Source organism: Mixophyes fleayi, chromosome 1, assembly GCF_038048845.1.
Source record: "Mixophyes fleayi isolate aMixFle1 chromosome 1, aMixFle1.hap1, whole genome shotgun sequence".
Classification (NCBI taxonomy): Eukaryota; Metazoa; Chordata; class Amphibia; order Anura; family Limnodynastidae; genus Mixophyes; species Mixophyes fleayi.
In genome coordinates, this window is record NC_134402.1 from 305,799,355 (window position 1) to 305,921,250 (window position 121,896).

The 121,896-nt window shown below is 39.4% G+C and overlaps 1 protein-coding gene across 2 annotated transcripts; it reads right to left on the reverse strand.

Moving 5' to 3' along the window:
• Positions 1-48,426: 48,426 nt before the first annotated feature.
• On the reverse strand, positions 48,427-119,889 carry CDC42SE2 (CDC42 small effector 2). Of its 2 annotated transcripts, none has more exons than XM_075211148.1 (5): positions 119,562-119,889; positions 66,340-66,589; positions 58,653-58,754; positions 53,572-53,685; positions 48,427-51,103 (listed from the first exon to the last, which is right to left on the reverse strand). In XM_075211148.1, exons 2-4 carry the CDS (start codon positions 66,391-66,393, stop codon positions 53,587-53,589), a joined length of 255 nt encoding a protein of 84 aa, XP_075067249.1. In that variant the 5' UTR covers positions 66,394-66,589; positions 119,562-119,889; the 3' UTR covers positions 48,427-51,103; positions 53,572-53,586. The 2 variants fall into 2 exon arrangements, with proteins under 2 accessions (XP_075067249.1, XP_075067248.1); XM_075211147.1 differs by having other exon boundaries at positions 119,558-119,889.
• Positions 119,890-121,896: the final 2,007 nt, after the last annotated feature.

Below are 121,896 nucleotides of genomic sequence, written 5' to 3' on the forward strand. Positions count from 1 at the left end.
TTCAAGTCATATGCTCTCTTGTTATCCATTGTATATTTGGTGCTAAGAAAGAGGACTGGACTTGCTATCCTTCCACTCTTATCTGAGAATTATAATTGAGCATATTATAATATAATAAATTATTACATTCTTAATAGCAATATATTATTTTTCTTTTCTTTATTTACATTACTTATTAAGTCTTCACCATGAAAATATGTTCTCTTTTAGGGATATGTGTTGCATAAGTTAGCATGTAGGTAGTGTATAAATCTTCATGCCTTGTTTAGAGTATATGCCATGCAGGTCAGCTCATAACCCTGAGCCTCTTTGATCTAGGACCTTTGAGAGTGGAGGATTGGTGAGAACGCCTATGTGTAATGGCAGAATTATAATCATTTTCCAGAATCATTTTTTCAAAAGTAAGTTACCCCCTTTTTGTTTCCAATTCTGCATCAGCCCCATAGCTTGTCCATGTGAACATTTGCACCCTTTGATTGGATTTGTTCCCAATTTTAAATGGGTTCCACTAAATTTAAGGTCATTATCTGAAAACATTGTACTAGATATTACCGAAAAAATCATGGAATGGACAGGTCTAGTTTACCATTCTAAAAATTGGCAGTTATTAAAAGCAGTGGTTCTTAAAATTGAGAAAATTAAGCACACTGCACGTGGTAGTAACATCCAGGTATTTATATCCATGGACAAAAAGTGCAGTGACAAAACACACACAATAAAATGTGCATTAACTAAAGGCTGGGTCATAGGACACTGTCACTAGGTACCTGCTGAGAGTCACACCTTGTGAAACATTTTGGGGGAAGGAGAAGAGAAATGTATACATAGTACTGTAGACGTTCCCATAGGAGTTAGAAATTACAGACGGAAAAGGCTAGTAGCTAGCAACATCGCAAGCGAGCATGTGCTGGACACTGCTGGACACTGTAGTCACACCCCACTAAATACAAAGAGTATATTTTTTTTAGATAAATGGCTTGAACCCTTTGCTAAATAAGGCTATAAATTAAATTGTATATTACAATGTTTGCAATATAGAACCTATCTTAAATATACTAGCTTTTTTTTAAAAGCATACATAGATCTCAATGATATGATGGAACAAATGAAAATGCCCTGTGTTGCCAAGTGTTTGTATAATTGTATGACAAGCATTGAATTGGTGTGGCTTTGACAAAGAGGAACAATATAATAAAACAGCAGAAAAGATTGCAGAAAGTAATAAATCATTTTAAATATGTATATACTTTTTAAGATTTTGTTTTTTGTTGTATTAAACAATAATAAGCAGAAGGATGGGATATGGGGTACAGAAGATAAAATGGGGTGGGGAGGAGGGGGACAAGGGCACAATATTTAATAAGTTTTAACAGAATTTATTTTTCTTCTTCATTCAGGAACTTCTTCATTAATCAACTTCATTCATTAATCATATTTTGCCTGAAAGAATAAAAGAACAAAGAGTGAAAAATAGAATAGATCTGATTATGTAGTATTATATTAACTATGTAGTAATAAATAATTATTTGTTTTTGGAATATTTGTGGATTGGAGTTCCTTTCGGTTTGAAAATTCTAATCTAATAAGCTCGGCATATTATTGTTGGCACCAGCTATGGCTCACATATTATTGTTGTCACAAGCTATTGCTCAGCATATTGTTGTTGGTACCAGCTATGGTTTGGCATATTGTTGTTGGTACCAGCTGTGGTTTGGCATATTGTTGTTGGTACCAGCTATGGCTTAGCATATTGTTTTTGGCACCAGCTATGACTCTGCATATTATTGTTCACAAAAAAGCTATGGTTGGGGATATATTTGTTGGCACCAGTTATGACTGGGCATATTATTGATGACACAAACTATGTCTTGGCATATTATTGTTGGCACCAGCTGTGGCTGGGCATATTCATGATGACACAAACTATGTCTTGGCATATTATTGTTGGCACCAGCAGCTACAAAGAATCGTTTAATTATGGATGAGATGTAGAGGATATTATTTATGAACATTTAATATATATATATATATATATATATATATATATGTACATATATATATATATATATATATATATATATAGCACCATCATACTCCCTAGCATAACACAGACAAAGCGGTAAGAGCACCCAACTTGCCAGTTTGCAATCTATAGAAGGTCTTTCCTGCATCTCCATGTGTTTTCCTTTAAGCCCCAACAATCCCTGATTCTGCGTCAATGCTGTATGTGATGAATAGTTGGCCAAGAAGAAAACAAAACAGTGGACCAGCTGGGACCAGTGATGACAGTAAACAGGAGAATGTAGAGCTGACACATTTATATGACATTTATAAAGATAATGTTGTGTTGGGATATCAGGAAACATGATGTTTATATAAGTGTTTCCAGTGTGTGAAGGGGTTACATTGCATGGAGTCTGTTAATTGGAAAATAAAGTGAGATTTGTATCAGGGCCGTTTGAGTGATATAGGTTTAGCATGCTTTACATGCATAGCTCCAGCATCAGGTAAAGATTATTACAATATATTATTTTGTATTACAAGGATAAGGCACATCTTAGAGGTTACAGTAAAACAGTGATACAGGCATCACAAACACAGAATTATGCCACAAGATACCCTGGTTCAAATCCCAGTGTCATTTGCTAGTGACTTACACAAGTAACGTTTTTTCTCTGTGGCCCAGGTCGACTGGAAATTTATAGTATTACCATGTTTATGCCAATACATTAAATTGTCTCATGTGTGAGCTTCTCACCTGTTCCATTCTTCTCAATCTTTTGATTTATTATTTTTTTTCTTCGGCCTCTTTGATGTAACTTTCTGCCTCTTAGCTGGTGTTGGAAGCTTATGGTCTAATATGGAATAAAGCATAGAAATTTACATTTGAAATTAAATGCTACCCCCAGTTAAGAGCAATTAAGAGATAAACTGTAGAAGCAATTTTGGACAACTGCTGCTACTAACACCCCTGATGTCTGCACTGATTAGAGAGCAGTAAGAGAAAATTTTGTGATATAGAAAAAAAATAACTAACCGACAATAAAAATGACTTGTGTGTAAATGCAATACAAATTTGTAACACTTAAAAGGAGGTAAAAAATCATAAAATGATACTCACCTTCTTGTCCCTTCCTTTTCATTTGTGTCCTCCTCCGGTTGATTGCGGCCACTTCAGATTTTAAATCGTGGTATCGCTTCCAAATCGCCTTTAGTTTTTCTTGGAGGAAACTAATTTTTTCTGTGCTTGACATATTATCCAATTCCTCTATGAATTAAAATAAAAATATGAATTGCATCACTATGAAACCAGTTGCCCTCCACAGCATAAAACATTATTATGTGCCAGATAAAGTTGATAGATGTACAATAGATAATGATTGTGGTTATTTTTAGTTGTATAACCGTCTGAGGGGTAGGCAGTAATGCTACAACAATGATATAGCCTGCTGCTGTTGAAATTATGTCTTAATAAGAGTTGACATCTGGTGCCTCTGTCCCTCTAAGGGAGCCATTGAGGTAGAGTAAAACAACTCAACTTCAAGAGCTTAGAATAACTGGGTTTACTTACATCCTATATGCTGTCTGATTTCAGGGGATAGTTGCCCTTTTTGATGTCATTTGTATTTAAAGTTGACAATGTTCTTGATATCATAATCTCAGTTGTTTTAACTTACCATTAGAGCATCCACCAGAATCACATGTTCCTGACATCCTTCTTGTTGGCTGTCAACCTGCTCCTAATGTTTACAAAGTAAGTATTAGTGTAAAATTCCAAAACATTTTATAGAAATCTATAACAAATACACGTTACAATGGGCATACATTCATATAAATATTCTCTATAAAAAGTGTGAGTTTTGATACCATTGTTTATAATTGGCGAGTTCTGATCTAATCACTGCAGTGCATTTATTATAAGGGATAACACCTCCCTGTACTGTAAATTCTGTTTATTCGAAGTGGCCTCAGATTCCTGTGATCTGTAAAAAATCAGTCTGCCTTCAGCCCTTATGCTTTGATATGGCCACAGAACTGTTAATATCATTACTATAAGTTATATAAGAAAGTACATAATTCCATATATAAAATAAAGGGAGAGGAGGAGGTAACCACCAAAAATTGCAAACAATATTTTAAACCTGCTCCAAAACACCAAAAATGTGTTTGTGCAAATGAATATAATATAGGGTAATACATAGTCCAAACATATACATCTCTCTATACAGACAGTGAAGAAACTTTAAGGGCTGTTTGTATCTTCCCTTTACTCTCTATTATTTTTAAGCTATGCTGATAGAGGATATTTACAACTGATTAAGACTCACAGGAGGGCTGTTGGTGGAAACAAAGTAGCGGAGCACAACATACAGCCCACGGGCCAATTTTGACACCCTATAACAGGAATGCTGGCCTATCGGCTCAAAACAATGGTAATTATGATTTAGCCCATTGGAAACACTCCACCACCTGACACCAGCAGCCACCAGTGGGAGCTTAAAAGAGAGAGAAGAGTATAAAAAAGATACTATGAAAATTACTTAAAAAGAATTAAGATTTCAAATTTTTACCAATACAATTTAAAATAGCTAAACCAGAGCTGTATGTAAAGTACCATTCAATATGTTGCACCTTTTAATAACATTTCAGTTCATGTTATTTTTTAAAACCAATCCAATAAACTTTAATTATTATTAATAATTTTAGAATCTCTATAAGACCAAGTAGTTTCACCCCACAAAGCTTAAAATGCCTACTAGGACTTACCTGTATTTATTCTGAAAATGTGTACTTTTAGTTACGGATTGGTTTCCAAATCGCTATTATCTAGCCTCTGTGTACTCTTAGGTAAATTAAGCTGTGGACCAGACTATATGAATGTCTGTAGACAAGGAGGTTGTGTCCGTACGTCTGATCACTGCATGAAGCTCAACAGTTATGAAGCAGTTTGAGTGTGGCCAGTGGGATGATGCGTTATGATCTAGAACACAATCAAAAGTAAACAGCCTCAGCTACTGGCATGTGCAGAAACCAGTACATCATTGACTGTTTTATTTCCATGCGGCGTTACCTCACCTACACTAATGAATAAATCAAGATTTGGTTAATTGAAGTATAGATTATAGCCTTTTCCACACCAGTAGTAGACCTTTTTCACTAATATTAAGATATTCTTGTGGTCTCAATTCTTTAGATTTGGTATCTCTCACAAACAATGCTCTCTTTTCTTGTGTCCTCCTCCTTTTAATATCCATGCCACCAGCACACCTGTGTCCTGAACCTCCTCACTGGACTCATAGCCGATGGTCCCCAAATCTCCATCAGTGGCTCTGGTCCTGTTTGTTGGGACAATTCTCTGGAAATAGGTTCAACTCGCATTAATTTGCACCTTGTTCTGTCCCCTCACTTCTTAGCACTCAATCTCTGTTCTACACAACTCATTTCTATTTGACCTATTCATAATTAGTGTGATACTGTGCCCTCCCCTGTACCACACCGCAATGTCTGTTGTGCAATTCTTAGCTGTCTGTTATTGTATAACACTTTATGATATAATTTAATATAATGCTGTACCGTTTTATATGGTGCTGTTTAACCCTTTTGGAAGCCTTTTAAAAATATATATATATATATATATATTAGTGTGTATATATATATATATAGCAATATTGTATATAAAATGCACATTCCTCTGTATAAATAACACTTAAACAAAGAAGAACAAAAACATTCAGGGTTACAAATCCTTTTTGCAGTTACACTAGACAATTACACATGGGAAATTAAAATTATTTAGCCATAGTGCTATTAAATAACATCCACCAAACATTGCTGCATTTATTTCTTTATTTGCAAATGACCATTACAATACCTTCTGATCCATTTGATAAGGAGGTGTTGCCTTGCTCTCACTATTTGAGGTCTTACAACACAAGCCATGTTAGACTGTTAGACTGATTTTTGTTTCTCTTCCACACGCTTTTCTTCCTTTTCATTTTCATCTTTGTTCTTAAAGACAAGAGTAGAAGAGCTTACTTATCACTACTGAAAGACTGCAATGTTTTTTAAAAAAAAAAAAAAAAATTCCAACAATAATCATGTTATCTGCCCTACTTCTTACTATATAGAAATACATAATGTAAAATACAATTTATAATTACTTTTGGTCTTTTGTTTTGTTTTCTTTTTGATCCATCTTTCTGTACATGCCAGATGACTTTATCACCCATTCATCTGACAGAAAATAATAGTGTAGACTGACCAAACTTACAGAAGGAGTCAGTGCCTTTGGGAGGCGAGCACCCCTGCAGCATGGGGCCTTGGTCGGGTCAGTGGGCCAATCTTAAGCCTACAATGAAGCCTCTGCAAAAGTAGGAAATACACAGCAGATTGATTAAATCCTGCTACTATTATTGTATTGCCTATCAAGAAGACCTTTTGTGTTAGCAGTGTAGAGAAGCATATATTGCAATCTTAAAATACTAATATATATATATATATATATATATATATATATATATATATATAGAGAGAGAGAGAGAGAGAGAGAGAGAGAGAGAGAGAGATTTATATATGTATACACACACATACAAGTATGTAATATATACACTTATGCATTACACAAACACTAACAAAGTCAAACAGAGAATAATAGATTGACTGCTGCTTTCAACAAACTAAGCATCCTACTTACTTATCTGTATTAAGAACATAATGCTACAGCATTGTCTCCAAAAGTTTTTAATGATTTGGGCTATATGCAAAGCTGCCATTGTGACCCTTGCTGGAAATGTATTCCAGACATTCACTACCTTGTTAGTAATATAGTGTAGTATGACTGATCTCCCACTTTAAGATTAAAGGTAAGTCCCTGGTTCATGTTTGCTTCGGTTTTTTTCCCACTGTCTGGTGCCTTAGAAATCAGTGAAAATCATATTATTAATAAATAAGGAATCCCCATTAACATCCAATATTAAACACTATAATCAGGAGAAAAACTATGATTTTTAATAAGAGCAATTATTCACTTACTAAGGATGAAATATCTGTATTACAGAAGGGTCTGAAATGTGCCCCCAGTATAAAAATGAACACCTTACAAGTATTTGTGGATGTGTAAGTTCGATAGAAAATCAAATATTAAAAGTACTTCATCTCTAGAAATAAGAATGAGCGTGAACAGGAACAAAATTAAATAATTAATGAAACAAATAATTTGTTTAGTTGTAAATCTCACACATGGGGAAGTCTTGTGGACAGTTTTAGTAAGCTGTAGTTGAATTCTTGCCTGTCCTTAAGCCCTCAGTAGCTGTCCGACATACTCTTTTCAATGTGTATTAAAGGGTGAAAGAACTGCCTGGCACACCTATAATAGCTGGCACAAATTTCTTGACCACAAATTTATCAGCTTTTATTGACCAACATCTACAATCAATAATAATAGGTACTATATCGTATATTAAAGACACAAAAGAAGGGGTTTTAAAAAAGAGATTTGAGAAGATGACTATATACTAGGAATAGTTAATATTACATCTTCATCATCACCATTTAGAGAGAACTCACTCACATCAGTCCCTGCCCCATTGGGGCTTACAGTCTAAATTCCCTAACATACATACACACAGACTATGGTCAATTTGTGAGCAGCCAATTAACCTACCAGTATGTTTTTAGAGTGTGGGAGGAAACCAGAGCACCTGGAGGAAACCCACGCAAACACAGGGAGAACATACAAACTCCACACAGATAAGGCCATGGTTGGGAATTGAACTCATGACCCCAGTGCTGAGAGGCAGAAGTGCTAACCACTTAGCCACCGTACTGCCCCTCTTTATACTTGAATATACAGGTGTGATAAATTCAGTTAAAAAATTTTTGGATAAAGAATCCTATGAGGAATGGTTTAAAAGTTTTATTATTGAAGGAATATAGTTAATTTTAAAGAATAATTATTTTAATTTTAGTGGTGAGTTTTATATTCAGAAATTGGGAACCGCTATGGGCCCTGCATTCGTTCTGAGTTATATGAATTTATTTATGATATTGTGTTTTTGTGGAAAAAAATGAGGATGATTTTAAACACTTTTGTACTATTTGAATAAACATCATTTTAACACTAAGTTGACCTGTTTTAAATGTTTGGGATCGTACAACATCTATCAATATATCTATATCTGTACCTATCTATATCTATCTATGTACAGATCAGCAACAACAATAAAATCACATGCCTAATATTGTGTAAATCCCCCTCATGCCGGCAAAACAGCTCTGATCCATCGATGCATGGACTCCACTAGACCCTTGCATGTGTCCTGTGATATCTGGCACCAAGACTTAGCAGCAGATCCTTTAAATTCTGTAAGTTGAGAGGTGGGGCCTCCATGTCTTGGACTTGTTTTTCCAGTAGCTTCCACAGATGCTTGATCGGATCCAGATCTGGGGAATTTGGAGGACAAATCAACACCTTCAGTTCTTTGTCATGTTCCGCAAACCATTCCCGAACAATTTTTGCAGTGTGGCACTGTGCATTATCCTGCTGAAAGAGGCAACTGCCATGAGGGAATACCATTCCTATGAAGGGGTGTACATGTTCTGCAACAAAGTTTAGGTAGGTGGTACATGTTAAAGTAATATCCAGATGAATGCCAGGACCTAAGGTTTTCCAGCAAAACATTGTCCAGAGCATCACACTGCCTTTGCTGGCTTGCCTTCATCCCACAATGCATCCTGGTGCCATCTCTTCATCAGGTAAATGGCACACACGACCATCCACATGATGTAAAAAAAAATGTAATTTATAAGAGCAGGCCACCTTCTTCCATTGCTCCTTTTGTCCAGCTCTGGTGCTGACATGCCCATTGTAGGCCATGTTGGAAACGGACTAGGATCAGCATGGGTAGTCTGACTGGTCTGTGACTACGCAGCCTCATACGCAGCAAGCTGCGATGCACTGTGTGTTCTGACACCTCTCTATCATAGCCACAATAACTTTTTCAGAAACTCGTTCTACATTAGCTCTTCTGTAGGATTGAAATAGATAGACTAGCCTTCGCTCCCCATGCACATCATAGGCGCCCATGTCCCTGTCATCAGTTCACCTTGCTTGAACCACTTTTGATAGATATAAACCACTGGCTACCAGGAACACCCCACAAGACCTGTCATTTTGGAGATGCTGTGACCCAGTCATATAGCCATCACAATTTGGTCAAAGTCGCTCAGATCCTTTACGCTTGCTCATTTTTCCTGCTTCTAACACATCAACTTCAAGAACTGACTGTTCATTTGCTCCCTAATAGATTCAACCCATGCCATTGTAACAATATAATTATTGTTATTCACTTCACTTTTCAATGGTTTTAATGTTGTAGCTAATTGGTGTATATGTTAAGATCAGCAGCATATGCCGCTGTCTGCCAAGTTGGTTACTAACGGCAACCAGCTTATCATTCGCCGCCTCGTTCTAGCTGGTTGTCAAGTAACCGCAACCAGCGTCTCTTTCTCTTCCTCTGCTGACGTCTAGCCTCTTTACTAAACAGCAGCAGTTGCCTAGCTGATCTCCTTAATTTAAAGCCGCTCCACTTGTAAACTTCTCTCATTTGTCCATCTCACTATTTAAGCCCCTTCCTGTTGATCATATGCTGATGTTCGTTTCTGCTAGAGCTAGTATGCTTTAGTAATTCTATATCGATTTGATGTCTTTTTGTTTCGCCGTTTTCTCCTGCCCCTGACCATTGCCTGTTTCTGAATTTGCATGAACCTCTTCTTGTCCTGTCCTTGACCTGCTAACCAGATTTATGCATTAAACTCTGCCAGTCCTGACCTCACTCTGTACTATGGATTTATTCTACTTAAACACAGCCAGACTGTCTTCAGCCTGTCTTTTGATTACGCCTTAGTACTCCGCCTGCCCTGACCTTTGGCTTGTATTTTTTAATTTCTGCTACCCCTTGCAGTAATCTGCTATGCCTTCCATGCTCTGTCCAAACCCCTGGCAATATTGTGTTTTAGAAACGAATACTATTTCAAGCCAGGGTAACTGAGTAGTGTTGTACGTACCACGTTCCTTGGTGTTCTAGTTGTTTATGATCCTTTCCAATATTGCATATATATATATATATATATATATATATATATATATATATATATATATTAGCAGTATTATTGTTGCACACCCAACAGACATTTACAATTATCTTGGGGTGGGTTAGAGGCAATGGGTAGGCAGATGCACTAGTCTTGGGTCCCTGGGGAGCATAGGGACAGCTGGACAGTATATCTCACCACCCCTTATATTGCCTAGTATGAGGATGTATGATCAGCTGATCCATGCATTGCTAATCACCTGGTCACTCAGGAGGGGATGAGTCATATGACCCTCCAGCATACAATCTTTTCCATGCAGATCTAGGAGAGAGAGAGAGAGAGAAGACAATGTAATGTGTGAGGGTTAGTGGGAGCAGTAAGTGTTTAATTGAGACTGCAACAGATTGTGTAGAAATATGTTGGGTTTGATGATGTGTGTATGGGTGATACTTTACAATCATGGATCAAATTTCAATCCATAAACTTAGTTACCCACATTAAATGTGTCACATTTAAAAACCTGCTGTACACATGGCCCATTATTAAAACGGCTATATCATAAACGTGCAGAACTAGAAGTAGAGGTCTTCACCTATAACAGCCGCCTTTCCCGTAGAGCTAGTTGCGCTCACAGGTACACAGATGCCCCCAGGTCTTAAACTTTATCGCAGCATAAGTTTAAGAATTACACTGGAGCACGGAGCATACAATCAAAGTCCAATAAACAAGCCAAAGGTCATGCACAATAATTCAATCCAAAATTTCAGCAGAATGGGCAGGAGTAGGCAGGGGCGGATCCAGACTATTGATATACCCCGGGCGATTTTAGGGGGGGGGGGGGGGCGATTTAGACCCGGCCCCCTTTCTGATTTCTAAGGCTGCCGGTGGCTGCACAGTATGTTCAGGTCCGCTCGGCAGTGGCAGTGTGCTGTCCCGCTGCTCTGATTGAGTTTAAAACACAATCAGAGCAGCCGGGCAGTACACTGTCACTGCCGAGCGGACCTGCACAGTGTGCAGCTGTCGGCAGCAAGCCCTGCCCTGGATCTGCCACTGGGAGTAGGGGTGTATATGGAATGTGCACCTGGTTAGGCTACTCTTGTCCTAATAGGCAGCACGTTCAGTACTCACCTTCTGTCTTATGATGATGTTTGCATTTTGTACCCAGTCTCTAGTATAGAAAGGATTCTGATTCTCCTTTTGTGCTGAGTGACAGCAGTTATTTGTGTTATCTCCACACATGTGCTATACTGGGCGAATCACTAATAAATGGGGCTGTTTTCCAATGTTTACACCCAATTTATTTGGATCAAAGAATATTGCTAAATGTGTAACATAAGGAGGAAGGTCCCTGAGGTTAGATCCAATGGACAAGTGTGAGGGGGAGTGATTTGTGTAATCATGCAGCAGGGGCCACTTCTGATTCAGAGGACACAAAATATACACCAAAGTAGACAGGTCCTTTAATGCATTCACAATCCCATGTAAATATTGAATTTTCTTTGTTACTTTAAAAATTATAATCCCAATTGTTTATTTTCCTTTAAATGAAAACAAATCAATACAGTGTCACCAGCCAGCTATCAGGAAGGTGCCCGGAGGGGTGAGTAGCACCGTCCATTATTGTACAATGGTTATACTCTCCACACACAATGCGTAGCAGGACTCATGCACAGTGACTAATTATATACTTGATATCCTTGTATAGCAGAAAAAGACATAATTATTGTAGTGATACATAGAAAGAAATAATTAGAATATGTGGTAAATGATATGATTCTTCTGGAGTCCTGGTGACAGTTCATTGATGATATTATGTTTTTATTGGAAAGAAATGAGGATGATTTTATTAAAAGCAGTGGTTCTTAAAATTGAGAAAATTAAGCACACTGCACGTGGTAGTAACATCCAGGTATTTATATCCATGGACAAAAAGTGCAGTGACAAAACACACACAATAAAATGTGCATTAACTAAAGGCTGGAGTATAGGACACTGTCACTAGGTAGCTGCTGGGAGTCACACCTTGTCAAACATTTTGGGGGGAAGGAGAAGAGAAATGTATACATAGTACTGTAGCCGTTCCCATAGGGGTTAGAAATTGCAGACGGAAAAGGCTAGTAGCTAGTAACATCACAAGCGAGCGTGTGCTGGACACTGCTGGACACTGTAGTCCAACCCCACTAAATACAAAGCTTATTTCATGATACATTTCCCTTATGTAAATATGGTGCAAAACTACAACAGAAGATTTACTATTTAAAACAGAGTATTTTTTTTTTAGATAAATGGCTTGAACCCTTTGCTAAATAAGGCTATAAATTAAATTGTATATTACAATGTTTGCAAAAACCTATCTTAAATATACTACTTTTTTTTTTAAATCATAAATAGATCTCAATGATATGATGGAACAAATGAAAATGCCCTGTGTTGCCAAGTGTTTGTATAATTGTATGGCAAGCCATGAATCGGTGTGGCTTTGACAAAGAGGAACAATATAATAAAACAGCAGAAAAGATTGCAGAAAGTAATAAATCATTTTATATATGCATATATTTTTTAAGATTTTGTTTTTCATTGTATTAAACAATAATAAGCAGAAGGATGGGATATGGCATACAGAAGATAAAATAGGGTGGGGAGGAGGGGGACAAGGGCACAATATTTAATAAGTTTTAACACAATTTCTTTTTCTTCTTCATTAGGGAACTTCTTGATCAATCAACTTCATTCATTAATCATATTTTGCCTGAAAGAATAAAAGAACAAAGAGTGAAAAATAGAATAGGTCTGATTATGTAGTATTATATTACCTAAGTAGTAATAAATAATGATTTGTTTTTAGAATATTTGTGGATTGGAGTACCTTTCAGTTTGAAAATTCTAATCTAATAAACTCGGCATATTATTGTTGGCACCAGCTATGGCTGGGCATATTGTTGTTGGTACCAGCTATGGCTTGGCATATTGTTGTTGGTACCAGCTATGGCTTGGCATATTGTTGTTGGTACCAGCTATGGTTTGGCATATTATTGTTGGTACCAGCTATGGTTTGGCATATTGTTGTTGGTACCAACTATTGTTTGGCATATTGTTGTTGGTACCAGCTATGGCTTGGCATATTATTGTTGGCACAGCTATGACTGGGCATGTTATTGACGATACAAATTATGTCTTGGTATATTATTGTTGGCACCAGCTGTGGCTGGGCATATTCAGGATGACACAAACTATGTCTTGGCATATTATTGTTGGACCCAGCAGTTACAAAGAATTGGTTTATTATGGATGAGATGTAGAGGAGATTATTTATGAACATTTATATATATATATATATATATATATATATATATGGCACCAGCATACTCCCCAGCATAACACAGACTAAGCGGTAAGAGCACCCAACTCGCCAGTTTGCAATCTATAGAAGGTCTTCCCTGCATCTCCATGTGTTTTCCTTTAAGCCCGAACAATCCCTGATTCTGCGTGAATGCTGTATGTGATGAATAGTTGGCCAAGAAGAAAACAAAACAGTGGACCAGCTGGGACCAGTGATGACAGTAAACAGGAGAATGTAGAGCTGACACATTTATATGATATTTATGAAGATAATGTTGTGTTGGGATATCAGAATACATGATGTTTATATAAGTTTTTCAGGTGTGTGAAGGGGTTACATTGCATGGAGTTGGTTAATTGGAAAATAAAGTGGGATTTGTATCAGGGCCGTTTGAGTGATACAGGTTTAGCATGCTTTACATGCATAGCTCCAGCAGCAGGTAAAGATTATTGTAATATATTATTTTGTATTACAATGATAAGGTACATCTTAGAGGTTACAGTACATCAGTGATACAGGCATCACAAACATAGAATTATGCCACAGGATACTCTGGTACAAATCCTAGGGCTAGATTTACTAAGCTGCGGGTTTGAAAAAGTGGGGATGTTGCCAGGGCCGTAACTAGGGCTGCGCACAGACAGGGGCGACCGCCCAGGGCGCAACGCTTAGGGGGGGCGCAATTTGGGAATACTTTAGGCTAATTTGGTTAAAATTGAGGGCTAGGGGGGCGGCATTTGTCTTTCTCGCCCCAAGCACTAGCATTCTATGTTACGGCTCTGGATGTTGCCTATAGCAACCAATCAGATTCTAGCTTTCATTTATTTAGTACTTTCTACAATAAGACAGCTATAGACAACATCCCCACTTTTTCAAACCCACAGCTTAGTAAATCTAGCCCTAGGATTTGTACCAGAGTAAATCTAGCCTCTAGTGTCATTTGCTAGTGACTTAGACAAGTAACGTTTTTTCTCTGTGGCCCAGGTCAACTGGAAATTTATAGTATTAACATGTTTATGCCAATACATTAAATTGACTCATGTGTGAGCTTCTCACCTGTTCCATTCTTCTCAATCTTTTGATTTATTATTCTTTTTCTTTGGCCTCTTTGTTGTAACTTTCTGCCTCTTAGATGGTGTTGGAAGCTTATGGTCTAATATGGAATAAAGCATAGAAATTTACATTTGAAATTAAATGCTACCCCCAGTTAAGAGCAATTAAGAGATAAACTGTAGAAGCAATTTTGGACAACTGCTGCTACTAACACCCCTGATGTCTGCACTGATTGGAGAGCAGTAAGAGAAAATTGTGTGATATAGAAAAAAATAACTAATCGACAATAAAAATGACTTGTGCGTAAATGCAATACATATTTGTAACACTTAAAAGGAGGAAAAAAATCATAAAATGATACTCACCTTCTTGTCCTTTCCTTTTCATTTGTGTCCTCCTCCGGTTGATTGCGGCCACTTCAGATTTTAAATCGTGGTATCGCTTCCAAATCGCCTTTAGTTTTTCTTGGAGGAAACAAATTTTTTCTGTGCTTGACATATTATCCAATTCCTCTATGAATTAAAATAAAAATATGAATTGCATCACTATGAAACCAGTTGCCCTCCACAGCATAAAACATCATTATGTGCCAGATAAAGTTGATAGATGTACAATAGATAATGATTGTGGTTATTTTTAGTTGTATAACCGTCTGAGGGGTAGGCAGCAATGCTACAACAATGATATAGTCTGCTGCTGTTGAAATGATGTCTTAATAAGAGTTGACATCTGGTGTCTCAGTCCCTCTAAGGGAGCCATTGAGGTAGAGTAAAACACCTCAACTTCAAGAGCTTAGATTAGAATAACTGGATTTACTTAAATCCTATGTGTTGTCTGATTTAAGGGGATAGTTGCCCTTTTTAATGTCATTTGTATTTAAAGTTGACAATGTTCTTGATATCATAATCTCAGTTGTTTTAACTTACCATTAGAGCATCCAGCGGAATCAAATGCTCCTGACATCCTTCTTGTTGGTTGTCAACCTGCTCCTAATGTTTACAAAGTAAGTATTAGTGTAAAATTCCAAAACATTTTAAAGCTATAACAATCAAACATTACTATAGGCATACATTCATATAAATATCCTCTATAAATCTGTGAGTTTTGATACCATTGTTTGAGTGGTGAGTTCTGATCTAATCACTGTAGTGCATTTATTATAAGGGATAACACCTCCATGTACTGTAAATTTTGTTTATTAGAAGTGGCCTCAGATTCCTGTGATCTGTATAAAAGCAGTCTGCCTTCAGCCTTTATGCTGTGATATGGTCACAGAACTGTTAATATCATTATATAAGGTATTTTAGAAAGTACATAATCCCATATATACAATAAAGGGAGAGGAGGCGGTAACCACCAAAAATTGCAAACAATATTTTAAACCTGCTTCAAAACACCAAAAATGTGTTTGTGCAAATGTATATAGTATACGGTAATACATAGTCCAAACATAGTTGTATTTTATCTCTCTGTACAGACAGTGAACAAACTTTAAGGGTTGTTTGTATCTTCCCTTTACTCTCTATTATTTTTCAGCTATGCTGATAGAGGATATTTACAACTGATTAAGATTCACAGGAGGGCTGTTGGTGTAAACAAAGTAGCGGTGCACAACATACAGCCCACGGGCCAATTTTGACACCCTATAACAGGAATGCTGGCCCATCGGCTCAAAACAATAGTAATTATGGTTTGGCCCATTGGAAACACTCCGCTACCTGACACCAGCAGCCACCAGTGGGAGCTTAAAAGAGAGAGAAGAGTATAAAGAAGATACTATGAAAATTACTTAGAAAGAATTAAGAGTTCACATTTTTACCAATACAATTTATAATGTAGCTAAACCAGAGCTGTATGTAAAGTAGCAATAAAATATGTTGCAACTTTTAATAACATTTCAGTTCATGTTATTTTTTTAAACCAATCCAATAAACTTTAATTATTATTAATAATTTTACAATCTCTATAAGACCAAGTAGTTTCACCCCACAAAGCTTAAAATGCCTACTAGGACTTACCTGTATTTATTCTGAAAATGTGTACTTTTAGTTATGGATTGGTTTTGCGAATGGGTATTATCTAGGCTCTGTGTACTCTTAGGTAAATTAAGCTGTGGACCAGACTATACGTATGTCTGTAGACAAGGAGGTTGTGTCCATACGTCTGATCACTGCATGAAGCTCAACAGTTATGAAGCAGTTTGAGTGTGGCCAGTGGGATGATGCGTTATGATCTAGAACACAATCAAAAGTAAACAGCCTCAGCTACTGGCATGTGCAGAAACCAGTACATCATTGACTGTTTTATTTCCATGCGGCGTTACCTCACCTACACTAGTGAATAAATCAAGATTTGGTTAATTAAAGTATAGATTATAGCATTTTCCACACCAGTAGTAGACCTTTTGGTAACAGAACTGTTAATATCATTATACAAGTTATATCAGAAAGTACATTATCCCATATATAAAATAAAGGGAGAGGAGGAGGTAACCACCAAAAATTGCAAACATTATTTTAAACCAGCTTCAAAACACCAAAAATGTGTTTGTGCAAATGTATATTGTGTAGGGTAATACATAGTCCAAACATATACATCTCTCTATACAGACACTGAACAAATTTTAAGGGTTGTTTGTATCTTCCCTTTACTCTCTATTATTTTTAAGCTATGCTGATAGAGGATATTTACAACTGATTAAGACTCACAGGAGGGCTGTTGGTGGAAAGAAAGTAGCGGTGCACAACATACAGCCCACGGGCCAATTTTGACAGCCTATAACAGGAATGCTGGCCCATCGGCTCAAAACAATGGTAATTATGGTTTGGCCCATTGGAAACACTCCACCACCTGACACCAGCAGCCACCAGTGGGAGCTTAAAAGAGAGAGAAGAGTATAAAGAAGATACTATGAAAATTACTGAGAAAGAATTAAGATTTTACATTTATACCAATACAATTTATAATGTAGCTAAACCAGAGCTGTATGTAAACTACCAATAAAATATGTTGCCCCTTTCAATAACATTTCAGTTCATGTTATTTTTTTAAACCAATCTAATAAAACTTAATTATAATTAATAATTTTAGAATCTCTATAAGACCAAGTAGTTTCACGCCACAAAGCTTAAAATGCCTACTAGGACTTACCTGTAATTACTCTGAAAATGTGTATTTTTAGATACGTATTGATTTGCGAATGGGTATTATCTAGCCTCTGTGTACTCTTAGGTAAATTTAGCTGAGGACCAGACTATACGTATGTCTGTAGACAAGGAGGTTGTGTCCATACGTCTGATCACTGCATGAAGCTTAGCAGTTATGAAGCAGTTTGATTGTGACCAGTGGGATGATGCGTTATGTTCTACAACACAATCAAAAGTAAACAGCCTCAGCTACTGGCATGCGCTACGACCAGTACATCATTGACTGTTTTATTTTCATGCGGCGTTACCTCACCTACACTAGTGAATAAATCAAATTTGGTTATTTGAAGTATAGATTATAGCCTTTTCCACACCAGTAGTAGACCTTTTTCACTAATATTAAGATATTCTTGTGGTCTCATTTCTTTAGATTTGGCATCTCTCACAAACAATGCTCTCTTTTCTTGTGTCCTCCTCCTTTTAATATCCATGCCACCAGCACACCTGTGTCCTAAATCTCCCCCCTGAACTCATAGCCCATGGTCCCCAAATCTCCATTAGTGGCTCTGGTCCTGTTTGCTGAGACAATTCTCTGGAAACAGGTTCAATCTGCTCCCTGTTCTGTCCCCTCACTTTTTAGTACTCAATATCTGTTCTACACAACTCATTTCTTTTTTTTTTTTTTTTAAATACGTTTCATTAATAACATCTGATCTTGAACAGCATTACAAAATATAAAACTCTTGAAAGGTACATTAGTGAGATGATAAATGCAGATACAAATTTAACAATGTGTATGACACTCTCTCACAGTGCTTTTACAAAACAAATTCAGCTTCATATGAGCATGATAACATGACGATGTTATTTTGTTTTAAATTATACAAATAAAAGGAAAAAGATGAAAGGGGAGGGTATAGGGCAAAATGGGGGAGGAGAAAGAACAAATTGGGAAGGTTAGGGTAAGGGGGAAGGAATTCACGCTTTTATGTTTTTTGCAGAGGGTAATCTGGGATTTCAAGCAGCAAATCGGATATGACTAGAATTGAAGCAGGGGATGGTTATAGTATGAGGTCCATGGAGACCAAACTTTGTTGAAGGACACGGAGGAGCCCCTAAGCATGCTGGTGATGTATTCCATCTGATAGGTGTGCCAGACTCGACCACAGACCATTTGGAGAGTTGGAGGCGTGGGGTTCTTCCAGTGAGCAGCTATTTGGCAGGTAGCTGCACTGATTATATGCCGAAGAAGCTTATGGGTGTGTGTTGGAATGTCTGGGAGAGGTAGAGGCAGTAATACATGCTTAGGGTCGGAGGGTACGGGAGTATCGAGAATAGCTGTTGCTAGTGCAAGAACTTCCGTCCAGAATGGGCGCAGTTTGGGACAGTCCCACCAAGTGTGCATAAAGGTGCCAGTGTGGCCACAATCTCTCCAGCACGCTGGGCTTGCTTGAGGGTATATAATATGGAGCCTAGAGGGGACGTAATATCATCTATGCAGCAACTTATTAGCGTTTTCTTTGATACGGACATTTATGGAACAACGTGCTGTCCACTTATAGATGTCCGACCATTTTTCTGGTTCTATTGATGTTCCCAAATCTGCCTCCTACTGTGTCTGAAAACGGTCCTTGGCCTCCGTGGAGGTAGGAAGTAGGGCATTGTATAGCGTTGAGATCAGGCCTTTTGAGGATGGTCCCGATAGGCATAAGTTCTCAAACACAGTGAGGGGTCTAGCAGATAACTGAGCCTTGACCTGCTGGTAATAGTGTCTGATTTGTAAGTATTGGTGGAACTGTCCCATCGTGAACCCGCACCGTTCAGTCAATTCCGAGAACTGGGGGAACGTTAGGGTCCTTGTTATGTGGTTTAGCAGTAGCAATTTACCTTCCCCTGCCCATTTTGTGTACATAGGACGTGCTAGGACTGGTGTGAAAGCTGGATTCAACCAAAGAGGTATAAGTACCTGGGGTGCGGGGGATAGAGATGCCATTCTACTACACCGAGACCAGAGTGAGAGGGAGAGAGCTATTACTGGATGGGTTTGAGAGGGGGCTGGACGCTGTGCAGCTGAGAGCCAGAGGATAGAACAAATCGGTGAGCCTCCTAATAGATCTGATTCTATATCAACCCAGACCCTGGTCCCAGGCGGGGAGTGCCATTGGACACACTGAGCTAGACGTGCCGCATAGTAATAATTGCGAAGATTAGGGATACCGAGGCCACCTGCCATGGGAGAGCGCTGTAGGATATGTGCAGAGATCCTGGGTCTCTTATTTGAACAAATGAAGCGCATGATAGAAGTTTGTAGCATTTTAAAAGTAGAGGGAGGAACTTTGATGGGGAGGGTATGGAAAAGGTAAAGCAGCCTGGGGAGCAAATTCATCTTCACTGATGTAATCTGGCCCACCCAAGAGATTATCAATTTGTCCCAAGAAATCAAATCTTTTTTAAGGCATGCTATCAATGGGGGGTAGTTTGCTTGGTAGAGGTCTTCTACCTTTCTAGTAATTGCTATAATCAGATATTTGATACTATCAGAATTACAGTGAAATGGAAAATTTAGCTCCAGAAGCTGCATCAACTTCAATGGGATATTAAGATCCAGAATATCCGTCTTGGCCGTGTTGACCTTGAAGTTAGAGATTATTGAAAAGTTAACTCATTTCTTTTTGACCCATTCATAATTAGTGTGATACTGTGCCCTCCCCTGTACCACACTGCAATGTCTGTTGTGCAATTCATAGCTGTCTTTTATTGTATAACACTTTATAATATAATTTAATGTAATGCTGTACAGTTTTATATGGTGCCGTTTGACCCTTTGTGGAGCCTTTTAAAAATATATATATATATATATATATATATATATATATTAGTGTATATATATATATATATATATATATATATATATATATATAGCAATATTGTATATAAAATGTACATTCTTCTGTATAAATAACACTTAAACAAAGCAGAACAAAAACATTCAGGGTTACAAATCCTTTTTGCAGTTACACTAGACAATTACACATGGGAAATCAAAATTATTTCGCTATAGTGCTATTAAATAACATCCACCAAAGATTGCTGCATTTATTTCTTTATTTGCAAATGACCATTACAATACCTTCTGATCCATTTGATAAGGAGGTGTTGCCTTGCTGTCACTATTTGAGGTCTTAGAACACAAGCCATGTTAGACTGAAGAGTGGACTGTGAAGAAGGACTTCTCCAATTTGATTTTTGTTTCTCTTCCACACGCTTTTTTTCCTTTTCATTTTCATCTTTGTTCTTAAAGACAAGAGTAGAAGAGCTTACTTATCACTACTGAAAGACTGCAATGTTTTTTTTTAAAAAAAATAATTCCAACAATAATCCTTTTATCTGCCCTCCTTCTTACTATATAGAAATACATAATGTAAAATACAATTTATAATTACTTTTGGTCTTTTGTTTTCTTTTTGTCACCTTTTTGTAGATGCCAGATGACTTTATCACCCATTCATCTGACAGAAAATAATAGTGTAGACTGACCAAACTTACAGAAGGAGTCGGTGCCTTGGGGAGACGAGCACCCCTGCAGCATGGGGCCTTGGTCGGGTCAGTGGGCCAATCTTAAGCCTACAATGAAGCCTCTGCAAAAGTAGAAAATACACAGCAGATTGATTAAATCCTGCTACTATTATCCTATTGCCTATCAAGAAGACCTTTTTCTGTTAGCAGTGTAGAGAAGTATATATTGCACTCTTAAAATACTAATATATATATATATATATATATATATATATGTATACACACACATACACAGATTAAAGTATGTAATATATACACTTATGCATTACACAAACGCTAACACAAGTCAAACAGAGAATAATAGGTTGACTGGGAATTTAAACAAACTAAGCATCCTAATTATTTATCTGTATTAAGAACAAAATGCCACAGCATTGTCTTCAACAGTTTTTAATAAATTGGGCTATATGCAAAGCTGCCATTGTGACCCTTGCTGGAAATGTATTCCAGACATTCACTTCCTTGTTAGTAATATAGTGTAGTATGACTGATCTCCCACTTTAAGATTAAAGGTAAGTCCCTGGTTCATGTATGCTTCGTTTTCTATCCCACTGTCTGGTGCCTTAGAAATCATCAAAAATCGCATTATTAATAAATAAAGAATCCCCATTAACATCCAATATTAAAGATTATAATCAGGAAAAAAGTTTTTAATAAGAGTAATTATTCACTTACTAAGGATGAAATATCTGTATTACAGAAGGGTCTGAAATTTGTCTCCAGTATAAAAATGAACACCTTACACGTATTTGTGGAAGTTCAATAGAAAATCAACTATTAAAATTACTTCATTACTTCATCTCTAGAAATAAGAATGAACGTGAACAGGAACAAAATGAAATAAGTAATGAAACAAGTAATATGTTTTGGTGTAAAAAGAGGTCTACCTTTTATAAATCTCATACATGGTGAAGTCTTGTGGACAGTTTTAGTAAACTGTATTTGAATTCTTGACTGTCCTTAAGCCCTCAGTAGTTGTCCTACATACTCTTTCCAAAGTGCATAAAAGGGTGAAAAAACTACCTGGCACACCTATAGTGACTGGCACAAAGTCCTTGACCACGAATTTATCGACTTTCATTGACCAACATCTATAATTAATAATAATAGGTACTATATCATATATTAAAGACATAAAAAAGAGATTTGAGAAGATGACTATATACTAGGAATAGTTAATATTACATATCTTTATACTTGAATATACAGGTGTGATAAATTCAGTTAAACATTTTTTGGATAAAGAATTCTATGAGGATGGGTTTTAAAGTTTTATTATTGATGGAATAGAGTTAATTTTAAAGAATAATTATTTTAATTTTAGTGGTTGATTTTATATACAGAAATTTGGAATAGCTATGGGCACTGCATTTGTACTGAGTTATATGAATTTATTTATGATTTTTTGGGAGGATACTTCTGATTGGAAGGCCCATTCTTCTGGAGAGAACTTGATGTCCTGGTGACAGTTCATTGATGATATATTTTTGTGGAAAAATAATTTTAACACAAAGTTGACCTGTTTTAAAAGTTTGGGATATTATAACATCTATCTATATATCTATATCTGTAGCTATCTATATCTATCTATATACCGATCAGCTACAACATTAAAAGCACCTGTCTTATATTGTGTAAATCCCCCTCATGCAGCTCTGACCCTTCGAGACATGGACTCCACAAGACCCTTGCATGTGTCCTGTGATTTCTGGCTCCAAGACTTAGCAGAAGATCCTTTAAATTCTGTAAGTTGAGAGGTGGGGCCTCCATGACTTGGACTTGTTTTTCCAGCACCTTCCACAGATGCTCGATCGGATCCAGATCTGGGGAATTTGGAGGACAAATCAACACCTTCAGTCTTTGTTATGTTCCTCAAACCATTCCTGAACAATTTTTGCAGTTTGGCAATGTGCATTATCCTGCTGAAAAAGGCAACTGCCATGAGAGAATACCATTGCATGAAGGGGTGTACATGTTCTGCAACAATGTTTAGGTAGGTGGTACACGTTAAAGTAATATCCACATGAATGCCAGGACCCAAGGTTTCCCAGCAGAACATTGTCCAGAGCATCACACTGCCTTTGCTGGCTTGCTTTCATCCCACAATGCATCCTGGTGCCATCTCTTCATCAGGTAAATGGCACACATGCACCCGGCCATCCACATGATGTAAAAGAAAACATAATTTATTAGACCAAGCCACCTTCTTAGATTGCTCCTTTGTCCAGTTCTGGCACTGAAATGCCCATTGTAGGCCATGTTGGCAGCGGACTAGGATCAGCATGGGTAGTCTGACTGCTCTGTGGCTACGCAGCCTCATACGCAGTAAGCTGCGATGCCCTGTGTGTTCTGACACCTCTCTATCATAGCCAGCTTTAACTTTTTCAGAAACTTGTGCTACATTAGCTCTTCTGTAGGATTGAAATGGATGGACTAGCCTTCGCTCCCCATACACATCAATGAGCCTTGGGCGCCCATGACCCTGTCACCAGTTCACCTTCCTTGAACCACTTTTGATAGATATAAACCACTGGCTACCAGGAACACCCCACAAGACCTGTCATTTTGGAGATGCTGTGACCCAGTCATATACCCATCACAATTTGGTCAAAATCGCTCAGATCCTTTACGCTTGCTCATTTTTCCTGCTTCTAACACATCAACTTCAAGAACTGACTGTTCATTTGCTCCCTAATATATTCAACCCATGCCATTGTAACAGTATAATTTTTGTTATTTACTTCACTTTTCAATGGTTTTAATGTTGTGGCTAATTGGTACATATGTTAAGATTAGCGGCATATGCCGCTGTCTGCCAAGTTGGTTACCTACTAACGGCAACCAGCTTATCATTCACCGCCTCGTTCTGAGCTGATTGTCAAGTAACCGCAACCAGTGTCTCTTTCTCTTCCTCTGCCAGCATTTATTCTCTTTACTAAACAGCAGCAGTTGCCTAGCTGATCTCCTTAATTTAAAGCCGCTCCACGTGTAAACTTCTCTCATTTGTCCATCTCACTATTTAAGCCCCTTCCTGTTGATCATATGCTGATGTTCGTTTCTGCTAGAGCTAGTATGCTTTAGTAATTCTATATCGATTTGATGTCTTTTTGTTTCGCCATTTTCTCCTGCCCCTGACCATTGCCTGTTTCTGAATTTGCATGAACCTTTTCTTGTCCTTTTCTTGTCCTGTCCTTGACCTGCTAACCGGATTTATGCATTAAACTCTGCCAATCCTGGCCTCACTCTGTACTGTGGATTTATTCTACTTAAACACAGCCAAACTGTCTTCAGCCTGTCTTTTGATTATGCCTTAGTACTCCACCTGCCCTGACATTTGGCTTGTATTTTTTAATTTCTGCTACCCCTTGCAGTACCGCTGGCAATATTGTGTTTTAGAAACTAATACTATTTCAAGCCGGGGTAACTGAGTAGTGTAGTACGTACCACGTTCCTTGGTGTTCTAGTGGTTTATGATCCCTTCCAATATTGCCTGTATGTATGTTTGTATATATATATATATACATTATATATATATTTATATACATTTTTTTTTCAATGTATACATACACACACACTACTGTAATCAAGCAGTATTATTGTTGCCACTAACCCACACCCAACAGATATTTACAATTATCCTGGGGTGTGTTAGAGGCAATAGGTAGGCAGATGGACTAGACTTAAGTTCCTGGGGGCCATAAGGAACAGTTGCACAGTATATCTCACCACCCGTGATATTGCCTAGTATGAGGATGTATGAGCAGCTGATTCATCCATTGCTAATCACCTGGTCACTCAGGAGGGGATGAGTCATATGACCCTCCAGCATACAATCTTTTCCATGCAGATCTAGGAGAGAGAGAGAGAGAGAGAAGACAATGTAATGTGTGAGGATTAGTGGGGGCAGCAAGTGTTTAATTTAGACTGCAACAGCTTGTGTAGAAATATGTTGAGTTTGACAATGTGTGTATGGGTGATACTTTACAATCATGGATCAAATTTCAATCCATAAACTTGGTTACCCACAATAAATGTGTCACAATCAAAAATCTGCTGTATCCATGGCTTATAAAAACGATGTTAAGACTAACAGCTATATCATAAACTTGCAGAACTAGAAGTAGTGGTCTTCACCTATAGCAGATGCCTTTCCCGTAGAGCTAGTTGCGCTCACAGGTACACAGATGCCCCCAGGTCTTAAACTCTAGTGTAGCGTAAATTTATGAATTACACTGGAGCACGGAGTAGGAGGTGGAAACAGAAGATAGCGATGGTCAGAAACAGGCTGACAGTCTAAGGTTTGAAGCAATTAGTGTGGTCAGGTACAAGTGTCGAAGTCAGCAAATTGGATAAAGTCATTTCAATTAAAGTCTAGCGAACTTGGTTGTCTTTGTCTGAATAGATGCGTACGGTACGCTACGACGTACAAGGGCTACAAGGGCACGCTGCGGCGTGAAAGGGCGTACGCATCCACTACACGTGGCAGCAATAGTAATTGGTCTTTTACCATACATTCGCACAAACACAAACATACTTATAAAATAGTACACACTTATGGTAGTTGCAACACATAGTCAGTTATGTCGAAATATAGTAGTATTTATATGTTATATCAGAGTTACATGCATATTAGTGAAATACACGGAACAGGTTGAAGGAATTACATCATGAGTGGTATCATAATGAACCTCGCTACATATCCTACTGTTTGGTTCACTCTGCGAGGGAATCGCAGAGTGCATACACAAGTTATGAATGATAGGGAATTATGAACTACTTAAGACTAAGGAATCTTGGCGGGAAGAGCAGAGCATACCCCCTGCAGAGATGACCCCCTCCTTTGGATTCTTTAGGATGAACTAGCCAATGATGACGACTACTGAGACCTTCCTGAAACCTGGACCAATAGATGCAAGCTATACCACCTTCATTGTATTACTGTATTTCTGTGTGTATATAAGCAGCAGCTTGTCATCCAGTGTTCAGACATCTTGTCCCCAGACTTCAGGATTGAATGACTGCACTGGATCCAGAGCGCCTGCGATAAGTAACGGCTGTATTTATTATTACTTCGCTTGAGCATATTTATTCTACTATTTGCGAATAAATCTTTGTGCTTTGGAAACATAACTCGAGGTTCGACAATCGTTATTGGTTAGCGACAATAAGCACATAACAATTTGGGGGCTCGTGAGCTTTGGAGGTTTCGTTGCCGACGATACGCAAGACCAACGGATTTCGGTTCCTCAACAAAGGGTGGAGACGCGTCATAAACGGGTAAGAACGCATTGTGTTCAAAACCTGAATTTTACTCTGTGTTGTGAAACCGAATGTCCGTTTTGCATTATCTAGGGCACGCTAACTAGAACCTAGGGACAAAAGAGAAAACTGTTTCTTTTTTCTGTCATTGTGCGTTTTAACTAGGGATGTGCACCGGCGACTTTTGAGGTCTCGTGTTTTGTGTTTTGGATCCGGATTTTCGTTATTTTTGGGGTTCGGATTTGTCTCGCAAAACACTTGACGAAAGGTCTCGGTTCGGATTTAAGGTTTTGGATTCGGATTTTTTTGGAAAAAAACATAAAAAGTTTAAAAATCAAGTTTTTGGGCTTATTTTCACTCCTAGGCTATTATTAACCTCAATAACATTCAATAACAAGCATTTCCACTAATTTACAGTGTATTCTGAACACCTCACAATATAGTTATTAGTCCAAAATGTTGCAACAAGGTATCTTTCTGGACTGCGTAGAGGAGTGGGTCACCACAATATATATTAAAAACCCTGAACTTTTATGAATCGCACCAATAAATGTACCTGGACTGCGTAGAGGAGTGGGTCACCACAAGATATATTAAAAACCCTGAACTTTTATGATTCGCACCAATAAATGTACCTGGACTGCGTAGAGGAGTGGGTCACCACAATATCTTAAAAACCCTGAACTTTTATGAATCGCACCAATAAATGTACCTGGACTGCGTAGAGGAGTGGGTCACCACAATATATATTAAAAACCCTGAACTTTTATGATTCGCACCAATAAATGTACCTGGACTGCGTAGAGGAGTGGGTCACCACAAGATATATTAAAAACCCTGAACTTTTATGATTCGCACCAATAAATGTACCTGGACTGCGTAGAGGAGTGGGTCACCACAATATCTTAAAAACCCTGAACTTTTATGAATCGCACCAATAAATGTACCTGGACTGCGTAGAGGAGTGGGTCACCACAATATATATTAAAAACCCTGAACTTTTATGATTCGCACCAATAAATGTACCTGGACTGCGTAGAGGAGTGGGTCACCACAAGATATATTAAAAACCCTGAACTTTTATGATTCGCACCAATAAATGTACCTGGACTGCGTAGAGGAGTGGGTCACCACAATATCTATTAAAAACCCTGAACTTTTATGAATCGCACCAATAAATGTACCTGGACTGCGTATAGGAGTGGGTCACCACAAGATATATTAAAAACCCTGAACTTTTATGATTCGCACCAATAAATGTACCTGGACTGCGTAGAGGAGTGGGTCACCACAATATATATTAAAAACCCTGAACTTTTATGATTCGCACCAATAAATGTACCTGGACTGCGTAGAGGAGTGGGTCACCACAAGATATATTAAAAACCCTGAACTTTTATGATTCGCACCAATAAATGTACCTGGACTGCGTAGAGGAGTGGGTCACCACAATATCTATTAAAAACCCTGAACTTTTATGAATCGCACCAATAAATGTACCTGGACTGCGTAGAGGAGTGGGTCACCACAATATATATTAAAAACCCTGAACTTTTATGATTCGCACCAATAAATGTACCTGGACTGCGTAGAGGAGTGGGTCACCACAAGATATATTAAAAACCCTGAACTTTTATGATTCGCACCAATAAATGTACCTGGACTGCGTAGAGGAGTGGGTCACCACAATATCTATTAAAAACCCTGAACTTTTATGAATCGCACCAATAAATGTACCTGGACTGCGTATAGGAGTGGGTCACCACAAGATATATTAAAAACCCTGAACTTTTATGATTCGCACCAATAAATGCACCTGGACTGCGTAGAGGAGTGGGTCACCACAATATCTTAAAAACCCTGAACTTTTATGAATCGCACCAATAAATGTACCTGGACTGCGTAGAGGAGTGGGTCACCACAATATATATTAAAAACCCTGAACTTTTATGATTCGCACCAATAAATGTACCTGGACTGCGTAGAGGAGTGGGTCACCACAAGATATATTAAAAACCCTGAACTTTTATGATTCGCACCAATAAATGTACCTGGACTGCGTAGAGGAGTGGGTCACCACAATATCTATTAAAAACCCTGAACTTTTATGAATCGCACCAATAAATGTACCTGGACTGCGTATAGGAGTGGGTCACCACAAGATATATTAAAAACCCTGAACTTTTATGATTCGCACCAATAAATGTACCTGGACTGCGTAGAGGAGTGGGTCACCACAAGATATATTAAAAACCCTGAACTTTTATGATTCGCACCAATAAATGTACCTGGACTGCGTAGAGGAGTGGGTCACCACAATATCTATTAAAAACCCTGAACTTTTATGAATCGCACCAATAAATGTACCTGGACTGCGTATAGGAGTGGGTCACCACAAGATATATTAAAAACCCTGAACTTTTATGATTCGCACCAATAAATGTACCTGGACTGCGTAGAGGAGTGGGTCACCACAATATATCTTAAAAACCCTGAACTTTTATGATTCGCACCAATAAATGTACCTGGACTGCGTATAGGAGTGGGTCACCACAAGATATATTAAAAACCCTGAACTTTTATGATTCGCACCAATAAATGTACCTGGACTGCGTAGAGGAGTGGGTCACCACAATATCTTAAAAACCCTGAACTTTTATGAATCGCACCAATAAATGTACCTGGACTGCGTAGAGGAGTGGGTCACCACAATATATCTTAAAAACCCTGAACTTTTATGAATCGCACCAATAAATGTACCTGGACTGCGTAGAGGAGTGGGTCACCACAATATATCTTAAAAACCCTGAACTTTTATGAATCGCACCAATAAATGTACCTGGACTGCGTAGAGGAGTGGGTCACCACAATATATTAAAAACCCTGAACTTTTATGAATCGCACCAATAAATGTACCTGGACTGCGTAGAGGAGTGGGTCACCACAATATATATTAAAAACCCTGAACTTTTATGATTCGCACCAATAAATGTACCTGGACTGCCTAGAGGAGTGGGCACTGGGCACCACAATAAAATATATAAAAAACCTTCAACAGGTCTGCATTACACTACACATACGGCTGCTCCTCCATCCTCTCCATCATATACATGTTGGAGTTTTAGCGTGTGACAACCTCTTGTTTTTGATAATGTCAGTGCATTTTGAATATTTTTCAATTTGCCCCACACCACTGAATGAACTTTATCTATGATACGCATCTATCTATCTTGACTGCGTAGTGTGGTGGCCCCGGTACACAATTTGGTACCGAGGCCACAATATAATTAAAAAACCCTCCACGTGTCAGAATTCCACCAAAAAAGGGTATGGACTGCGTAGTGTGGTGGCCCCGGTACACAATTTGGTACCGAGGCCACAATATAATTAAAAAATTGGGCATCAACTGTCACCGTTGTTTAATATCTGATACACCTAAATATGGACTGCACAGTGGAGTGGCCCCGGTAGTAAATTTGGTGCCGGGGCCACAATACCTCCTCCAACTTCCAAGTGTAGTGTTTATAAAGACAGACAGCGTCGAAGTGTTATTAGTTGACTTTCTTAACCCTAAAATTGTCCCTGTTGCAAATATTCGTGCAATGGACAGTTACTTTTTTATTGAAAGACTCAAGCTTTCAAGTGTAGTGTTTATAAAATATAAACAACAATACAGTAGTTTTAGAGCACGTCAATACCTCTTGTTTTAAATTATGACACGGCATTTTACTTTTGGTTTAATTTCTTGTATTTTTTTAAATTTGGTTTTACTTTTTGAACATGGCAAACGACTGTTGATTGGTCATATAATGCAAAAAAAAAAGGTCCAAGATGGAATTGTCCTTGGGCCCTCACACCCACCCTTATGTTGTTGAAATAGGACATGCACACTTTAACAAACCAATCATTTCAGCGACAGGGCCTACCAAACAACTTTGGCTGAAATGATTGGTTTGTTTGGGCCCCCACACCAAAAAAGCTATTCATCTCTCCCTGTACAGACTAAACAGGCTCTACTGAGGCAAGATGTCGTCCTCATCCTCAACCTCTGATTCCTCTCCCCCTACAGTGTGTACTTCCTCCTCATCACACATTATCAATTCGTCCCCGCTGGACTCCACAACCACAGGTCCCTCTGTACTGTCTGGAGGGCAGTGCTGTACTTCATTGAGGAATTGATTATTCATTTTTATAAACATCATTTTTTCAACGTTCTGAGGAAGCAACCTCCTTCGCCGCTCACTGACCAGGTTCCCCGCTGCACTAAAAACTCTTTCCGAGTACACACTGGAGGGGGGACAACTCAGGTAAAATAGAGCCAGTTTGTACAGGGGCTTCCAAACTGCCTTTTTTTCCTGCCAGTAACAATATGGACTGTCTGACATGTCTACTTGGATGGTGTCAGCAAAGTAATCATCCACAATTTTTTCTATTGTGACAGCATCCAATGCAGCGACAGTAGACATGTCTGCAATGGTTGGCAGGTCCTTCAGTCCGGACCAGATGTTATCAGCATCCCCGCCAGCGCCTCTTTTGGGAAAACTGAGCTTTTTCCTCGCAGCCATAGATGTGGAAGAAAATGAGGGTGGAGCTGTTGGCATGTCACGGTCCTCTTCAGAGGACAATCTCCTGACCAGCAGGTCTTTGCACCGCTGTAGACTTGTGTCCGCCGGAAACAGAGACACAACATACGCTTTAAACCGAGGATCGAGCACGGTGGCCAGAATGTATTCCTCTGACTTTAAAAGAGTGACCACCCTCGGATCCTGGCAAAGCGTACGAAGGGCTACATCCACAAGAGCTACATGCTTGGTGTAATCGCAATGGCTTACCAGCTCCTCCCTCACTTTCTCCAGCTGCTTCTGCAACAGCCTGATCAGGGGAATGACCTGACTCAAGCTGGCAGTGTCGGAACTGACTTCTCGTGTGGCAAGTTCAAATGGCTGCAGAACCTTGCACAACACGGAAATCAGTCTCCACTGCGCTTGACTGAGGCGCATCCCCACTCCTTTGCCTATGTCGTAGGTGGCTGTGTAGGCCTGAATGGCCTTTTGCTGCTCCTCCATCCTCTGCAGCATATAGAGGGTGGAGTTCCAGCGCGTCACAACCTCTTGTTTGAGGTGATGGCAGGGCAGGTTCATGCTTTTTTGATGTGCCTCTAGTCTGTGGTAGGCACTGGCTGAATGCCGAAAGTGTCCAGCAATTTTGCGCGCCACCGCAAGCATCTCCTGCACACCCCTGTCACTCTTGAGGTAATGCTGCACCACCAAATTAATGGTGTGGGCAAAACATGGGACGTGCTGGAAATTGCCCATAATTTAATGCCCGCACAATGTTACTGGCATTGTCTGACACCACAAATCCCCATGAGAGTCTAAGTGGGGTAAGCCACTGGGAGATAATTTCCCTCATTTTCTCTAATATGTTGTCAGCATTGTGCCTCTTATTAAAGCCTGTAATGCACAATGTTGCCTGCCTTTGCACGAGCCGCCATTTTGTAGTTGCTGCTACTGATGCAGCTGTTGCTGTTGCTGCGGAAGGGGATGCATCTACCCAGTGGGCTGTCACAGTCATATAGTCCTTCGTTTGCCCAGAACCACTTGTCCACATGTCCGTGGTTAAGTGGACAGTGGGTACAACCGCATTTTTTAGAGCACTGAGGACACTTGATCGTACTTCTCTGTACATTTTTGGTATCGCCTGCCTAGTGAAGTGGAATCTCGACGGGATTTGGTACCGGGGACACAATACCTCCATCAACCCTCTAAATCCCACTCCACTGATGGCGGACACCGGGCGCACGTCTAACACCAACATTGCAGTTACAGCCGCAGTTATACGCTTTGCAATAGGGTGACTACTATCGTATTTTGTGGTCATGGCAAACGACTGTTGGACGGTCAATTGTTTTGTGAAAGACTTAGCGGTCTTACGACTTCCCCTCTGGGAAGATGACCGACTAACAGCAGCAACAGCAGCAGTGGCAGTAGTAGGCGTACCGCTGCAGGATTCCTCGGATGAATCCCGTATTGAGGAGGACTCAGTCTGGCTGCTGACTTGGGCTGCAGGACTGAATCTGATGGAGATTGTGGAGGAAGTTGACGAGGAGGGTGTTGCTGGTGTGTATCCAACTGGACCACGGGATTTAGGTGTCCCTGAGGGTCCTAGCCCCAGTTCCTGAACTAACCACTGAACTATGAAGGTTATTCAGGTGACGTATAAGGGAGGATGTTCCTAGGTGGGCAAGATCCTTACCCCTGCTTATTTGAGCTTTACATAAGCTACATATGGCCATACATTGGTTGTCTGGATTTGGATAAAAATAACTCCAGACCGAAGAGGTGCATTTTTTGGTCTTCTGACCAGGCATGACGATGGGCTTTTTCATCCCATCGACATCAGCTGTTTCCCCCCCTGGTGCCTCATTTACAATAACCACATCACCATCCTCATCATCAAGTTCCTCCACAGCGCCAGCTACATCATCAATAGCCTCCTCCCGAGCCACCTCTTCCCGTACAGTGATGGGAAGGTCAGGCTTGACAACCACCAACATCCTTGGACTCGCCTTGTGGATTTGTGATAATTTCTCTTTAGAAGGCAGAGTTGTTTGCTGTTTTGTTGCTGACAGCATAACTCTCTTCAATTTTTTGTAGGGGGGGGAGGAGGAGGAGGGCTAAGATCCGTGGGTGAAGCTGAACCACTAGTCATGAACACGGGCCAGGGCCTAAGCCGTTCCTTGCCACTCCGTGTCGTAAATGGCATATTGGCAACTTTACGTTTCTCCTCAGATGATTTTAAGTTTCTCTTTTTGCTACTTTTTCTTAACTTGGGCTTTTTGGATTTTACATGCCCGGTACTACGAGATTGGGCATCGGGCTTGGAAGACGACGTTGATGGCATTTCATCGTCTATGTCATGACTAGTGGCAGCAGCTTCAGCATTAGGAGGAAGTGGGTCTTGATCTTTCCCTACTTTATCCTCCAAATTTTTGGTCTCCATTATATGTAGCACAAGATACTGCAGAATGTGTGAACTTGGTAATATTGCAGTACCAATGGACTTATACTGCTGGATTGGTTTTGCAAATTTGGTTATAATTATTATATTTTATTTTTTTTTTAAAATTTTTATTTTTTTTTACTTTTTTTTTATTTTTTAAAAACTTGGGAATAATGGGGAAATAACTATGCCCTTAGAAGCACAGAGCACAGGACACAGCACCACTGGACTGAACAGGACACGGCACAGGACCCAGCAGCACTACGGAACTCAGCAGGACAGAGCACAGGACACAGCACCACTGGACTGATACTGCAGAATGTGTGAACTTTGTAATATTGCAGTACCAATGGACTTATACTGCTGGATTGGTTTTGCAAATTTGGTTATAATTATTATATATTTTTTTTTTTTTTTAATTTTTTATTTTTTTTTACTTTTTTTTTATTTTTTAAAAACTTGGGAATAATGGGGAAATAACTATGCCCTTAGAAGCACAGAGCACAGGACACAGCACCACTGGACTGAACAGGACACGGCACAGGACCCAGCAGCACTACGGAACTCAGCAGGACAGAGCACAGGACACAGCACCACTGGACTGATACTGCAGAATGTGTGAACTTTGTAATATTGCAGTACCAATGGACTTATACTGCTGGATTGGTTTTGCAAATTTGGTTATAATTATATATTTTTTTTTTTTAATTTTTAATTGTAATTTTTTTTTTTTTTTTTTTTTTTTAAAAACTTGGGAATAATGGGGAAATAACTATGCCCTTAGAAGCACAGAGCACAGGACACAGCATCACTGGACTGAACAGGACACGGCACAGGACCCAGCAGCACTACGGAACTCAGCAGGACAGAGCACAGGACACAGCACCACTGGACTGATACTGCAGAATGTGTAAACTTTGTAATATTGCAGTACCACTGGACTTTTACTGCTGAATGTGTGAACTTGGTAATATTGCAGGTCCAATGGGCTTATACTGCAGGATTGGTTGTGCAAATTTTGTGGTAATTAAAAAAAATTAAATTAGTTTTTGGTATTTTTTTAAATAACTTTTTTTTATTTTTTTAAACACAGGGGAATATTGGGGAAATAACTATGCCCTTAGAAGCACAGAGCACAGGACACAGCACCACTGGACTGAACAGGACACAGCACTGGACCCAGCAGCACCACTGACCTCAGAAGGACAGAGCACAGCACACAGCACCACTGGACTGATACTGCAGAACACAGCACAGCACAGCACAGCACAGCACAGCACAGCACAGAACTAAACAGCACAGCACAGAACTAAACAGCACAGCACGAGATCTACCAGGACAGAGGACCACCTAACACACCCTCCCTCTACCCTGATCAATGCCCGAGTGAAGATGGCGGCGACTAGCGGGGAATTTATAGGATCCGAGTATCGCGAGATCCGACAACGGGATTATGAGTCAGAGCCTCAGTTTCAGATTTGAATTTGGCGCCAATACCCGGATCTGTCTCCGATCCGACTCGGATCGGCAATGTTCGGGTGGGCTCGGATTTCAGATATCCGAGCCCGCTCATCTCTAGTTTTAACTGTATTGCATTGCTTAGCGTATGTGTATTTCCTGCAGTGCGTACGCGAACTTCCGGTAGATTTGCCACGTGGTTAAACAATCGTCTTGATAGTTATTATATGTGCATAATATAATTACTTGTGAAAGCCTCTGAGATATTATTACTGTTGTTGGGAACTTTTGATTTTCTGCGCAGAAAAGATGTATAGTATGTGAATTTGTAACGTAGATACACTGTTATTATTCATTGTACTCAGTTGCTGTCTGACGAGGCGGATTGCCCAACTGAAGGACGGTATACAGGGCAGGTATACCGAATGCGAAAACCGGGTTTTCGCAAAGCGCTACCAATAGATCGCAAAGTTTGCTAATAATTAGTATTGGTAGGCAGTGCGATCTAACCGCATCTTTAGTGCGAATTGGTGAAGCAGCTAGGAGGAATTATATTGGAAAAGCTGGTTGATTGTATCGACTTTGTTCTCCCAGTTATAATAAACTCAACAGATTTTTGTGGTTGAGCCAGGGTATCGAGGAGCTGATAGCCCTTGGGGCCCACAGTGATATTTCTGTATTAGGGATCCTCGCCTGGTGCGAGAAAAGTGAGTGAACGCGGCTAAATGAAATACGTTCACCGAGCATTAGAGATCTCTAGCTGTGATTGTAGCAACAGAGTTGGAATTGTTAGCCGGAAGGAACAGAGCATTGCGGTGTGTCTGTGTTCCGGGTAGAAGGTATATTGTTCAACATGGGTGCTAAGCATACGCTAGAGATGGTCAGTGTACTGCCTAAGGAAGGCCCTTTTGGTTCAGCGAGGTTTCTCATGTGTAAGAAATATGGTGCATACGCAACTGTGTATTGTGACACGTGGGTTAAGATGACCAAAGATTGTGATAGGCCTTTCCCAACAATAGGGAGTTTTAATGCAGAGGTACTAAATACTGTAAAAGATAAAGTATGGTTGATTACCTCAACGAAAGTGAGGAATAAACATAATGATTGTTTAAAATTGTGGCAAATGGAAGGTAACACGTGGCAGAGCAGCGAATGCAAAGCGGAAGTAGGCGTGGCAAAAAGCGCACGCAAGGCGGATGTAACCGTTGAGAAGCGTGGCGAACTCAGTGCAAACGCGCCCCCGCCACCTTATGTGGCGGGAGGGGTAAGTACAGCCGTTGTTAAAACTGAAAATAGAAAAAATTGCTAAGTTGTATACTGTTTTAAGCCAGTTTAAATCAAGTGTATCTGAAAATGAAGATGAACCCACAGTGATTTCGGCCATTGCCCATGCTGTTAGTGTACTAGAGGCTCAGCGCAAGTATGAGAAAATGGCTGAGATAGGTGAGAGTAGCGTGATCACTAGGAGTGAAAGCGTTCTAAATCTAGAACCAGCAAATCCTGTAGTGTCCCCTGAAGTCAGTGTACCAGAGGGTGCGTACCCAGTTTGCACAATATCAGTTCCCAACGGGAAACCGGATAAGGATGGTGTAGTTCCTTTAAGAAATGTTACAATGCATTGTCCCTGGACTAGATCAGAATTACGTTCCATTATGACTGAATTCCCAGATCCTAGAAAAGAGTTGGCTAAGTGTCAGAAATTTGTTAAAGACTTAGGAAATGCCCACGAACCAACCAATAAGGATTGGCGTGTAGTGTTGAGGGCGTGTCTTCCTCCCAATACTAACATACAAAAATTCATTGAAGATTGTTTGTTGGAGGAAGATGACACCTTGACTGATGAGATTAACCAAAAGAATATAGAACAAATTGTCAAACACTTAGCCATCTATTTTCCAGTAGTAGTAAATTGGAATAAGATTTTCACCATTAAACAAAAGGATAGTGAAACAGCAGCAGATTACTTCACTAGAGCTATAGCAGCGATAACACGGTTTACTGGGATATCCAACATAAGTGAGGACCCACATCACAGAGAGGTAGCTGTAGGAGTACTGATGGATGGCCTTAGAGAAAATTTAAAGACGAGAGTACAAACCACATTACCCAATTGGAGAGGCGTCACGGTAGATTCTCTTAGGGAGTCTGCTGTGGAGCATGACAAAAACCTTTTTAGAAAAAGGGAAGAGAAAAGTGATAGGTTAATGACGGTAAGTATACAGGCTCTAGAAGGGGTGCATACACGACCACCAGCATACAACCCATATAACAAGAAACCTAAAGTGATCAGGTGTTTCAACTGTAAAGAGGAAGGACATTACATGAGAGATTGTAAAAAGGAAAGACTCAATACACAAAGGGGAGGGTCACATAGATATCCTCCAAGGAGGGATTCACATAGACTAGAAGACTCGCATCTACCCGCGCATATTACAGCAGCAAATGCTGCGCGGGAAATCAATAGTCAGCGCTAGGGGTCAGGTCATACCTGTAGTCTACAGCCAGTGAGGTTAACTGAGAGTCAGAGTGAAGAACCAACAATGATAGTTGACATAGCTGGTAGGAAACAAACTTTTCTTGTAGATACAGGGGCGGCCCGATCTGTGATAACCTCTCCTTTCAATCTACAGGTGACCAGTAAAACTATTCCAGCTATGGGGGTAACGGGAAAAGTGTTACATTATCCTCTAGCTGAAGTTACTATCGGGCCTCTGCATACTAAGCATTCGTTTCTCTTAGCTGCAGCGGCTCCTACTAACTTGCTAGGGAGAGACTTGTTATGTAAAATGGGATGTGTCATATACTGTACTTCTGATGGTGTGTTCTTAGATATACCGGAGAAGGTCGCACATGAGGTACAGGATATATTGGACACCCCTCAAAGGTTAATGTTACACTCTACTGTTATAGAACACAGTCCATCTCATGTAAAGGGGATGTTGCTGGAAATACCAGGTTCCCTATGGACCAGAGATGGACAGGACACTGGACTGATGGCAAACGTAGCCCCTGTCATGGTCAATCTAAAAAGTGGTAGGATAGCTCCAAAAATCCCACAGTATCCATTAAAATCGGAGGTGGAACTAGGGGTATATCCTGTTATTGAGAGGCTGTTACAACAAGGGATTTTAATTCATACAGCCAGTACAGCAAATAGTCCCATTTTCCCTGTGAAGAAGAATGGGGGGAGGGGCTATAGATTAGTCCAGGACTTAAGGGGAATTAATAAAGTTGTTGAGAGCCAATTTCCCGTAGTGCCGAATCCAGCTGTCATCCTCATGCAGATTCCACCGTCTGCCAGTCATTTTACTGTCATTGATCTATGTTCTGCTTTCTTCTCAGTCCCTCTTCACCCTGACTGCCAATACCTTTTTGCATTCTCCTACAGGGGAGTGCAATACAAATGGACCAGACTACCCCAGGGGTTCATTGACAGACCCAGTATTTTCTCCCAAGCCTTACATGACTGTTTGCAATCCTTTCAACCCCACAATGGGTCTGTTCTAATTCAATATGTGGACGATTTGTTGTTGTGCTCTGATTCTTTTATGTCATGTTTACATGATACTAAATTATTTTCACAAACAGGGCACAAGGTGGCAAAGGATAAATTACAGCCATGTCAGACTAAGGTCAAATACTTAGGACACTGCCTCACTAAGGGGCTAAGACACCTGACAACCGACAGAATTGAGGCCATACAACACATGACTCTGCCGCAGAGCCAGAAGCAGATTCGTACTTTCTTGGGGATGTGTGGATACTGTAGATCCTGGATCCCAGGTTTTTCTATTCTGGCATTACCATTGCAGGAGCTAGTCTCTTTCGCAAAACCAGAACGTGCATGATTTTGGGGCCCTTTGGCGTCTTAGAAACTTTACGACAGCAGCAGGTACACCAGTGGCACACTCACAACACATAAAAGGACTTCTGACAGCGATACAGTTACCCAGAACAGTAGCCGTCATAAAGTGCAAAGCCCATACCTTTGAAGAAGACCCAGTGTCATTGGGCAACAACAGGGCAGACGAAGCTGCTAAATGGGCAGCAGGGCAACCTATGACTGTATCAACCGAGACTATGATGGTTTTTCAGACATTAGACATGCAGAAATTAATTGAAATGCAAGATTTGTGTTCCCTGCAGGAAAAGGCGGTCTGGAAGGCGAAGGGATGTGGTCAAGAGTCCTCAGGACTCTGGAGGGATGGACAAGGTAAGCCTGTAGCTCCCCGAACATACTATCCAAGCCTGGCTGAAGCAGCACACGGTCTGACTCACCTGGGTAAAGAAGGTATGTGCAAACTGGTGAGAGCATACAGGTGTGCTCCCGGATTTTCCTCTCAGGCTGGTAAGAAAGCAATGTCATGTCTTACTTGTTTGAGGAAAAATATTGGGAAAACTATTCCAACTGAGCCATCCCACATCCCTCCTACAGACGGACCTTTTCAGGTAATACAAATTGACTATATCCAATTACCACCGTGCAGGAATTTAAAGTATGTGTTAGTGTGTATTGATGTGTTTTCCGGTTGGGTAGAAGCATATCCGGCAGCCACTAATACTGCTGTGTTCACTGCAAAGAAAATTGTACAAGACTTTGTGTGTAGGTTCGGTATCCCTAGAATCATTGAAAGTGATAGGGGTACCCACTTTACTGGTGATATCTTCCAAAATATGTGTAAACTCATGGGAATCGGTAGCAGACTTCACACCCCTTACCGACCACAAGCCAGTGGTAAGGTGGAGAGAGTAAACGGTACTATAAAGAACAAGCTTGGTAAGATAATGGCTGAAACTGGGTTGGCATGGCCTGAGGCTTTGCCATTGGTCCTCCATAGCATTCGAACCACTCATAGACCTCCTCTTAATCTGTCCCCCTTTGAGATACTGTTCGGACGACAACCTCATTTGATCGTGAGTTCACAAGACGACTTGAAGTGTAATAATGAAGTGACTGTACAATATCTTATAAAAATGAGTAGACAGCTAAAACAACAACAACAAAAACTAAAAATGCTGTCACCTGGTATGCCAGAAACGAACTGTCATGATGTTGAACCTGGAGACTATGTTATGATCCGCAATTTCTTACGTTCAGGTTGTTTAACAGACCATTGGGAAGGCCCGTACCAAGTGCTGCTGACCATTACTACATCACTGAAGGTTGCAGAGAGAGACACTTGGGTCCATTCCACCCACTGCAGGAGAGTCCATAATCCGGAGAAAGTGCTAGATAAAATTAAGACCGACGACACAGAGCTGTCACTTGTGAGCCTGTTCCGGGAGACCTAAAGCCTGCAGTCGAGACCCCTGAACCAGAGACGTTCCTCAGAACTATCTTTCCAGCGATGGAGTGGCGGTTTTTGTTTTTCTTTTGTTCCAGGATTTTCCTTGTTTTTACTCTTTCTAGGACATTCTATTTTTGTGAAGGAGGATGGAGGACGGAGGAGAGTTCTGGAAGTGATACGGATGAAATGGAGGCAGAAGAAAAGTTAATAGGATACTCAGAGCAGCCCATTATCAAACTTGGTCCAGGGGTTATGAAAAGGTCTGCTAGCTCAGGAACTCGGAGGGGCTATTGTCTGATGAGTATTGTATCTGCAAGTTCTGCGACTCCCTAGTTGAAGAGAGATGCATCCAACGATGCCAGTCCCCCAGTACTCTAAATATAGGCGGGCATCCTTTGGAGGATTATCACTCCCTGGTGGGTAAGGTGCTAAACCAAACCGAGTGTTGGGTGTGCTCTCACGTGCCGCAAGGGCAGCATAATATAGGACTAGTGCCATTCCCTCTAAACATATCTGAAGTACTCGAATTGAGGGGTGGGAGGCCCATAGACGGGAAGTACAATAACACTAGGTCCCCTAGTCTGACGCTTCGACAATACTCCATAGGCAGATCTTTGCTGTGCCTAATCATATCTCATGCAAAGCGCCTGGAGAATTGGGAGGCTGACCTATCAGATCAGACAATGGCTCGCCACACTCATTTTAGAGGGAGACTCACAAGGTCACTACTAGGCAGGAATGTTGATGGAAGTCACAGATTAGGGCGTATAACCAAACATAAGAAGGTATCCATTGGAAAAGTCTCTACAGATAAATGTAAAAATGTCATTAATGCCGACACGTGTCTAGAACAAATGGAGACACTGGGCATGGGTAGTTTTATCAAAACTCTGTGTGATATAATTCATGGGCATACTGCTCCCTATGTTCTCCCTGATGATGTGTATTTTGTTTGTGGGAGGAAAGCTTATTCCTGGGTGACTCCGAGTTCCAAGGGCTTGTGTTTCTTAGCTAAACTGGTTCCTGAAATCATGACTATTACTCATGAAGAAATGGTTGGTATTCACAAGACTACATCACCACCATACATACACACACAGTATGAACACCGTGGCAAGAGAAATATGATTCCTGGTGAGGAACCCATAGCTACAAAATTGATTAGTGAAACTGCTGGTTTCCAAGTTATGGTTGCTCTAGAACTCACCAGGACCGCTCGGGGAACATTAAACTTTAAATATATCCAAGACCTAGCTAAATTAATAGATAATATCACCGAGATGTATGATGACACTTTCAGGTATACTGGAAGGGAGCTACAAGCGTACAAGAAGGAGTTGGTGCAACATAGACTGGTACTAAATTATCTCACCTCTATTACTGGTGGGTACTGTGTGACACTGGCCACCCAGTTCGGTGTCAAATGTTGCACGTACATTACTAATAATACGGATGACCCTAAAGAGGTTATAGACCGGAAGATGGATGAAATTTTGCAGCTGAAATGGGAATTCCGAAAGAGCCATAATTCTTCGTTATATGAGGTCGGGGAAAAGGTGGCGGGTTGGTTCTCGTGGTTGAACCCTGTGAAATGGTTCTCCGGTCTGGGGGAGTGGGTACAGGAAATGGTTGCTAGTGTAGGTAAGCTCCTTCTCCTTATACTGGGTGTCATCTTAGCAATTGGTTTAGTTGTCAAATGTGTTCCTACTGTGTTGAAGTGTGGAAAACGGTCTCATAGGAGTAACACTGAGAAAGAGTCTGAAAGGGTGGTACCAGATACCGAGATCATGGTCTGTGGAGAAGTATTGTATAATCCTGAACTTGAAACGGTGATTGGGTGATAGTTTAGTACACTATCAAAGGGTGGAGCAGTCGAAGTCAGCAAATTGGATAAAGTCATTTCAATTAAAGTCTAGCGAACTTGGTTGTCTTTGTCTGAATAGATGCGTACGGTACGCTACGACGTACAAGGGCTACAAGAGCACGCTGCGGCGTAAAAGGGCGTACGCATCCACTACACGTGGCAGCAACAGTAATTGGTCTTTTACCATACATTCGCATAAACACGCATACTTATAAAATAGTACACACTAATGGTAGTTATGTCGAAATATAGTAGTATTTATATGTTATATCAGAGTTACATGCATATTAGTGAAATACACGGAACAGGTTGAAGGAATTACATCATGAGTGGTATCATAATGAACCTCGCTACATATCCTACTGTTTGGTTCACTCTGCGAGGGAATCGCAGAGTGCATACACAAGTTATGAATGATAGGGAATTATGAACTACTTAAGACTAAGGAATCTTGGCGGGAAGAGCAGAGCATACCCCCTGCAGAGATGACCCCCTACTTTGGATTCTTTTGTATGAACTAGCCAATGATGACGACTCCTGAGACTTTCCTGAAACCTGGACCAATAGATGCAAGCTATACCACCTTCATTGTATTACTGTATTTCTGTGTGTATATAAGCAGCAGCTTGTGATCCAGTGTTCAGACATCTTGTCCCCAGACTTCAGGATTGAATGACTGCACTGGATCCAGAGCGCCTGCGATAAGTAACGGCTGTATTTATTATTACTTCGCTTGAGCATATTTATTCTACTATTTGCGAATAAATCTTTGTGCTTTGGAAACACAACTCGAGGTTCGACAATCGTTATTGGTTAGCGACAATACGCACATAACACAAGCAAGAGGTCAAGCTGGCGGCAAGTAGCGTATCCGAGTAACAAAGCAGAGGTCAGGGCAATCGCATACAAACAAAGTCCAATAAACAAGCCAAAGATCATGTACGATAATTCAATCAAAAATTTCAGCAGAATGGGCAGGAGCAGGTCAGCTATCCAAAACTGAACGCTATAAACGGCAGGGAGGCTAAGCCCTCCCTGCCTTATATACAGGGGTTGACCAATGGCAGCCTAGGGGCGGGCCCTGATATCCACCACCAGCAGCAAACTAATTAATGAGCTCCTAAGGGCTAATTAAATAGCACCGGGATGTGGTGCTACAACTAACCTGGTGTTCTGACAGTTGCCCAGGAGTTGGTCAAGTGTACGTCACTGGAAGTAACATCCTGGTTGTCATGATGATGGCTAGGACGCAGCTGCGGCGGGTTGGCATCGCCGCGGTTCTTAACAAACAATAGATTAGATTAAAGTGTAGCTTTTTTCCAGGCAAGGTGCAAATCGAATAGGATGTCATATAATAAAAATCCAAGTGGGTCTTGTCCACCCTAAAGACAAGCATTTTCTGGTGTCAAGAGTCAAGAGTCAGGGCTGCAGGTAATAAGCAATGGAACAACATTCTGCTGTTTTCCAGCACAAATTAAGTCTTGCTTTTCTTCATTGCATTTTGTGAAACGCAGTCTAAATGCTTCAGATCGACCTGCTTTAATATAGAGGTGGCAACACTTGATGATTAAATAATAAGGTGTACTTGATGAGCAGCACCTGACGCAAATTACCATCTTTATTGATATGGAAGCAATACAGAGAAAATCCCCAATAACACTGCTGTGAGCCAGTGAAAGAGCAAATGTGTGTAACTGAGATTCTGCATGTTATGTACAAAACCCTTTTCCCCTTATCCATGCAGTAGTTTTAATCACAGACCACGAATCCAGATTAAAAAGGCACATATGTCACGAAATAGTGACGTCTAGATCCCTTTCCTTCTCAGTAGTTTCTATTATAATGCTGTTAATAATGTATTTAGTCTTTGGGTTTTTGAGACCCAGGTGCATGATTTTACATTTTTTGACATTAAACTGCAGTTGCCACACTCTTGACCATTCCTCTAATCTACCTATATCATGAATCATTTGTTTTAACTCTCCTGGTGTGTCTACCCTGTTGCATATCTTTAGGTCACTGGATTTCTAAGTCGAGATGCATGCACATTTTGTAGTTATCAGTGATGCAGAGACTGGAGGGATTGGCCCGATCCATGGGGAGTGAGCAGTCATTGCAGCTGTGTACAATATTTGCCTTTATAAAAGCAAAATTGGGATAAAATAAGCACTGTACCTGATCTCCCAAAACATCCCCACTTTTCAAACAAACACACCCACTTTTAATAAAGCTCCGCCCACTGAGACACTCCATTTGCGGAGCTTGAAAGGGAACTCCGCAAATCAGGACTGTCCCACCAAAATGGAAACACTTGAGGCGTAAGCCACTGTAGATAAATGGGCATCCGTCAACAAATATGTCAGGGAATGTATATGCAAATATGTGTGAAATGTATGGAAAACAAAATTATATTATGTAACACCCTCCCTGAACATATTGTTGATGCCTCCCAGAGGCTGAGTGTGTGGCTCGGCACTGGAACCCAGAGGAAACACAGCAGGAGGGTTGCTTAGCAACAAGGCTGGTTTAGGAGGATCAGAACCTGTGTGACAGTAGGGATTTAGTGGGGGGCCTCTTGTAAGCCAGAAGCCAGGGGGTAGGAGGGTGGTCCCAGGTCCTTTACTAGTGAAGGGGCTGTGCAGCTCTTGCCTCAAGGTCACCATTATTTCAGCCCTTAGGGACATGTCCTTAGAAGGATACCCACCACAAGAGAACACCATATTGAAACTAACAGAGGGGAAGTGTGACAGCTACCATGAAGCAAAGCATGTTGGAAGAGTGGTAGGACCCCCATGCTGGAGAGAGAAGTGACAGGATCAGAGTGAGAGGCTGGTTAGATATGGGGAAGTAAGATCAACGAGACAGAGAGACATGAAACTGGAGACAAAGAGAGTGACTAGGTTATAATAAGAAAATAGGAGCCTGGGAGTGAGGGAAGTGACAGTCGGTTGGAAGCTGTGCGGAGAGTAATGGTGGTCAGAGGCAGTTGAGAAGATCCAGACAGGAGATGTATATAGGAACAGTATATATTTAATTTGCTATTGCAACAGTTGAAGAAGGTGCTGGAGTGAAGAGGAATGTAAATAAAGATATTATATGTTATATTTTGCAATATAGAGATGGTCTGGCACCCAAATTATTGAACATTTGATTACACTGCACCACAAAAGGTACATGACCTGTGTCCCAACATCTTCACAGAGACTTTGTAACAAAATAACCTGCATGGGCAGGAACCCCCTAGTAATTTACACACTACTTAACCTGTGCACCTCACACTACACACCAGAACAGGGGTTTACATACATATATACACATACATATATTGTGGCAAATGGGATACTTTGCCACTTTCTAGTGGAGGAAGGAGTGATGGTTTCCCTTAAACTATAGGGTCGGCCCATTGGGTAGAGGAACAGATTTACCATGTCAATTTACTAAAACCTTGGCATGAGGATAATCCTGGACCTTCGTTGCTAGCTGTTAAAACACAGGGCTGTGAGGTACCCATTGAGACCTCCCTGATGCCACCTCAGAAGCAACAGGTGGTAAAAATGATGGCTTGAAACAGGGATAGAGAAAAAATTTGTATACCTTTCAGCGCTAAGTGTATATGCGTACCATGGAGCAATAAATATGAAACACAAACAATGATACGCGTATAGGAGGACAACAGTTCCTGCCTTTTACAGTTTTATTTATTAAGTTATTTATTTACTTATTATTAAATGGAATTATGCTATGAATACTCGGTTTCCGGTATTATATGTTTTTTGCTGGAGCGTTTCTAGAGGATAAGGATCATCTCCGCCATCAGATGTTAATAGATGGCTTGATTTCAAGAGTCCATTCTGTAAGCAGATCCCCTATGGGGACCCCTTCACGTGGTTCATATTCACATCTGGTTATATGTATTAAAATACACCTGGAGAAGGGCACATCCCTATGGGACATCATATAATATATATTCAATACTGTTAGGACAATACTACTTTATGTGTGTTTTTTATTGTTTGTTACAGTATTCCATATGACTGTGGTACTGATGAACTTTTGTCTATGTTGATCCACTTAGTGTTGGAAGGTATAGAATTTTTTTCTCTATTTGCATGTCAATATTTAAAAGTTGGTGGCCTTTCTTGTATATTTTAGGCGGCTTTGGGGAATACATCAGCGCCCATTCTTGTTATATTTCTCACTTGACATTGAAACAGGGATGTCTTTTCTCCTGTCCCTGGGCGTACCGTTCTGATAGAGATGATATAGTCACACCCTCAGGGGTGGTAGTTAAACAATGAACATACCGTATACCCGAGGCCAGATGAGCTGCATTAAAGAAGGAAGTGAAAAACATGCTTCAATTGGGTGTTGTGGAAGAATCCACTAGTGAGTGGAATTGTCCGACACTGTTAGTACCGAAGCCCAATGGGATGATATGTTTTTGCAACGACTTTAGACAGTTAAATAAGGTCTCCCAATTTGACACGTATCCCATGCCATGAACAGATGAATTGGTAGAGAATTTAGCCAGGAGTATGTATTTGTCCACATTAGACTTCAATAAGGGTTATTGGCAAGTATCCCTAACACCCTCTACCAAGCCCAAAAACTATATTTTCTAAGCTTGAAGGCTTATTTCAGTACAAAGTGTTGCCTTTTGGGCTGCATGGGCCACCTGCCACATTCCAGAGGGCTATGGATAAACTCATGTAACCACATAGAGCATATGCCACTGCGTATTTGGATGATATCTATACTCATGAATGGGAGGTCACATCTTCCCAAACTGGAAGCGGTGTTGGAGTTTTTGAAGGCACATGGCCTTATGGTCAATCCGGAAAAATGTGCATTACCCATGCCAGAGGCTAAATACCTGGAATATATAGTTGGACGTGGGAAGTTAAAAGCCCAGATCGACGAGGTAGAGTCCGTAAAAAATTGGCCCAAGCCAGAGAGGAAAACTAAGATGAGGACATTTCTGGGATTGGTAGGATAATACCGTCGATTTATAGAGAGCTTTGCTATTTGGGCTGCAACACTGACAGAGCTTCTCAAGAAAGCCTGTCCCGACAGACTAAGCTAGTCTGAGGCTGCAGAAGCTGCTTGGGAAAACCTAATGATGGCTTTGTGTACTGCACCAGTGTTACAAGCACCCGATTTCACAAAGATTTTATCTGCAGACCGATGCCTCAGGAGTAGGTCTGGGTGCGGTGTTGTCACAAAAAGTAGGAGAGGAAAAACCCATCCTGTATCTAAGTTGTAAATTCTTACCAAGAGAAAAGAAATATGCGACTGTTAAACAGGATTGCCTCGGCGCTGTGGAAAACCTCCGATATTACCTTTTGGGTTGGGAGTTAAGGTTAATAACGGACCATGCTCCATTAAAATGGATGCAGGTAAATAAGGAGGTCAATGCCATAGTAACCAGCTGGTTCTTGACATTGCAGCCCTTTCATTTCAGTATAGAGCATAGGCCAGGAGTTATACATGAAAATGCGGATGCTCTCTCCTGTAAACATGCGCTCCCTACAGTATCTGCTTCACTGGGGTTGATAAAGACAAAGAGACAGGTGTGTGACACAAAGAGGGCAGTTTTGCGCTTCCCGCGGAGTCCGCTTTGTGTAGCTGGACGAAGCTAAGGGTAGGGGTATGTGGCAATTGGGATACTTTGCCACTTTCTAGTGGAGGGTTAAATCTGCACAAATACATACACACACACACAGCACACACACGCGCACGCGCACACACACACAGCACACCAGACCAGGGGGAGCACCTGGGTCTAAGCAATCGAGGAATCAGTTAGAGCAGCACTGGGAATGAGGTATAAATAGCTATCTTGTGTTGTGGGTGGGAGACTGAAGCCAACAAGTGGCCAGTGACCAGTTAGGGACCAAACTATGATAGTCCCATAGCCCTAAACACTGGCTATGTTTATTTCTATGAATGCTTCATTTGATTGCTGAAGACACTGTCAAGACTGTTTATCCATCCTAACACGTAAGTAAACGTCAACGTGGTTCAGCAGAAACCTGTGTGAGGAGCCATCTGTTTGCATGCTTTTCACAATAAATATATCTATATCTATATCTATATCTATATCTATATCTATATATATATATATATACACACACACACACACACATATATATAGTATACATACACACACGCACATACATATACACACACATATATAGTATACATACACACAAACATAATTATACTATCATACTGCTGGTGGTGTCCACAATTGGATGAAAGAACTTTGTTAACCCAGAAATCTACTGTGTGAAGTAAACAATATAGGACAGGCATTTCTCACAACAAATACACTCCTTATTTCAGGACTCTTTTCAGTTGCCAACTTTATTTGATGTTCAGAAAAATCAAATAAAACATCAACGCAGAGATGAAAGAAAACATTTATTGAATCAATGTCAATACTTCTCTGTAATATCTACAAGCCAACACTGAACTGACTTTATTCAAGAATGAACACAATGTACAAAAAGTATGCTTTGTTATAAAAATATGTTGATTATTTATTTTTTTATTCTCGATCAAAGAATGTGAAAATATTTTTTGATAAACCTGCTCTTCAGACAGATTGGTAGTAGGATGATAAAAAGCATGGCAACTAATCCTGGCACAGTCTGATGATTTGTTTTTAACCTTTCAAAGAACAGTAACATCACACTGAATGTATTGCAACAGGTTGACCATTACCGCTGGCTGAGGACTGCTTCTTCAAGTTGTAGACCCCAGGCAACAGTTATTTTAATTTTTTTTCCCACCAATGCATACTCATAAGGAACTTTGATCTAGTGGGTGTCAGTTGGTTTAGTATTGCAATAAATGTGTGTACTTTTGCCCCCACTCTGATCGGCTATCTGTTTGACATGTTATGGATAGGGTATGGTTGTTACAAGGTAGAGTCATTGTTATACAGTACATTTTGGCTTAACGGTTCTTGACATTGACAAAGGCATTCAGTAAGACTAACATTTACATCCCATTTGTTCAATACTGTGTTTGACATGGAACTGAAACCGGTCTGACTTAATGGAGTCATGCAACATCTGAACCACATCTTACATGGATTTGAAAAGGGAACCAAGCAACATGTACATCTGTAAACAGTGCAATAATTAAAATAACTATTTTTTACAATGTGTGATAGACATACATGTTTTGGAACCTGAGCATAAACACTTATTTTAAAGGCGCTGTAAAAAGTCACCCTGCATGTTAAAAGCCAGTTTTTGCGTTTCACTTTTTTTGCCTTAGAATGTTTTTTTTCATTTTTTTCATCCAGATAGCAGCAGTCTACAACCTCATGGCCTGTAAGGAAACTGACCCTAAAGACTGTATTCCATTAGATAATTTTTCTTTTTGTAAATGATTAACTTCTTCCTCCTCCACAGTGGCAGAAACTTGGGGGTCCCATGTGTTTGATGCCCACAGTTATCCTTGCTAACAGCTCCTCCTCCAGCGCTAGACATCTTGGAGCCTTTTAAAGACAATGGTCAACAATGCAGATTTTAATGGCTGCTGCTGATCCACTATATCCATATCAACAGTGTTACCGACTTACTGCAATATGCAGAGTGCTCTTTTAAACTTCCCCATGGTGGGACTGTTATTGGTTCCAGTGGGGGGAGGGGGGGGGGGCACAGATCCCCACCCCCATATGGTTCTGCCATTTGGGAGAAGGATGGTTAATCCTTAAAACAACAAAAAAATATAGCAGAGTTCTCTATGGTCATACAGTTGGAAAAATGCTACTCACAAAGCTTGATGTTATATTATTTTGTTTTTCAGAAATTGGGATGTCTACAGATTATGTTTAACACAGTTCTCTTGTTTTCACATATTGCTGTTTTCTTAATAGGCATTGTGCATTATTTTGTGAAAAATAAACTATTTCCATCTGGGAGGGCAAAATGCATATGTACACAAATCAGCCTCATGGCTAATGCATTATACTTACTATTAAATTGTAATAATTAAAATTAACTTCCAGAGGGCACGGCTTATAATCAGGGGTCTGCAAACTGAGCCACCTGATGGGTGACAGAGCATGCTGGTAGTTGTATAGCATCAGTTTAGTTCAGGGGAAACGCTGCCTGTACGGTATTACATGTTAAGGGATTATTGCCGGTAGTCTGACATGCACTACCAGCCACAAGTATAGGCAGGTCAATGGGTAAGAAAGCAGGAATGGTGTTTCTATTTAATTTTTTGTTTTTTTTAACAGACAAAAGCACCAACACAACACTTTATAGGTTACTACACTGGTTTACAATCTCGAGGTCAGATCTTTCAAATAAATATATTGAACATTTACAACAGAATTCCTTATTAATGGAAGCGTTTTATTATTATTTATCATAATTATTATTATTATCATCATCATCCTTATCGAGATCAGTTTGGGGTAGACCTAAAGTGAATTAAGTCTTTACACTTCTTTTTTTTTTTTACTCCTGTTGCTTTAGGAGGACATTTTGGCAGATACAAGTATCCTCAATCGTCAGCAACAGACACTTGTGTTTCTTGGCCCAGTACAGGGCCTCTGTACAAAGCAACATTACATAACATGCAAGTCATCTACTAAACAGTCCAAATCGCGATTAGAATTTGTGCTTGAAAGTCCTAGGCCTTCCCATAAACCAGGAGGAAAGGCCTGCAAATAGCAATTATCTAAAAAGGAAGAAAAGCACAAAAAAAAAAAGCAGGGATGAAAACATGTGGGTCTGCAAAATAAGATTATTTCTAATATTTTGTTTTAAATTCTCATTTTGGCATAGACCAATGCCCTGTAGACCAATGCCCTGCTCCACTGAGCAGGCATGGTCCTGCCTATATTGAAAACAAGATCGTCGGCACTGGTCATCTTTTCCATCACATGGGAGGACAATGCATCATCTTGCACACGGTGGAGAACACAAAAAGCGGTCACTGATGCAAAATGAGGGCGGTAAAGACGAAAGGAAAATAGAAGTTATGATCCATCCAGGAGATCCTAGGAAGATAGGAGAGAATGTATTAGTAATGGAGAGAAACGGCAAGTTGCTAAACTCGATTATTGGTACAACAGCAATGAGTAAAGTGCAAATGAAATGACAATTACAGCACAATAAAAAAAAAAACCTTTATATTGAGACATAACACATATATAATGATTGTAAATTTCCTTTTGTTAACAGCTCATCGCAGTTTTTTTACAGGAGTTTTAAAGGGAAGGACGAGGGGAGTAACCAGGCCAGAAATATCATGTGACTGGTTGTCCAAAGAAGGCATCATGTAATAGGTGGTTGCAGGTCACATGCAATCACATGACATCTCTGCATCAGAAAGACCCCCTTTTTCAACTCCTCTCAAGCTAATTGCATTGTCAAAAGCTACGATTGGCTGTTACTGCAAGGAGTCAATAGCATACCTGTAAAAAAGGCGAGAAGCAAATACATACTTGCCTACTTTGGGCAAGCTCTTTCCGGGAGAGGGGCGTGGCGGGAGGGCGGGGCACGGGCAGACGCGTCATTTTTTGCGACGGCAGTAGCGGGATGCGGGAGATTTGCCAGCTCTCCCGGGAGTCCGTGAGACTGGCCCGAATTTCAGGAGTCTCCCGGACATTCAGGGAGAATTGGCAAGTATGAGCAAATATTAAGAGTTTATTTTAATGTTTCCAGGGAACTCTGCCCTCTGCTGGCCAATAACGCAAGATAAAGGCTAAGTGGACAATGCAACCCTCAAAATAAGTAACTCACATTTATAAATGCTAACCAAATTTTTATTTCATTTTCTAAAATTTTCCTTTAATATAAATCTTAACTTATATAACAAAGAGCTGAGAACATATGCTGAGAAAAGTACCCACCATACAGAATAGAAGTTGTAATACGCAATAAATAAAAAAATACATGTATTTTCTCAATCACGCACTTAATATTTCAGCGGAAAGAAAATTAACAAAATATACACTGGTGCACAAAAGCTCACAGACAGAAATATTGTACAGACACTGACATTTTCCCGGTCTTTTTCCCTGTGTGCTAGTCCCCCTCCGCTTCTCAATATGTCCTGGCCAACTCCCCTTGCAGTGTCATAGATAGAACAAATATGGGGTTCACAATAGTGTCTTATGGTCCAAAAAACAGTTTTCTATCCATTCCTAAAGGCGTATGTAAGCCATGGAGACACGGTCCAGAAGCATAAGGGAAGAGCAGGTGCACTTTTATCCCATGAGACAAAAGTCTAATGTCCTCACATGGTGTTAGGACAGATTTTCCAGAGACGTCTTGTACATGGTAGTTGTACAAATGATGATGTAAGTGTGATCTATATTTATCATTGTACTGTAAAATCATGTGTTTTTCTACCAAGTAATTTGGTACTAAAGAAATTTTTGCTACTCCCATGCAAAATCCCAATAAAAGGTGTTCATGTGTGCTGCTATATCTGATATTGAAACAAGAAAATAAGGGCCAGCACAAACAATCTGATTATTAAGTTATTATCCCTAAGAGCTGCTTCAGGGTAGAGATATCCCCTACCTCTATATGAATAAATTGTACTTCTCAGCCCACAGCGCTCAATCATTAGGATGATCAATCATATCAATCACTTGTGATTTAGCATTGGTTAATATGAGACTGATAATATTGTCTTCATTACATGAGTGACTTTACTATATATTTAAGCATTTTTAACAGTATTTACATAATTTATGTTTCATTTGTACATATTATCATTCATTGTTATTCCTAATGATTGAGCGCTGATAAATACAATATATCGGCCCAAAATTTTATAGTGTGTGGGCCAATCTCAACATCAAATGAGGTCAGCCTGTGAGTACGGTCATCTTTTAACCACACTGAAGCTGCAACGGAGCCAGAAGTGATCCTGATCACTGCCAGAGGAGCGGATCATGTCCAATTTGGTCATTGAAAGACTGTCCTGTTGCTAGACTTTCGGGTCAAGCGGCAAGACACTGTATTATCAAATAGTATATTTTAAAGGGAAAAGATATTTATGAAAATGTATATGCCGAATGGGAAGAGAAGGTAAAAAGATATTGGAGAGCAAGATAGAAAAATAATCGTTTGCCAAATAATTCTACCTGGCAGCCAAAGCAGAGTCTAGAAATAATATAGTGAGCTTTGCACATTCAAATGTGAGCCTTCATTTCACAGTTAGCAAAATGAGACTTTAGAAACTGTGCCAGGAGACGTGTTACAAATGTGTGTGTGTGACTGCCCCTCCTTGGCCTTATTTGTGAGCCAGGGTTTTAAAAAGTTCTCCAATGGAAGGTCTCAGCTAGGGTACGGTGACTTTAGAATTACATCTGTAAACTTGTAAGAATTTAACTATTTAGAAAGGGACAGATACTGAAATAAACAAAAAAAAAAACAAAAAAAAAAACCACACAACAAAAAACCAACAACTTTCCATATAAAATAAAGAGATGACAACAATACACGTACTTACCAGATTATACCAAGGTTATCCAGCCTTTGTATCCACAAGCTGCATCTGGACATTCGCTGACATGTTGCCACTGTAGCCACCCTTTGACTGCATTTGGTTTTGGATAGAACTCACCTGCAACATCAGCAAGAATAATGTCACAATAGTAATGTATAACATGTGAAAGAAACTTTCAGGATGGAATGATAAAGCTGAGGGTGCTATCTCCAGAGTCAGCACGAGTTTTTTTTTCTACATGTGTATAAATATAAGATCAACACTTTTAATCATCATCATCATCATCACCATTTATTTATATAGCGCCACTGATTCCGCAGCGCTGTACAGAGGACTCACTCACATCAGTCCCTGCCCCATTGGAGCTTACAGTCTAAATTTCCTAACCACACACACAGACAGACATAGAGGGAGAGACTAGGGTCAATTTGATAGCAGCCAATTAACCTACCAGTATGTTTTTGGAGTGTGGGAGGAAACCGGAGCACCTGGAGGAAACCCACGCAAACACGGGGAGAACATACAAACTTCACACAGATAAGGCCATGGTCGGAAATCGAACTCATGACCTCAGTGCTGTGAGGCAGAAGTGCTAACCACTGAGCCACCGTGCTGCCCCTTTAATGTTATTTAATGTTATTTTTTATTGAAATAATGCTATACATTTTACAAAATAACCTGCAAATTGCGGAGACATATATATTTAAGACCCAGATAAAACTGTATTTTGTGTTTACTCAGGTTAAGTGGTAATTTAATTTACTGAAGGAAAGTTTCCAACAACAAATGGTCCTGTGTGAAATAGTAATTGCCTCCTTAGTTACTCATTCAACCAATGAACCATATTGAATTGATAATTGGGTTCAATTAGACTAGACACAATCAGACTTTATTACTTCCAGCCCTGTTGAATCTAAACATCACCTAAATAGAACCTGCTTATATTTCCTAAAGGCCACCATTTTTGCTTCTGCAATTTTCTACTTGCTACATCTTTTGCAAACCACAATGGCTTCCTTTTCCTTGTGCTTTTTCTAACCCTTTAAATACAAAAGGGCTGTTGCTTGTAGTATTGCACTTTTTAATTTTTCCCACCATTCCTGCACTCCTTTTAAATTCCTCCACTCTGCCATAGAGTCACTTACACATTTTCCAGTCTCTACAAAGTCAGTCTTCCTAAAATCCAACACCATTGTTTTTGTGTGGTGTGAGTTGGTCTGTTTTTATACTAAACCATACTGCTTGATGGTCACTGTATCCTAGGTTCTCACCCACATTTACATCAGATATTCTGTCACCATTTGTGAGAATTAAATCCAATATTGCGTATTTGCGAGTGCGCTCCCTTACCATTTGCTTGAGGGATGCTCCCTGCAAGGATATCAGAATTAGATATGAGCGGGCTCGGATTTCGCTATTCCGAGCCCACCTGAACAGTGTGGATCCGACGGGATCCGAGCACTGTTCGGGTACTTTCGGCCGCCCAAGGAATGCAAAACGAGGCTATGGCATCCAAGTCTCGCGTCGGATCTCGCGAGACTCGGATCTCATAAATGCCCCACTCGCGGCCGCCATCTTCATTCTCCCTGTGGTTACTGAAGAGGGAGGTTGATGTGCGCTGTCCTGCTGATTACTTTCGTCAAGTGGTGCTTTGTTCTGCTGAGTCCAGTAGTACTTTTTCCAGTGCTCTGTCCTGCTGATTCCAGTGGTGCTTTGGCCAGTGTCTGTGCTGCCGAGTCCAGTGGTGCTTTTGTCCTGTATTTGTTTCTGATAAGTCCATAGCAATTTGTTAATTAGGCAAAAATCATTTAAATTTTTTTAAAAATACCAATTTTTTTAAAAAAAAAAATATAAAAAAAATTTGAAAAAGTATAAAAAATATTATAGAGCAATATATTCTTTAGTCCCAAAAAAGAGGAACTGTCATTTCTATTACTACGTTCATTGTTTCTGTAGTTCCAAAAAAGAGGAACTGCCATTTCTATTACTACGTTCATTGTTTCTGTGGTTCCAAAAAAGAGGAATTGCCATTTCTATTACTACGTACATTGTTTGTGCAGTCCCAAGTTACCTGAGTTGTCCCCCTCCAGTGTTTACTCAGAAAGAGTTTTCAGTGCAGCGGGTAACCTGGTCAGTGAGCGGCGAAGGAGGTTGCTTCCGCAGAACGTTGAAAAAATGATGTTCATAAAAATTAATTATCAATTCCTCAATCAAGTACAGCACTGGCCTCCAGATACTACAGAGGGACCTGTGGTTGTGGAGTCCAGCGGGGACAAATTGATAATATGTGAGGATGAGGAAGTACACACTGAAGGGGGAGAGGAATCAGAGGATGAGGATGACATCTTGCCTCAGTAGACCCAGTTTAGTTTGTACAGGGAGAGATGAATAGCTTTTTTGGGTGTGGGGGCCCAAACAAACCAATCATTTCAGCCACAGTTGTTTGGTAGGCCCTTTCGCTGAAATGATTGGTTTGTTAAAGTGTGCATGTCCTATTTCAACAACATAAGGGTGGGTGGGAGGGCCCAAGGACAATTTCATCTTGCACCTCTTTTTTTGGCATTATGTGACCGTCCAACAGTCGTTTGCCATGAGCACAAAGTACGACAGTAGTCAGCCCATGGCAAAGCGGATAACTGCGGCCTTAACAGCTATGTTGGTGTTAGACGTGCATCCGGTGTCCGCCATCTGTGCAGTGGAATTCAGACCAGTTGGAGGAGGTATTGGGTACCGGGGCCACTCCACTACGCAGTCCAGAAAGCTACCTCGGTGCAACGTTTTGGACTAAAAACAATATTGTGAGGTGTGAGGTGTTCAGAATAGACTGGAAAATAGTGGAAATGATTGTTATTGAATGTTATTGAGGTTAATAATAGCGCAGGAGTGTAAAAAAAACCTGGATTTTAGCGCTTTTTTAAAAATAAATCAGAACCCAAAACCCTAAATCAGAAGCAAAACCTTTCGTCGGGTGTTTTGGCAAAACAAATCAGAACCCAAAACACTAAAAGTGCCCGGTGCACACCCCTAATCAGAATGTCTCTACTTCTAGTGGAACTTGCAAAAGACCCTTCCCAGTTCACATCAGGTACAGTAAATAAGTCTTCCAGAATTGTTACCTCTCCTTTTAATGCAATTTTACTACTGTTCTGCAATAGGTTCCTGTGCAGTTCCTCTTCCTGACCTGGTGGTCTATATATCTCCCCAGTACAAAGAATAGCCTTTTCCACATTTCTATGGTCACCCAATGGGCCTCAGATTTTTCTTTAATATATTGAAATAAATTAGTATTTATGCTTTTTTTCCCACATACATTGCTACACCTCCTCCAATTATTCCCACTCTGTCCTTCCTAAATACAGTATATCTCGGTACAGCTATGTCCCGGTCATGATTTTCATTGCACCGTGACTCCGTAATAGCCACAATATCCAAATCATCCCTTCTCATTATCGCACTTCCCGAATTGTATTTCCTAAGCTTCTAGCATTTGCACGCATATTTCCTGATAAAGCTTCCAAACTGCTCACGTAATATTTTGGTTCCCCTTGAAGATGGGTGCGGGCCGTCACTTTTGTATAAGCCCCTATCTTGACAGATGGCATGACTGTGGTCTATTAATCCAATATCTCTCCTCATAACACCACTTCCTTAGCCACCCATTGAAGTTTCTGATATAATGAGTTCTGTCTTCACCTCTATGCACTGGCAATACTGTTGAACAAATTACATAGGTTGCCATCTGCTTTAGAGCAGTCCCTAACTTCTAAATTCATCTTTTACAGCCATGACTTCAGCATTAGCCAGGACATTTGTCCCAAGGTATACGACATCCACTTCCTCATCCCTTGACGCTGTGGCTCCAGGTAAGCACATTCATTGTATCTCTACTTCAGTAGCTTTTTCCAGATGTATTAACCAGTATTGTATAGAACTGTTTTTATTCCCAATTGAAACAGCTTAGAAATTTGCTGGCGCTTTATAAATCAATGTTGATGACGATGCTGATGATGTATGTCTCTTATAATGGGATATCCCAAGAGAAGTGTAGTCCTTTTTGGAGATTTCCTAGCTAATAGAAGTCTCCATATCCTCATTACCTATAATATTTTTACAGTACATTCCGGCCCTGCAAGAGCAGCATATGAATTTGCAATGTCACAGCTTGTGGGGTGTGTCTGTGTCCCTCTGGAAATCTCCCATTTTAAGAGCTCACAGTAGTCCAGGCAGAATGTCTTCTGGGGGCTCCCTGATTCAGTGGTGGCCTCAAGGATACAGACATCCTACATATCTCAGCCTGCAGTTTAGCCATCTCCTCCCGCAACAATGAAAATGGTTCACAGGTTGGACAGTAGCCGAGTTTCCAGAATGTCACATTGATAGGCAATATGACAAGACTTCAGGGGGCACATGGGGAGGCCCCTCTAACCTTCAAATGGGCCGCACATTACCCTTAATCTCAACAATCAGTTAAAACAATACATTTAATCAAAGAGACACCTATCTGTAGTAACATATCAGCAGGTATTTTAAACATGTGATTCAAGATATAACAAACAAATCAGACAAAGCAGGAAGGAGCTGTGGGCCGCAGGTGACGACTCAGAGGGCGTCCTGTTGCCCACCACAGGATTAGGTTCTATGGATAACTCAGGGGCTACATCCAATAGTTCTCTGTGTATATGTAGTAGCTGTAGGATAGACAATGAAAACATCTTCTTTCTCAACATAATCCTGCATCTCCTCCTTTTCATTTATCCAGTCTTCCTGTGGAGAGGTCTTAAACATAATTCAAACCTACCACGGTTTGGATAGTTATGCTGTATTTATAATTTGCTGCATTGATTGATCAGCATTTTTAGAATGTTAGGCACTATGCATTTTCTTTATTCAACATTACAAATGGACTATTATGGACAACAACTATTTATATCTGTCTCCCCTCTGTGTTAGTTTTGACAGGTGAACAGAGAATAGATGGAGGCTCATATAAAGATCATCTAATCTGTATTGAGAGTAGCCCCAAGTGCTGACAGTCATAGCCTTTAATTCAGATTCGTAAATTTTGTGAATACTGTAGTACTTACTGAATTCATTCCGCTAAATACATCTCCTGATCCTACATGTGCAGTGTGAACAAAGTTTGTTGGCTCTCCAATCATGGTTCTGTCGATCCGCCGCCGCCTTTTCTGGAAGTAAAGGGAAAAAAAACAATTACACATTCTGCTCGTATCCCTTTGTGATCACATTTTTATATACTCATCTGTGTAAATAGATACATTCTGGTAAGGTAGGTCCTAGGAATTGCTGCACAGACACAGGAAAATGTGACCGTTTTAGTGAAGGTGAACAATACACGGTATATGTACACACTAGCAGGCTGCTCAGGCATAATGAGAAAACAAAAAAAGAGAATAAGGATGTCCTGTGGTTCAAGATTACATAAATTGGCTGGGGACATAGAGAGTTGCAATTTCTGCATTGTGCAAGATATTATAACCTGCCTGATAAACCGAGAAATGCTTCTTAAGTATAGCACACACACTTTTAGGAGAAAATGACTTACTATACAAGATAAAAATGTCCATTTCTACTTTGTGGCAAGATGAAAACTTTTTTCCCAGTGGCAGTTTTACAAAAGCAATAGTGTTGGGCCCTGATACTGTAAACAGCTGGAGCCAGGCCCTCACTGAAGTGCTGGACCAACTGTGACATGGAGAAGAAGGTGAGGATTAAAAAAAGAAAAAAAAAAAATTACTTCACGTGTTGTAGGGAAATAAACACTCATGAGATATGTGGCAAGAATCTAAAGCTAAAAGTATTATCGAATATAGAGAGACTCACACAAAGTGGAGGAGAAACGCATCGAGGGAGAGAGACAGAGGTCTCACAGAGGCAGAGAGACACCCATGGCTATAGAGAGAGACAGAGGGTCTTATGCTAGTAAACCGTTGCTGAAATGAATGAGATACACAGAAAGGCCAAGGGATAAAAGAATAAAGTAGAACAGAATAAAGTAACAAAGATAATTTGATCAAGAATGTCGTGAACATTTATCTGTCCAGTCTCTTTACATCAGCTCTTGCCATTTTATGTACCTATGCCATTAAAACGGCATTGACTTATTACTGACTTATTAGCTTTGTGTGAAGACCATCACTCTATTTTTGCACACTTAGAGAATCTGCTTGTTCATCTGGAATGTTAGGGGCCTAGATGATCAGGTTAAGCACTCCTTAGTACCTGCTCACATCAAGAAATACTCTTATATTATTTGCCCAGTTGAAGCCCACTTACACGGTGGTATGGTATTCACTCTCAAAACAGCTTTGAATGATGAGCCTATTACTCACTACACTCCCCAAATTCCAGAAAACAATTACGCTTCACATTAGAACATTTACAACTTGACCCTTATGGGAAATTTATATCTTTACGAGCGATACTCAAGTCCTTCCCAATTAGAATACGTACGGTTTACTTTTGACAACCTTATAATTCAGAAGTACTTAAAAAGGCTGCCCTCTCCCCTGACACCCCAGCCATCTCCATGGGAGACTAACAATGTTTTAGCTCCAAGTTTTGACAGGTGAAGGGAAAATGTGGTTGGACAGGCTGTATTTTTTGGCACCTAGTATGGGAATGTGGAAGGGTGCATGCCTTCTGGACAGATTTATGAACTTGTATCAGTAATACGGTGACTGGTATCCCTCCTCTAAACCATAAGATATGTCTAATTGGTTCCTCTCTAAAAGCCACTTTGAATTCATCTCTCTACCAATAGATTGTCATTCTTACTACTCTCGAAAAATGTATTATAGCCCATACATAGCTTGCAGTAGAAGGTCCTGATTTTCTTAATTGGAGGGTATCTGTAAATGACACAAAAACCATGAACGATATATGTATACTAGGAGAAATATATTACAAATATCACGAAATATGGTCTCATTGGTATTCTTAATGTAAAAGATTTAACACTGATGACCCTGATTCCAGTCAGTCAGTCTCCTTCTAGACATTAACTCTTTCCTTTGTATATTCTGCTGGGTTCCTGGAATGTCTGCTCCTGCTCGCCTATTATTGTAATATTTCATGTATGCAAGTTAAGATTTAACATGAATTCTATGTTCGCTGTTTGTTTAAAGTTCAATGATAATTACTTGATAAAAAAAAAAAAAAAATGTTTTCTACATAGGAGTGTAAGTCTTTCACTGTTGCAACCCAATGACAGATTTGGCTAATAAAAGCAGACTGAAGTGGAACTCTACCAAAAATACATTTTGATATATTATAAAATAAATCATTTTGCTCATATTTTTGAGAAAAACCATGTCCTAAAGATGCCCGATACCTCTGTAGTGACGTAGGACTAAAATAGCGTGTACAGACCTCTTTACAGCGATCAGGTAACTTGCAGTCAAAGTTTCTGATCGTAAAATTGAGATTAGGAGCAACGCTCTCCACTGCTCTTATTTAAATATATGCAAAACAGTATGAATAGATCTGTCAATTTTCACGATTCATTAGATGCATGTTTCTTTTTACTATCCATGTTGCATATTTATACGTGTTACCAGTGTTAAGAATTTTCTTTTAATAGTGTGCGATGCAGGCTCCAGGGGTCCTGTTTCCAGTCAGAAGCTTTCATCCCCTGTATTCTCCAGTTATTTCCAGTTTTACCTAAACTCGAATTGGCAGTAACTATTCCTATTGTGGAGAGGATCCGTAGGTTTATCTGTGGCCTAAATTATAAGGTTAAGCACCTCTAAGTACTTTCTCAACTCAAGAAATACTCTCTTGATATTGTTTGCCCAGTTGAAACCCACTTACATGGAGGTAAGGTATTCACTCTCAAACAGCCTTGGATGATGAGCCTATTACTCAGTAGACTCCCCACATTCCAGGGGAGTCTCTCTGCTCATTAGAAAACAATTACACTTCACACTAAAACATTTACAACTTGACCCTTATGAAAGATATATATTTTTATGAGCGATACTCGAGTCCTTCCCAATTCTAATACTTGCTGTTTACATTTGACAACCCTATAATTTAGAGGTACTCGAAAAGGCTGCCCTCTCCCCCCTGACACCCCAGCCATCTGCATGGGAGACTTAAACAATGTTTTAGTCCCAAGTCTTGACAGGTGAAGGGAAACTAATATTCAATTATATTCTTGACCCTCTAACTTCTCCAGACTCATTGAAGAAATGGGTCTTGCCATGTTTGGAGGCTTCATCACCCAGATGCACAGCAATTTTTATTCCATTCCACTTCCTATAGTTCCCTTTCCAGAACAAATTGAAACCTAAAGTCTCCCTGACTGGTGTCCCTTTTTTCTACTATTGACTCTCTTGCAAGGGGAATCTCTGATCACTCTCAGTTATTGGTTTGGGTTGACATAGCTGCATATAAGGGATGTGGGCTTTTGGAAGTTGAATCTAGCTGGACTAGATCTGATGACTGCTGGTTCTGTCTGTATATCTATGTGGAAAAATTATTTCGGCAACAACAGTCATGCAAGTAATCCGGCACTTTTATGGGATGCCTTCATAGCCTTCAAACAGGGCACACTCATTAAAAAAGTATCCGCAACCAAAAGTTTCAATAGGCACAAAGAAATAGAGCTGGAACACATCAGCAAAGATCTGGAGTCTGCCTACATTTCCTCCTGCTCACTTGGAGATAGGATTTGGTGGCTTAGCAGGCATATTGAGTGGTCGAATGGTCTGTATGCGAAGGCCAAGCGATGGCTTTTATTTACTATACATTCTCATTACTCTGAGGTGGATATGGGTGGTTGTTACATGGCCTACTTGACCCAGGAAGAAATGGTAAGTGGAACGGTTACGACTATCCTTGATTACAAGAACGTAAAACATCTTACCGGCGCGAGTATTGTCATCATATTTCTGACTTATTACAAAGACTTATAAAGGAGGAGAAAGGGAATTTAGGAATCACTATTGCAGAAAACATAAAAAGGTAGACCAGCAATGTAACAAAGCAATGTGGAGGCCAATCGGATGCTGGGTTGCACAGGGAGAGGAATCAGAAGCAGAATGAGAGGTGGTGATGCCACAATACAGGTCATTGGTGAGGCCACACCTAGAATATTGTTCTCAGTTCTGGAGCCATTATATCCAGAAGGACATATATAAAATTAGAGAATGTGCATAAAAGATCAACTAAAATAGTGCATGGAAAGATTAAAGGATCTAAACATGTATAGCTTGGAGCAGAGAAGCGAGAGTGGAGATATAGAAGCTCTCGACTATATCAAGGGTTTTAAACAAGGTACAGGACGGAAGCAAGCTTCAGAGGAAGACAAGTATTAAAACAAGAGAACATGCACTAAAACTAGAGGACAGCACATCTCTGTAAAGTTAATGGATTTGTGAAAGTTTCTAGAGGAAAATACAACAGGGAATTTAAACATGGGTGTCATAGACGGAAGGCTATCCTAAATTTGAAAAATAAAAACACCCTAAAAACTAGGGCTCAAATAGGGTCTAGTATTATCAAGATTAAATGATGGACAGACTAAAAATTGGTCAAATGGTTCTTATCTGCTATCAAACACCAGGTTTTTTGTTAATTATTTAAAACGCTGTAAAATCTATAACAAAAATACTAAGGACAAAATAACAAGCAATTTTTTTGTTCCTGACAATGAAATGCATAACTTTCCTAAATGAATAAATAAACATATGTAAATGTAATGTGCTGTATGAAATACAATATGATGAGGCCCACCAGGACTGGAAACTTCCATAATAATGAGCTTAGATCATAGTACATTGTTACAGTGACTCCATACCACTGCGCTCAGAAATAAATACATATCCTGGTGTAAATAAAGACATATCCTGGTGTATTACTCAGCTAAAACCTATGATATGTTTAATGGATCATAAGAAATGATCACTAATCAAGACCACTTATTACAGTTATCCAACCAGCCCCCTCCGTGGCTTGTTAATGAACTAGCTTTTAAAGTATTTTCTTTTTACACATTTTTATGTTGAAGTTCTGGTTAATGTTTATAGAGGTACTTTATTTAATTTTCTTCTTGTACCCATGGTGTATTATGGTTCACTGTATGGTTATGTACGGTTGGACATGTTCAAAATGCAGTAGATATCTTATAGTGAATATAGCAAATACATTTAGTGAGTGTTACGCAAAATTCATTGTATGTATTTTCATACAGTAATCAAATTAAATTAAACAAGGGAAACACCATTGATCGGCAAGTAGTATTTTATACATTTTTGTGTCTCAAAGTTAGCTGTTGCAATCAGTCTCCAAAGCAATTCATACACAGTACTGTACATCAATCTCCCCAGGGTAAGTCAAATGTTTAGTCCTGTCTACTAAAGAGTCTCTCTCCAAATATTTCAATATACAAGAGAAAAATATTTGCTGGGCACTAGCGTAACAAAACATGTAAAAACACCATAATGGGTGCTTCTATTGATAACTAAAGTATTATTTATCTATATACACACTATATCACTGCAGTTACTTGGTCTCCCACAGAGCAGTTTTTGTCCCAGTCTATACTCTTGGGGCTATTTTATTTTACTTACAATTGACTCGTGTTGCACATCACCCAACCATGGGCAGTGCTATATGCTTAAGCCAGGACACATAGGCAGAGAAAGAAAGATTTATAACTTGGTCATAGCAGAGGTTCAGTGCAAGCTCCACAAGAAGAACAGATGCCTTCAGAGAGACAGAGGCTTCCTCCAAGACATGCTCGGCATAAACAGGACAAGAGGTTCATCGTTCCGCGCACTAGTCTCTAGAAGAGTTCTAGACAGTGTGGTCAATTCACAAAAGATAGAACCAGGTACCACTCTAAGAGAACATTCCCATTGGATAGGTTTTAATTCCTCTTGGGCTCACAGTACAGGCACAATCAAAATGTAAGGGAAGTGGGACTTTCCATTGAGGGTAACTCCACAGGAAACTGGTGCCAAAAGTCCAGACATCTTATCTGTGTCATGCTAAGGTGCTCTCAAGGAGGCAGTAAAAGTGTGGAGGTGCAAAGGTCAAGATAGGATGGAGCTGTCAGCAGCTGCTGAAACCAGAACAGTCTGCACACTTGTAGATGTTTCTATACTAGAAACTGACAGCTTTTGGCTTTTTCACTATATCGGTTGGCATTTGCTATTGCAGATCTCTGATACTTTAAAGGAACTTACTGAAAGAAGCCTGTTGTGTATGAAGCGCTTTATAATTTTCCATTTCTGCTACTTTTCATTTCAGAGCCAACGCCTAAACATAACATCCTTTTCCTTTTTCATTACATTGCTAGTCTAAGGGCTCGTACACACAAGAGGTGAAAAACAAAGCTGGTTAAAAGTGTATACAAAACCCTATACTTTGTCCTCACTGTAATAAGAGTGATAGAAGTGCGTTCATCGACACGTCTCAAAGCTTCCCTGCAGCATAGTGTACTATGTACTTCCCATAAGCCATCCTATATACCTTTAAAAATAATGTAAGAATGTGTAAAATATAATAAAGTAGAAGTGTCAAATCAGTTTAAGGTGATGGGGCCTGTAATCACACACGTTTTTAGAAATGTAAATTTTATTGCTGACATAGCGCTCAGGAGCAGTAATGTTTGGTAAAAATACAATGGAATTGTAATTAAAAGCTCATTTAAGTACATAGAACACCATGCTGCAGGGCAGCTTTGAGACATGATAATGAAAGTGTTAGAACTCTGTTAATGCATGGACAACATACAAGGTTTTGTCTACGCTTTAACAAGCAAGCATTGTTTTTCAATAGTGAAAAGCAAAAAGAATCAGGTAGGGTATTCAATTAACAACTATGTTGAGGATCTTTCCCAAACTTCCTATTGCTGTAAGGTAACAACTAGTGCAGATCTCTATTTATTCTCCTGTATCACAAACTGCAAAGATCCCCGTACAAAACTTTAAGTCAATTACGAGATCGGATAAACAAAAAATTGAGAACAAAAAAAGTAATGGGGAGCATTTTCAGTTATTTCCCTTTAAGCTGCTATATTCAAAATGATGGATATTGTGAATAGTCAGACAGTCATATCCAAGGTGAAAAGCAACTCACATAGACCATGGGTTGTAGCAGCAGTGATATAATACTGTATAAAAGCTGGTATTTGTTGTAAATTTCCACCAGCTGTATGACTATTGCAAACATCTTCACCAGAGGCGAGCCTGTTAGCCTTATTATGCCATGGGTCAAACATGTCCTGGAGACAAGATACAAAACATGCACATAGGATGTTCTTTTGTACTTTGCAAAACAGAAAATGGGCCAGAAAATGTAACGTGAGAAAACTCAACGTGCCGCTGACCTTGTGCAGAGGTGCTTCCTCCGACAGAGGTTTTCCTAGAAGAGACCACACATCACCACAGCTGCCAAAGATAAGAGGATATACTTTTACATAAGAGTTTCTATTACCAAATGACACTGTTTTTGCAAGATTGATAGGAGAACATAACTAGCCATGCTTTGCCAGAGAGCTGTCACACTGCACATGCAGGATTAGGCAACAGCGATTGGCTCTGTTCCTTCCTCTAACAGCTGTGTGTTCTCAATATAACTTTCACTATTGACAGGCAGCATCCACCGCTTTGCTTACGAAACATACTGGAAAATAAAAAGGTAAAACTATTCCAATCAAAAACACAATTTGCTTCATCAGGAAATTGGAGTTGGGCAACACGTCTATTGCAGATGCTACAAAAACAACATTAAAAAGTTACTTACAGGCTGCGGCTGTTCTGCGATGCAGCAGTTGAAACACAACCAGAATTCACTCATTGCTAACAGTCCAAAGGCTATAGTGCAGTCAAAATGGTGACCGTCCCACTCTACACAATCCCTGCGGACAGTTTTCTCAATCCAATAAATGTGGTGTAAAATGTCCAATGATATGTCAGGTGCTCAATGAAGGTGTATCCTCAGAGAGTAGCGCCTGCATCGAGGAGAGCGCAGTACAGACCATGCAATTGAAGATCTGAAAAAAAAAGACAAAAAAAAATAAATTAATACAGTTGTCAATAATTCTGGCGAAGACAAAAACTATTGTATGTATTTAAAAATTGCAGAACTCAATGAAATAGTTCAATCATTTCTAACCTAGGTGGTAAGTTAGATTCAGAGCAATTTCCTTTCCTTATTTTGGATCCAGGTGTGCACTTTGTAAAGTCTGAAAATGATACTAATGATCTTCTATTAAGTCCTAAATATTTATGAATGTCCTATATAAAAGTTATACATATGCACCCAAGCAAAGGTTTACAAATTGCACATTCAAATGTCAATGTGCTGATTTCAGGAACAAAAAAAAACTCTCACTGTGATCCAGCCGACATAGGAGCCTGATTTTGTCTTTTTAGGCATGTGGCACAGAGCGGATAGAGCAGAGCTGCAACAACCTTATCTAACCTCACTTTTTGAGCCAAGTTTTTCCACTTAGTAACAGACAGATGAGTTCTTATAATACAAAAAAAACCAAGGTTGAAATCAATTGATTATTCCCAAGGAGAATTCATCTTTAATTCTCTTTCTCACTTGCCATTATTTAATGTGCAAATAATAATAATAACCCTTCACATTCCAGAAGGCAGCCAATACAAATAGTTGAGGGACAAGTCAGCACTCAACAAAGTAGCTCATGGCACTTGCAGCAGTACAGGGAACTTGCATTGCATATTTACTAGTTAAATTATTAAATATTTTGTATGTATTCCATTAGACCAGTGTTGGCTAATCTGTGACACGCCAGGTGTTGTGAAACTACAAGTCCCAGCATGCTTTGCCAATATATAGCAGCTTATTGCTAGGACTTGTAGTTTCACAACACCTGGCGTGTCACAGGTTAGCCAACACTGCATTAGACAATAGCCTAAACAGCTAATTCCACCTTTATAGTGATAATGTTGCTCAAGTTACATCCTGCTCCCCCTTAAATGAATGATGGGGGTCCCTCTTTCTGCACACCTTCATGATTGTGGATTGCAGCAGTTCAGACCGTAGATATTCAAGATCCAGGCGCCAATGGTATTGCTCTTGGACCTTAAATACAATCAGGAGACGGAGCTAACAATTGTGGGTTCACCCTGGAGCCTATAGAAGCTTGAACCCCACCAGTACAGACAAGGGCGTGTTGGGTGAGGTACCCCCATAATTAAAGGTAGGTGGGGGAGTACCAATTACTTTGTATATGTTTTATAATAATATTATTATATCATATATAATATATATTATATACTTGGTAATGAGTATCAAAATCAGTAAGAGAGTTAGATTTGTAACTTGCACCTTAAACAAAATAAATTATTTACTTATTTCCTGGAACAGTCCCTTTCAAATATATGGCAGACTTCGAGACATAAGACATAACAGAACAACAAAGCATTTATTAAAAGAGGACATCTAAATGATCACAGCTATTACACTTTCACAGCAAAGCTAAATGCGGTGACTGGAACCATTTCAATAGAGCCCATCACTAATCTATGTTTCTTATTGAGCGCATTATGTTATACGGTAAAACACACCCACAATACGGACAAAGCTCCGCATGGACTGCTAAAGCTGAAACTCGTCACGAGAGAAAGTGCAAGACGAGAATGGAGGCATTGCTGGTTAAGATTTGTGAAGTGTTTTCAAACTAAAGTATCTGTGCCAGGTGAGTAGGCGCCTGGCAAAGTCTGTCTGCAAAAAAAACATCCTGAGCAAGTGTGATACTCGAGAAGGTGAAATATGCAGTAGGAATATATAGGAAATGTTTTTATTTTTTAGAATGGCTCAGTCTAGTTGTGGCTGAAGTGTTCACAGTACACCTAATGTAGAAACATTTTCCCCAGTAGGAGAGGTGAATACTTTGTATTAACAAAAACTGAAGGCATTTTCATCAGGTAGACAGCCGTAGACAGCTTGGGCTTAAAATATGATGCAATCTAGGCAACATAATGTCATGTTATTGTATTTAAAAAATTTCCTTTGATTAATATAAACAAAGTTCATTACTACATTTATGCTTTACAGCATGTAGTATCTAGGAATAAGGGGCCTGATTCATTAAGGATCTTAACTTGAGAAACTTCTTATTTCAGTCTCCTGGACAAAACCATGTTACAATGCAAGGGGTGCAAATTAGTATTCTGTTTTGCACATAAGTTAAATACTGACTGTTTTCTCATGTAGCACACAAATATCAACTTTACATTTCAGTGTACAAATAAGCTATCAAGTATTTGTGTGCTACATGAAAAAACAGTCAGTGTTTAACTTGTGTGCAAAACAGAATACTAATTTGCACCCCTTGCATTGTAACATGGTTTTGTCCAGGAGACTGAAATAAGAAGTTTCTCAAGTTAAGATCCTTAATGAATCAGGCCCAAGGAGTATATGTAATTGCATAAAAAGACACAATCCCCTTTAAAAGAAAGCTAAAACAAAAACAGCCAATATTTACAATTTGACCAGAACACACAACACACCTGGCTCAGCTATCGCCAGCCGCCTATTACAGAGTGTCACATGACCCAGGACATGGTGTCCTTTTTTCACCCATCAATTGAACAGGACCAGTGGCCTGATATGGAATTTATATCACTAGGCCCTAGTAGCAGTTTCTACTATTTTATTTCAAGCAGATGAATCCTGCAAAATAAGCAAGTGATCTAATGTCTTTGGCATTTAAGGGACGAGCAGATTACCCTGTGATGTTACAGATATTTATATATCTTGAAATTAATCAATTCATACACTGAAATAACGCCAAAATAAACACAAAACCGACTTCCCCTCATACAAAGTGAATTCAACTTATTATGCAAATATACTAGTACAGAGGAAGGGGAAGTGATCTTTTCAAGAACATGCACCTGTATGACTGACAGTTTCTTGCACAGATCACTTCTCAAACAATCGCAGATCTACAAACAATCTTGTTTTGTGTTCTCATACTTCAATAATATATCTGTACGCAAACTGAAACAGAACGACAGCATACCAAGATGCAGTAATAACTCCAATGACAGAATATAACATAACTAGGTCAGAGGGTAGACAGGAAATTAATCTACTTGTTCTTATGTCAGATGATATCTAGATTTTGTTGCCTCCAGGACTAAATAAGGAATGTATTCACTTGCAAAATGCTGAGGTGTGGTTTTTTTTTCCTACATACTTCTTCTAATGATAAAATGTGAATAAAACATGTTTTGCCTTGTATGTGGCCAAAAATTAATTCAATATCAGTTCAAATGTAAAACTATAGAGGTTTATACACTAATAAAGTTTAAATAGTACACAAGTACTTTAAACCTGCACTACCACATAGTAAAAGATTTTACCAGATATGCCCCTCCCTTTAGCCGGAGCTCTGGTGGCTGCTCCCCAGTGTAGCCATTTTTCCTGGGGTACCTCTCTTTCTTTTAAAATCTGACAAACTGGCAGTGTGGGGGTTAACTGAAACATGTGACCGGCCCTCTCACTCCTTCACCATTTAAGGTTGGTGAATTAAATTGGACCCAGAGTACAGTGGTTGCAAGCAGCAGTCCTGTGGAGCTCCGGTTAGGGTGAGGGGGAACCTAGTAAAAATATTTTCCCTAGGTGTTATTTCAGCTTTAACCCACAGCAAACAAACCATGACAGAGACCAATTAAAGCCTGGTAGTAGATGCCTACATCTGTTGTTAAATAATATGAACTATTTATATGCATTACCGTATATACTCGTGTATAAGCCGAGTTTTTCAGCACATTTTTTGTGCTGAAAAAGCCCTCCTCGGCTTATACACGAGTGAACTTCTGTTCTCCCGTCCTTCAGTTTTTAAGTTCCACAGTGGAACGCATGTGCGTTCCACTGACAGGAAGTTCGGCATTTGGAACGCAAACTTGCGTTCCAAATGCCGAACTTCCTGTCAGTGGAACACACATACGTTTCACTGCGGAGGTAAGTAAAAGGCTAAACACCGCTAATTTCATTTGTTTAAAAGGTTATTTCCAGGGGGATTGTCCTCTTGTAAATCTAATAGTTAAATATCTCAACTGATAATCCAAGGTATCTATCTGCACGAGGAGGAATAGAGATTCCCAGATTAATAACTGCTGTGCTTCTAAACCTACTGCCTCTAATGCATGCAATACAATATGCGGGGGTTAAATAATCCACTACCTCCTATTCGTGACAGACTGTCTTGGAATTGAAGGAGCTGCACATCCTAATATACCGGTAGGTATATTATCTGTAGCTGTTATGCTATAAGTATCTATTTAGTCTTGAAAAAGGCCTTGAAAAAGCATGGCGAAACACTTAACAGATTTTAATAAATGTAACTGTTATGAAGATTGACTCTGCTAGTTTTCAATTCCTCTTAATATCGTCTGTGTTTTCTCTCCCCCACCTCTTCTCTCTCCCTGCTTTTTCTCTCCTCACTTCCTCTCCCTGCATTTTCCACCCTAGGCTTATACTCGAGTCAATAAATTTTCCCAGTTTTTTGTGGTAAAATTAGGTGCCTCAGCTTATATTCGGGTCGACTTATACTCGAGTATATACGGTATATATCTTCATCATCATCATCATCATTTATTTATGCAGCGCCAGCAAATTCCGTAGCGCTTTACAATTGGGGACAAACAGTAATAAATAATACTGGGTAAAACAGACAAAGAGCTAAGTATTAGTTAATGTGCACTCTTATAATTTTCGGGAGGTCCATATACGCAGACTTGAACTAAAACAGGTTGTCCATCGCTGTTTTAGAGTATCTAGTGGCATGATCCAGTGACTGAAAAAATATGACATTAGCTAGAATAGTGGCATTAGAATTATAAAGCCAAGCCAGAGACTAAAATGTGGTGTTAAGTCAATGATATATTAAATAGAACAAGCATCTGCTTCACATGAATTACAGCTGATTTACCGAATAATTTTTCCTTCAGAACATAAAATGTTGTATGAATCGGAAAGGGCCGAATTGTTTAACTATTAATCTCTGACAGAACAGCACTGAATACAGAATGTAAATGGAAGTGGAAGACTCCATCCACCGACCAAGATCTGATTTTATGGTTCTAGAAGCCACAACACAAGTGCGGCATAGAAGCTGTGCTGAGAGAATAACCATTGTTTTATGTAGTAGAAACAGTGGATATGTATACAAATCTATACGACGATTTTGATAAAAATGTGTTGGATTATCAAGGTTAAATGTGCTCATTTTGGTGTTTATTGCAGTGTAGCCAATAGTTTTGTTAATGTACAAAAAAAAAAAGAAAGAAAGAAAGAAAGAAAAAGATTTAACACTATTTAGAAGCCTCATGACATCCAAGACAGAGTTCTGATTCTCCCTTAATGCTGTATGGTCCCCCCCATGCTAAACGCTTCTCATTAGTACAGGGTATGGGTGCTAGTTGCACATAATACATAACGGTCACATGCACACTAGGTCACTAAGACACCGGGACCCATCCTGCATAAAAACGGAATAGATCTTTATATGTGTATTTAGTCAGTTCTGCGTCAGAGATTAGAGATACATCGCAACCCAAGAAAATCATCAGTTCACACAACACTGGGGTAGGATGACGTGTAAAAACCAATACAACTAGAGACCAAACAGCTGGAAATATTGTCAACAGCAGTTAGATTGAAGCAGATCAGTGTTCTGCACAATAGAAACATTAGAAAGAAACAAGAGAGTGAACATTGGAGGTGAAGGGATTAAAGTTAAAAGAGGGAACAAAGTGGCACAAAACTCACCCTGCATTCAGTTCAGCCTTAAACTAAATACCAGATGGACAAGTTCTGATATACATTTACATAAATCCATTCCCCACATCAGTTACAATTGATGCTTATTACAAATACAGACTGTAAAATACATCACAGCTAATGTGTGCGGTCTGTGAAGTTCCTGTCTACTATATTACTATGTATTTGAAACTTTTTCCTTGGTCTGTTTCTTCTGTAAAGGAAGCAGCATATGACATGTTGATGTACTCAAATAAATAAACTCCAAATCTATTTAACGTCCCAGGTTTCAAATACCAGCAGGCCGGGGATGTTGCCACCATAGACTAAATTAAGTCAGGGGAAAAGAGGACAAAGTGTGCCGCTAGGAAGCCCACTATGAACATTAGTGAAAGTCTCATGATCAGCACAACTTTCACACTACAACACTGCTGCTGCAGAATCAAATCGTTGCAACTGAATCAGGATTAAACAAACATGATTTTAGAACTGAAATATTTTCCTTTTAAAAAGATTGCAGTTCTGTAATAGCTCCTATCTTAGGATGACAACGTAATGAAACACACAAGAGTAAGAAAAGCAAAAATTATAATAAAAATAAAATAAAAATGTTCCAAATCTGATTAACTGGATCATCAAGCAATGAAAAGTACCCACTTTTTTAAGCTTAAAATAATACCGCTGTGATATATGCCTGTACACGCAAAATGGTACATTCTACTTAAATAACGGCATATAAGAAAGCAGAGAAAAGCCTCACAAACCGAACAACGTGTAATACTTTATATCACTGCTCCATATGAAGATTCAGGATGATGTTCAACACAATTCAGTAAGCAACCTGAAAGCTCTGAAACTATAATACTCTTAGTAACATGGAATTAGGAATGCTGTGACTAAGTATTCAAAAGGCATATAAAAGTATAGCAAAAAATGTAATAAGTTGTCTATTATTAACTGAAACGGAATACGTAAAAGTTATTAGTGGTCAGTATGTAGTTTCTGGCATAGACGGTGCCCTGTTAAAGTGTGTTCATATTTAATTCTGAGTCTCACCTGTTGCTGGTCCCTCACCAACGGTTATAGATGGATGCTCTGAATAAAGGTCCTGCCTGTTAGAATGCAAATGACCAAATACAAAGGACATCCTCCTGTACCATGAACCAATCCCTGTCCTTGTCAGTCAGTGCCTTATTGTTTAGAAATTTGGGGTTCATTACGCTATTACCTAATAAAGGAATATGCAAATTCTCCAAAGAAAGAGAAAGACTGGAAGTGAAGCCCATTAGGCTTGTAGCTGTCTGTAAATGTATGTGTTCAGGTGAGTCACACAAACAAATCTGAAGTAACTACAGCCAAGTATTGTTCACACGCTCCCACTCTGATCCACAAAATATACAGAACATCCAGCAAAACATTAGTCAGCTTTCCAGGCACTGGCATATTGCAAGGCAGGACTGTTTTAGACCCTGACGTATGCACCATAATCCAAGGATTAGAGCAGATAGAACTATTTTTCCGCAATTACATGATATTCATATCTGTGCAAATCCAAATTTGATTACCATGCTTCCAATGTGTTTATTACAATAACTATATAAAACTTCATGACCCTTGCTGCTACAAGAGTCTTTGATTTCACAAAATCATCAATATCAGAAGCAGCCAACCTATAACCGAACAATCCCGTCATAAGTAAATACAAAGCCACATACATACACAACTCTAAATGAAAAGCTGAATCCATCTAGCTTAAAAATATAAAGCGCAGGATTACTCATATCTGCCTAAAGCCTCAAGCCACCGAGGAGAAAAAATAGCTGAGCAAAGCAATGTCTTTTAATTTCCTATAATAAATTGTCTAAATAGCATGGAATAATGTGGAACAGAAGATATTTCAGTCTGCTGGTAAAATAATTGTTCCACCCTTTGTAATTAATATTCCACTTAGAGGCAATTTTACAGGTAATTATTCTAGGCAGATATAGTGGTATTTGCCCATGTAATACCTGCATGAAATATCAGTCTCTAAAGATACAGTTAGTGGAGTCTCTGTTCAGCTCATATTTAGGACATATAAATAGTTATTTGATGCCAATTATTATTATTCTCCTTTATTTATTAGGCGCAACAAGATTTTTGCAAGGCGCTGTACACAATACAAAACAGGAACTATACAGGGTGAAGCAGTACAGAACAATAAACGAATAATACCAAGACTTCAGAAACTCCAGATCTGGCTATTGTAGTGAAGTTGGAGCAGAAGAATAGATATCGAGACAGGAGGGAAGAGGGCCCTGGTCATAAGAGCTTACATCCTAAGGGAGGGTAAACAGACAGCAGGCACAGGAGGGAGTCCGTTAAGGGGACATAGCGTGGGAGGAGTGAAAAAAAGAGGAGGAGAGAGGAGATCGAGAAAGGTATAGGTGGATGGCTGGTAGGCTTTAAGGACCAGATGAGTTTTAAATGCCCGTTTGAAGGATCACAAGTTAAGGGACAGACGAATGGAGCAAGGGAGGTCACTCCAGTGAAGGGGAGCAGCACGGGAGAAATCTTGGATTTTGGAGTGGGATGAGGTGATCAGAGTGGAGGAGAGGCAACGGTCATTCACACTGCCTACGTTCCCTACGGGTGAGCGTAGGGAATGTGAATTGAGAGGTGGTTAGAGATATAGGGCGCAGTTGAGTGGGAGACAGCCTTGTAGGTGAGGGTGAGGAGTTTGAAAAAGATAGTGTAGGGGAAGTGGAGCCAGTGTAAAACAAGGCAGAGAGGGGAGGCAAAAACGAAGCGGCGTGAAAGGAAGCTAAGTCTTGCAGCCGCGTTAAATATAGAATGAAGGGGGGCGAGGTGGGAGCAGGGGAGGCCGGTAAGGAGAAGGTTACAGTAATGAAGACGGGAGATGAGTGCATGGATATTAGAATTGGTGGCATCCTGAGAGAGAAAGGGTCGGATGTCGGCGATGTTTCATAGTTGGAAGCGACAGGATTAGGTAAGTGATTGAATATGAGGGGCAAAAGAGAGGGGTAGTCAATACTAATATATGTTCATCATGTGCATTTCCAGGTCAATGCACCAAGGGCTCCGAGTACAGTGCGTCAAGTCGCTTAATACAATATTTTTTTTATATATAGCAGTTTACTTCATATGCCCTAAAAGAAGAACCCTTGTCCAAATATAGGTATTCTATAAAATCCTCCCTCCCCCAACCTAATACAACCGAGGGGGTTTCAGTTTAGCAGATATTAGGCCCGGGTGCAAACCTGCTCCCTCCATACTCCAGGAACCCTTCCTGGACAATACTAAAAATGAACATAGCTTTAAATGCATTTCTGGAGGAGGGACCTTGTGGCTTTGGAGGGGAGGATGATATTAATTGAACCTTGTATATTCCCAAGAGTTCTTCAGTCACCTGTTGCATGATTCCAAACCCAGTATAGATAATTTCTGTCCTATCAATGCTCCTGCTGTCCATGTTTAACATGCCAGAAAACATAAAATCTTACAAATGAGAAATCAGACCAGTAACAAAATACTTCAATATGGTTCAGCAAATACATAAACAGAATTCACATAGACACAAAAATGAAATCTATACACTTGCCTATTGTAAAAATCCATGCACAAGGGAAATGTAATTTTGCTAGAACAGATCTATGTATAAATTGTGGCAGATAATCATGGAAAGCCAGACCAAAGTTCAACCAGACGTGTTTATTGCAGCAACATTGGATTCTTGCTGATAAATGGTAATTTACATGTTTATAACTACATTTTCCACAACAGATCTTGACCTTTCCAATGAGTGGAATACTGATTGCACCATAGACTAGATCAGATGATTTTCAACTCTTCTCTAATTACACAAGTGCATTTATACAAATGTCTGGGCCAGTAAACGATCAAAACCCACAAGACATGAACTGTCCGGGCAATTTCATATCTCCGAGTGGTTCTTCCACTAGCATGCAACATATAGAAGACAGGGCAAACTTGCTTACTGTCCAATCATATCTAGTAACTATTCACTAAAGACCTATTTTTTCAATATTATTCAGTATTAAGTAAATAAAATATATGGTCGAAATATAAAAATTGACAATCAATATGCCCCTATGCTACATCCAATGGAGAGTTGTTCAATTATTACAGAACAATTCTGAGTCCAGGGTTACTTGTAGACTAGGTCATAAATCCCATTAGTTAAAAAACAAAAACAAAATACGCCGCCATTAGAAATGAATGTAGATTTTTGTTAATATCACTATATATTATAATCCCACTTTGCCTTGTATTTTTCACATTTCTTGTTGTTATACACCACCACGGTATACCAAGCACACTTGAAAGGTTTAATTGGTGAGAAATCACAAAATTGAAGAGGGAACATTAAGGAGGCTACTTATTCACCAGTATAAACCTAAACCTGCCCACGCAAGTGGAATGGGCAGCTGAAAATGGAGCACTTCCACCGGACAGGATTAAGGAAGGAACAGAGAACACCCCATCATGCAGATGATGGAAGTGGACCAGTTTGTGTTGAACCATGTGCGGTGTAATACAGCATATGTGCAGTAGACTGATAGCCGTCTCTAATGCCGTGTAAAGCGGTTTTAAAATCACTATAATACAATATCAACATTGTACTGCCAGCAGGGACAGGGCTATTAGAATATATCTGTCACCTTCTGTCAAGGGTTAAAGATGACTTGAACCTGAGTTTAACAAGGACAGAGAAAACTTTCAGAGCAGCGATAATGCCGGCTGGAAATCATCTCTGCAGGAGATGCAACGAGCCGGGACAGGCAATTGTCTTCGGCACTGTGCCAGCTAGCTTACATTCTTAAATAGTGTAGAAAACATTTATTTTTTATAAAAAAATATTAGTTTTCCCTAGATCGGAGGAGAAAATGCCAAGTAGGCCCGTAAGTCTCACTTTAAAAAAGGTCCATACACAGCATATACCAGGCACACTTCAGCAAGGTCCAGTTACCTCATCATGAAAATGTATTGACTGCTGCTCCACCTTCTATCAAGACTTCCTACATTTCAGCAGTTTGTTCATGTTTTACTTTCGAACAGGATGTAACAAGTGCTGCAGAGACTATGCAGGTTGGTACATTCCGTTCAGTCTTTAAATGAAACATCTCCCTAGGACTTTCCTTTCCTGCACTGGTATAAACCGTGCTTTCAGCTTCAGTTTAACTCAAAGGACAACTAAACCAAAAATATAAATTAGCAATTAAAAATGTAAAGGAGAAACGTAGTCCCTATTGAGTGTAATGTGTCAGTACTTTGACTGAAGAACCCTGCATTTTTCTAAAGGAGGGGGAAATCATCATCATCAATGCAGGTCAAGAGTGTTGTCAGGTGGGGGCGTAAAGCATTAGCATTTTGGCGCAAGTGTCAATTTATATTTTTACTCTACATTTCTAGATATAGAGCTGCAAAATGTTCATGTGGCACTGCTACAGTGCAGGTTATCAGAACTTACCTGGGGACAAATGAGATAAGCAGATATTGATTATGTTTTCTTGCCTACAAAATGCTGATACTTTGTGTGCTTGCAAAACTGTACTCTATGTGGTAATGTAACACATTACATGAAATACCCAATGAAAAAATTCCAAATGTGAAGCCATCTGTAGTGTGAAAAAACAGAAGCAGAGCACTACCTTTTACTGATAGAACGTATCATGCTGTCAGCTTGTACTGTACAGCAATTTTTTATAAAATATCAAAGTTCTATTAAGGTACTGGAATTTTTATGCACTTATACATCCACTAATGATGAGTCACCCTGTATTGTTTCCCCCATTGAATCTATGATACATAGATTTTTGTATAAAGTGCCATCAGTATAGAAACTGGCTTGTCATTGGAACAGATCACATAGCAGCCAATCAGATTCTAGCTTTTATGTATCTAGTGCATTATACAGAATGAAAGCCATAATCAGATTGGTTGCTATTGGCAACACCTCCACGTTTCCTTTATAGCAGGTTTAATACATTGACCCTCTAATACCAGTGTAACCCCTTCCCCATATCACACTATGTTAATTCAGCCACCTCAGTTGCTTTGATAATTTTAAGTGCCAAAACCCAGCATTTTTCATGCTTGTGCTCAAATAAATAGCTCTTTAAAGGATTTGTTTCTTTAAATAGGGATTGTCATTTTACAAAAATTACTTTGGCTTAATGCTGTATAATGCAGCATTAGAGACTAATTGGACACTAAAGTTAATGTTTAGCAAACACCTCCTATATCCATCTAGCAGAACCATAGGCGTCCCGTATCTCCGTCAGCATCACAACATTTCTCAATCCCACAATGACAAAAAAGTAAAATGTAAGGCTAGGTGCACACTGAAAAATGTTCCAACTAATTATACATACGTTGATACATCAGTGATGCACTGATCTAAAAATCCATAATTATGCAACTCCAATGCTTAAAATGCTTCCCAAAACATACTTTGTGCTACGAAAAATTAAATCAGCAGGTAAATGTGTTTTTTTTGTGGAAAAGTCCATCCTGCTAAAATATTCCATGAATGTATTAAGACAAATGCAATTGTTAACTGTGCCGGACAGATCATTCTGAGTAATCAGACGCTTACTTCACAGTAGTGCCAGCCTAAAAACATTTTCTCCATATCCACATCCACGTTTTCCAACATATCATTACTAATCCTTTTGTCTGTATTTATTGCAAACGGAAAAAACATTTTCAGCCTTTGTAAGATGGTAAAAGGAAAACTATGCTATTTCTGGTTTACAGCACAAAATTAGCCTTCAGTGTTCAGGTTTTTACTGTATTTACACTTTGTGCGGGTAATATATAAACGACATTTTATAAACTACACAATATTTGATAAATGACAACCAACCTCCGCGGGCAAACGGCAGGAACTACACACATCATAACATGGAACGTTTTTCAATCATCCTATACCTAGTACAGTGGTTCCCAAACTGTGCGCTTAGGCTTCCTGGGGTGCCTCGGCATTCTCACAGGGGTGCCTCAGCCAGGGATGTGGTAAGTAAGGCGGGGGACTACTTGGTAATTATTTTGGATTAGGGGTGCCATGAAAAAAAATTATGGAGACCTAAGGGTGCCTTGAACTGAAAAAGTTTGGGAACCACTGACCTAGTCTATATCCAAATGCAGTTTCAGTTTTTACCAGTCTTTGATATTCTCTTTTATTCAGAAGAAAGACAACCTACAACATATGTTTCCTGCAAACCCCTGATATCAGTGGGAACAGCAGCTCATGACGCTTGTCTGTCAGCTGCCTGCAAGAAGTATTCCATCAATTGCCACTTAGTGTTAGTTATGCACTAATGTATGAACGCAACTAGCAGGTACGTGAGCGTAGTTCTGGACGTATTCAAATCCAAGCGTATCTCAAGATAAGTTTCTATTTGAAACTGAGTGGAAGTACGTTCTGCCTAGACAGTACTTGCAGTACGTAGAACAGAATAGACGGTGTATGTACAATAAAAAGGTCACAACAGAAGGCATAAAACATTTATTTGCTCACAAAATAACAGATGTTTTTTTAATAGTTTTATTTACATATAGAGGCTTTCAATGTGTACTGTACATACAATATGTTTTTATAGTATACCATAGTTTTATACATTTATTCTGTGCTAGTTACTTAATGTTTAATTCAAAGACTGTGCCGTAACAGTCATCACTATCGGCCAACATTTAAACTTGTCCTATAGTGGATACAAAAGGTACGGCAAACACAGCACTTGAACCGGCTGCATCTGCGCCTGAACACCCTTATCGTACATGGGTTATGTTAGTCCGCCCCGTTGGGCCTCTCAAGACGTATACTCAGCTGCATGCAGACATTAATTGCACGCGACTGCGTTCATTGGCACAATGTCCATTTCTGGGCATGCACGGCGCTATTTCACGCAAAATACGCTAGGCAAGCGGACATATGTCTGAGGACTAAAAACTGCAGAACATTAATCACTATCAGCCTCTAAATTAAGTAGAAAATTAATCAACCATAGAAAGTTTAAAGAATATATATATATATATATATATATATATATATATATATATATATATATATATATATATATATATATATATATATAGATAGATATAGATATAGACCAGGAATTTACATGTCTAATTACTAAACAGGACCGAAGCAAGTGTAGATTCCCCCAATGCTGTTCTACTGGAATTACTAGCAAAAATGACTTGTTACCTGTCATGGAGTTACATTTTAAAAATTACAATGCTTTGATACCAGGCAAGGGAGAGCCCTCAATATATGTGCCTGACTTCCCAAGTGCTGCATGCATTCAACATGTCCAAGTGAAAGTCTATTGACGGACAATAAAACACAGCTAATGACTAGGCAAAAGGCGTGTATATTATATTTCTGAAAAGACGCACACCAGTCAAAGAATGAATTTTCACAACAAAATAAGGCGCACATTTGCATGAGTTATTTAAGGTTGCCATTCAGAACAGTCTACTGCTTCGATGTTCCAGTTTGTTAAGCTGTTCTTCGTGATTTTCCCGATTTGAGCTTGCTTGTTTCTGTAGCTGCTTGTTGGGTGAGGACTGACCCTTTAGAGATGGAGCCACAGAGTGAAATTTTGAAACATCAAGAGTGACTGCAAAATTCTAGGCTTACCGATACTCCTGATCTGAGCTTTCTATTTTCCTGCATTCTGGTATCTTGGTGGCTTATCCAGGGCCGTAACTAGGGCTGTGTGAAAGGGGCGGCCGCCCAGGGCGCAACGCTGAAGGGGGGGGCGCAATTTTGGAATATTTTAGGTTAATTTGGTTAAAATTAAGGGCTAGGGGGGCGGCATTTTTCTTTCTCGCCCAGGGCGCTAGAATTCTAATTTACGGCTCTGGGCTTATCCCTGGTTTTGCTTGATCTCTGCCTGCCATGATTTCTAGTATTTTGGATCTGCTTGACAATTGCCTTCCCTATAGTTTTGGCATATTTTTAATTTGTAGTTTGTAAGTGAGAGCAAAAGACAGTTCCCTTCTGCTCCTGTTCTGCCATCCACCCACTGCTTACGCTCTTTGACTACTGCGTAGCAGAATATACAATTCAAGTCTTGAGAAATACTACAAATGCGTTGATTGGCTATCAGAAGGCTTGGCTTGCATTTAACACAGGATATGAATTCCACAATTGATAGATTTCTGCTTTATTAATTTAAAACACATCTACAAGAACTCTAAAATTACCCGAAATGGAGAGGAAAAAGAAGGGAAGTGGGGGGTATTAAACACATAGTTGCCAACATTTTAATTAAGTTTCCAGGAACGCTTTACTGTTGTGTAGGTGTACTGATGCAAATCACAAGTGTTTTGCTCTTGGATAATGTGGGGCACCATCAATTCAAACATATCACTGTGATTTTGCATTTATACATCTTTTATAATCCGTTTTTCTTATGGATGATGTAAATATAACAAACAGGAAATGTGGTATTCTCCAGATTAAGGTACACTTGGCAAGAAATAATCAAAATTACTTTTAACATTACCTAAAATGGACCGCCAAATTTACTACACTGAAGATACAACTTAAAAACATGTATGGATAGACCATAGCAAAGACAATTAAAGTATTTAAAAGGTATTTATAAATCGGGAGTTTCAAATATATCAATAAACAGGTTTCATAAAAAGGAATAATAAAAGTGTTAAGTTTAAAGGACCTGTGTGCTTGTGTAATACAAACATTGATAAATGATAAAATGACTAGAAATGAAGCAGGGTTTACATTTACCAAGTCTGCAATCTGTATTTTGTATTGGCATTAATCATTGACATAATATATTCACTGTAGACTGTAGCATGCAGTAGAGAATCTCCTCCCTACCTTTCATGTAGAAGTAGGATATGGCACGGTCATTGTTAGAATGTGTGTCTTGCGTTAATCCAACAGATTAAAGTGCCTGGCTGGATGCGGAGCTAAGCTTTGTGCTAGGAAGTGTGCCCTATTTCTTTTTCCCAAGGCCTTGTTGCCAGGGATGCAGCTGTACGGTCAGTGGCTGCCAGAATGCATATCCTGATAAAAGGCACAAAGACAGTCATTATGTAAATGTACAAAAAACTCACCGCTGACACCATGACACTCCCCTCCATTACTTTGCTGCACACCACTCCCATTTAAAAGAAACAAAATAGAAAATAAGCATGGTCAAGCAGCCCTGCATCATGGCTCTGTAAATTTGAGCAGTCACACATATCAAAAGGCTTTTAAGGGCCACTAAATTTACACAAGCTGCCTCAAATAATATTCACAAAATGTATTTGAGAAAGGTCCCATAACTTGACAATGACCTTGTAATTACATTTACTATGCAGTGGAGTGTAGTCTACAAGTACCTATTATGCAACATATCTGTTCTTCAACAGACATAAGAAATGGTAATTTATTTCATGGTGAAAACAGTCAAACTGAACCAAGGTTTACTGGATATATCATCAAACTAAACAAACATTTACCAAAATGTAGGAATATCCCTTATCTGGTTTTCATTGTAGTATATTTATCTTACTCCCCTAATAATAAAATGTTTTATATGGTAGTAGAAGTTGGCAACATTTTCAAAACTATTCTGTGAAAGATTTTCCTATAAAGTTGTGTTTGTCCTGAAGTGTCCCCAGTCCTATCCCAACCACACAGCTGATTTGAGGTGGCAGAATGTCCTACGCCTTTCCCACTGCTACTCTGGCCTGTCCCTCCCAATATCAGCCTGCTCCTCCAAAGCTGCCTACCTGCTTCACTAGGAAGCGGGTGGAGGAGAATCTTCAGCACGGATTATCCTAGATTGCTGATTAATTTAGGCAACAGAACATGGCGATTACGTGCACTTTAAATACTGTATTGAAGAATTATTTGTACTTTCTGGAAGGTATGCTTTATGTATGAATCTCCAAAATATACCAAAGAAGATGTGACATATTTGCTAACCTGTACTTTGCCTTACTGACAAAAGAACATGAGTCACAAATGTTCCTAATTGCTACCAGTAACTTTGCTCCCAGCTAATATCAAGTTACTGCTAGAAGAAGATTTCCTGAGCTGATAGCCAGATAGCTTGATGTGGTCTGAGCCATGGGTGACACCAACAGGTTATCTACATTCATTGTTTTTTCAGTTTTTTTTGTGTGCGCGCTCTTCTCAAAATTATTTATCGTCTCCTGTCAATCTTGGGGTAACCTACATACAAAGTTTTACATTGGTCTGCTCCACTCTACATTACTTTATTAATTTCTACCTGGGCATGTTCTCCACTCCTCTTATAGCTGCCTCCTCTATGCACTTTCATTACCACTGCACTATCCCATCTGAAACTTTTTATGTAAGGTAGAAGTACAATGACAATAAAATAAAAACTGGACGTACTAAGTAAGAAGGACAAAACATAGACAACTGAAGAATGGGGACGTTGAAGTGGGAAGGAGGCAGCAGGAGGGTTGAGAATGTGAAACAACAAGTATATACCAATCTCCATAAATTAGCGCAGAATAAACATTATCCTTAATGGTCTTAAAATCTCATTTCAGAGCTGGGAACAGCTTTACTGAAAGCTATTCTTATACACTATATGGACAAAAATATTTGGCCACACATGTAAATTATTGAATTGAGGTGTTTCAATCAGCACCTAGCCATGCATTTCCATATGCAAACATTTGTGATACAGAATGGGGCGTTCTAAAGAGCTCAGGGGTTTCAAACATGGTACTGTGATAGGATGTCACCTTTGCAATAAGACTGTTCGTGAAATTTTATCCCTGCTGGATATTCCACGGTCAACTGTAAGTGATATTAAAAAGTGGAAGCGTTTAGGAAGAACAGCAACTCAGCCACGAAGCGGGAGACCACGCAAAATTATAGAACAAGGTCAACGACTGCTAAGGATTATGGTGCATAGAAGTCATCAACGCTCTGCTGATTCCATAGCTGAAGAGTTCAGAACTTCCACGGTCATTAACGTAAGCATAAAAACTGTGTGGCGGGAGCTTAATGGAATAGGTTTCCATGGCCTAGCAGCTGCATGCAAGCCTCACATCACCAAGACCAATAGCAAGCGTCGGATGGAATGGTGTAAAGCACACGGCTATTGGACTGAGAAGCAGTGGAAACGTGTTCTGTGGAGTGAAGAATTACACTTCTCCGTTTGGCAGTCTGATGGGCGAGACTGGGTTTGGCAGAACCCGGGATAACGTTACCTGCCTGACTGTATTATGCCAACTGTGAAGTTTGGTGGAGAAGGGATACTGATATAGGGCTATTTTTCAGTATTTGGGCTAGGCCCCTTATCTCCAGTGAAGGGCAATCTTAATGCTTCAGCATACCGAGTCATTTTGGACAATGCTATGCTTCCAACTTTGTGGCAACAGTTTGGGGAAGGCCCTTTTCTATTCCAACATAACTCTGCCCCAGTGCACAAAGCAAGGACTACAAAGACCTAGTTTGAATAGTTCGGTGTGGAAGAACTTGACTGGCCCGCACAGAGCCCTGACCTCAACCCCATCGTACACCTTTGGGATAAACTGGAACGGAGATAGAGAGCCAGGTCTTCTCATCCAACATCAGTGCCTGACATCATAAATGGGCACAAATTCCCACAAAACACTCCAATATCTTGTGGAAAGCCCTCCAAGTAGAGTGGAAGCTGTTATCACTGCAAAAAGGGGGACTAACTCCATACTAAAAGTATACGTATTTGAATATAATGTCATTAAAGTCCCTGTTGGTGTAATGGTCAAATGCCTGAATACTTTTGTCCATATAGTTTATGTAGAGGAAACTATGAACTATAATCTTTTCAGGTTGAGATTTTTTTCAACACCCAGGCTACATAACGGCAAAAGTAAGACCTCAATTCCAGTAGAACATAGAAAAGGGTTCAATTCACCACAATGTGCAGCATTGTGCATGAATGCAGCATTGTACATGAATGCACTCTGCGCCAATGTAACAGATTTTTCCTCGCACCCCATTGAGGTGTGCAGGAAAAACTTGTGATGAGTGCAGCCGGAATGAGTGATGCCTGGCGACTCATTACAGATAACTGAATCCCCCTATTGATTCAAGGAGCAGATTTCAGTGACGCTGACTGCACGTGGAAAGTTAAGAGAAAGTCTGACACTTTTGTATTTGTGTTTATATAGTATTTTTCGGTCAAGAATCAATTAGCAGTGTTTCCAAAAAGAGATGGATTCCCTCAACATTACCCCAGTCAAAAGGGATATCGGCAACAGGTTCAGGTTTTGCAGGACTGTTGGAAGGTCCTCAGGAGTATAAAGCACAAGAAATCTGTCTTCCTTTTCAACCAGGACACTTGGGTGAAAACCCCATATCAGTAAAGCCTGTCAATTCAGTTTGTCTAATCTACTTTGATGGCTCCTAATTGTGCTGAGACAGATTTTGTGATCTGTGTGACAAGCGATTGAAAATCAGGGTTTTTAGCTGAGAGAGTACCTCTGATAAAGTTTGAGGGTCTTCTTGGTCGATATCACTGCTCTGGTGTGAAACCTCTGCATCTGTTTGTTTGACTCCCAGCAGGTACCAACTTGGCTTTCCTTGCGGTGGGACAGATTTGCTCCCAAGATAAAGATTATTGTAAAATCTTCAGTCATTTTCATGTTTTTCCCCCACTGGGGTTTCCCACAACAGGGATTTGGATTTGCCCTTTATCACCCATGTGTGATGGAGCGTGGAGCATTAGCTGCAGTTTAGCTGTGAACATGTACAGCAGTCACAGCTCAGACTTCCATGTGGCTCTGGTTCAAAGTTACTCTCCCATTTAGATTGCAAGCTCTTTGGTGCTGGGAACAATTTCCTCTTGATGCTGTTAAATCCCCTCACACTATGCACATTGTGCCTGGTCTGTAACTTGTAAGGGGCTAAGTACACTGGTTGTGCTATATAGATAAACTAGATATAACTACTTACCAGAGGTCTCTGCTCTTTAGAGTATAATAGCCAAAGCCAGTGTGTTCCATCGTGCACAGTTCCACTACAATACACCGCTTGGCATCTTTATTGATTATATAGTTGAGAGACACTTCAAAAACGCTAAACTTCATTTCCAGTCTATTGCATCCCAGCATTTCACAGATGTGTGTCCCAGATGCTGTTTCTCCTGGGATACACGCCTGACATAGACAGCAAAGCAAGCAATTCATAGTGACAACTTTATCTCAGGTGTCATGTAGGTAGCGGCTTGCCTCATTTATAGTCATATAAACATCACACGTACCAGACATCTCTCATATATTTATATATCAATATGCAAAACCAAATATGTCTGTTACAAGGTTGTGCTACACACGTTTCCATCCTCATATTACCAAGTACAATTGTCATGATACTGCCTGTCTGTCACGAACTGTACTTGCAGATAATAAATTTGAACAGTTCTGTAAAATACCTGTAAGTTTAATTAAGGAAACTACATTGAGTGAGAGATCAAAGAGCCAAATATTTCACAATACCAGTTATTTTGAGGTTCATGACTTAAACAGATTTAATTGGGGATAGGGATCCTGAAGCCTCACCAACGTAAAAATGTCCTGCACGTTCTCTTATTCAACAAATAGGTCATCACCATCAGACAGGGCTAAATATATTGCCAGACACATATTGCAGAAAAATATACCACTAACCACTGCAAACCACATAATACAGCAATTCCACAGCTGCTAGCCACCTTTTACACAGTAAATCTACCCAAATAACCATTACGGGCCTGATTCATCAAGGCACACATACTGAGCCCAAAGTGCGTTTGTCTCATAACGCACGTAATGCAGGTGGATTCGGGTGCAAGTCTGCTCAGCACAGATGGATACGTCCAATACCTATGTGGAATCTAAATTTGCTAAAGAACGCGCGCACACACCAAAAATTAAATTAATGTCACCTGTTAATAATATAGGCATTAGTGATAAAACAGTTACAATTATTTTTTTATAATTTTTTTTTAAATTAGAATGTTGTTAATGTCTACCGAGTTTGGCACGCCCTTACTGTACATTGACTACGGGCAAACACCCTTCCCTGCCCCGTTCCCAACATGAAATCGTAAGCTGTAGTAAGTGTCCTTTGCATATGAAGACGAATTAAACGTTGCTGCGTTAGTCACATATGGTCCGGTTCAGAGCATGTGCAGATCAAAATTGTGGATTATACGCACAAAATCAGCATTTACGTTCATTTATGAAGCAGGCCCTAAATGTTGCACAAAAACCCTTCCCAACTAACAGCTATATATTGCAGACCCCCCCACACCTGCCAATACCTGTTGCAGAGACCACCCCCCCAAATACAGTCAGCCACCTTATTGTAGAAACCATTCCCAACCGCCTGCACTTGTTGCCCAAAAACCCCAACTACTGGTAGCAGATCCCACACTACCACCTGTTTCAGACAGAACCCACACTGAACCCTGCAATTGACCATGAGGTGGGGGATGTCTCCATTGTATAGCCTCCAAAAATAACATTCGCTAGATGACCCTTAAATGTCTCTCGCCTAGACTAGGTCCTCCCTTGGTCTCTAGGAGATTGAACTGGCCCCTGCTTGGATTTCTGAGGCGGCTCCAGGTTCTCTTCATACCTCCCTTTCTCCTAGCAATTCCCTACGGCTCCCAACTCTCCACTTTCCCCCTTCAGTTTAACAGTTCCCGATGTGTTCTTTTGAATCATCAAAATATATGATAAAAATTTGTTACCTCTCTTCATAGCACAGTATAATTATAATTCTCCAGTTTATCTGTTTAAATAGAGTATACACATCCACTAGTATTAAAGCAATATTTCAAGTACTTATTTGAGGTGGAGGTTTTAGCTCTATATAAAGAGCATGTGTAGCTGTATTGTGTATGACTGCTACCCTGCAGAACTGCTCCTAAGTGAGGGTTAGGAGGATCCAGCCACATACACCAGTAAAGAGGTTTTGCAGCAGCTATACACAACACACAGAAGAAAGCGGTCTCAGTGTAACACCAGCAGGAGTGGTGAGTAATGGCAGGTTACTGAGTAAAACAAGACAAGCTATAAACCCACAAAACTGACAAGAGGAGAGTAAAGACAGGGTGGCAGAGAAAGCCCATCCTGTCGCGCGCGCACACACACACACACACACTATTATAAGTAAATATATATATTATATATATAATTTTTAGTCTTTCATTGTATTGCAGCTTTATGCAGACACCACAGTAGTCTCCAAATAAACTGAGAAACCTTTCTACCAGGCCCCAAGGTGCTGCTGGATTTATAGGGCACCTCTTGTGTTATCTGGCAAGATCCCTACCCATATAACGATGCAAAAGTAAATATTACCTTGGCAGGGCATTTACTGTGCTGCTCTAATCCAGCAAACAAGAAATCGAAAAATGTTAAAAGTTATTTTCTTTAGATACTCCTCCCCATGATATAATTGCTAGGTTCTATTTGAAGAACCCAAATATTTTTCAGTATTAACAGGGAATCTGTCTGCACAGTAGCATCCACCCTGGAATACCAAATGTTACACAGTAAAGCACAGAGACGACCACATTACCATGCTTATGACTAGCACTACCAGTCTGCAAAATCAAAATGGGTTACATATCACATACTTACAACCAAGTGCATATATGAGGGCACAAAATAACAAGAAACACACCATTAAATCTTACAGGGTGAACATGTTAGGATTTTGGAGGGAGCAGAGATTTAAGAAAGAGGCAAGGGAAAAAATAAAAGTCGGCACCACTGCAAAATCACATATCTTATATAAGTGCCATGTAGCACACATATTTTCGCTGTTCTCAGTATTTTCATAACACACTATGTTAGTCATTGTCTCATTGGGAGTTTATCTTGTATTTGCAGGCATTGAGGACTTACAATGACTAAGCATGAAGCATTTCATACATCGGCACTAGCACTTTAGATATAACATACACACACTGTATGCATAGTGTCTTTTTACACACACACACAGACTAGGGTTAGTTTGTTAGCAGCCAATTAACCTACCAGTATGTTTTTGGAGTGTGGGAGGAAACTGGAGCACCCGGAGGAAACCCACACATACAAACTCCTCACAGATAAGGCCATGGTCGGGAATTGAACTCATGTCCCCAGTTCCGTAAGGCAGAAGTGCTAACCACTTAGCCATCTGTGTTGTTTCGCTTACTGACTGTCTTTCTGACATTTCATCTTGGATGTCTTCTCGCCATCTCAAACTCAATCTTTCAAAAACTGAATATTCCCACCCAAAAACAGAAGCTTCCTGCCTGACATTTCTATTGATAACATGTCCATAAATCCCACCCCGCAAGTTCGTTGCCTAGCTGTAATCCTTGACTCACAACTGTTGTTTACTCCCCACATCAACTCTATATCTAAATCATGTTACATACACCTAAAAGAACATTTCCAGAATACGCACATATCTCACGCAAGACACCGCAAAAACAAATTCATGCACTAATCATCTCCCGCATCGACTATTGCAATCCCCTCCTTACTGGTCTTCCCAAAGTCAGACTTGAACCTCTACAATCTATTTTGCACACAGCGGCTAGATTGATTTTCCTTGCAAACCGTTATTCCTCTTCTGAGCCACTCTGTCAGTCTTTACACTGGCTGCCTGTATTTCAACAAATCAAATATAAAATTCTTCTACTAACATACAAGGCCGTCAACAAAATTGCACCGACATACATTTCCTCACTTGTCTCAAAATATCTCCCAACTCGACACCTCCGTTCTGCACAAGATCTACGTCTCTCTTCCACTCTCATCACATCCTTCCATTCTCGGTTACAGGACTTTTTCCGGATTGCACCCACTTTGTGGAATTCCCTCCCTTGCACAGTAAGACTTTCCTCTAGTCTTCAAACCTTCAAGTGTTCTCTGAAGACCCACCTCTTCAGACAAGCTTATGATATTCCTCAACCACCATCTTAATCTCCCTAGATTACCCTATTACCACCCTCTACACAGCTAACACAAGACAACAACCCTCTGACCAACAATGCCACACACAGCCCACTCAATACTTTTACCTTTGCATTCTAGCTATATCCATTGTGAAATATGATTTAGAACATGCCCTTGTGTTTCAAACTCCCATTGTCCTATAGATTGTAAGCTTGCGAGCAGGGTTCTCTTACCTCTCTGTCTGTATGTATTACCCAGTATTGTCTTATTAATGTTTGTTCCCAATTGTAAAGCACTATGGAATTTGTTGGCGCTATATAAATAAAGTTTGATGATGATGATGATATTAGCCTGTGTGTGTGTGTGGTCATCTTCTGGGCGTACAGACAGACTGCAATGAAGTTGGAAGTAATCCAGCCTTGAAGCCAAAGAGATGAACAGTCGGACCAAATATTAAAGAACACATATTTGGCATATTATAAGAGTTTTGTTGCAACAGTAATAAAAGTACAGTGCATGGCCAAAAGTGTGTGGACACTCCTTCTAGTTAGTGTGTTTGTCCATTCAGCCACACCCATTGCTAACAAGTGCATAAAATCAAGCATACAGATACAATCTCCATAGTCAGACATTAGGAGTAGAATGGGTTGTACTGAAGAGCTCATTGACTTTAAACACGACACTGTCATATGATGTCACCTTTCCAATAAGTTAGTGTGTCAAAATTCTGACCAGGTAGAGCTGACCTGGTGAACCCCAAGGACTACTAATGTGAAATGGAAACATCTAGGAGCAACAACAGCTCAGCCACAAAAGCTTACAGAACTGAATCACAGAGTGCTGAAGCGTGTACGTGTCTGTCCTTGGTTGTAGCACTCACTAGAGAGTTACAAAATGACTCAAACAGTTCATGTGCTGATGCTGTGTCGACTGGAGCTTTATGGATTGGGTTTCCATCGCTGATCAGATGCATGCTTCACCATCTGGCAGTTTGACAGGGTCAGGAATCCCAATATGAAGATCATGGAGAGAATATAAATCAGGGTTGTCCAACCCGCTGCCCGCGGGCCGCATGCGGCCCAGCACGCCTGTAAATGTGGCCCAGAAGGAGTTTTGGTTGTGGCAAGGGGGCAGCACTGTTAATGAAAAAAAAAAATCCTGCAAAAAAATAGAAAAGAAAATACTTACTTTGCGGTCACGTCAGCTGGTACTCCGGCTCCCTCCCTTGTCTCCTCCTCCGTGCGGTGCTCGCAGTGAATGTCGGGCGTGATGTCATCACGCCCCCAACATCCATTGTGGAGCGCAGCACAGAGGAGACACCCGCACGAGAAAAACAATCAGCAGCACAGAATTGGAGAAAAGAAGAGAAGAGGACAGGAGAACAATCCGATTAAAAGGTAAGTTAAGGGGGATTTTTTTTATTATTTAAAGGGACGCTGACCAGTGGATAAAAGTCACCTGGTCCTGGAGCATCATGGACCTTATCTCCCTGCTACATACTTCTACTTGTAATACTAATGGGGCATTATATATTATTCTTTTTGGCCCATTATAAGTGGTTATCCCTTAACTAACATAGTGGTGTAATTAGCAAAACAGGTCACAATTTGGGGTCACAGTGATGTATATGTCAGGTACCCCAGGCCTGGTCAGGGCACCCTGATATACAATGCCTGGCGTAAATGCACTTTATTGATATTGCATCGAAACAATACAAAAAGTGATTATTAGTATAATAACTAGAGGATTTTTTGAACAGAGCGATTGAAAGGTAAGTATAGGGGGATTTGAAAAAAAAGTGATATATATATATATATATCTATATCTATATCTACATCTATATATAGATATATCACTTTTTTCTCTCATATATATATATATGTGTTAACTATGTTTTCTATGGTTTTTTGAATGATCGGCTATCGTTATTGTTAGTGTATCTTATGTGCGGCCCAAACCAACTCGTCGTCTTCCAATGTGGCCCAGGGAGGCTAAAAGGTTGGACACCCCTGATATAAATGAAAGGAAGTAGTTTATTTTAAAACACAAGTAAAAAGGAGATACGGTAAATAATAAGGCAATTAATACAAGTCCATAGAAACAAAAACTCAGCATACCCAGGTTACCTGAGGAACAGGAGTACTGGATGCCTGGCACAACAGGCCAATTGCAGGTACAGGTTTGTCAGAATAAGCAGATTTGGCTGGGAAGCTAGAGACCCAGGTTTTTCCAAGCTTGACAGATGACTGTAGGTATAAGAACAAGCAGACGTAAAATACCAGGAAGTTGGGATCACCACACAGGAGTTTTTCACAGGGAGAACAGCAGCAGTGACAATTTATGATCTGGCCCAGTTTGCATGGAAAGGCAGTCTTATAAAGGCCAGACACAGCTGAGCAGGATCCAGATACAATGATGAGAACTTAACCCCTTGCAGGCAAGAACAGATTTAGCTCATGCACAGCAGCATCTAGGGAGATGTTGGACTGCAGCCAGGGGCAAACCGTGACAGACAGACAAATCTGGGTTTGGTGGGTACCAGGAGAACACTACCTAGATGTGTACTGCCAACTCTAATGTTTGATTGAGAAGGAATAATGGTCTGGATCTATCTTACATGGTTTGACCTGGGACCCTTAGTTCCAGTGAAGGGAAAATCTTAATCCTACAGTAAACAATTACATTTTATTGAATTGTGTGCTTCAAATCTTGTGAAAACAGTCTGGAGAAGATCATTTCCAGTTTCAGCATGACAATGCCCTCGTGCACAAAAGGAGGTCCATCAAAAAATGGTTTCCCTAGTTTGGTTTTGAAGAACTTGAGTGGACATCACAAAGCCCTTATCTTAACCCCATCAAATACCTTTGGGAGGAATAGTATCAAAACGGAATTCATCAGGAGACAGATGCTGCTGGCAATAGTAGCATACTGTATATTTTTATTTAAGATTATGCAGCTGACCACAGTGAAAAGACATTTGAGCTAAAGCAATGATCATGGGGAAGAATTTTTTTCCTAGCATATCACTTTCATTTGTAGAGAGCTTAACTGCGGCAAAAATAGCTACTTGTATGTAGGTAAATAAGTTTAAATAACATGCCAACTACTGCAGTGGTATAGCAACGTTTAAATAAAGATTTGTGAATGTTTCAGTTTCAAGATGTCTTCTCTGATCTGCAGTTCAGGCTTAGTGACCCTTGGAACGTGACTGGTCGCTGAACATAGGTCTGAAAACACCTACAATAAATACACTGATAATAAATAGCAGTACTACAGAAAAAAACATTAAGTTTAAACTGTAGCATAGACAGTTAAGTCAAAGTCTAGCTCATATAGAGTGTAAAACAGAAGTTAGAGAACAATTGTGACATTTGTGAATAAGACAATGATAAATGGTCTGCAGTTTCCTTAGCTGAAATTGTGTAGAAATTCAACTCATTGTTATTACAAGTGCACATTGGAGAATGATGCTCATTGTGGACAAGAACAATTGCAGAAGTAAACCAGAGACAAGAAATTCACTTATATTTATCGGTGTGGTTTACAATAAATCCTTTCTGCTCTCCACAGTAATGGATAAGTCACTTGAAATAATGCAATAAGCTGTTCTTCTGCTGTAAAGAGTTCCCCAGGAGAAACACTACATTCACTACAAGCTTTCCTATGGGCAGAGAATACATATCAACCCTCTAACGCAACTGGTGGCTGTCCAGATGTTACGGAACTACATTTTACGTGCTTTGCAGCGCTGCTTTCAAATTTACTACCAACATAATTCATACAGCCCACTCACCAACACTGAAAATGGCTAGAGGGTGACTTGTTAAGGGACTTTATGTAGTCACAGGGGAGCACAGACACAAACTGATGTATTCTTCTGTAAAGACCCTGCTACAGATAAGTGGTAATCACTTAGGAGGCTGTAGAAATATCAGGCCATATTTCAACTAGTGACTTTTATAGCAGATGGTTAAGTTAAACCTGTCATTGTGACTTCTATTATCACTTGCTGTTGAAAACTCTGAACATCAATTGTGCAGGTACAGGTGTCCTATATGTTAGTTATGTAACATAACCACTTTTGTGAGCCAAATGAGCAATGGTTTAATCCCACCACACAGATAATTACTTCAGACTCAAAATAGGGACAATTTGGAAAGAAAGGACAAGGACTTAGGCTGGGTACACACTACAATGTTTTCAGACAGTTATCAGATCACACGATAAGCGACCAATCAGCCCAATATCGCATTAGTGTGTACACTGCAACATTGAGTGATTATCGTTCCAAAGCACATCGTATTGTTTAATTGGGTTTTTTAACCGGACTAAAATGTCGTTCAACGATGGAACAAAGTCGTTCCAATTCTAAAGTGTGCATACACTCAGGACCGTCAGTGTCCATACATTTCTATGGAGTGTGTGGAGTCACAATCTTTTCAGCAGATGGTTATGTCAGATGAAGATCACAGATCTGAAGGTGAATCGTGTAAAATGTGTATAGTGTGTACACATGAATCAGCATGCTGATCAGGACTTATTTTTTTCTGTTGATAAAATTGTTAAAGATGTCGTCGCATCGGGAGAAAATTTCTGTAGTGTGTACCCAGCATTAGATCCTGCAGAGAAACAGCTGGGAACTGTGATAACGGATTACAGAGCAAATGGTAAGTGACACTTACCTTTCTTCTGTACTATGAAGGAGAAATTAAGAAAGCAGATCCCCTTAAGCTGGGTACACACTACACGGTTTTCGTCCAATAATCGGCTCAATCAGCCGACATATACGACCGCTCGTTCAAGTCGGGTCAGTGTGTGTAGTGACACGTTGGTCGAAAGTCTGCCCAAATGGACGACTGTCACCTCATTTGGTTGGTCGTACCGTTTAATATTTTCGTTCCAATCTCGTTTCCGCTGTGTAGTGTGTATAAACTTCCGACCGATCCACAACAGTGAGTACGAAATTACAGTCATTGCTCACAACAACATGGCTGTAAAAAGTCGCTAAAGGGACGTCCGCTCTTCCCTTTATCGTCCTAAACAAGGCTAGTGTGTATGCAGTCCATGGACCGAGCGATCTGACCATCGATCATATGTAAAATCGCTCGGCATAAAAAGTTGGTCAAAATTTCTGTAGTGTGTACCCTGCTTTAGTAATAAGGAAATAAAAGTACACCAAGTCAGCATTTGTCACAGAAGAGCATTTCAGGTTGCGTTTAGTGACCAAATGTGTGACAGAGTCTACAGATGCTATTACAGAGGCTGCAATGAAAGATAAACTGATCAAAAAAAATTACAATCCAATTCTGTGTGATAATGCTGTAGTGGTCACAAGCTGGGACATCTTACAGGAACACCACATTCACAAACAAACACAGCCTTGTTTGCTAGAGAGAAAAAAAATCAACACGTGTGACACAAAACGTTGTGCAGATCTACTACAAATATTTTCTATTCCAGAATCATGGCCATGTGTGTTGCATAAAAACAAAATATATATATGCAAATAAACATTACCACACAAGTCTTGCAAGATGACTAATAAAAATGTTCTGCAATGTTTCTACAGCAATATACTGAAAACTTTATTGTAGATTTGTGAACTACAAACCTATTTAGAGTAGCACTATCACAAGTTTAACAGTGTTCCATCTATTCAAAAGTGACATTAGAGATGACTAGTAAGCATAGCCCCAAAGATGAAGCGATAGCCCCTTACTCATCAAGTGTAGTAGGGTTTTTTTTAAAGAAGGATCATCTACCAGTAAACTCAATTTAGCTTCATTTATTATATAATGTAGGATGGGTGGTTGTATATCTGTCTGGACGTATGAGATATGGAAACAAATGCAGAAGAGTAGGAATGTAGTTTGATTGTTGCAATTATTACTGTACAGAGAACATAGCAGACCCCAAACCACATTACACCCATGGGTTAAAGGGCTGCTCTAATAACTTTATTTTAGCTGGGCAGAGTCTGGGTAATTTATACATACTTTGCTAAATAACTAGGGGCGCAATGAAGTTAGATGCAAGTTGCCTCACACGTTATTTTTCCGAGTGGAATGTACCGAGAGTAATTAAATTACAAGACCTGCGGTACTGATCACGTCTGAAAATAGGGCTTAAATCGTACCTCCAAGGGGTACGAGCACAAATAAGTGTATTAAGCCCTAATTACAGACACAATCATTACTGCAGGTATAGTATTGAATTACTCTTGGTACATTCCACTTCAAAAATAACGTGCAGATAACATGCATCTGGATCAGAACACCCCCTATAACATAAAGAGCTATAATAGCAAGTGGGATAGTTGGGCAGGGTGATCACATGGGTGTCTTTAAGATTACACAGGCCCTGTCCAAACAAGGGTGACATGGAACACTTCATCAGAAACCTTATTTAAAAAGCAAGATTTCAAGATGAGAAAGAGGGTATATACTTGTCATGCTAGAAGACAATCTTTCAATAAGTTTAAGAGACTTTGGGCTTGATTCATTAAAGCATGCAAAAAAACCATATTGTGCTTTTTTTTAAAAAAAACAAACAAACACGCAAATCTGGTTTACGTACATCCGTATTCAACAAGGAGTGGATGTAAAGATACGTATGTTAATGAATACGGGTCTAAGTCAGCTCTGCTCTAAAAGACAAGACACTGCAGGATACATCCAATACATGTGTGAAATATAAAGTCCTAAAAGAACACACAGAAAAAAAAATTAAATTAATGTCACCTGTTAAAATTTTTTTGTCTTCAATAAAATACATTAGATGTTATATCTACTGTACATAAAATGCATTTTTACTGTTGCTCCTGACTGAAAACACATATTTTAGCTTGCATACACAATTGTCTTCTCTAATAATCGACTCTTACACCAGACCTGTAGCTGGTGCAAGTGATAAGACAGAAACATATGTACCTTTGAGATGCCCAAACCTTGAATGGGGCGCTGCTGCGTGTGCTCAAGCTTGGCGCACCCTTATTGTACATTGGCTACGTGCATAAGCCCACTCCCCTCCCTGTTCTGCTGGTACCCCTTGGAGGTAGGCTGTAGTTAGGCTACTTTGCGCTTAAAGATGAATTGGACGTTGCTGCGTTCACTGGTATATGGTCCGGTTCTAGGCACGTGCAGAGCGAATTTAGAAAAAATACGACACTTATCGGCATTTATGTTCCTTAATGAATCAAGCCATTTATCGTTGTCAGAAAGGCTCATACTATTTGTGTCCACTCTCTCTTACAAAACAGGGCAAAAACAAAAAAAACTCTGGCCCACTTTGAAAGGTGTATCTGGTTTATGGCAAAATATGTAGGAGTCAACCTGTCTCTGCTTATGGCAAATAATCAGACTCCTTTATCAAATCTGACATCGTTGTTTGTAAAACAAAGTCCAACTTTTACTTACACTGGAATTGCACTTTTTATTCTGGTAAACCTTGTGGCCTCGGTTTTAAAGGTTTCTTTTGAAAGAGACATTAGATAGTAGTAACATGTTTCAGAAGAAGTTGGATGTGTGAAGAATGTGAAATCCATATTGTGGCATGTGTGTAGCACGGCTCTATATATTAAAGTTCAGTAGCAATTGAGGAGGGGTATATACACATGACTCCATTCAGTTCAATGTATAGAGATGTGCTCAGCTCATCAAAGCAGCACTTTTGCTTTTGATGTGTTTTTTTCTTTTTTTGCACGTTTTTGACAATTGCAGCTGGACTGCACTTGCTGAATTCAACATGTCAAAAACACATAGTGCCAGTACATTTGCAGTTCAACAATTGGGACATCAACTTGGGCTCAATGCTTAAGAGGTCAACTCCCTAGAGCCGAACAACAAAAAACAAACAAAAACATGACGGAGGACTGTACCAGTTTGAAAAAATGTAAAATCTGTTAACCAAGAAGTATTTAAACATAACATATTATAGTATATCCACTTACCATTACAGATCACAGTTAAATAGTCATGGCATGTCCCCTTTCATCTAACCTGCTTATAATCTTTATGTAATCTGCAGATATTTCTCAGTTACAAAAGTAAAATAAATCAAAGAAGACTTAAGTTTTTAATTTCTGGACACGTCACAGCAATACATGTGCACAGCAGATAAAGAGTACGTTTCATATCCTGTCAATGAGCTAGGAAGTAACAATAAAAATAAGCTTCTACTTCATTCCATATGAGTTGAAACAGGGAATAACACAATGTGACATAATATAAAGATTCTAATCCACCTACGCTGTAAAAAATTATAGAAACACAATGCAGCAAACGTTAAACATTTAGGGGCATATTCAATTGTTTGAATTCCCCGCAGCGTTAAAAGCATTACCGTTATTACAGTAATACGAAGCCGGATTTCAGCTCGCAGCTCCCTGAGCCGCGAGCTGAAATCCAGCGTGAAAGGTACCGTAGTAACGGTATCTACGTGCACTATTACCGTAATGACGGTAATAGTGCGCGCGCCGCGCTACTTTTGCCAGTAGTGCTAACAATTGAATATGCCCCTTAGGTGGGTTTCATTTTTTTTTCTTCAAAATCCTGACCCCAAAACAATTTCAAAACCTAGAAAAATGAATGGGCTTTAATAGGTTAGAAAAACTGAATACATTTACAAGGTTGATAGAGATATATATCAACATCGGGGAGAATTTAAGAGCTTGTCGAGTCATCTAGTTTCAGTACTGGGTAATAGGATTTGGTATTCATATTTGAGCAGTCACTTCAATGGTTTAGTCATGCATTCCACAAAGGAGCATTTATAAAAAGAAGCATTGCGCTATATATAGGCTTATAAAGTAAATATTGACTAAAAGACAGACAGGGTAATAAGCACATTGGTGGTTCTAGACTAGAGCAACACATGCATAACACTGGCCAGCATGGGCTTAGTAAGTAAGAATGTTCTAGGGAAGAACATGAACGAAGCATTCTGTTTGCAATCAACAATAAATGTACTGTTCTCCTGTTAAAGCAAAGACAATTCATGTAATATGCTATAGAAATAAATGTAAATCCTACTGCACAAGTCATACATAGATGTTCTGTTCAATTAGTGTCTGTCTGAATTTAAAGAGGAAACAGTTATTTGCAGCCAAGAGACCAAAGACATGCGCTCTTCATGAATAGCTTGTGCCAACGATAAATGTTTGTAACGTTCATACTGGCTTCTAGTGTTGCCCCTCACTGCCTCCCACACCACACATTGCCATGGATACGTGACGTCCTGCTGATCTGAATTCAGAGCACTATCTAGGCTCCTGCTCATTTCTGTGACATGGCGAGTATAAAAATAGAAACAATAGTCAATGCAATGTAACTAATGCAAGCACACTCCAACTCATCAAGAGCTGGTCTAGAGCCCAGGCAATCATAGCTACCCAGACACAGCTGCACTGCTAGCAGTAGTCAAACAGGACCATCCATGGCTCCATATAAAAGATCAGCCTGGCTCTTTGATGTCAATAAATGTATGTCAGATGTACCCCAGCCCATAATACTCTCACAGGATATAAACAAATAAAAATGCGTTTTAGCATTAACTAATCACAATAATGATTAAAGTGGTAACCAGAATATAGAAATACTGACACACTTTATGCATTTTCTAGAACATATGCCAAGAACCCATGACATAAGTATATTTTATATTTTATTTTTTGTGTTCTTTATGCTGGTGCTATGTACACATACACAGAGATAACTGAGGGTGTATGAACTACAAATATTCAAGTAATCTTGTAGAAAGGTGTTATTATCAGGAAGTTTGTATAGATTTGAGCACTTTGTCTTTTTGTATTACATTACCAGTTTATACTTAATGGCAATCACAATTCACCACCAGTTAGAAAACAGATTACATAGGTTTGAGATCCATTTAAAGTACCACATGGAGAAAAATAGCAGCAAAACAGAAATACAAACTTCCAGAACAGTTTGGAATTAGCAGGAACATGTAGGGTGCTTCTTTAGTTATAATTTTCTGCAAAGCTGCCTAAGTTTACCATTTAAATGATGAAGAGTGTGTCCCTTCACCCCAACCTTCTTGGCTAAACCACGCTGCTCTACAGGGTGAAAAATTGCACCCTCTAGCTGGATTTATGCCTAATCTGAATAAAGCCCATTATGTCTAGTGCTTAGAAAAGGTCACGAGACCGGAAGATCACTCACATGTGACATAACAAAAATAACTGATCAGTATTTGAATTGAAGACACACGGGGGAATTCAATCCCCCCGAAATACCGCCGCGTTAAATGTATTACCGTTATTACGGTAATATTAAGCCGGCTTTCTGCTCGCAGCTCAGGGAGCTGCGAGCAGAAAGCAGACGTTAAAACTAACATAATAACGGTATTTACACTCAATATTACTGTAATAACGGTAACAGTGCACAGGCCAATTGAATCCCCCCCCCCCCACAGGGTCATTGGACAGCCCTAATCTCACCTATCTGACAGTACATACAAAACACCCTCTATATATATTTAGGTGTACAGTTTAGCAGTTTACACCAGCCAGAACTACCAAAGAAGACATGTATCCATGCTAGGAGCACCAATGTTGTTCAAACAAAAAGTGATCACACAATTTGTCATCATTTATACAGCTACTATAATAAGATTATGACAAACTCTAGTTTATTAGTCTACAATAACCTCATTCCTGTCATCTGACGACAACACCAGTAAACTGTAATAAGAAAGTATGTAGTATATATTTTTTTCTTCAAAACTATTTTTATTGTTACTCATCTGAAACAAAAGCAATATAATAGGAAACATCATTACATATAATATACAGAAGGTTGTGTACATAATAAAGTTACATGAACATGAATATGTGAAACAAGGCAAAAAGAACACGAGATAGTAAACCAACAGTGAAATAGAAGTTTGTGAGTAATATATATAGTTTTCAACATTATAGCTATGGCCCTATCCATCCATCACTCCATGTGTATAAGCACAAATAAGAAATACTTGGAATAATGGAGTAACAAGACCCAGTGCTGACCCCAAAGGGGGTCCCCCCCCCTTATAAAGTATACAAGGATCGATATCAATATTTCTCAGTTCACACCATGCTGTTGAGGAGAAACATTGATAGATCTGTGATTTAATTTGCAATTGAAGCAAATCAATATAGCTCTCCCACATTTCAGGCAAGAGCTGGCAGCAATTGAAAAAGTGCTTTGAGGGCACGAAAATGGCCATAGGACACTTTGATACACACCACTGCCTAAGATGAGTTATATATCTTCACAATTTTACTATTTATTGAAAAACATAATTTTAATAAATGCTTTTAAAAAAGGAGTTCCGGTTTCCTGGAATTTACTAGGCATTTATATATCACCTGCTGCTCGCGTTGATGGAATGAAGGGATGCGTGTTTTTTCTTGAACTACATTTGCAGTAAATTTAAATAATATGGGCAGTTGTTAATTATTTTTTAGTCACCAGCCCCTCCACCCCTAGTTCGTAGAACTGCAGACATGGCATGTCTGACTGCTAAAGCACATACTGCTATCAGCTTTGCACAGAGCACTCTTCACTTTGTGAGAGAAAAGAGGATCTATGGCTCTGTCCAATTAGCTGGTGTGTTAGAAGTGAAAAAAAGAAGTGTTTTTTCCTTGCAAGTCTCCTCTGTTGATGATGCAGGGATAGGGTAAAGTGCACCACCTACAGAAATAAAGAATTCCTAAACTATGGGGACTAATCTGAGACTGGACATACTTGGGTGAAAGAAAATATTTAGTTTACTATATGTAGTTTGCTATAAATGTATAATATCTGTGCTGACATAAGTCTGCTTTTCCTCTGTATAATAATATGGGTGAAATCAATCTATGTACAAAGGACACATTTTCTATTTGAAGTCAAGTGACCGTCTGAAAGACATTGTGAGGATTTTGGCTTTGAACAAATAAAAAAAAAACATATCACAATTCCATTAAGGCTAGGTAGATACTGAAGAATTTTACGACCGACGTGTTATCTACAAGGATTTTACGACTGAAGGTCTGATCGCTCGGGCGATTCGTGCGTACACACTAAACACCTTTTAAACGATTAACGAAAGACCGACCAGATAGGCAGCAACTTTTAACAGCCATATTGTTGTGCTAAAAGATTTGGATTTCGTACACACTGAAGCGACATATGTGGTCCCTGTACCGATATCCCCAAGAAATATAAATGTGTTGCATGCTTGAGCTGGGTATAGGTGTAGAAGTCAATTGTAAAGTGCTATGGAATTTGCTGGCGCTATATAAATAAATGTTGATGATGTATGGTTTTGGCATACATTGTCCTCCCATATTTGAATGTTGAATTTGGGTAGGCCGAAGTGTGTACGTTGGTGCCTGTCTGTGGTTTGATGGCGTTAAAACTGTGTCTGGCCACAAATTCTACAGTGACTAAGGGGCATAATTATAGAGGCAGACATATGCAATACACAAAGAAAACAAACCTACGCACCTTTCTTGTAGGCTTTACTGACAAAAATACATAAACAAGTAGACATGCTATATACACATTAATGCAGTAGACAGCTGCTATTGTTTTACCGTTAGAAGCACCTAATAACCAATTGATTGCCGTGTGGACACCGCACCACTTGGGAGACATAGAGGCAACACAAATTTGCATACACACCCCCAAAGGAGTCGCAGCTCGAGGAACTAACGCCAGTTGGTCGTGGATCGATCGCAATTTTCACATTACATAATCGGAAGGGGTTTGGAACGAGATTATTAAACAGTACGACCATCCAAATGAACATACAATCAGCACTTTGGAGCAACATTCGACCATGGTGTAATTATACACACTAAGCCGTCATCCAAACGAACGGGGGTATGTTGGCAGTTTTGCACTGATGATCGGACGAAAAACCTCCAGTGTGTAACTAGCCTAACAGTATACTTTACTGTAGAAACATTTATGATAATATTGTACTTCACTGAATAAACATAATTGACATATATTCAAAAGAATTCCAGGTGGACAAAATAATATAGATTTCATGAGCCAGGGAAATGGAAAATGTGAATCTACTGCCTAACTAGAAAGGACTCAAAAATGTTAGGCATTTGTCATTTTTATAGTGACTTTGCTACCCGACTCTAGATATATGTCCAGTCCTGTAATAATTTACATATTGGTGCAATTAAAATGGTGAGAGGTAGGAACAGAAGTGTGTGAGAAAGCATTTTAAAGAACAAATGAAAGAACAGTGGTCGGGAAAAAGCAGGTACAAAAGTAACTAGGAAACTGCAAAAGAGAAACTGTGAGGGTTTTAAATGGTACAAGCTTATAGGTCGGTATCTTCAGAAGCTGTAAAGCCCCATCATGTGGTTACTTGACAACTGCCAAACAACCATATCAGTGAGCTAATTGTCTACAGCCTTATTTGGTGATTCAAGGGACGCCTTGTATTCCCAGGTTGAACAGACACCTCAGAGATTCAGCAAAGGGTCCATGTGCTACAATCTGCTCCAATTAGATTGAGTATTGATCAGGTATAATGAGCTCAAACATTGTACAATAACGGTTGATCAAATTGGTAAAATAAAAAATAAAATTACTGAACATATAATTCCCATGGTTGGCTGCCTTTTTCTGTATGTTCTGCAGTCTAACATGCATGTCACATACATTAGTTACTACTGATTTCGTAGTGAGCGTGCACCATCCGTCATACTCATAAGAGTGAACTCATTGACGAGACATTCATTAGGTTACCCAGAACTAGTTAATATATTGAGCAATTGATTTTTATAGTCAAATTTCCCACATGCCTTGAAAGAGTAAGCTCTTAATTACTTCCACCGACTACTGTTCATCCAGCCAAACTAGATTCCTTTCCAACCAAGTTATATTATGTTTCACAGCAGCTACTGATGCTGGAATCCTCCTCCCAGCATCATCTATCACAACTGTAATTAGTAAAAACACACATGCAACCATTTTTTTTTTTCTTATTAACATTCGTCTTACTTTTTTTCCATTAAGATATCTGCGGAACTTAATTCATTTACAAATTATTTTTGACGCCTTCTATTCTTGAAATAAGCTGTACCTTAAATAAGTTTATAAATTCTGTGTACTGCTAAAAACAAACAAACAGTATTTTTCCATTAAGGAAATGAGTTTTGTACAATTGTAGGACATCCACTAGCCCAATTTCAAACAATATGAACACCTATCCACGGCGAACAAAATTTTCAGTTAAAGCCTGAATATTGCATCAGAAATTGTCTGGTGTCTTATGGTGGTGCCCACAGCTGTGTTCTAAACTTTTAACACCGATTTTAAAGTTTGAGAATGCACTCCCCCCTCTCTCACACCTGCTACTAGTGCAGTAGACTGCAATTTTCCAAACACAATTTGTATAAAGTGCATGGGCATCCCAAAAATACATCACAGGCACATCGAAAATGTGGGCTACTTTTCATGCCTTGTATCCCTGATATTAAAACAAGTGATCTTTAAACAATGATAGGAAAATACAGCTAATCTGTCGCACTTAATTATACTTAGATACAAAACAAAGAAAAAATCTGAATGTACAGTATTATAGCACTGCAACCTTAAGTTATTTCATATTATTATTACAGTGTCTTATCCAAGTCTACACCCCCCCCCCCCCCCCCCCCCGTATGTAACAAGAAGTCTTTCCCTGGGGTCCAGGTTACCTGTATTGTGCATGTCAAAGCACCGGAGGACACAGTCCATCCAGTCCTTTTTAAATAGAGCTGATTTGAAGCACCCTATATTAGTCTATTGAACAGGACTGGACTGACTGATTCCGCCAACCACTGTCACCAATAACAGCAGGAGATACCACCTGTTGGGAACTTTAAGCCTGCACTCCCAGAGTGTTTTTTTATGAATGTAGCACAAGGATTCTAAAAGTAGTACAAAAAAAAATAAAAAATAAAAATACCATCTTAAGTTCAGTTTTATTTGAGTAAAGGAAATACAAATAGAGGCTACAATAAACTCACAATGGACATGTGACTGGCTTGACAAGATTACAAGACTGAGCAATATTGAAAATCTGAGAAGAAATGTCAGGATTTTGTTTAAAAAAAAAAAAAAAAAAAAGTTGACCAAGATACTGTCACTGACTGCAAAGTGACCTCACAGTATTACCAATATTGTTATTTGGAACTAGTGACCAGAGGAAATACCCTCTTTATCCTGCCCTATAACCATTCCGGAGAAACATGTAGTTCAGTGGGAATACGCAAACATTCTGGACACAGGATTTATAAAATTACTACAATTATTCACCTTTGTGGCCATTTTTTTTTTTTCACCCTTACACAGAATAAACCCAAATCAGTAATTTTTGTGGTTATACAATAGTCTGTAGCAGAGTATCTGATGGTACCTGTAGCTGTGGCGAAGGCATTATGCAGTTTGTTTCATACGTTATGGCAGATTTTAACCAGGCAACAAATGCTGTCCAGTAACTTGTAGATTTTTTCTGCAGTGACAAAATTCTACTACAATGTAACAGTACATATGTACACAGTATAAATGCAATAGAAACCCCCAAGAACATGCTCATTTTTCAATGCCCAAAAGTAAAAGCTCTGCTGTTAAGAACATGTAATAGGATCAAATATATATTTTAAAAAAAGAAAAAGAAAAAAGGATGAACCTGTTTCAAGAATGTTCAATAGCCGACCAGTGGTACTGAAGTCATAAATTCTTCAGCATTTTAGGGCATATTACAGAGATTTTTGGCAGGAACCAGTACAAATGTGCTTGGCATTGGCAAAGCTTCAGCAGTTGTTCAAGTCTCTACAGCAAAAAAAGGGCCAACAGTTCTATGAACTTATTAAACTAGGAGTGTAATAAAGACATTAACTGCAAGATTGTTGGCTGCTAACAGAGTAATAAGTGATTACATCACCATAATCAGCAAATGATACAACGGAGGTATGTGTCCTTTGGAAAAGCGATTGGTGAACTGTAAAATGCATACAACTTATGAAGGAATTTTAATACAGTTTTGATTGGAACCTAACGGAGTTCTATGGATCACTGCTGACTCCCAGCAGTAATGATATCTGCCCGGAGCATCAGGACTCAACAGAGCTTACACTTAAAGCATGACAGTCAATGCAACTTCTAAGAAACCACGAAAGTGTCCTTTTTACCTAAAGATAGTGGAGGCAGCCATTTTGTGGACTGAACCAAGACGGGTACTATTGCAGCCTATCAGTAAGTAAAACACTGAAGAATTTCCCACTGTTCTCTAATAAACAGATAGCCAGCATTACCATGAATATTGATCCAGTCCTCAAAACAGCTGCTACTCCAGTGTGTAGGTACATTGAAGGGCTGAACAAGATAAGCAGCCTTTATCATATGATTCCTGGCAATAAAATGTTCAGAAAAAAAAACAACAAACAAAAAAAAATTCCATCTAATAAGATACATAAATTACATTTTCAGGATTGTTCAAAATGTGATCATACTCACACATGAGCTGTATATGCAGCTAAAATTGACAAGCCTCAGAAAAACAGGCACATGACACTCTCAGTGCGACTTGTAGTGCTGTCACACACACTCTATGTGGAATTTTAGCTGCAATCATTAAGTAACATTGCAAAAGTGAAAGTGTATCTTATAATGCGATTGCATGAAGTAGTGCAGGAAGTTGGTGTGTTAAGCTGGGTACACACTGATGCAATTATCGTGCAGATCACATGATAAACGACAACAAAATTAGTGTGTACTATGCCACGATCATGTGCACCAAAACACATCACATTTGTTGATTTGGTTTTCAAAACATCCTAAAAATCACAATCAATGTCGGGCAAATGTGAAAGTGTGTACGCACTCACGACCAGCAGTGTAGGCAGATCTCTGTTTACAGAGTCACAATCTTTTCAGCAGATGGTTATGAGAGATGAAGATCACAGATCTGAAGGTAAATGGTGTAGGTGTGTACACATAAATCTGAATGCTCATCGGGACTTTCAGTCTTTGGCAAAATCGTTACAGATATCTCATCGGGAGAACTTTTCTATAATGTCTACCCAGCTTTACACAGGGCTTCTACCTGCAATCAATTACTGCAAAGCGTGGTAAACTGAAGTACTAGAGATGTACCAGGAGCAAGAGAGGTGAGAAACTCATCTGATCATCATCATCAATTTTTTTAGTGCCAGTAATTTTGCAGCGCTGTACAGAGAACTCATTCACATCAGTCCCTGCCCCATTGGAGCTTACAGTCTAAGTTCACTAATATAGACACACACTCACAGAGAGGGAGACACACAGAGAGGGAAAGACTTGGGTCAATTTGTTAGCAGCCAATTAACCTACCAGTATGTTTTTGGAGTGTGGGAGGAAACAGGAGCACCTGTAGGAAACCCACGCAAACACGGGGAGAACATACAAACTCCACACAGATAAAGCCATGGTCGGGAATCGAACTCATGACCCCAGTGCTGTGAGGCAGAAGTGCTAACCACATGCCTTTAGAATTGTTCTCTCTTATTACTAAAATATGGCATGCCCTTATTTTAGTACTGTACTGTGCATATATACTCCAACACCCACAGACATTTCAGCATCATCTAATAATAAAATATGCCGACATTAATTCCTTTATCTAGCACTAGGAAAATTCACAACACACAGACATACTTCCCCTCAGTGAGCTGTCACATTCAAAAGTGTCATTTACCATATTCCAGCAGTTTGAAGAAGATACTGAAAATATTGCCTATCTGTTCAATACGAGAACATTTAGCCTTTTTCTTTTAATAGACATTATCTTATGTTTCATCTCTGGGAAAATAGATTTCAACATCATCTCCCACTTGGATTTGGTGATAATGTGCTATGCAACGCTGATATACCAAGGGCAATGGCACCTAAACCCATAATATGAATTGCTTTTCATAAACAGAGGTACATTATCAAAACTGTAAATATGTGAGATTACGCATTGGGGTGGGGTGGAGTATTGTTGGTTTACACATGAGGCTTTCTTAAATGGTAGCTAACAGTGGACAATACGGAAAAGGCGTTATGACATGTACATAATATAGAATGTAACCTCCAACATGGCAGGGATTGACATGAATGATTGCATATACTCTGACTAGCGCTGCGTAATAGAGTTAAACAATAATATTAGTAATACATTACATATTGGATTACACTGAATGCTTTCTTGGCTCTTTATAGCTCATAAATTGTCACTCATGGGATAGTGAAATTTAAGCCAAGAGCTAAATATAACTAGCAGGCAAATAGAACAAAAACACTGTAAAAATAAACAAACAAAAAACAAAACAGACTTACATAACAGATTTAAATGACCTTATTTAATAAATGCATGCAATTAATAACTCAGCTCAGCAATTTAAATCCAATATCTACCCCAATTTAAATGTAAGAAGTCTGCAAATCAGAAGTAGATTTCTCTAGTGAATGCATTTCTGCGGGCATTTTCAGAATTCAATCACTTAATATAATGTTATAAGATGAGTCTGACCTCGGGGTCATATAGAATGTTTTAATGAAGAGATCTGCCAGTGATGTCTAAATAGAGCTGGGAGGCCATAAAACGCACACTGTAAATCACAAGGCTTATCTCCATTCCAGGCAAGCTGTGCTGTCAGCAAGGGATTTTTCAGTCATAATATAGAAAATATTATCCGGGCACAAAAAGAACTGCGGTCCTATTTTGGAGCAATTGTTACTACAGATACAATGTAAAATAACTAATGTAGAGATCCCATAATGCAAAAGGGAACCTGAGAACATAGGAGATTGAGGTTTTTCATATAAGGCTTTGTGTTCTATACACATATTGATTCATGAAAAGCGGTTTCCCACTGTGTGCCACCACCACCAACCAAGAGAGAGTATACAGCCTAGTGGTTAGCACTTCTGCCTCACAGCGCTGGGGTCATGAGTTAGATTTCTGACCATGGCCTTATCTGTGTGGAATTTATATGTTTTCCCTGTGTTTGCGTGGGTTTCCTCCGGGTGTTCAGATTTCCTCCCACATTCCAGAAACATACTGGTAAGTTAATTGGCTGCTGTCAAAATTGACCCTAGTCTGTGTGTGTGGGTGTGTGTTAGGGAATTTAGACAGTAAGCTCCAATGGGGCAGGGACTGATGTGAATGAGTTCTCTGTACAGTGCTGCGGAATTAGTGGCGCTATATAAATAACTGATGATGATACAGTCCGACTTGGAAGCCTGAAGTCCGATAATAATATACTGAGGTCCCTATTACAGGCGCTCTTCTGGGCAGCATCTAGATTTTTATTTATTTATGAAAATTATTAATTAGGTATATATGCAAAGCAATATATGTATTAGTTATAACTTACTATTTTCAATTCAAAGAATATATGCCATTATTGGAGCCAACAGCTTGGCTAAGGGAGAATAGGATGGAACCCACCCACTGGTCCCACATCCCAAGTAACAAATTGATTAGTAACTAAAATTCTATTTTACCAGCAATGTCTGGTACAGTTCACTTTCGAATCTACTTTACCTGATAAGACTATATGAATAACAAGAATAAATTATTCCCTTTGCTAAGTAAACACAGCACAGTACCGCCCACGTAGATAGACAGCCATGAGACAAGCTCAGTTAGATTATAAAACATCAATCTCACTTTTACATGAAGCATAGATAATATTTATGGAATGTTGAAATTATTTTAGATTTAGTAATAATATCCCTATTAAAACTGCAAGTTGTTAGTTGATTTCAAACACAGAAAGCATCGAGTAGCATGATCATTGTGCAAGTTTGTAACATATATGGATGGAAAGTTGGACAAATTTGGCTGCTTGCGGCTCAGGCCAGGTGGCCATATCGTATGGGGGTGGTCACATAATCTCATAAATGCAGACAACAGTCTTCAGAAAATGATCTGATCTACCGGCATGCCCAAGATTCTACCATTTTTGAGCCGCCCAGGCCCCCATCAGATGATTTGCCAATACTGGTGTGGGTGGTGAGAACTTAAGGTTTAGAACGACACAAATAGATGTTCAGCTTTTGAAAGGAGCCTCTCAAACCAAAAGATATGCCCGGTGTAATAAGGAGCATTGTGCTGAAGAGCTATGTTCATGTTTATTAAATGCTTTAAACAAGGATCCACACTTCTAAGGAAGACATGGAACTCCTAAGATTACCTAAAACGGACTACTTTAAATTGTTCAGTTCAACTGAACTCCGATCACCCTGTCTGACTGAACAGAAGAGAGTTAAGCAACAACTTGGGAAGCAGGACTGGCCATGACTAGCTTAATCAGTTCTGTGCCATGCACACACCATCAACTAAAGTACCATGTCTCCCTGCAATATCATACAGGAAATAGAAGGCAGTGCATTTCCACTAAGAATAAATGACCATGCCTGTTTTTGTGTATTCATGAAAGCAGGTGGCTAGCAGATAGCAATTTTGTGCCTATATATGGTAGAGATATATCAGATTTTGATAGTAAATTTTGTAAATCTAGTATTAAGGTTAAGTTTTATTCCACTGATGTACTGGGAACAAAGGATCCTTATAAGTTCTACCCCCGCACACAGGCGTCTTCACATAACACAGGATGGATGCCAAAGAAAAAAAACATCATATCTATGCAAGTCCTGCTGACCAGTAACTACTGTATTCCCCATATTCACTCTCTGAAGAACATTAAAATGTTCTGCACCAAGAGCTATTTTTAAAATATCCAAATACATTGCTGGAATTACAAACCAATAGGACATTTGACATTGTAAACATGTGAAACATATTATATGTTTCATAAAAATGTGCTGTACAGCATTCCTTCCATTGTATTTATACGCATGTCTATAAATGGGACAAATGGTTTGAGAGATGACAGGGAAGATGGCAATCACTTTTACAGAGTGCATTAGCAGGAACTTCGAGTAATTTTGCACTGAATGCATTTGACTTTAGATGTTAACATAGATAGGCCTCTGGTTATGGACTGTTTACTGATATCATACAAAAGTATTCTCACGCTTGGATAAAATGATATTCCCAAGTGCACTGAAACGTTATTTTGTTAAGATACCCAAACATTCAGTGACCCAGCCACTCAGACCTTTGCCTTTTAGACTAATTTGTAAAAAAATCATCAAAGCTAATGGCTGTTTGGTTGTAATGCTTCCAGACTATTTACACTAATTGTGAATCATTATTAAATAAGCCTTCAATTTGGGGAAAAAACAAAAACATGTTTCTATGTATCGTGTATTGCAATATCCTGTCTGTCTTCATACCGTGGTCAGTATAATAATAATTACAAAACCTTAGGAGCAATTTCAAGTTTTTAACCTACTCTTCATGAGTGTAATATACATATAAAACAGACTGAAAAAAATGGATGAAAAATAACGAAAAATAATGCTTATGTTATGATCCCTGTGTTTCTTTCAGGAAAAAGAGGGTTTCATTGTGAATTTCCTGAAGCTGCATTTGTCATCTCTGCAAGTGGTTTTTCTATTCATTTAATTTAATGAAATCCAGACGAACGCATCAAATAAGACCAGTTTCATAATTCAATGCAAAAGGCCCATAATAGGTCTACGAAGGACGTGTTACAAAACAAATCAAAAAATGACAGAAAACTATATAACCTTACTATCATAGACTGAAATTCAAGGGTAATGTAATGAAAGTCTCAATAGAATAATTTGTCTTCAATCATAGGGTTCTATTTAATAATCGGTGAAGAGCTTTAGTAACGTCACATCAGGATGGTCTCTCTCAATGCAATCCAGCTGGATTCCTCATGGGGAAAGTACTTTCTCTAGTCGCCAGCAGCGATAGACTGCAGGTGAAGAGGGAAAATGTTGAGGGGGGGGCTCACACAGCCAGCATAGTAAATGGAAGCAGTGCTTCTTTACGCAACGCTGTGATTTGCAGCGATATATATTGATGGCTACTGCACTGGGGTCATAAAGAGACCCCATAATGTTCATTTACACTATTAATATTAAACTAAAATTATTATTACATTTTCTTTATCTCAATTTCCTTCCAGTTTACAAAGGGCTGAAAGATATACATCTGTGTTCTACATACCAAGGTGAAGTTGTAATTGCGTTGTGATACACACCCTGCAAGGTCAGACCTACCTACAAAAGGCATTTAACATATTAATGTAAAGTCTATAAAGTAAACAGTACTGAATCATATGCACAGGATTTGTTTCTTCAGTGCCAATGATATTACACAGTGTTGTACAAAGAATATGTTTCATATCAGTCGCTGCCCAGTGAAGTTTACAGTCTAATTTTCTACCACATATTTAAAAAACACAAAACACACACACACACACACACACACACACACACACACACACACACTAGGGTCCATTTTGTCAGAGGTGAACTAACCTACAGGTATGTTTTTGGACTGTAGGGGGAATCCAGAGCACTCGGAGGACACCCATGGAAACATGGGTAGAGAAACAAAAAAAAATAAAAGCACAACACAGACAGGGATCTGGTCAGAATCAAACCCATAACCTTAGCGCTGTGAGGCAACAATGCTAACCACTGTGCAACCAAGTCAATTTCAATCACCTGTCTTAATATTTTGTTAAAGTAGGCCTGTCACGTTAGTACATTTTTTTAAATTTAACCCATCATAAAAGTACAGAGCGACTGATAACAACCACCCCCATATGCCAATTGATAAAAGGGACACAATCTGCCTCTTCGTAGTCTTCGTTGATCCCCCTTCCCCACACCAATGGCACTAAGCAGCTCCGAGAGCAGGGACATGAAGGAGGGCTGTTGTACTGGTGAGGTAGTGGACTGCATGCAAAGACTCTTGTATGCTAATCAGTTTTGAGTAATTGCTTGGCTGAGCTGCCACTCCCAGAACAGCACTTCCTGAATGTTACTACTCAGTACGCTTTAGCACCAGATGTGGTAAAATACAGAAGGGAAGGTGTCCCGTTTCCCCTACAGACAGTGAGGGCAGCCAGTTCATAGGATCAACCAATATTTTTGAAATGTTGACCTTCGATTCATTAGGAACAAATTACATTACCAAGACAAGAGGCACCTTACAATATTCATGGATGGGCCACATCTCATCTGTCTAGACCAGTGGTGGGCAACAAGTGGTGAGCCGGGCATCGAGTCTTCACCTGCGGCCCCTAGTCTGCTTCTCCCGATCTCACTTGCAAAGCAAAAGAGCAAGCAAAGAGCATGAGCAGCTGGCTTCTCTGTCATGCGACCTCCTCTGCACACTGCACTGCGCCCCCATAGAGTGTAAGCCTGCGAGCAGGGCCTTCTTACAACTTTGTCTGTATTACCCAGTATTGTATATTACTGTGTTCGTCCCCAATTGTAAAGCGCTACGGAATTTGCTGGCGCTATATAAATAAACGAGGATGAAGAAGGTCACGTAGCACAACCGATCAGAGGAGGAGTTACTGCACTGCCTTCTGGACAACATCCCCTCCATCCATCTGTGGGCTCTGGCTGTGCAGGTAAGTATGTAGAGGTCCGTGGGGATATCCGAGTGGCAATGGGGTCACGTGGGGGCGTTTTGTGAAAAGTAAGAGGTTGAGAGAATGTGGTGATATTTTGGAGCAGGTGGGCATGGGGTGCATTTTGGGATGAGTGAAATGGGGGTGCCGAAAGTGGTTTTGAAATTAATAGGTAATGTGCATCCTTTTAGAGGTTGGAAGTAATGTGGTTTTGCAGTTGGCTGTGCCCTTTTTTGTCTGCTGGTAAACAACTATTGGGCACTATGCTTTCCTAGCAAATTAATAAGCTGCATATTTATATATATTAATTCAGCTCACAAAATAGCCACCTAAATTGTGTGTACAAAACAGGAACATTTTAAGAATTTCTATAATAAATGATAGTCATGCTAACTAGTCCACCTTAATATTACATACTGGTAATTTACATATACATAACCCGTCAATACATATATGTAAGTAACAATTAAATGCCATTATCTCACTTGTTTACATTTTTTTGTGATAGAGTCATATAATACTTGTACAGTATTGGAATGAAAAAGATTACAGACTTTAGCTATAGAAGGATATCAAAAGGTTGAAACAATCCACCCATCTGATGCTCGCATGGCATAGAGTATATACATTGCAGTTTCTGACTCATACATAGTGTATTGTGGCCCTGTTGTAAATGGATGCCCATAAACACAGCAGCAACCACACCCTATGACATTATTTACAACAGGTTTCTATTTGCTTTTTTTTTTTTTTTTTACATTGGCAAATACTAAACTTGCCAGCTAGTGACAAGTTTTTTTTATTACCAGATAAGACATTCACAGATTATTGTTTATTCCAGGCAAACAGGATCTGTTACGATCTTTCCTACAGAACTTGTACAGAGTTAAACTATCATTATAGTAGAATTATAATTACTATATAATATACTACACTCCTTTATAGGTATGGAGCCCAGAATAAGATTACTACTGTCAGACTAGCTGATGGAATGCAGAGTTCTACAGGTCCATTCTTAACTCCTAAACCCTAACTGTACAGGTTTGGGATCATCTGTTCAGAATGTTTGGTACAAAGGAATTTCCGCATAAGATCCATTTAAAATCTACCCAACTTCCACTGATATTTCCCACCCAATAGAATTGTTTAGCAGTGCCCCTCACAGTGACTGATTAAGTCTCAGTGTATATAAAAAGTATGTGTTTTTGAAACATCCTGTGTTTCTGGATAAGAGATCCAATACCTGTATATAAAAAAGCAATATGGTAACAATATTTAGAGCAGAAATTATCTGTCCTATTATATGCACTGTCGTATTATCACCCACTTACTAGAAAATGCATACACTACTATAGTGCACTGTCTTCATACCTACAGCTTAGACCAAAACTGGCAACATTACTTTATTTAAAAAACAAAAGGCTAGATATAATGGAATTAATTTGCAATGCCCTTTGAGCAGAGCAAACACATGGGTGTAAGTCAGGGTTACTATTTATAATGAGGGAGTGTCGTACTGCACTATTACTAGTGCTAAGTATGAGTGGAAAATCAGTAGAGACTTACCATAAATATAACATTACAGAATAACTTCATTTAAAAAAATAAATAGAACAAAAACAGTCTTGGACCGCCCTCCTTTAACTAAACAGAAGAACGTACAGGAATCCTTGTACGGGCTGTGAGTCACCTAATCAGCTTCTAACCAACAACTCAGTCAGACAGGCAGTGACCGGGCATAGTACAGAATACAAGTAAGGAACCACTTTCTTATAGCACTCCAATGTATTTTACTGAGCATTAACTCTCCTGAACACTGTAGATGACAAACAAATTCACTCGAAGCAAAGCGAACGTTTGCCAGAAAGTGTATAAATACAGGTCCATCTGCTTACATCGTTTTTTTGATCCATCAGTCAAAACGTGTCTAATATGCCTTAAGCCTAAAATAACACCTGTGTGCATGAGTCTGTAGAAAGTTTTTTAACCACAAGACCAACTCACTTTCATTAGCATGTCTCACGGGGCTGCTTTAGATGACCCACGATGTCATGCTTCTCCCTGGAAGCATTTGGCGGCGCTATATTCCGTCGTTAAACATGGGTGGATATTTTGTATACACAATTAGATACCTACACAGCTTCCCAATCTGTCATTCTCTCCCCACACTGTTTATGCGCTGCTACCGGGTATCACAGGACTTCCTTTAAGAGGCAAGCAGACTGTGCGACATCACTGTTGGAGCAGAATCCAAAGTTACAATGACATAGGTATGAAGTGAAGAAGCAAATATTTTTCTATGGGGCACATTTATCAATGTTCACATAAAGTGAAAAATAGTTTTCAATCCTTATCGCATTGATAAGGATTGAACTATTTCTCAAATTTTTGTAGAACCCAACACAGAAACAACAGTTCCAATAAACTGCTGTTTCTGTTATAAAAACAAAAAAACAAAAACACTTACCCCGCCTCTTCGGAATGCGCTGTCTTCGGATCTCCTTCTCTTCTTGCTGCAATTGCGCATGTGCAGTTCGAAGAACAAAGATCTTCGCTCTGTCTCTGCAACTATAGTTGGAGAGACAGAGCGGTGAGTGACAGGGAGGGATCATGTGATACCACCACACATGCGCTGTGAAGCTCTGCTCTTCGGAGCAGACCTGACAGCACTGAAATTTTTCAATTATGTTAATGTACGGCTGGCGTACATTAACATGACAAGTTTCCGAAAAAAAAAAACTATTTTTCGGAACTTGTTAGATTGCGAAAGGGAGCAGTCACCATACTATTGAATGGTGACTGCTCCCAAAAACAAAGCAGAATGCAAAGCAGCAGATATCCACGATATCTGCTGCGATGCACCGTTCTTAAATATACGGGACACACAGAGAGCCGTACATTTTACGGTAAGTGCACGATAGTGCACCATCACTATTTGTTAAATATGCCCCTATATATCATAGGGTAAAACTTACATACAGCCATTTCAAAAATATTCTGTGCAAATAAGATTTTTTGTGGAGACAAATTAGTAGAGTATCAGCCAACACTTGACTGCTCAGGACTATTAAAATTAATTTCCTTAAGAAATACATTTTGATATTCAGAACTATGACAAGACTCTCAATACATGCAGATAAACTCATTTCTCGTACTCACCATAAACTTAATATAGACTGATAAAAGATTATATTGATTTTTGGATGGTCCATTGCTCAAAACATAGAACATCAGTATCATCTGCTCTTAGACTGAAAGAAGGACCTTCATTTCCTGTGCCTTAAATTATGCTCATGTATTGAAATCAATTTAGGTTAGTTTCATCTACTAGCTTATCTATGTGGTGGTGCTTTATCAATAATAAGAAAAATATTCTGTCTTAAATTTGCTACCTCACAATCCCTTTCAGGCACATTCCTCAAGTATTTAAAAAATTGTAAGAACTTTGTTTGCATTTACTATCTTAAATTTTATTTTTTTTAACATACTTTCTGTATCCTTTTATTTATATACACTATAGGGCACAACAAGTGGTGGATTATTATCTATAATATATGGGTGCCTTCCCAAGTCCCACAGGAAGAGTTGGGACAATTATATTTGGTAACCTTTGGAGAATTTATGTTGCTCCAAGTCCTTATATTTGATTCCCTTTATACATTTCTTTGCCCGCTAACTAATATGTTATATGGAAATATCTAACTCAACTAGGAGTAATATATCAGCTCATGTGATGTGCTGTAGTGGCATAAGAGAAAACATGAGGGATGGTCAGCACGGTGGCTTAGTGGTTAGCACTTCTGCCTCACAGCACTGGGGTCATGAGTTCAACTCCAGACCATGGCCTTTTCTGAGTGGAGTTTGTATGTCCTTCCCGTGTTTGCGTGGGTTACCTTCGGGTGCTCCAGTATCCTCCCACACTCCAAAAATATACTAGTAGGTTAATTGGCTGCTAACAAATTGACCATAGTCTGTGTGTGTGTGTGTGTGTGTGTGTGTGTTAGGGAATTTAGACTGTAAGCTCCAATGGGGCAGGGACTGATGTGAGCGAGTTCTCTGTACAGCGCTGCGGAATTAGTGGCGCTATATAAATAATAATAATAATAATGTGAAGATCCTATGGTAAATTTTAAAGTTACAAAAAGGGAAGCTTTGAAATTGAAGTGTCCTTAGAAGGAACAGGGTAGATGAAATAGAAGGGAACAGAAATAAAACACTGAGCAAACACTGTCCAAATCACAAAAGCAGTCTTAACACGACACCAGGCAATTCCTCCTATACGGCCACCTTATACATATGTATACCACAGTCAGACAGCCTACACTACGTGAAATTAAAATTCATCTTTGCATATTACAAGCTGCAGATTCTGAAAATTAAAATAAGACAATATAATTTCCATAGTTTCGTTGGGAACATTATGTCACACCCACAACTTAGCAATGACAACTATTTACCATGCTTACACCCACAAATCTGGTTTACTACTATACATATGCAGCATAGCTACACAGTGGAGATACTGCACCTGAACAAAGCACCAAAATAGCCCTGAAATGGTCTTTTATTTTATTCTCATATTGCATATACTAGTGGTTGCAAGAGCAGTTGCCATTTCTATGGGGGGGGATATTATAAATAAAAAAAAAATGATAGCATCAACATATTGTTAGTCTTCAAAATAGGCACTAGAGTGACTGGTGTATTGCTACATATATCAATATAAAAATCACATGCAACTAGGTAATAGAATAGCTCAACATAACCAATCCATTAGAGATCAGTACACAGTCTACAGCAGAAAATGACTATGCTTAAGAAAAAAAAACACCACCTACACAACATACTGTAATTGGTTTGTATTACTGATGTGTGTAACAATACAGGGCTGCATGGGGGTTGTGTATGCAGCAGCTGGAAAATGTACAAGTGGTAGATCTAGAGATAGTGACATACAAGACAATTCAGCTGAGGCTCATATCAGCACACTACAGTCAGCAGGTGGAAACATCAGGAAACCACAATTTGCTTTCAGAAAATTGTAAATAAAATAAATATACTGTATACAGAATAAAATTCCAAAAACTGAACAAATATATCACCCGTTTATATTTCAAGACTAGAGAATCCACAAAGTGTACTTTGACAGCCAGAGTCCACTACAATGGGTGTTTTGTTATAAAGCAGTGATATACCCTCAGGCTTCTTCTATCAAGCACCCCAATGATGTTATATAAATAAAAATCCGGTATCACCAGACATGACATCTCTCTGCAGTGCTGTAGGATGATTTCTCATCTGCCTGCTAGCCATCTTTCATCTCACTAGATATGGTGGGGGGACATAAGGATGACCCACTTTGACACATACCACCAAATCTGCTAGCAAATATCATATAACTTGATCATAATCCGCAATCCCAGCACTGTTTCATTTAAAAAAAGAATGACAATCACCTTATGCAATTATTACTTTTTTTTATATAGGTTTAGCTTTGTAGGTTAAAGAGAAAAAAATCTATATATAAGAGAGAAAATAAAGGCATTCTGTCAATCTGTGCGCGCTAACATGTTCTCATCAGCCAGCTGTAGGCAGTGACATGCCCCCAGTACCGGCTGGTACATAGTATTCTAGTGATGAGCTGGGTGATGCATTCCCAGGGAAGCTCCTCACTAACAGAATGCTCGGAAAGGCTCAGTAGCATTAAGGGAAATGCTGCACTCACCAGTCTCCTGCGGTCCTGTCCTCAGCCGGCCGGGATCAGTATCTCCCCTGTGCTGGTGATGGATGTGGGGGGGGATTCCCTCCACCACTCCCGGTTCTCTCCCTCCAGAAACCCACCTCTGTCCAGCTCACCTCCCTTCTTTCCGGGACAAATATCAGTAACCGAGCAGAACCAGCCACAGACTCCGTCGGAGAATAAAGAAGTTATTTGAGCTATCTAGAGGGTGGAATGAGAAAAAGGAAGTGAAGATGGCTGCTTCTGGAGGGGAATTGAATGGCCTGAAATATCCCCCTCCCTCAGCGTGAGTCAGTGAGCGATCACGGCTGCAGAGCTGGGAGGAGACAAAGCAGAGGCCGGGGCTGTAACATCTCACCCTCTGCACTACACCGAGCGGCCACAGGGGGCGACATAGAGACAGCGCACTGAACAAGGGGACCAGCTCCAACCCGCTCCCTCCCCTTTATTCTAACAGGAGAGACCACTATACTATCAACACTTCATTGTAGGTGGGAAATTAGCAAAGGATCTGTGTATTAATTCAGTTAATAAATCTATTCAGAAATTCAGTTAATTATTTTTATGTGATTGTGCATAGTTTTATTTTGGGGTTGTATGTAAAAACTGATATTTATTGGTAACATAGGGTTTTCATGTTTGTTTTAAACATATAGTTCTCTAAAAATATACCTCATTTTGAGCAAAAATAAAAGTGAAAGCAGTTTTTTGAGTTTATATGATGGAGATTGGGTTTTGGTAGCTCCAGACTGGACATTAAAGTTACCAGGGGTTTTAGAATTGGACTCACAGCCAAAATGGGCCATCTGTTGTACAGGAGAAAATAACGAGGGGCCTAATTTATTAAGGGACGCAAAACAAACATAAACAGCTGTTTTTTTTATTGTTTTGTTTTTAAACGTACGTAAATAAGGCATCCGTATTCAGTAAGGAGCAGAGCCGAAGAAACATCTCTTGTTGAATGCGGCTATAGGTATACTCTGCTGTGAGACAACACACTGCAGGATAAGTCCAATACCTATATGGAGTATAAAGTCCCATAAAAACGCACAGGAAAAAAAGAAATATTTTCATCTGTTAATAATATAGTCATCAATGACAAAACATTAAACAAAAATTTAATTATTTCAGATTTTTGTTTTCCCATAAAATCCAATTTTACAGCTGCTGCTGATGGCAAACAGATGTCCTAACATGCATACACGACCATCATCACTATCACTCAGCACTTACACCTGTAGCTGGTACATGTGATACCACAGAAAAACGTACTTTAGCGATGCCCAAAGCTTGAATCGGACACTGCTGCGGGGGCACGAGCATGGTACACCCTTACTGTACATTGACTATGTACATACACCCATTCCCCCACCGTTCCACCCCTGAATTTCTGAGCATGATCAAATCAATGTTACGCAAAATACGGCATGTATCGGAGTTTATGTTCCGAGATGTTTTAATTTAATGCCTCCAAACACTACAATTTTTTTTTTTACCTTCAAATTTTTTTTATTACATTTTAAAGAATTTTTAAGGAGTACAGAAAAAAAAGGGAGGGTAAGGACATAAAAACAAATTAGGGAGGGAGTACATAGTGGGTAAGGAACACAATAACATGTCATAAAATGCATACTTTTGACAAAAAGAAGCACTTCAAAACTATTACAGTATAGTGTAGCTGGCAAAGGAATGTACAGAGAGGCCCAGCAAGTTTCCCCCCACATAATCCAAAGTTTTACTCCATCTAGAACTCTATAAATTGATCAAAAACTATATATTTGGGGACATACTCCCATTAGTCTGTTGCGTGTCTCTTGGAGCCCCCTCTCCCTCAGTCACATAAACATGCCAAGCACGCCTCTTCACCAATGGAGAGGCAACTGCTGTGGAGTATGGCACGCCAAGAGTTTCCATTTCGAAACTAAAGTTTAAATTAGAGATAATCTTTGCTAACAGAGGTGGGAGAGGCTGTTTCCATGCCTGGGCAATAGCGGCTCTAGGTACTATAAAGGCCTGCCCCATCACATATCTATCCCATCTATCCCATTTCGGAATAGAAGCTGTGTAATGGTGCAGAAGGGCCAATTCAGGGCGCGTATGGACTGGGTGGTCTAGAATCTTACTTAATAACATAAAGACCTCGCTCCACAGAGGCTGTATCACCGGACATGATCAAAACATATGAAGGATATCTCCTCTCTCTAGACAATTGCGCCAACATGTTGGGAGAGTGGAGGGCCACATTCTATGTAACTTTTCTGGGGTGGCATACAATCTATGAGTTTTACCAACATTTCTGTATGATTAAGACATATTAAAG

Coding starts and splice junctions, on each gene's coding strand:
- CDC42SE2 (XM_075211148.1), bottom strand. CDS start 66,393: ATGAGTGAATTCTGGTTGTGTTTCAACTGCTGCATCGCAGAACAGCCG. Junction 58,755..66,339: donor TCGCAGAACAGCCGCAGCCT/GTAAGTAACTTT, acceptor CTTTACTTCCAG/AAAAGGCGGCGGCGGATCGA. Junction 53,686..58,652: donor TATTTAGCGGAATGAATTCA/GTAAGTACTACA, acceptor CTGATGTTGCAG/GTGAGTTCTATCCAAAACCA.